At 51.6% G+C, this 137,938-nt stretch overlaps 5 protein-coding genes and 3 long non-coding RNA genes across 8 annotated transcripts; 5 read left to right on the top strand and 3 right to left on the bottom strand.

Annotated features, from left to right (window-relative positions):
* Positions 1-3,642: 3,642 nt before the first annotated feature.
* On the top strand, positions 3,643-35,142 carry SNRNP200 (small nuclear ribonucleoprotein U5 subunit 200). The gene is made up of 45 exons (XM_008253830.4): positions 3,643-3,860; positions 4,381-4,544; positions 6,048-6,219; positions 8,004-8,196; positions 8,631-8,686; positions 11,067-11,165; positions 11,515-11,667; positions 11,756-11,855; positions 12,042-12,178; positions 13,569-13,652; positions 13,742-13,915; positions 14,217-14,354; positions 14,595-14,750; positions 15,278-15,448; positions 16,561-16,754; positions 16,972-17,095; positions 17,898-18,047; positions 18,292-18,402; positions 18,876-19,007; positions 20,542-20,730; positions 21,055-21,252; positions 21,627-21,779; positions 21,890-21,970; positions 22,257-22,340; positions 23,004-23,110; positions 23,439-23,557; positions 23,813-23,967; positions 24,089-24,278; positions 24,459-24,632; positions 26,408-26,568; positions 26,845-27,072; positions 27,397-27,588; positions 27,683-27,861; positions 28,044-28,195; positions 29,024-29,132; positions 30,762-30,870; positions 31,235-31,424; positions 31,519-31,683; positions 31,892-32,013; positions 32,285-32,428; positions 32,508-32,684; positions 32,929-33,089; positions 33,194-33,275; positions 34,559-34,651; positions 34,747-35,142. The coding sequence occupies exons 1-45, from the start codon at positions 3,816-3,818 to the stop codon at positions 34,888-34,890; spliced, it is 6,411 nt and encodes a 2,136-aa protein (XP_008252052.2). The 5' UTR covers positions 3,643-3,815; the 3' UTR covers positions 34,891-35,142.
* Positions 35,143-40,253: 5,111 nt separating this feature from the next.
* CIAO1 (cytosolic iron-sulfur assembly component 1) lies at positions 40,254-44,572 on the bottom strand. Its single transcript, XM_002710031.5, has 7 exons — positions 44,260-44,572; positions 43,010-43,158; positions 42,815-42,926; positions 42,637-42,725; positions 42,222-42,423; positions 41,693-41,780; positions 40,254-40,885 (listed from the first exon to the last, which is right to left on the bottom strand). The coding sequence occupies exons 1-7, from the start codon at positions 44,396-44,398 to the stop codon at positions 40,645-40,647; spliced, it is 1,020 nt and encodes a 339-aa protein (XP_002710077.1). The 5' UTR covers positions 44,399-44,572; the 3' UTR covers positions 40,254-40,644.
* A 149-nt stretch (positions 44,573-44,721) lies between these two features.
* On the top strand, positions 44,722-59,007 carry TMEM127 (transmembrane protein 127). The gene is made up of 4 exons (XM_002709557.5): positions 44,722-44,878; positions 45,285-45,602; positions 55,688-55,852; positions 56,528-59,007. The coding sequence occupies exons 2-4, from the start codon at positions 45,359-45,361 to the stop codon at positions 56,833-56,835; spliced, it is 717 nt and encodes a 238-aa protein (XP_002709603.1). The 5' UTR covers positions 44,722-44,878; positions 45,285-45,358; the 3' UTR covers positions 56,836-59,007.
* LOC127488186 (uncharacterized) lies at positions 45,610-51,533 on the top strand. The gene is made up of 2 exons (XR_007915641.2): positions 45,610-46,102; positions 46,674-51,533. It is a non-coding gene; the product is annotated as an uncharacterized lncRNA (long non-coding RNA).
* Positions 59,008-71,541: 12,534 nt separating the features above from the next.
* On the bottom strand, positions 71,542-77,911 carry LOC108176105 (uncharacterized). The gene is made up of 2 exons (XR_001792781.3): positions 77,778-77,911; positions 71,542-73,875 (listed from the first exon to the last, which is right to left on the bottom strand). It is a non-coding gene; the product is annotated as an uncharacterized lncRNA (long non-coding RNA).
* A 495-nt stretch (positions 77,912-78,406) lies between these two features.
* Positions 78,407-101,177, top strand: STARD7 (StAR related lipid transfer domain containing 7). The gene is made up of 8 exons (XM_002709561.5): positions 78,407-78,705; positions 89,664-89,875; positions 90,189-90,238; positions 91,724-91,834; positions 91,914-91,996; positions 92,449-92,548; positions 96,627-96,711; positions 99,222-101,177. The coding sequence occupies exons 1-8, from the start codon at positions 78,407-78,409 to the stop codon at positions 99,404-99,406; spliced, it is 1,125 nt and encodes a 374-aa protein (XP_002709607.3). The 3' UTR covers positions 99,407-101,177.
* Positions 101,178-119,981: 18,804 nt separating this feature from the next.
* On the bottom strand, positions 119,982-127,140 carry LOC127488185 (uncharacterized). The gene is made up of 3 exons (XR_011386487.1): positions 126,432-127,140; positions 124,932-125,440; positions 119,982-120,839 (listed from the first exon to the last, which is right to left on the bottom strand). It is a non-coding gene; the product is annotated as an uncharacterized lncRNA (long non-coding RNA).
* Positions 127,141-135,648: 8,508 nt separating this feature from the next.
* On the top strand, positions 135,649-137,619 carry DUSP2 (dual specificity phosphatase 2). The gene is made up of 4 exons (XM_008253851.4): positions 135,649-136,120; positions 136,218-136,339; positions 136,506-136,725; positions 136,845-137,619. The coding sequence occupies exons 1-4, from the start codon at positions 135,733-135,735 to the stop codon at positions 137,057-137,059; spliced, it is 945 nt and encodes a 314-aa protein (XP_008252073.3). The 5' UTR covers positions 135,649-135,732; the 3' UTR covers positions 137,060-137,619.
* Positions 137,620-137,938: the final 319 nt, after the last annotated feature.

A 137,938-nucleotide genomic window follows, 5' to 3' on the forward strand; every position in this document is an offset into this window, starting at 1 on the left:
GCTGGGACTTGAACCGGTGCCCCTAAGGGATGCTGGCTCTCCAGGCGGCTTTACCCACTATACCACAGTGCTGGCCCCTTTATTAGAGTTCTTTAAAACTATTTATTTCAGGGGCTGGTGCTGTGGTGTAGCAGGTAAAGCTGTGCCTGCAGCACTGGCATCCCATATGGGCGCCAGTTCAAGTCCTGGCTGCTCCTCCTCCAACCAGCTCTCTGCTAGTGGCCTGGGAATGCAGTGGAAGATGGCCCAAGTACTTGGGACCCTGAAGCCACATGGGAGACCCAGAGGAAGCTACTGGCTCTTGTCTTCTGATCCATCCAGCTGCAGCTCTTGTGGTCATTTGGGGAGTGAACCAGCAGATGGAAGGCTCTCTGTCTCTCCCTTTCTCTGTAACTCTACCTCTCAAATAAAAAAAAAAATTTTAAGAAAAGCCTATTTATTTCAGAGAGAAATAGAGCTCTCATCAACTAGTTCACTCCCCAAATGCTTGCAAAAGCTGGGACAAGGCCAAGGCCAAAGTCAGGAGCTGGGAACTCAATCCATTATCTTCCATGTGGGTGGCAGGAACTCAATCACTTGTTATCACCATTTCTCCCAGGATCTTTATTAGCAGAAAGCTGGGGTCATGAATCTGATCCAGGAATCTAATACAGGTACTCCTACATGGAACACAGTTTCTTAAAGTTAGGCTAAATGCTCACTCCAGTCAAAGTTCTTAATATAGTCTATACTAGTTTGTTATAAGACACATGACTGGCAAATATTTTCTTATATCCTACGCATTCTTTCCACTTTCCAGATGGTGTCTAAAAGTACAAGCATTTAAAAATGTTAATGGATTTTAATGTTTTGTTACTTATTTTCACCCACTTGCATCAAAGACAGAGGCGTGCACACACGCATTCACACAAACACAGAGAGGGAGGGCAGGGAGGGAGAGAGGGAGAGAATATCTATTTTCCATCTGCTGGTTCACTTCTGAAATGCCCACAACAGCCAGGAGCCCAGAACTCCAGCTGAGTCTCCCATATGGGTGGCAGGGTCCCAAGCACTTGAGACATCTGCTGCCTCCCAGGGTACGCCTTAGCAGAGAGCTGGATCAGCATTGGATGTAAGTGTCCCATGTCGGGGCTTAACAACACCCACCCTGTATTTTTAATTTTGATGAAGTCTAATTTCCCTAGTTTTTCTTTCATTGTTTGTGTTTTTGGTGTCAGAGCTAAGAAACCATTACCTAATTCAAAGTCATGAAGATTTACCTCTGTGTTTTTGTAAGGATTTTGGGGTTTTAGCTCTTCTATTTAGGTTACAGGCCACTCTGAGTTACTTTTTGAGTGTGACGTGAGGTAAGGATGCACATTCATCTCTTTGCCCATGAACACCTAATAGTTTCAGCACCATTTGAGGAAGTCTTCTTCCTTCATTGAAATATATTGGTATCCTTGTATCACTTTTCCCATAAATGTATGGGTTTATTTCCTGACTTTGGATTCTAATCCATTCACCTATGATCTTTCTACAAAATCTTACAATGGGTGGGCTCAAGCCTCATCCTACGTGTTATGGGAATAAGCCAATCTCTTTACCGATAGGGGCCTGAGATTTTTCAGGGACACATTTTCCTTCTCATCTCCTTTTGTACCAATTCCATGCCTTCACTGAATTCTCTCTGTAACCTAAGTCTTCCCACTCCATTTCAACTCTCCCTGGACACCACCATGATTCATTTTCTAAACAGTGTGTGGTAAATTCTTACTCAGGTTGAGGAAATGGATGCAAAGTCCTGCAAATCCTGGGCAGCAACTTTAAAAACAACTAAAAAAAACATTTTAGGAGGGGCTGGCATTGTGGCGTAGCAGGTGAAGCTGTGAAGCTGGCATCCCATACGGGGGTTGGTTTAAGACCCGGCTGCTCCACTTCTGATCCAGCTCCCTGCTAATGTGCCTGGGAAAGTAGTGGAAATGGCCCAAGTGCTTGGACTCCTACAACCATGTGGGAGATCTAGAAGCAGCTCCTGACTCCTGGGCCCAACCCAGGCCATTGTGGCCATTTGGGAAGTGAACCAGTAGATGGAAGATCTCTCTCTCTGATTCTTCCTCTCTCTATGTGTAACTCTGACTTCCAAATAAACAAATAAAATAAAAGAGAGCCCAGAACTTCATCCAGGTCTTGCATGTGGGTGCAGGGGCCCAAGCACTTGGGCCAACCTCTGCTGCTTTCTTGGGCACATCAGCAGGGAGCTGGATTGGAAGTGGAGCAGGCGGACTCCACCTGGTACCCACATGGGATGGTGGCACTACAGAGGCAGCTTAACTTGCTGCACCACAGTACTGGCCTCTAAATAAGTAAATCTTTTTTTTTTTTTTTAAGATTTTATTTATTTGAGAGGTAGAGTTACAGACAGTGAGAGGCAGAGACAGAGAGAAAGGTCTTCCTTCCATTGGTTCACTCCCTAAATGGCCGCAACGGCCGGAGCTGCGCCGATCCGAAGCCAGGAGCCAGGTGCTTCTCCTGGTCTCCCATGTGGGTGCAGGGCCCAAGCACTTGGGCCATCCTCCACTGCCTTCCTGGGCCACAGCAGAGAGCTGGCCTGGAAGAGGAGCAACTGGAACAGAATCCGGCGCCCCGACCGGGACTAGAACCCGGTGTGCCGGCGCCGCAGGCGGAGGATTAGCCTAGTGAGCCGCGGCGCCGGCCAATACCCATCCTACTATTCAGTCATTTTTTCAGAAGCAAACATGCAAGCATTCATCTGTAAGCTGCCATTCCACCTGTGAGACATGGTAGGGGTGGGTGAGGGGGCGGTGCCTACCAGTCCTGGGCTTTGGGAAGCAACTGTTACTGTCCTCAAGGAGTTCCTCCCGCCAGGAGGGCTGCCACATTCACCCAAGTTCCTCGGTGAGGTGGAGACGGCCCTGCCACGGAATGTGACGCCTGAACAAAAAGATCTGGCCCTGCTCATTCCGCTGGGCAAGAACCAGGGCCTCGAGGGCATGGGGGTTAGTGGGATGGGTGGGGGACGGAGCTTTCTCTGTTGTTCCATACGGAAGAGAAACACACGATTCTGTTGCTTTCTAGCGCTTCAGTTTCCTCTTCCAGAAATGGAAGGCTAACTGGCCTCTCCTTGCCGGGGGCCTTCCCAGGGCTGTTGCCAGAGTCAGCGGAAGCAGCTGGAGAAAAAGGCCTGGGGTGGGGGTAAAGCCGCACCTGCCACACCGGCGCTGGTTCCTGTCCGGCTGCTCCTCTTCCGAGTCAGCTCCCTGCTAGTGGCCTGGGAAAAGCACTGTCAGATGGCCTAATGTTTGGGTCCCTGCCACCCACGTGGGAGACCTGGAAGAAGCCCCTGGCTCCTGGCTTCAGCCTGACCCAGCCCTGGCCATTGCGACCACCTGGGGTTATCCAGCGGATGGCAGACTGCTCTGTTTTTCTAACTCTTTCAAATAAATAAATATAAAAGAGGCTGCGCATAGGATAGGCGCAAAGGAGGCGTGCATCCCGATACGGTGGAAGGTGCCTTGGCCGGGACCCGAGGCCCGACCCCTAAGCACTGTGGCGCCCCTAGCTCTGAAGGGCCAAGACCCGGAAGCACAAGTCCCAACCGCTCCACCCAGAAGGCAGCGGGAAGCGGCGCGCGCCTGCCAGAAACCCGGCCCGCCCCGCACTTCCGGCGCGCGACCCGGAAGCGGAAATTAGTCCGTCTCCTTCCCCTCCGTTGCGTCTCTCCTGCGTTGTTGAAGTCCTCAACCGAGAGCAGCGCGGTTTTCAGCGTGCGGTGAGGAGGAGTGGATCTCTGAGAGCCAGGAGCGGCTGCCGCCATGGCGGACGTGACCGCCCGAAGCCTGCAGTACGAGTACAAGGCGGTGCGTATGGGCTTAGGGGAGGACTCGGGGGAGGCAGTGTAGTGTATAGGGGAGGCGGCAAGCTGCGAGTGGGAGGTTCAGTCTCAAGGCCTGCAGGAAAGCCACGAAATCGGAGGCGAAATCGGATCGGGGCGAAAGTTTGGGTATGCGACGATACGGATTATCGCACCGGGGCCTGGGGCGGGCAGGACAAGGCGGAGAGCTCTGTGGGACCGGGCTGCCAAGCCTTTCAGCGTTCAACCCGCCCCTTCACCTGTCCCTCTCCACTCGCTCAGTACTTCCCGCATGAGGGTTGTTATGGTTAGAAGCCAGCATTGTTCAACTGATAGACGGCACGTAGGGCTTATCAGCCCTGTGCTCGTGCTTAGCGTTATGTGTTGCTATTTCTTTTCAAATTATATACCTTTATATTCCGGCTAGTGGTTATTAACGCTCATTGTGACTCTTGAGCTGGGATCAGGGTGCTGCAGGAACTGGCCTCGCGTATGTCAGAGCTTCAGCAGTGGTCTGATCTTTTCAGAACTCGAATCTTGTGCTCCAAGCTGACCGGTCTCTCATTGACCGAACCCGCCGAGATGAACCCACCGGAGAGGTGCTGTCCCTGGTTGGGAAGCTGGAGGGCACCCGAATGGGAGATAAGGCACAACGGACCAAACCACAGATGCAGGAGGAAAGAAGAGCCAAGTAAGTACCGATGGAGTCCTGTTTTTCTTCAGAACCGAAGTCTGTCTTTTCCTTAGCAATTAGTAGTGTTTTTGTTGAAGTGCGTGTTGCAAGATTGGACAGCAGTGGCATTAAAACAGATTGGTGAAGGTAAAAGCTGAACATGAGAGTTTGAAGATTCTACGGCCTTAGCAAATACACTTTGAGGGCTGGCGCTGTGGCGTAGTGGGTTAATTCTCCACCTGCTCTGCCAGCATCCCATTATGGGCGCTGGTTCTAGTCCCAGCTGCTCATCTTCCAGTCCAGCCCTCTGCTTTGGCCTGGGAAAGCAGTAGAAGATGGTCCAAGTCCCTGTACCCGAGTAGGAGACCCGGAAGAAGCTCCTGGCTCCTGGCTTCAGATAGGCATAGCTCCAGCCACTGGGGCCATTTGGGGAGTGGCCCAGCGAATTGGAAGACCTTTCTGTCTGTCTCTCCCTCTCTATGTCTGTAACTATACCTCTCAGTAAATAAATAAAACCTTAAAAAAATAAATAAAGTACACCCAAGTGGAAAATACTGGTACCTTTTTGTGTTTCTGGTCCATAAACATCTTAATTTTCTTGAGGGTATCTTTAAGACCTTTGGTATTTCTCATCTCAGTAGGTTTTTAATTTTTTAAGACATTTATTTTTGAAAAACAGAGTAACAAATAGAGAGAAAGGGATTTTCCATGTGCTGGTTCATTCCCTGAGTGGTTGCAATGGCTGGGGTTGGGCCAGGCTGAAACCTGGAGCCTGGAATTCCATTTGGGTCTTCATGTGGGTGGCAGGAACACAAGTACTTGGGGCCACTTTCCCTTGCTTTACCAGCACATTATCAGGGACCTGAATTGGAAGCCGAGTAACAGAGACTTGAATCACTGCTCTGATGGGAGATGCTGGCATTACAGATGGCAGCATAACTGCTAGGCCACAGCACTGGCCCCTTTGTATTTTGAATTTATTTCATCTGAGAGATAGAGACAGGCCGATTAAAGAACTCACATCTGCTCGTTTACTTCATAAATGCCCATGTTAGCTGCAGCTGGTCCAGGTTGAGGCCAGGAGACTGGAAGGCAACCTAGGTTTCCTGTGTGGTGGCAAGGACCTACACACCTGAACCGTCTCCTGCTGCCTCCCAGGATATGTGTGTATTAGTAGGAAGCTGAAGCTGGAAGTGGAGTTAGAATTGAAGCCAGATGTTCCAATATGGGCTGTGGATGTCCAAGTGGCATCTTACTGAGTGCTGTACTGCATGCCTACTCGTGTTTTTAAATTAATGATAACCCTGTCTTGTAACATTTAGTGAACTTAGTGAGAGGGTGAACACTTCCTTTCTGTTACTGTGTCCTACAAAGAAATACTTGTGCAAATGATTAAGGTGAAATGGGGCTCATTTGTTGCGGTGCAGGTGTACGGTGATACTGAGGAGGGAGGGCTTGATTCTCTTCTTGTCTTGGGGAGGCAAGGTTCTCCTGTGGAATGTCACACTGTGTGTCCCTTAGGCGAAGAAAGCGTGACGAGGACCGGCATGACATCAACAAGATGAAGGGTTATACCCTGCTGTCGGAGGGCATTGATGAGATGGTGGGCATCATCTACAAGCCCAAAACCAAGGAGACCCGGGAGACGTATGAGGTGCTGCTCAGCTTCATCCAGGCTGCGCTTGGGGACCAGGTGAGGCCGCCAGAGAGTGAGTGCCTGTGCTTGGGAAGGGAGGGGGTGACGGCTGGGGGACACCAGAAGAACCTTGTCTCTGGATTTCCCTGTGTGGCTCATACCAACTTGCGGAAGTGACTAGTATTTACGAAGTGTTTGGTTGAAGTGAAATGATACTTTACATGGTTTTTTCCTCCTTTTACATCAACTCTATGGATTGATGCTATTAAAAAAAAATTGGTTCTTTTGGTCTACTTGAAAGGGAGAGTGACAGAGAGCTATCAGTTGATTGGTCTTCCATCCACAGGTTCACTCCCCATATGCCTGCAACATCCAGAGCTGGGCCAGGCCAAAGCCAGGAGCCTGAAACTCCATCGGGGTCTCCCATGTGGGTGGAAGGGCCCAAACACTTGAGCCGTCATCTGCTGTGGGGTGCATTAGCAGGAAGCTGGAGCAGCAGCAGAGGTGCCAGGACCTTAACTGACACTCAGATATGCACAGGTGCATATCCCAAGTGTTGGCTTAACCTGCTTTGCCACAGTGCCCACCCCTAGGTGCTATGAATATTCGTTTTCCATTTCATAAAGGGAGATGCAAGGCACATAGTAGTTATGTAATTTTGCTAAGTCACAGAAGTAGTATTTGGCAGAGCTAGGCTGTGAATCCAAGTATCCCACCCCATCTGTGCTGTTAACTATTATATGTGTGAGAACAAATTAAGGCCTTTTCTGAGTCTGAGAGGTTCTAGTGGGATGGATTCTAGAGTATGTGAGGACAAATAATTACCAAAAATGTGGCAGGCTAGGGGAAGACTGCCAAGTTGTAGAAGCTCTGTCCTGTATCCTGAGATCACCTATATAATTGCTTTTAAAAAAAAAAATGAGTCTTCCTTCAATTTTCTAACTCAGCTTTTTTTTGTTTGTTTGTTTGTTTGTTTTTTTTTTTTTTAACTTATTTGACAGGTAGAGTTAGTGTGAGAGAGAGACAGAGAGAAAGATCTCCCTTCCGTTGGTTCATCCCCCAGATGGCCGCCACGGCCAGAGCTACGCTGATCCAAAGCCAGGAGCCAGGTGCTTCCTCCTGGTCTCCCACGCGGGTGCAGGGGATGGATTAGCCAAGTGAGCCACGGTGCCGGCCCGTAACTCAGCATTTTTATTTATTTTTTTTAAGATTTATTTCTGTTGAAAGAGTTACAGAAAGAGAGGGAGAGACAGAGAGCAAGAACAAGAGACCTTTCATCTATTGGTTCACTCCCGAAATGGCTGCAACAGCCACCTCTGGGTCAGGCAGGAGCAGGAGCTTCATCCAGGTCTCCCATGTGGGTGGCAGGGGCCCAGGCCCCTCAGTGGCATTTATAATCAACATTAAGGAAAGTGGTTTAAACCTGGTATGCGGCAGGTTTTGAAGAGGTGTGGCTCTTCACATCCTAGTGCCACAAACAGCTGGTTGGTGGTCTCCAGCACTGTGGCGTGGTGGGTAAAGCCTCTGCTTGCAGTGCCGGCATCCCATATGGGCGCTGGTTCCAGTCCCTGCTGCTCCACTTCTGATCCAGTTTCCTGCCATGGCCTGGGAAAGCAGTAGAAGATGGTCCAAGTGCTTGGGCCCCTGCACCCACGTGGGAGACCTGAGTGAAGCTCCTGGCTCCTGGCTTCAGCCTTGCCCAGTCCTGACCATTACAACCATCTGGGGAGTGAACTTGCACATGGAAGATTACCCTCCCCACTTCCTTTCAATAATAATAATATAAAAAGCTGGTTGGTGCTGTTCTTTGTGTTCTAAATGTTGCTGGTTTTTGCCACCAGCCTCGTGATATCCTTTGCGGGGCAGCAGATGAAGTTCTAGCTGTCCTGAAGAATGAAAAGCTGCGGGACAAGGAAAGACGGAAGGAGATTGACTTGCTGCTGGGGCAGACAGATGACACTAGATACCACGTGCTAGTGAACCTGGGCAAGAAGATCACAGACTATGGTGGAGACAAGGAAATCCAGAACATGGGTGACTACGCTCTCTATGTCTTGGTCTTGTTTACTGGTTGTGGTTAACCCCTAAGTGGGCATCTTCTCGTGTCATTCATTAAAAATCTGAGTGTCCGTGGGCTCCCATCGCCTACTCCATGTTTACTGAGTGGTGAAGTTGATGGGTATCAGAATCCCAGATGCCCGCAGTCATTTCTCACTCTGAGACCCTGTCACTGTGTAGAAGATGAGAGGAGACTTGGAAACTTGCGCAGAGTGTGGGAGCTCAAGTGGTTTAGCAGGCACAGCAGGGCTGATTCCAGGGTTGGCGGGTCGGAGAAAGCCTTGGCAGTGGCAGCACAGGTGGCACTTTGGTGTTTGCTGAGGAGAGACAAGGCAGGGCATTGCGGAGGAAGTGGCCCCCCGAGCGCACTCACTGCCCTCTGCCCTCTTACTGTTCCCTCTTCCTTTCAGATGACAACATTGATGAGACGTACGGTGTGAATGTGCAGTTTGAGTCTGACGAGGAGGTGAGTAATAAAGCAGAGAGACCCCGTGTATTCTTGCTTTTTTTGAAATAAGGCGAAGGGACCCTTTGAAGTTAGTTTAAGAGACCACTGAGCTTAAGCCAGAATAACTTTATGGTGTTATATAGGTGTCAGTAAGTGTAATTTTTTTTTTTTTTTTTTTTTTGGACAGGCAGAGTGGACAGAGAGAGAGAGAGACAGATAGAAAGGTCTTCCTTTTGCCAGTGGTTCACCCTCCAATGGCCGCTGCGGCTGGCGTGCTGCGGCCGGCGCACCGCGCTGATCCGATGGCAGGAGCCAGGTGCTTCTCCTGGTCTCCCATGAGGTGCAGGGCCCAAGCACTTGGGCCATCCTCCACTGCCTTCCCTGGCCACAGCAGAGAGCTGGCCTGGAAGAGGGGCAACTGGGACAGAATCCAGCGCCCTGACCGGGACTAGAACCTGGTGTGCTGGCGCCACAAGGCGGAGGATTAGCCTAGAGAGCCGCGGCGCCGGCAATAAGTGTAATTTTGCTAAAAAAATTGTTATAGTTACCTTTAGGTTTTTTTTTTAAGGAAATTAATGTGACATAAAATTTTAAAATAAATCAAGCAAGGGCTGGTGCTGTAGCTTAGTGTGTAAAGCTGCCGCCTGCAGCACCACCATCCCATATGGGTGCCGGTTCAAGTCCTGGCTGCTGCACTTCGATCCCGGTCTCTGCTGTGGCCTGGGAAAGCAGTAGACGATGGCCTAAGTCTTTGGGTCCCTGCAACCATGTGGGAGACCCGGGAGAAGCTCCTGGCTTTGGATCAGCCCAACTACAACTCTTGCAGCCATTTAGGGAGAGAACCAGCAGATGGTAGACCCCTCCCTCTCTCTGTCCCTGCCTGTCTGTAAATCTGCATTTCAAATAAATAAATCAGTCCTTGAAAGACTTATTTATTTATTTATTTATTTGAAAGTCAAAGTTACACAGAGAGAGAAGAGGCAGAGAGAGAGGTCTTCCATCCGATGGTTCACTCCCCAATCGGCCGCAACGGTCAGAGCTGCGCTGATCCGAAGCCAGGAGCCAGGAGTTTCTTCTGGATCTCCCACGCAGATGCAGGGGCCCAAGGACTTGGGCCATCTTGTACTGCTTTCCCAGGTGATAGCAGAGAGCTGAATGGGAAGTGGAGCACCCGGGACTAGAACCAGCGCCCATATGAGCAGAGAGCTGAATGGGAAGTGGAGCACCCAGGACTAGAACCGGCGCCCATATGGGATGCTGACGCTTCGGGCCAGGGTGTTAACCCGCTGCACCAGAGTGCCAGCTCCAAAAAAATAAATCTTTAAAAAAATAAAATAAACCAAGCAGATCAGCAGAAAGACAAAAGATAAAATACCATATATACCTTCATTGAGATTGTATTTTCCTTATGCTTTACTGCATTTTTGCCTGTATGTGCTAATTTTTTCATTACTGTGTCCTACTACCAGCTTCAAAAGGACACAAATTTGCTCAAATGTGTGGGCAAAATTTACACGTTTGCTTAAACAGTTGTAGCAGCCACTGGAGCTAATGTTTGCCATCTAATCAGAAATTCTTGAATGTAACTCAATAGAATCAAGTAGGGTACCTGAAAAAAATTGTAGTGTTGTCTCAGTGTTCTCATTGGGTATGTTTGGCTCCTGAAAAGGAAATTATGTATATATACCAGGATAGGAAGGAGGGGTAGCACAGGAGAGTTAGAGGGGAAAGCACTGAACTGGGAGCTGAGAGTGCCGAAGCTTGGCCCTTGGGCAAGTCATCTTGTCTGAATTTCTCCTCCCAAATGAAGTGATTGAAACAGATAACTTTCAAGTCCATCCCCATGGTATGGTTAATTAAAACTTACGATTTTAAATCATAAATTAAACAACCTAGCAGAATGCTTTACTTACAGCAGTTGGTTTAGCAGATACTTATTAAGTACCTGCTTTGGTGTGACGCTGCTGAGTACACGTGGTTTGCATTGTAAAAATCAGTACGGGGGTGCGCAAACTTAAATGTGGCCTCTATGTTTCTGAATTGTTACCTGCTTTCCTGTAAATGCTTCTTTATAGTTTTTCTTTCTTGTTAACTATGATTCTTATTTCAAGTACTGAGTGTGTATGTATCAAAGAGAGACTGATCCATTTGGTCGTCATTATGGCAGCCTAAACAGAAGCAGAAGAGAGAACAGGGGTGTCTCAGGAACCTTTGCCAAGTGGTCATTCCGTTCGATGTGCTCTGGATTAAGGCTCACCTGGGTTCCAGGAAGCCCTGGGTTTCATCCCAGAGCCATTGCTTTAATCCTGGAGCTCATTTAGAATGACGGAAGGAAGAGGTTCTGTGGTGACACAGGATCAGCTCCAGATCATGGTTGAGGTTGTGACCATTTCCACAGGAAGGTGATGAAGACGTGTACGGGGAGGTTCGAGAAGAGGCGTCGGATGACGACATGGAAGGGGATGAGGCCGTTGTGCGCTGCACCCTCTCTGCTAACGTAAGTGTGGTCTCTGCTGTTATTGCAAGAACAGCTGATTGCATGATATAGCGCTCCTTGCCTAGGTCCTATTACAGATCACTCACTGAGCCACCTTTTGAGAGGGTAAGCCATGGTAACAAACATTAGATGTCCTGATTCACTCAAGATTTTAGTCAGTTATTCCCTTTTCCACATTGAGATCTTAGCGTGCTGTGCTCCTGAACGATATAGCAGAATTTTGTTTTCCTCTGGGAACTTCTCTAAAGAAGCTGGTCTGTGTGATGGCAAGTTGCTTTATGACAGAGTGGACAGAAGCAGCTGGGGCGAAGGAGGACCTGGTGAGCTAAGTGCCTGGTTGCTCTTGTAGCTTGTAGCCTCCGGAGAACTGATGAGTTCCAAGAAGAAGGATTTGCACCCTCGGGATATTGATGCATTTTGGCTACAGCGGCAGCTCAGTCGTTTTTATGACGATGCCATCGTGTCACAGAAAAAGGCAGATGAAGTGTTGGAGATTTTGAAGGTATGACCGAGATGGTATTTCTGTGTTCAGCAGGTGGGTACCGTGTGTGAAGCGGCAGATGGCGATGTTGCCTTTCTTTTCTCTCCAGACTGCCAGCGATGATCGAGAGTGTGAGAACCAGCTGGTGCTGCTCCTTGGCTTCAACACCTTTGATTTTATTAAAGTACTGCGCCAGCACAGGATGATGAGTGAGTGTAGAGTGTGCTCTTTCTGTGGGCAATATGAGTGTAGGCCTGTGTGTGCCCGCGTGTGATAGAGATTGTGTTGCTCTCATGGCATCAGTACTGATTTTTCTTTGTTCTCTACCAAGAGTCAAGGTTGATTCTTATCTTATCCCCTGACCACCCCCTCTTTCTTCTTTTTCTTTTTGTCAGTTTTATACTGTACCTTGTTGGCCAGTGCACAGAGTGAAGCGGAAAAGGAAAGGATCATGGGAAAGATGGAAGCTGATCCAGAGCTGTCCAAGTTCCTCTACCAGCTCCATGAAACAGAGAAGGAGGATCTGATCCGAGTAAGAGCGGTCTCACTGCTGATGGGGACTGTTTGCTGCAGAAAAGGGACATAGGCTAGAAGATTGCAGCATAAAAGAGGAGGTTCAAGTTCAAGTACTTTGCTTGGTGCTTTGTGTTGTGTTTGTCCTTGGATGTGGATTAGAATACACGCGTTCACCTTGTGGTTATCTGGGGACCCCGATGGCTGCCGGCCTCACCAGCACCTTGAGGACCTTCATTGCTATACATGGCGTTTACTGTACAGGGACAGAACATGTGTATTTGCTGAACAGAGCCTACATTTTTACCCGTTAGAGATAGCCCTTAATGCTGAATTGTAAAAATCTACTTCTGATATCAGCGTTCTGTGTATCATCTCTTTGAAAGTGTTCATGCTTTAATCATTCTGGTGATCCCAGTGGCGGGTTCTGAATGTAAAATGCCATCTTTTCTATGGGAGGCCTTATGAGAGTGCTTCTAAAGATTCATGGAAAAGATGGTTAAAAGGGAAGTTTAGGGGGCCCAGTGTTGTGGCCCATCATGTTGCAGTGCCAGCATCCCATATCAGACTGCCAGTCCCACTGCTTACCTACCCATCAGTTTCCTGCTAATGCACTTGGGAAGGCAATGAGGATGGCCTATGTACTTGAGCCCTTGCCATCCATATGGGGGACCAGGATGATGTTCTTGGCTTTGTCCTGACCCAGACCTAGCTGTTACGGCCATTTGGGGCATGAACCAGTGGGTGAAAGATTGATCTCTCTCTGTCGCTATTTCTCCTTCTCACTTTGTTGTTCTGCTTTCCAAAGATTTTTTTTTTTAAGTATAGAAGCAGGTGTGTGGTGTAGCCTATTAAGCCACTACTTGAGACGCCACATCCTTGCCTCTGCTTCTAATTCAGCTTTCTGCGGTCACACTCTGAGATGCAGCAAAGACGGCTCGAGTACTTGGGTGGTCCCTGCCACCCACATGGATAGAGTTCTGGGCTCCTGGTTTTGGGCTGGCCCAGTCCTGGCTGTGTGGCCATCTGGGGAGTGAACAAGTGTTTGGATGATCTCTTTCTCTTTGTTGCTCTGCTTTTAAGTAAATAATAAAAGAAAAATTCAATACATGATATTAAAGAATTTATATTAGGGCAAAAAATTTTGAAATCCATACAGACAGGATCTTCAGAAAGTTCATGGAAAATGCATATTGTTATAAAACTGCATGGATTTCAAATTTTTTTTTTTGCACCAAAATAAACTCATAAACTTAACCTTTTAATTCCATTTTCTATGCAACTTTTTGAAGTGGCCTAATATGAGTGAGCACGTGTGAGTCAAGCACAACCAGACAGAGACCACAAGGGGTCAGAACCCAGGACAGTGATGAATTTGCATTGTACTTTTTACCTTTCTCCACCTGTAGGAGGAGAGGTCCCGGAGGGAGCGAGTGCGTCAGTCACGAATGGACACAGATCTGGAGACCATGGATCTGGACCAGGGTGGAGAGGTAGGTAGCGAGCCATTTCCCAGGCTGTGACAGTTGGAAAACTTACTTGCCAGCTCTCTGACTTCTTGATACTGCTTTTCGCATTCAAGGCACTGGCTCCACGGCAGGTTCTGGACTTGGAGGACTTGGTTTTTACCCAAGGGAGCCACTTCATGGCCAACAAACGCTGTCAGCTTCCTGACGGGTCCTTCCGTCGCCAACGTAAGGGCTATGAAGAGGTGCATGTGCCTGCCCTGAAGCCCAAGCCATTTGGCTCTGAAGAAGTGAGTGAATTGCTTTTCTCAGTTCTCTGTTCAGTTTATTTCTTTTCCTGTTTGGATTTCACCCATTGCCCAGAAGGTAGCCTGCTCTCACAGTTACTTTGCATCAAAAGTAGATGCTGCTGCAGTTTTCCCATCCTGGTTTTGAGCCCAGGGAATGATACTGACCTCTCTAAACTGGCCTTTAGTGGAGAGAGTTATGCAGGGAGGTTGCCAAGGAACGAAATCCTGGCAATGCCACAGAAACAGTTTGCTTACTCAAAGATGCTGCTAGCCTGTTGTGAATTGTATTTTTTCTTTCTAGCAACTGCTCCCCGTGGAGAAGCTGCCGAAGTATGCCCAGGCTGGATTTGAGGGCTTCAAAACGCTGAATCGGATCCAGAGTAAACTGTACCGTGCCGCCTTGGAAACAGATGAGAATCTGCTGCTGTGTGCTCCTACCGTAAGCGCTGCCCTGCCTGCTTTTCTTGTGAAGGTGGTGCTCCGTCGTTTTGGTGGCAGGAGTGTTCTTCATCTTCACCCCTGTCCTCCAGTTCTTTATTCTTGAGTGGAACAAATGTTAAATGGTGGGATAAAATGCCCAGGACATGCGGTGTCCTCTGTTTTGGAGATAAGCCCATGGAAGTTGGAGGAGTGATCGTTACCAGTAAGTAGGCCGTCTCATCCCTGACTGCTCTCTTAGGGTGCTGGGAAGACCAACGTGGCCCTGATGTGTATGCTCCGAGAGATAGGCAAACACATAAATATGGATGGCACTATCAATGTGGATGACTTCAAGATTATCTACATTGCTCCCATGCGGTCCTTGGTGCAGGAGATGGTGGGCAGTTTTGGAAAGGTAAGGGGGTAGAGCTTCCTCTGGTGAGTACTGGGTGCAGCTGTCAGGATTGTGAATAGTCCTGTACATCACTGCTTCTTGTGTTAGGGCATCCCTGGAATGCCTCCTGTGGTGTTTTACATTTCAAAGGCAGAGAGGTTTCTGAAGCAAGAATGTCCTAAACCATCTTTTACTAGGGTTTATTTGCCATTTTTCGTTCATGTTCTCCATGATGATTTTCTGTAGTTGTTGTCATTTGCGTCATTGAAGTGTTTATGAATTGGCACATGGATTTAGTTGACAGTAGACCTAGTGGTTTTATTCTAGGTCACATTAGCCACAAGTTTCCATTTTCTCCTTTTGTGTGCAGAACTCCCAGAGCTCCATTTCCCCCTATTGTGTGCTTCATTTGCCTGAGTGAAACTTGGGTTTGCTTTTGGAAAAGGAGTGATTGACTTGATAGTCACCTGCTCCCAGTACTCCACGCTCAGGTGTGGTGTCTAGGCCTCTTCGTGCACTCTTGCCTGACATAGGTCTCCTCCACCTAGCGCCTGGCCACTTATGGGATCACTGTTGCTGAACTCACTGGAGACCATCAGCTGTGCAAGGAAGAGATCAGTGCCACTCAGATCATCGTCTGCACCCCTGAGAAGTGGGACATCATCACCCGCAAGGGTGGGGAGCGCACCTACACTCAGCTGGTGCGGCTCATCATTCTGGTGAGTGGGGGCACTTTGGGGCTGCAGAGACCAGACGTGATCGGGGAAGGTTTGCTGGGTTTCAGTGTTGAATGTTCCTTCAATGCCTTTCTGTAGGCGATAAAGCTTTGCTGTTGGTGTTAAATGAGAATCTGCCCATAATAGGAAAATTTCCCAGTAGGTGCTTAGTGTTTGCCTTATTCTCTATATCTCCTATGTCTAAAATATTTTGAAACAAGTGCAAATAGACTGACCGCAAACTAATCCTGTCCTCCCAGAACATTGAATAAGTAATCCATTTTGCAAGGGAACAAGTAAAGAGTCCAGGATATTGTTCCAGAATCATCCAGACAGGAGGGCCTCTCAGTCTGATTGATGTTTCTTTGAGGTGTCTGGCACAGTCAGAAGTGACTTCACGTGCTGGTTTTCAGTGTGCTGGGACAGAGGTCAACGATTTGTGGCTGCTGGGTGTTGTTTTATTGGAATGTACCCATGTCTCTAGGCTTATGTATTGTTTACAGCTGCATTTTTGCTGCAGTGGCAGAGTTGAGTATTTCTAATAGGAACTGCATGGCCATCAAGTCTAGAATTTGACTTTCTGGCCTTTAAGAAAATGTTGGCAGCCCCTGCTTTAGAGCCTTGCCACTCAAATCCTGATTGACAGGGGGATAGCAGCGGGTTGGGAGAGAGGCTTGTTAGAAATGCCCTGGCCCCACCCTGCACCTTCTGGAAAAAAAATCTACATTTGAACAAGATCACTGTCTGCTTTGGCTTGCTAAAATTTGAGAAGCAGGTGATATCTTGATATCTTTTTTTCTTGGTCAAAATACCTGACCAGGGGTGAAGCCTTATTTCATATAAATATGATCTGATCAGAAGCTTCATTTTTTATGCAGAAATTTACCTTTAAGTAAAGTTAGGAACTCATTCACTGAAATACCAGATTTTCTTGCTATTAACTGTAGCAAAGCATTTCATGGGGAATGCTGTTTCATTTATGTTTCTCTGGCTTAGTTCTGCCCCCACCCTTTCTTATCTTTATTCTGAGTGTTTGGTTAGATGCCTGCAAGTCTCAGGGGAGGGGCCACATTTCCTTAGTCCTGGAGGTAATTTGCTGCCCTCCCATTCTTTAGGATGAGATCCATCTTCTTCACGATGACAGAGGCCCTGTGTTAGAGGCGTTGGTGGCCAGGGCCATCCGAAACATTGAGATGACTCAAGAGGATGTCCGACTCATTGGTCTCAGTGCCACCCTACCCAACTATGAAGACGTAGCCACTTTTCTACGTGTTGACCCTGCCAAGGGCCTCTTCTACTTTGACAACAGGTATAAGAAGATTGGGAGAACTGTGGCTAAGGTGACTTTCCTCCCATCCTTCCCTTTTCCAAGGAGCACTCACTATTGGGTTGGGTTTTAGAACGGTCTTTGGGTTTTGGAGGGGTGAATCCAGAAAAGAGGATACTGCTTCTGGGCAGTGAGAAGGAGTGTTTATTCTCAGTAGTCCCTGCCAAAAGCCTCATTTGTCTCACTGTTGAACTTTCAGCTTCCGCCCAGTGCCTCTGGAACAGACCTATGTGGGTATCACAGAGAAAAAAGCTATCAAGCGTTTCCAGATCATGAATGAAATAGTCTATGAGAAAATTATGGAGCATGCTGGGAAAAATCAGGTCTGTGCGTGGTCAATTGTATTTTTCAACACTGTTCTTTTAAACTTTTTTTTTTTTTTTTATGATTTATTTATTTGAAAGGCAGTTACAGAGAGTGGTGTGAGACAGAGAGAGATATTCAATCTGCTGATTGACTCCCTAGATGGCCACAATGGCCAGAGCTGGACCAGTCTGAAGCCAGGAGCCAGGATCTTCTTCCTGGTCGCCCATGTGGATACAGGGACCCAAGCACTTGGGCCATCTTCTGCTGCTTTCCCAGGCCATTAGCAGGGAGCTGGATCAGAAATAGAGCAGCCGGGACTGGAACCGGCACCCATTTGGGATGCTGGCATTGCAGCGGCAGCTTTACCTGCTATGCTACAATGCGACCACATAGAGAAGTCATCCTGGCACTAAATACTAGGGCTATATTTCATATGAAATTTTACTAGTCTCAAACTTACTTCCTAAGCCCTTTTATAAATGATACAGAATTTTAGCTGTTATTTTGCAGAAACATATTCATGTGGCTTAGACTTGTTAGGTACCCTCACACAAATTCTGAATTGAGATTTCTGAATTTGTTTTCTAGTATGTTTCTGTTCAAGATAGGGTGTTAAGCTTATTTTAGTTTCCCAGCTCTAGGACTCTGTCACTGTGCTTGGGGGTTCATTTCCTTTGGTTCTTGCCAGCCCTACTTAGGCTTCTGCCCATTGTGTCCCTACCAAGGCTGTGGCTTCTGGTTATAATGGTATAGACTCTGCTTCATGCTGCTGGTGCTGAAGCTTTTGACTGTAGGAAATTGGTTTTGGTTTCTTTTTAGGTACTGGTGTTTGTCCACTCCCGGAAGGAGACTGGAAAGACAGCCAGAGCCATCCGAGACATGTGCTTAGAGAAGGACACTCTGGGGCTGTTTCTCAGAGAGGGCTCAGCCTCCACGGAAGTCCTTAGGACAGAAGCTGAGCAGTGTAAGGTGAGGAGGGTCCGGCCTGGTTCTCTTATTTCTCCCTCTTAACTGGCTCCATCCGAGGTTAGTCCTGGCTCCTTTAAAACCGCTGCATCATTGCTGTTGTTTTACATTACTTAGGTGAACATTGATTGGATATGGTTACGTGGGATGGGGTATGAGGGACAGCATCATATGTGACACTATTTCCTTGGTCCTTGGGAGAGTCGCACAGGAAGACTCACCTCATTCTCTGTTCTTTCTTGCACAGAACCTGGAGCTGAAGGATCTTCTGCCCTATGGCTTTGCTATTCATCATGCAGGCATGACCAGAGTTGACCGAACACTCGTGGAGGATCTTTTTGCTGATAAACATATTCAGGTGAGGGCGAGCAAAGCTCTTGGGGAGCAGGTGATGCAGACTTTGTGCCCTAAGTCTGTTCCTGGTCCAGGTAGCCCATTCAGCAGGTTGTGCTGAGTACCATAAATAAAACTTCATGCCCCCTCTCCTAGCACTTTCCACACTGCCTCATAAGGTCAGGACCCTGTTTGTTCCCTCTTTCAGGGTATCTTGTATCTTAATGTTAGTCTTAAGTGATTAATGTAGGTCTGTACTTTTGACTCATGGGTACCTCTGGAACCTTGAAAAGTTAGTTCTTGAATAGATAAGAAACCCTTTCCTCTTGATTCTGGTGTCAGAAGGGTAAATCCTGACCCTACACCCCATCCTGCAGTCCTGGCCCCATCCCCACCAGTCCTGTTAAAAGCTCTGAAGCAAGTTTCCTGGAGAAACCAGGGGGACCAACCCTCTGGTGCCACATCTGTTTGCCTTAGTACTTTGCCTTGCTTTTGTAGGTTTTAGTTTCCACAGCAACTCTGGCTTGGGGTGTGAATCTTCCCGCACATACAGTCATCATCAAAGGAACCCAGGTGTACAGTCCAGAGAAGGGGCGCTGGACGGAACTTGGAGCACTGGACATTCTGCAGGTACTGAGCCTTTGAGTTTATCCTCAGTGGGGAGAAGTATCATGTGCTTGAATTGCCAGGATGCTGGAAGCGCAGCAGTTCAGAGGCCAAGTTCAGTGATGTAGAATCCCTGAATCAAAACCAGAAGAACTTTGTTTGTTCCTTAAAAAAGTTAATTTTATTTATTTGAAAGGCAGAGTGACAGAAAGAGGGAGACAGGGGAAGAGATCCTCCACCTACTGGTTCACTCCCTAAATGGCTGCGATGGCAGGGTGAAGCTGGGAGCCAGGACCTCCATCTGGCACTACCACAGGGGTAGCAGGGGCTGTGTACTTGGATCATCTTCCACTGCTTTCTCAGGCACATCATCTGGGAGCTGGATTGGAGGTAGAGCAGCTGAGACTCAAACTGGTGCTTCAGTATGGAATGCCAGCCCTTCAAATGGCAGCTTGACTCACTGCACCACAATGCCAGCCATAAGAGTTCTCTGTGTTTATTATTATTATTATTATTATTATTTTAAAGGAATAATTATTTATTTAAAAGGCACATTGACAGAGACCTTTCATTTGCTATTAAACTTTTCATGTGCCCTCAACAGCCAGGGCTTGTCAAGCTGCAGCCAGGAGCCAGGAACTCCCACTTTGGTCTCCCTTGTGGATGGCAGGGCCCAAGCACTTCAGCCACCATGGGTTGCCTCCCAGGTACACTAGCAGGAAGCTGGAATAGTGTGGAGTAGCTAGGACAGGAGTCAGCATTCTTTTTTTTTTTTTTTTTTTTTTTTTTTTTAGATTTATTTTTATTTTATTTATTTAAAAGAGTTACAGAGAGAGAGGCCTGCTATTCACTGGCTCACCCCCCAGATGGCCTCAATGGCTGGAGCTGAGCTGATCCGGAGCCAGGAGCCAGGAGCTTCTGGGTCTCCCACGTGGGTGCAGGGGCTAAAGCACTTGGGCCATCCTCCACTGCTTTTCCAGGTACATTAGCAGGGAGCTAGATCAGAAGTAGAGCAGATGGAACTTGAACCAGTGCCTGTATGGGATGCCAGTGCTACAGGCCAGGGTTTTAATTCACCGCGCCACAGCGCCTGCCCCCATGAGTCAGCATTCTGATAAGGGATGTGGCTGTTGTAGATGGTAGCTTAACCCACTGTGCCACAATGCCTCTCCTTTTTAAAGTTTTTATTTCATTGAGAGGTAGAGAGAGACAGAGCTCACATCCATTGTTCACTCCCCAGATGCCCACTGCAGCTCTTAACGAGAGCCACAGACTGGAGCTAGGAACTCAATCCAGGTTTCCGGTAGGCGTGGCAAGAAACCGATTACTTGAGCCACTGTGTGCTGCTTCCTGAGGTCTGCATTATCAGGAAGCTGGATCAGGAGTGAAGCCACATATCCAACCTGGGCGTTCCAGTGTGGGATGTGGGCGTCTTAACAGCTAGGGCAAGCATCTTCAGCACCCCCACGCCACCCCTTAGTTTTAATTTATTTAATTGTGAGACACTAAAACAGAATCTGTCTTGCTTTAGCATTCTTGGTTCTTGTCTCTGACGTAGATGCTGGGACGTGCTGGACGACCCCAGTATGACACCAAGGGTGAAGGCATACTCATCACGTCTCATGGCGAGCTGCAGTACTACCTGTCCCTCCTCAATCAGCAGCTTCCTATCGAGAGTCAGATGGTGTCAAAGCTGCCGGATATGCTCAATGCAGAGATCGTGCTGGGAAATGTCCAGAATGCAAAGGTAGGAGAGAGCCCTTGGTGCTTCATAAGTGCCTCAGGGAGACTGCGGCGCTGGGGTGCGATGTGCGTCATCATGTGCTTCAGGGCAGCAGTATCCAGGGCCTTCCACTGCCTGCCCCAGTGTCAGCTTCTCAGGTTTGTGACAGATAGTTCTCTTGTTACCAAGAGCTTAGAAAGGACTCTTGTCATTTAATAGTGACGTATTCTAAGTGTTCAGAAAATGCTGTACAGCTTCGTAGTTGGGAATCTCTAAGCGATCCATGGGAGTGTTTCATCTGGACATCAGGAGTTGTCTGTGGTAAGAACCGCAAGCTGTCTCTTACAGGATGCAGTGAACTGGCTGGGCTACGCCTACCTGTACATCCGAATGCTCCGATCCCCTACTCTCTATGGCATCTCTCATGATGACCTTAAGGGAGATCCCCTGCTGGACCAGCGCCGACTGGATCTGGTTCACACTGCTGCCTTGATGCTGGACAAAAACAACCTGGTCAAGTATGATAAGAAGACAGGCAACTTCCAGGTGAGTCGGGTGAGGGTTTTGAGAAGAAGGTCTCAGCAAAAGATGCAGGGTTTTCACATGCCCTCTCTGAGTTCTGCCTGGCAATGATGGGATTGGATTGTAATCTTTGAAACTAGGGATTTCTAAAATATGGCTTCTTTTCCCATAACTTGAGTTAGGTAGATAATTCAGCTGTCTGGTTTGTATGACATCACTTCAATATAGGTCAGTTTATCATGCCGTCTTCATGTTCCTGGGCCAGGCACTTATACTGCCATGAGTTCATCCAGTTGTCCAATTAGAACAGTTACCTTTAAAACACTAACCTGCTGTCCACAGTTGGAGCTTGGAGTTCATTAATCATTGGTGTTTGATCAAGTCTCCCTTGTCTCCAGGTGACAGAACTGGGCCGGATAGCCAGCCACTATTACATTACCAATGATACAGTGCAGACCTACAACCAGTTGCTAAAACCTACCCTGAGTGAGATTGAACTTTTCAGAGTCTTCTCATTGTCTTCAGAGTTCAAGAACATCACCGTGCGAGAGGTGAGCCTGTGCAGCGTGCTGGAATGGGGAGTTGGGATTCACTGACAAGGCGCTTGGTTTCTCTCCTTGGCCACTTGGCTGTTCCTTGACCAATTTGCTCCTTGTGGTAGGAGGAGAAGCTGGAGCTTCAGAAGTTGTTGGAGAGGGTGCCCATTCCTGTAAAGGAAAGCATTGAGGAGCCCAGTGCCAAGGTGAGCCCATCTGCTCTTTGCTTGGGATAAGGATCAGGATATAAGGATCAGTTTGCATAATCTTCCAAAAGTTGAACCTTGAATTTGAGCTTGTGTCTGGTAACCGACTCAGTTCTCCCAGTTTTTGCATCTTTCTCACATTTTTATATGTAGTAACAGTTATTTCTTGTCTGTACATCAAGAGCTGTAGAAGATCTGACCTGGCATGGAGCCAGAGCAGAAAGGTAATTTGCTGCCATGGCTTATTTGTGATTGGCCTCCTGCTGGCCTCTTTGCTTCTTTCCAGATCAATGTGCTTCTCCAAGCCTTCATCTCACAGCTGAAGCTGGAGGGCTTTGCTCTGATGGCTGACATGGTGTATGTTACCCAGGTAAGGGCAGAGTTGTGCTGAGGCTGTGAGAAGGGGGCAAACATTCTCAGTCATTTGTGTGCTGTGGGTGTTGTGGGGAAAGGAAGCCCGGCGCTAGTGAGTTAGAAGGAATGCTTTGCTCTGCCTGGATTGACTAGTTGGTTAATGCATATGTGGTATAGCTACTCTGTTGTACTGCTCCTGAACACGTGGGACAGGTTAGGCTCTCAGAGGGAACGCTAGGAGACTGCATCTGCCTTCAGAAAGAGGGCAGTCCATAGGACACAATGTCCACTTCCAACAGAGAAGGGATTTGCCACTGCAGCTGCAGAGCTCTTACATCAAACAATTTTCTTAGCTATCCTTTGTCTTCACCATTAAGGGTAGGTCACCAGTTCCTTCACTTACGTTGGAATCCTAAATGCTAAGTAAGTCAGAAGCCTTAAAATCATGCAGTGCATGTTAGATTAAGATGTGCTGTGACTTTGAGCTGCACTTTCCTAACTGGTCTGCATTCAACAAGCATCTACCTTCTAGAAAGGAGAAAGCAGTGACTCCACAGGGGCGAGTTTCTGGGCTGGTATGAGTGATTGCATCAGAGCTGAAGGCGGTTAAACCATGGGTAGAGTAGCTTCACAAGGCCCAGGGATGATGGAGACATAACTGGGAATCTTCTTTCCCCAGTCGGCTGGCCGGTTGATGCGGGCGATTTTTGAAATTGTCCTGAACCGAGGTTGGGCACAGCTTACGGACAAGACTTTGAACCTCTGCAAGATGATTGACAAGCGCATGTAAGGGCCCAGCAAGCCTGAGGCTGATCACTGTAGGGGTCCCAGACTGAATGCATTGGAGTGCATCTGATCTCTAGTCCTGATACTTACAGGGTGACGTGAACCCGGGTGAAAGTTAAGGAGAAGGAAAGCCCTCTGGGGGGCTGGGTGTAGTGGGGACAGCAGTCACTGTTGACTCTCAGGTCTCACTGCTGTCACAGTTTCCAGTGTCTTTCTCTGATGAGAAAGTATCTTGTGAGGTTGGGGCTAACCTGTTGGAAATGACAATGAGGGCAATTTGCTACGGTCCTACAGAGGGGACCAACAACTTTGTCGCCTTCCTGGGCAGGTGGCAGTCGATGTGTCCTCTGCGCCAGTTCCGGAAACTCCCTGAGGAAGTAGTGAAGAAGATTGAGAAGAAAAACTTTCCCTTTGAGCGTCTGTATGATCTGAATCATAATGAGATAGGTGTGTGAGAAGCTCTCATCCTCTGGTCCTCACAGCCCGGGCTTCTTTCTTAGCCTTCACTCTCCAGTTCCTGGGGCTTGTGCCAATGACCTGTGTTCATTTCCCACATCCCCTTGAACTATAGGCCAGCTCTTGGTCTTGGGCTCCACAGAGTAAAGGGGGTGAGCCTACCCTTTTCCCACAGTGGTCTTCAGCCTAGTTTATAGATAGGCTAGTATGGCTGGGTTGCAGCCCTTATTTCTCATTTCTTCCTAGGTGAGCTTATCCGCATGCCGAAGATGGGGAAGACTATCCACAAATACGTCCACCTGTTTCCCAAACTGGAGTTGTCAGTGCACTTGCAGCCCATCACACGTTCCACCCTGAAAGTGGAGCTGACTATCACACCAGATTTCCAGTGGGATGAAAAAGTAAGGCTTTGCTGGGAGGTGGGGAGGGGGAGGGACAGGGGCAGGGAGATGGTGAGGGAGCTGGACCCGAGGTGCTGAGGTCCCACCAGGCTCAAGTCCTTTTACCTGTTTGTGCTGGCAGGTCCACGGTTCATCAGAGGCATTCTGGATTCTGGTGGAGGATGTGGACAGTGAGGTGATCCTGCATCATGAGTATTTTCTACTCAAGGCCAAGTATGCCCAGGACGAGCATCTCATTACGTTCTTCGTGCCTGTCTTTGAACCGCTGCCCCCTCAGTACTTCATCCGGGTGGTGTCTGACCGCTGGCTCTGTGAGTGTCCCCTAGGAACAGGCCCTCTGAGGACAAGAGGAGGTCTTGGACTTTGTGCCAGGCTTGCCCTTTTTTGAGAGTGATGTTTGTGCTGTCAAGGGTTTCTGCGTTCACAGGGGTGCTGGAGGGCTGTTGGGGGAAGACAGAATGCTTACTCTCCTTGCTGTTTCTTTCTGGCAGCTTGTGAGACGCAGCTGCCTGTGTCCTTCAGGCACCTGATCCTGCCAGAGAAGTACCCTCCTCCCACCGAGCTGTTGGACCTGCAGCCCTTGCCCGTGTCTGCTCTCAGAAACAGTGCCTTTGAGAGCCTTTACCAGGATAAATTTCCCTTCTTCAATCCCATCCAGACCCAAGGTGAGTGTTCTCATTCCCAGATAGTGGGTCCCCTTGGAGGCCTTTTTTCTTTTTTTTTTTTAATTAAAAAAATTACTTGAGTGATAGAGAAACAGTTAGCATCTACTGGTTCACACCCAGATGCTTCCAACAGGTGGGGCTAGGCCAGGGTTGAAGGCAGGAGCTGAGAGCACAATACAGGCCTCCCCTGTAGGGTACAGGAATCCAGGTACTGGAGTCAGCAGCTTGGAGTTGATCCCAGGCACTCCGGTGTGGGATGTGGGCATATTATCCTGTAGGCTAAGCCCCCACTCCCCTCAGAGGCATTTGAAGAGTACCTGGAAGCAGTGTGTTCTGCAGCAGGTAGGGAACCAGGTGTTCAAGTTCTTGGTAGACTTGGCAACCCAGCAGCCTGTCAGGGACCACTAGGACCCTCTGTTTCCTGAAAACTCCTTGGCCCCTGTTGGATTTGCATTGCCACTCTGCATGGAGACTGAGGTGAGAGGAGCAAGGCCTTTCCATGTGTACTGTCATTTCTTAGGCTCAGGGTGTTAGATCCTGCCCCTGATGTTCAAGCACTGCACTAGGGCATGGGGCGTTGATGGAGGCTTCCTCTATCATTATGAGTAACAGTGCGTTCACACAGCATGCACTGTGCTCTGAGTACTTGGCTGAGTACAGCACCATTGTTTTCTCTGTTAGTCCTTCTACTTGTCCTTTGAGGGGTTTACCATCTGAGCTTCTGCCATTGGGGTCCCATTTTATAAATGAGGAAATATGCATGAACAGGTACCCCGAATAAACCAGCTAATACATAATGCAACTTTGAAAGGCAGAGTCATAGAGAGGCAGAGAGAGAGAAAGAGGTGTTCCATCTGCCGGTTCACTCCCCAGAAAGCCACAATGGCTGAAGCTGGGCCAATCCGAAGTCAGGAGCCAGGAGCTTCTGGATCTCCTATGTGGGTGCAGGGGCCAAGGACTTGGGCCATCTTCCACTGCTGTCCCAGGCCATAGCAGAGAGTTGGATCAGAGGTGGAACAACCAGGACTTGAACTGGCACCCACATGGGATGCTAGCACTTCAGGCGGCAACTTCACCTACTATGCCACAGTGCCCAGTCCCATATTTTTTCTTTCTTTTTTTAAAGATTTTTTTGTTTATTTGAAAGACAGAGTTACAGAGAGGCAGAAGCAGAGAGAGAGAGAGGTCTTCCATCCAGTGGTTCACTCCCCAAATGCCTGCAATGGTTGGAGCTGGGTCGCTCCAAAGCCAGGATCCAGGAACTTCCTCCAGGTCTCCCACGTGGGTACAGGGGCCCAGGGACTTGGGCCATCTTCCACTGCTTTCCCAGGGCATAGGAGAGAGCTGAATGGGAAGTGGAGCAGCGGGGACTCAAACCAGCGCCCACATGGGATGTCAGCACTGCAGGCAATGGCTTTACCTGCTATGCCACAGTGCCAGCCCCTTAATTTAGTCTTGATGCCAGGGCATAGTCTTCCCTTCCATGTTAGACTATTTGCAGGAAATGCAGGAAAGTATTGAAGGCACAGAAGAAGCTAGCCCATTCCCTTTATTCTGCATCCTAGTCCCTGAGAAGCAAAGAAAGATGCTTGGCTTCTTTTTGCTTTGGTTGTCCCACAAATCTCCGGGGGCCTTGAAGGTTTCAGAGGACACAGCAGGCTGAGCCCGCCTTGGAGGCGCCTGCGCCATCAGCCCTTTGCACCCCACAGCTGACTGACCTCGTCCCAGTCTGTCTCCTCTCCCGCTACTCACACTACTTCTCTGTCGATCTCCAGTGTTTAACACTGTGTACAACAGTGACGACAACGTGTTTGTGGGGGCCCCCACGGGCAGTGGGAAGACCATCTGTGCGGAGTTTGCCATCCTGCGGATGCTGCTGCAGAACTCGGAGGGGCGCTGCGTCTACATTACCCCCATGGAGGCCCTGGCAGAACAGGTGTGTGGTGGGGTGCCCTGGCGGGTGCACTTCCCCAGAAGCCATGTTGTCCTGTTCCACACCATGGTTTCTAGCCCTCATATAATTAGGGTGATTTCCAGAGTTTACATTCTAAAGAGAGCCTGCCCCGCACTTCAAGGCTGGTCTGGGGTAGGAGAGCTGCATGAGCGCTGCAGAGCAAGTCTCTCTGCTTAGCTTCAGGCGTACTTTGTAATACGTTGGAAGACGCCTGGTGTGACCTAATGTTCTTCTGGCCTCCTGCATCCTGCTCTCCAGGTGTACATGGACTGGTATGAGAAGTTTCAGGACAGGCTCAACAAGAAAGTGGTGCTGCTGACAGGGGAGACCAGCACGGACCTGAAGCTGCTGGGCAAAGGCAACATCATCATCAGCACCCCTGAGAAATGGGACATCCTCTCCCGGCGGTGGAAGCAGCGCAAGAACGTCCAGAACATCCACCTCTTCGTGGTGGACGAGGTCCACCTGATCGGGGGAGAGAATGGGGTAGGCCCGGGCCTCGCGCTACGGGCGGGGCTGGGACTGACGGGATGCACTGGGCCCTGTGTTTGTATCCGAGGCTGGAGACTCAGGATTCTGCCTGCTGCCTCATTCCAAACGGCTGATGTGAGATTTCTTTGTAGAGCTCTCGGAAACCAACATGGCGTAGTGAATGTCAGCTCCTGTGGAGAAGGCGGGAGGCGGGAGAGCCCCTAGTTAGGAGGAAGACTTAGGAGGTCACTTTGAGGCTGTTGGGTGATGTACTGAGGGGCACTAGGGGCAGAGTTTGGGGAACCTGGGTCTGGAGTGACACTCCTCCCTCTTTTCCAGCCTGTCTTAGAAGTTATCTGCTCCCGTATGCGCTACATCTCCTCCCAGATCGAGCGGCCTATTCGCATTGTGGCACTTAGCTCCTCGCTCTCCAATGCTAAGGATGTGGCCCACTGGCTGGGCTGCAGTGCCACCTCCACCTTCAACTTCCACCCTAACGTGCGCCCTGTGCCGTTGGAGCTGCACATCCAGGTAGGACCCACTGTCCCCATCCTCCGTGGCCTCAGACACCCCAGCTTACCCAGGTTTGGGAGCCTGTGTGTGTTGTTTCTTCCTTGGTCTCCAGGGCTTCAACATCAGCCACACACAGACTCGCCTGCTGTCCATGGCCAAGCCTGTGTACCACGCTATCACCAAGCACTCCCCCAAGAAGCCTGTCATTGTCTTTGTCCCATCACGCAAGCAGACCCGCCTCACTGCAATCGACATCCTCACCACATGTGCAGCAGACATCCAACGGCAGAGGTGGGCCCGGGCCTGGGGGAGGGTGAGGGTGAGGGTGAGGGAAGTTGGCCCACCCTGAAGGGTGCTCTGTTGATAAGGGTCGGCGGTAGCCCCATCAGATTTGGGGCTAGGGCTGCTTGGCTGGTAGCTATCTGCCTCAGAACCGAGCCACTCTGAGCTGAGTCAGTGCTTACGTCACTCAGGTTTTTGCACTGCACGGAGAAGGATCTGATCCCATACCTGGAGAAGCTAAGTGACAGCACACTCAAGGAAACACTGCTAAACGGGGTGGGCTACCTGCATGAAGGGCTCAGCCCCATGGAGCGACGCTTGGTGGAACAGCTCTTCAGTTCAGGTAAAAAAAAAAAACACCTCATGGTGTGGAGTGAGATCGTGTCCAAGGCTCCTACCAATTGGCATGTGTCAGACTTCAGGGTGTGGGTGATGTTTTCCCACAGCACACTCGTTTTTGAAGTACTGTTGGGATTATTCCATCACCTTATTTGATCCTCTCAAGAACCTTGTGGTATAGGGGGTACAAATATCCCTACTCTTTAGATGAGGAAACAGGCACATCTAAGGTGTTAAAGTCTAAGACTTTCAGCACTACATGGTTTTCCATGGATACCTGACTCCCTAAGGTGGGTGGATCTCAGACATTAATATGCAGTAGAGCTCTGATTGTCCCTTCAGCGGTCTCTTGGTCACTGTCCCTTGTTTACCTATGGCGTTTCAGAGTGGTGCCACTTTGATACTGCCTGGTGGACCTGCAGTGGCCCTGCCAGAATCACTGTCCCTCTTCCACACTTGAGCCTGTCTAGCTTGGGGCATGCTCATGGTTAGTTCGATTTTGCTTCCTTTTGCTGAGCTAGCCTGTGGCTGAGTTGGTGTTAGTACTTGCCACTGACGGGGCCAGTCCTTGCCACTGTAGTATAAGCCTTGCTTTCCCTAGCCTTTGGATTCTGTTCCAGGATAGCCTCATTTCCTCTGGGATGGTCCTTGGAGCAAGGCAGCAGTAGCAGGGTTACCTTTCATGTAGCGCTGTTAGGTCTCTGAGTCATGTCAGACCTCAATCCCCACCAGCCTAGCTCTGAGTTCTGAAACAGCTGCCTGTGCATGAGACAGAGATCCTGATTTGTCCAGAGAGCCCTGCCTTGAGTCTTCTTTTCCCTCTGCTGCTCAGGGGCTATCCAGGTGGTGGTGGCTTCTCGGAGTCTCTGCTGGGGCATGAGTGTGGCTGCCCACCTGGTGATCATCATGGACACCCAGTACTACAATGGCAAGATCCATGCGTGAGTATGGTTGGGCTCTGCATTAACAAACTTCCCTCCTGAAGTGAACTTAGTCTGCAGACGCAGAAATGAAGATACTATGAAGAAAAAGTATAAGGGAAATAAATACGCAGCTGAAATTCTACCGCAGCCATGTGCTGTGAGGATTTTGTCTTGGAACTAGTTGCACATTTGGTTTTTAGTTATTTTCATATTTCAGCGTGTGGGAGAACCAGGAAGTTAGAGCCATGTATTAGCTTTATGCATTTGATTAGCTGTGTCTTACCTGAGAGAATCTGCTTATGAAGGAAGTTAATTTTTTTTTAAGATTTATTTATTTACTTAAGAAGCAGAGTTACAGATAGAGAGGTCTTCTATCTGCTGGTTTACTCCCCAAATGGCCACAAGGGCTGGAGCTGGGCCTATCTGAAGTCAGGAGCTTCTTCGGGGTCTCCCACATGGGTGCAGGGGCCCAAGCACTTGGGCCATCTCTCACTGCTTTACCAGACCATTAGTAGGGAGCTGGATCAGAAATGCAGTAGCCAGGACTTGAACCGGCACCCATTTGGGATGCTGGTGCCACAGGCAGAGGCTTAACCCACAATGCCACAGCACTGACCCCAGGAAGTTAATTTTATTTAACAGTTTTGGAGGTTCACAGACCAAGATTGGGCATCTCCTTTGGTCTGGCATCTGATGGGCATGAAGGGTGTACAGAGGAAGGTTTACAACTTTGGGGATTAAACATCTGTGTGAGTTGGATAGGCAGATCTTACTCAGAGCATAGCAAGCCAGGAGGAATGCTACAGGTTATGTTGTTAATCTGTTTTATAGGTTAGGAAGACTTCATAGACTTGGTCATGCCCACACCCTGTGTAGTGGCAAGTAGAAAGTCCAGTCTTTCTTAGAAAATGAATAATTTAATCTTTTCCTTAAGATACAGATTATTTTATTTTATGGCTTCATTTTTAATGCCTGAATCTGCTGCTAGGTTTGGGTTTAAGTCAGGTAGCTTGATAACTCAGAAAGTACACAGCTATTGTGTTTGGAAACCTTGACTTGCACATTTGATCCTTCAGTGGGGAAATATTTTGCTTCTTTTTTTTTTTTTTTTTTTTTTTTAAGATTTCTTTTGAAAGGTGGAGTTACAGAGAGGGAAAGACAGATCTTCCATCCACTAGTTCATTCCCCAAGTGGCTACAGTGGTTAGATCTGAGCTGATCCAAAGCGGAGCTTCTTCCAGGTCTCCCAAGTGGGTGCCGGGGCCCAAGCACTTGGGCCATCTGCAGCTGCTTTCCCAGGCACATTAGCAGAGAGCTGGATTGGAAGTGGAGTAGCTGGGACTCAAACCGGTGCCCATTTGGGATGCCGACGCTGCAGGCAGCAACCTTACCTGTTACGCCACAGTGCCAGCCCCATATTTTGCTTTTTGACATTAGATAGGTTTGTAGCTTTGGTTCAAGCAACAAATACATGACCCTTACACTTAAAAACTGAAATATCAAATGAAACTAATTTCATCCATAAAAAGTTCATAAAGAGTCTTGCTATATTTGACCACATGTCCCCATGTTTGCACTTTGATGTGGAAGGCAGGCAGGCTTCTGAGGAGTCCCCCTGGTGATGCATCTCTTGCTCTCCCCATCACAGCTACGTGGATTACCCCATATATGACGTGCTTCAGATGGTGGGCCACGCCAACCGCCCTCTGCAGGACGATGAGGGCCGCTGTGTTATCATGTGTCAGGGCTCCAAAAAGGTCAGTGCTGGCCTGGGTGACACCACCTTCACATGGATTCTCTCATAAGCCACTAAGCCACATGGAGCTCCGCTGCCTTTTAATTTGCTATTGCTGTTGCCACTCTCTGTTGAAGTCTTTGCCCACTGGATGGCGCCATCTTTCCTCACACACTGCTTACTGTTCTGCCCATGTGACTTAGTGTGTCCCGTTCCTGCTGTAGATTATAGCCAGCAATGCCACATTTTGGACATGTTTCTCTTGTTTTTTTTTTTTTTATTACTCGTGTGTCTACAAAGAAGCATTCTCTACTGACTTGCCTGAGGCCCTTCTCTGTGACCATGTTGTCAGTGACTTCATTACTACGTCCCCTCCCCCAATCCAGGATTTCTTCAAGAAGTTCTTGTACGAGCCATTGCCAGTGGAGTCTCACCTGGACCACTGTATGCACGACCACTTCAATGCGGAGATTGTCACTAAGACCATCGAGAACAAGCAGGACGCTGTGGACTACCTCACCTGGACCTTCCTGTACCGCCGCATGACGCAGAACCCCAATTACTACAACCTGCAGGGTCAGTGGAGCCTGGGTCAGACGCATGCTGTGCTGGTTTTCCCAGCCCTGCTGGGCTTCTCCTGAGCCTCCCACCTTGCCTCTGACCTGCACAGGCATCTCCCATCGTCACTTGTCCGACCACTTGTCAGAACTGGTGGAACAGACCCTGAGCGACCTGGAGCAGTCCAAGTGCATCAGCATCGAGGATGAGATGGACGTGGCGCCGCTGAACCTGGGCATGATCGCCGCCTACTACTATATCAACTACACCACCATTGGTGAGGGGCCTTGGCTGCTTGGGTCTGAGTCTGTGGGAGCCTTCTCCTGCCAGAGGGTTTGGAGCCTGCTGGGAGAAGAGATGTCAGGGCTCTCTGTATGTCACAAGGGTGGTGTCTCAGGAGAGCGCAGCCCTGGCAGGAAACCCTCTCTCCCTGCCCCTTTTCTGCCTGCTTTTGTCTTTTCCAAAATTTCCTCTTTCTCTGTCAGAGCTCTTCAGTATGTCCCTGAATGCCAAGACCAAGGTGCGAGGGCTTATCGAGATCATCTCCAATGCAGCAGAGTATGAGAACATTCCCATCCGGCACCACGAGGACAACCTCCTGCGGCAGGTGAGGACGTCGGCTTTAGGAGAGCACCTTTGCAAGTCAGACTTGGCCGGTGTGCTCAGACCACATGGCATCCGTGCTACCAGCACCCCTCTCTATGGCCCCCCACCTCTGTACGTCACTCCCACACGACTCTATCCACCATCTTCCTCCCACGTACTTTTGGGTATTGGGAGTTTGCGGGCCCGGGCCACGTGATGCTTTTGGCCTGAGCTGGTCTCACATAGGGTCATCTGTTCATCAGCAGCTATTTTTTTTCCTTCTCGTTTTCTAGTTGGCTCAGAAGGTTCCCCACAAGCTGAATAATCCCAAGTTCAATGATCCCCACGTCAAGACCAACCTGCTTCTGCAGGCTCACCTGTCGCGCATGCAGCTGAGTGCTGAGCTGCAGTCAGACACAGAGGAAATCCTCAGTAAGGTAGAGTGTGGGTGTGGAGTGGAGGCCTAGGAAGCTTGGGGCCAGCCCTGCCTGCTCTCACCATCCTGTCCCCATTCAGGCTATCAGGCTCATCCAGGCCTGTGTGGACGTCCTCTCCAGCAATGGGTGGCTCAGCCCTGCTCTGGCAGCCATGGAACTGGCCCAGATGGTCACCCAGGCCATGTGGTCCAAGGACTCTTACCTGAAGCAGCTGCCGCACTTCACCTCAGAGCATATCAAACGTTGCACAGACAAGGTGACTGGGTGGGGGACCAAGATCCGAGTGTGCTGGACTGGGGTGGTTGCAGGGGTGAGTCCTAGTCGGGGAGACTTCTAGATCTGACCCTCTAGGGGTGTCCGTGTTGAGGTGCTTGAGGAGCTTCCAGCAGCACTGCTTTAGATGATGTCCTAGCAGGGGAAGTCAGTGAGCAGCTCCGTGGGTCCTTGCCCTTTGCTCTTGGTCTGCATTCTCTTCTCTGACTTCTGAATACCCCATGCAGGGCGTGGAGAGTGTTTTCGACATCATGGAGATGGAGGATGAAGAACGAAATGCATTGCTTCAGCTGACTGACAGCCAGATCGCTGATGTGGCCCGCTTTTGCAACCGCTACCCTAACATTGAGCTGTCTTACGAAGTGGTGGATAAGGACAGCATCCGCAGGTGAGCCAGAGGGCCAGGCGGCCTGCCCGGGGTCCCTGCTGGGCAGAGCATGACCGTGTGCCTTGCTGATGTGCTGCCCACTTCTCCCCGTCCCCCCCCAACAGTGGCGGACCAGTTGTGGTGCTGGTGCAGCTGGAGCGAGAGGAGGAAGTCACGGGCCCTGTTATCGCACCTCTCTTCCCACAGGTATGTCCTGGCAGCTGGCTTCCCCAGGTGTTGACTTGAGGCCCTATCCACTGGCTACCTGGGGATGAGGGTGCAGTGCACTGGGGGATAGGAATTCAAAGTGATAGTGAACTTACAGGCTCAGAATTAATCTTGGAGCCATGAGTTGTTTTCTTTATTTTCCTACATACCTTTAAATAATTCAGATGATTGACCGTGTTCCACACATCAGTTGTGCTGTGTTGTCAGTCTGTATGGTATGTGTGTATTCATTTGTCTAAATGTTTTTAGGACACTTGGGGCTTTTCTAGTTGGTATTTCTTTCATACTCTGTTTCACTCTGTGTAGAGACAGAGCTTCCTGCCACTGCTTCGCCCTAAACGCTCACCAAGGGCTGATACTGAGCTGGGCTGACATGGGAGCATGATTCAGGTCTCCCCTGTGGGTGGCAGGAACTGAATCACTTGGGCCATCGCCTTTGCCCCCGCCTCTCCCCACCGTGTATTACTTGTGTGTATTAGCAGGAAGCTGGAGTCAGGAACTGGAGCCCAGAACAAGTTCAGCAGGCTCTGAGGAAAGAGTGTTTTACACTGGGAGACTTAGGCTTTATGACTGGAGTGGCCAGTAGAGAGGCAAGGCTTCACTGAAATGAGCCCTCTGCAGGGCCTGCTTTGGCTCCTCGGCTGCAGGCCCACCCCCATGGCAGGGAGTTTTCTCATCAGGAACATAGCCTTGTACTTAAACTCCCTGAGGAACTCGAAGCTGCCAGCACCTAGACTGTATCTGTAACAGTACAGTCAGTGGCAAGCGCTAAATAGAAGTACCTTGGGACAAGGGCCAACCAATGAGTTGTTCCACCGCCCAAAAATTAGGGGGGCAGGGGGCGGGGGCAGGCACACGCCTAGCAGTTAAGATGCCTGCATCCCATATTGGAGGGCCTGAGTTCAGGTCTTGGCTCTGCTCCTGATTCTGGCTTCCTGCCAATGCACATCCTGGGAAGCAGCAGTGGGCCTGGTAGTGGGGTCATGGAGACCTGGATTGAGTCCCCAGTCCCAGGCATTTGGGGAGTGAGCCAGTGCATAGGAACTCTTATTTCTCTGCCTGTCAAATAAATAAATAAAAAATGTTTCACTGGGTCCATTTGAGACATGTAGTTCCAAAATCTTAGGTATATCAAATTGTATTTCAGGAAGAAAGAAATTTGGAAAGCTTTGTCTGGTTTTTGTTATTCTGCTTTTGTAACCGTTCTCACGGTCAGCTGTAGCCATCAAGTTTTGTAAGTTCTTGGTTTTTGGTCCCTGCAGAAACGTGAAGAGGGCTGGTGGGTAGTGATCGGAGATGCCAAGTCCAACAGCCTCATCTCCATCAAGAGGCTGACCCTGCAGCAGAAGGCCAAGGTGAGTGCACTGGCCCAGCGTTTGTCCTCAGGCAGGGCAGGGTGAGAACTCCTCCCCTGGGTCCATGGCATCTGATTTCTGCCTGCTCTCTCTAGGTGAAGCTGGACTTCGTGGCCCCCGCCACTGGGGCCCACAACTACACCTTGTACTTCATGAGTGACGCTTACATGGGCTGTGACCAGGAGTACAAATTCAGTGTGGATGTGAAAGAAGCCGAGACAGACAGCGACTCGGATTGAATCCCGAGGCGTCAAGGATAGTTGAACATGAACTAGGAACCCAGTTGTAGGGATCTTGGCCATGGAGATCAGATCTGTGGGCCTGGCACCGGTTCAGCCCACCCCCCCTTTTTCCTTTCACGAGCTCACAGTCCACACTGTGGACCTGGTGTCTGCAGGTGTCACGTGAAGCATAAACCGTGTACAGCGTTTGTAGGCATGTTCCTCACAGTTTGTCAGACGTTCTAATAAAATGACTTGGAGAAACCATTTGTCTTCGTATTAGTCCGTTCAGAAGATTCTTCTTCCAGCCTGAGGCCTTGCCACAGACATTTGTTATGTCAGCTACTGAACTTGCTTATAATCAGGCCCTTTGGGAACAAAACTGGGACTGTCACTTGTGCCCATCTCAGCCTGGAGGCAGCACAGAAGGGAGATGTGACCCATTCTTGGTAAACTGACTGTAATCTACATCTTTAGATTTTCTAAATTCCTACCTTCTGTTCTTTATGAATAACTGCACAAAACCAAAGATGATTCTGAAGGGCAATTTCCCTAGGGTCCAAAGACCTCTTTCTACAAAATATTAAGAAGCCCAAAGAACCTTTAGGTTATGCCTCTTGGTATTTATTAAGAATAAAAACACCTTAAATTAAAATAACTGGGGCTGGCGCTGTGGGCTAGCCCGTAATGCTGCCTCCTGCAGTGTCAGCATCCCATTTGGGTGCCAGTTCGAGATCCAGCTGCTCCGCTTCCGATCCAGCTCTCTGCTATGGCCTGGGAAAGCAGTCTAAGACAGCCCAAGTGCTTGGGCCCCTGCACCCACATGGGAGACCTGGAAGAAGCTCCTGGTTCCTGGCTTCAGATTGGCCCAGCTCCGGCTGTTGCAGCTATTTGGGAGTGAACCAGTGGATAGAACATCTCTCTCTGCCTCTGCCTCTGCTGCTTTGTAACTCTGCCTTTCAAATAAAAAAAGCCAAAAAAAAAAAAAAAATTTGAAATAACTATTATTTCACTCATTAGAAGTTAACTTCATTTTAAAATAATATGTTAGCTTTAAAGATGGACTTATTTATTCATTTATTTAAAAGAGCAACAAAGAGGGAGACAGAGATCTTCCATCATTCTCCAAATGGCTGCAAGAGCCAGGGCTGGGACAGGCCAAAGCCAGGAGCCCGGAACTTATCCTGGTCTTCTACATGGGTGGCAGGGTCATCTGCTGTCTTCCCAGGCGCATTTGCAGGAAGCTGGATCAGAAGTGGAGTAGCTGGGACTTGAACCTGCACTCTAACCTGAGATGCTGGCATTGAAGAGGTGACTTAGTGTCACAAAATTAGCCACTATGTTTTATTTTAAAATGACTTTCAAAACAAACCCAGGGAAAAGTGCGGAATGTATGGTTTTGCAAATCTCTAAGGTCTGGCTTAATGACCATTGGAGTCTGAACTGGTTCTACAATCTTCTATGTGGTTTGAGGTGAAGCAAGCTGGCTTCACAAAGACATAGAGCTGGAAAAGGGAGGAGTTGTTTTGTTTTGTTTTTGAAGATTTATTTATTTGAAAGAGTTACACAGAGAGAGAAGGAGAGAGGTCTTCCATCTGATGGTTTACTCCCCAACTGGCCACAGTGGCCGGAGCTGCACCAATCTGGAGCCAGGCGACAGAAGCCTTCTCCAGGTCTCCAACGTGGGTGCAGGGGCCCAAGGAGTTGGGCCATCTTTCACTGCTCTCCCAGGCCATAGCAGAGAGCTGGATCGGAAGTGGAGCAGACAGGTCTCAAACTGGCGCCCACATGGGATGCCGGCGCTTCAGGCCTGGGCGTTAACCTGCTGAGCCACAGTGCTGGCCCTGGAAGGAGTTTTAAAAAAGCCTGTTCAGAGCCGGCGCTGCGGCTCACTAGGCTAATCCTCTGCCTTGCAGCGCCGGCACACCAGGTTCTAGTCCCAGTCGGGGCACCGGATTCTGTCCCGGTTGACTCTCTTCCAGTCCAGCTCTCTGCTGTGGCCAGGGAGTGCAGTGGAGGATGGCCCAAGTGCTTGGGCCCTGCACCCCATGGGAGACCAGGAGAAGTACCTGGCTCCTGCCATCAGATCAGCGTGGTACGCCGGCTGCAGCGGCCATTGGAGGGTGAACCAACGGCAAAAGGAAGACCTTTCTCTCTGTCTCTCTCTCTCTCACTGACCACTCTGCCTGTCAAAAAAATAAAAAAAGCCTGTTCAGATAATTATGGCTATTCTTTTGATACTACATTAATATTCTTCAAGTAGTAACTTTATTTAGTCAGAGTTACACAGAGGAGAGGCAGAGAGAGAGAGAAAATGTTCTCTCAGGCCTTAGCAGAGAGCTGGATTGGAAGAGGAGCAGCTGGGACTCGAACCGGCACCCATGTGGGATGCTGGCACTTCAGGCCAGTGCATTAACCCACTGCGCCACAGCACCAGCCCTCAAGGTAGTAGTTTCTTAAAAGCAATGTAGAATCTGAAACTTCACCCATTCTTTTTGTTTGTTTTTAAAGATCTATTTACTTGAGAGGCAGAGAGAAGAGCAGAGACAAAGATGTTCCATCTGCTGGTTCACTTTCAAGATGGCCACAAAAGCCCAGAGTGGGCCAGGCTGAAGCCAGGAGGTTTATTGTGGTCTCCCACGTGGGTTCAGGGATCTGAGCATTTTGGCCATCTTCCACTGCTTTCCCGGGCGCGTTAACAGGGAGCTGGATCAGAAGTGGAGCTGGTGGATTCGAACTGGAGCTTATATGGGGTGCCAGTATTGCAGGCAGTGGCTTAACCTGCTATGCCACAAAACCAGCCCCACCTGGCTTCTATTCAGTTCTGTTAAACCTGACTTTACTCTTTTTTTTTTTTTTTTTAATAGATTTATTTGAAAGGCAGTCTTTAGGAGGGAAAGAGATCTTCTATCCATTGGTTCACTCCACTGCAACAGCTGGGGCTGGGCCAGGCCAAAGCAAGGAGCCTGAAACTCCATCCAGGTCTCACATGGATGGCAGGGGCCCAAGCAGTTAGGCCATCTTCCCCTGCTTCCCCAGGTGCATTAGTCAGGAGCTGGGTAAGCAGCAGAACAGCCAGGACTAGAACTGACACCTACCCGAGATGCTGGTGTTGCTCGCTATGGCTTAACCTGCTATACCATGATGCTGGCCCTGTTTACACTATGAGTGAATTTTACCCATGAATTGTAATGTCGTGCATTGGTCATTTGGAAAATGTTGGATCATTGAAATACATACTTCTATGAAATGTGTATACATTTCACCATCAATAAAGCTCATGGTAGAAATGCAAGTTTTCAGAAATGCAAATTTTTGCTTGAGAGCTTTTATCAGTTATTTACTGGGAAGTAAAAGGTTTATTCCATTAATTTTTCAGAAAATGGTTAGCCAAATAGCCAAGTCTAAATACTGTAATTTGGGGCTGGTGCTGTGGCATAGTGGTTAAGGCCACTGTCTGCAGTGCCGGCATCCCATATGGGCTCTGTGGCTCACTTGGCTAATCTTCCTCCTGTGGCGCCGGCACCCTGGGTTCTAGTCCCTGTTGAGGTACTGGATTCTGTCCTGGTTGCTCCTCTTCCAGTCCAGCTCTCTGCTGTGGCCCGGGAGTGCAGTGGAGGATGGCCCAAGTGCTTGGGCCCTGCACCCGCATGGGAGACCGGGAGGCTTTGGATTGGTGTAGCGCCAGCTGTAGCAGCCATTTGGGGAGTGAACCAACGGAAGGAAGACTTTTCTCTCTGTCTCTCACTGTCTATAAATCTCTCTCCTCTTTCTGTCTAACTCTGTCTGGAAAAAAAAATTTTCCTTTAACATTGGTTGAACTTATTTTTAAGATTTTATCTGGGGTCAGCGCTGTACCACAGTGGGTTAAGCTGCCATCTGAAGTGCCAGCATCCCATATAGGGGCCAGTTCAAGTCCTGGTTGCTCCACTTCCCATCTAGCTATCTGCTGTGGCCTAGGAAAACAGGAGAAGATAGCCCATGTCCTTGGGCCCCTGCACCCACGAGGCTCAGAGGAAGCTCCTGGCCGGCCCAGCAAAGGCCATTGTGGGCATTTGGGGAGTGAACCATCAGATGGAAGACTTCTCTAGCTCTTTCTGCCTCTGCCTCTAACTCTGTAGATCAGGGCCAGCGTTGTAGCACAGTAGGTCAAGCTTTAGCCTGCAAGCCGGCATCCATGTGAACTCCAGTTCAAGTTCTGGCTGCTTCACTTCCAATGCAGCTCCCTGCTAATGCGCCTGGGAAAGCAGTAGATGGCCCATGTGCTTGGGCCCCTGCATCCAGGTAGGAGACCTGGAACAAGCTTCTGGCCCTTGGTTGCAGCCTGGCCCAGCTCCAGTCATTGCAGTCATTTGGGGAGTGAACAGAGAAAGGAAGACCTTTCTTTCTGTCTCTCCCTCTTGAACAAATGAATAAATCTTAAAAAACAAACAAAACCAAAAACTGGGCCTCAAACCACCGCTCGTATGTGATGCCAGTGTTGCGGGCGGTAGCCTGACCTGCTGTGCCACAATGCTGGCCCCTAGTAGAATGTCTTAAATACAGAAATTTACCCAGAAACTGGGAAGGCAGAACCTATTTCAGACAAGGAATTACCACAGAACTTTTTTTTAAGATTTATTTATTTATTTATTTGAAAGAGTTAGGCAGAGAGACAGAGAGGTCTTCTATCTGCTGGTTCACTCACCAATTGGCCGTAACGGCCAGAGGTGAACTGATCTGAAGCCAGGAGCTTCTTTTTTTTTTGACAGGCAGAGTTAGACAGTGAGAGAGACAGACAGAAAGGTCTTCCTTCCACTGGTTCACCCCCAAATGGCCGCTAAGGCCGGCGTGCTGCACCGATTCAAAGCCAGGAGCCAGGTGCTTCCTCCTGGTCTCCCAAGCACTTGGGCCATCCTCCACTACCTTCCCGGGCCACAGCGGAGAGCTGGACTGGAAGAAGAGCAACCAGGACAGAATCCAGTGCACCGACCAGGACTAGAACCCGGTGTGCCAGCACCACAGGTGGAGGATTAGCCTAGTGAGTCACGGTGCTGGCGTCAGGAGCTTCTTGTAGGTCTTCCCCACGGGTGCAGGGGCCCAAGGACTTGGACCATCTTCCACTGCTTTCCCAGGCCATAGCCGAGAGCTGGATCGGAAGCAGAGCAGCCGGGTCTCGAACCGGCGCCCATATGGGATGTCAGCACTGCAAGTGGTGGCTTTACCTGCTCTGCCACAGTGCCAGCCACTACCACGGAATTTTTTAAATTGTGACTGTTCTTATAAAATAAGACTTTGGACTCAAATGTATTATTTTTGTAAAGTTTACAGTTTTGGAAAGGTCTGAGACACACTCTCCCTTCTACATATATATGAGGGAACTTCAAAAAGTTCATGGAAAATGGAATTAAAAGATGTTTATTTTGGTGCAAAAATTTTTTTGAAACCCATGATCTTTTCACAATATACAATCTCTGGGAACTTTCTGACATACCCTTGTATACACACACACACACAAACAGTACACTCCCCACCCACCCAAATTTAACACTGTCCCAAAGCAAGCAAACTCTGAGTTAACAAAAATGGACTGGCATTCTGTAGCTCTTTACTGAGGGCCTCGTGTCAAAGGAGGGGAAAAGCCAGCCACCCTGTGGCTCCATGCCTCTTTTTGAGTCTGCAGAGAAGCCAGCCAAGTTGAATCAAGGTCAAGGATGCTCCTCCAGGCCCTCCTGGGACTGGCAAAGTCTCAGCACACTTTCTCAGGAACTGTGATGCCGAAGTCAAGGCAGCTCAGAGGCCTTCAGGCTGCTGGTACTTCCAGAAGGCCACCTCCCCATCATCACTGCAGGAAGCCAGGAGCCCCCGCTCCTTGGGGTTCCAGGCCACGCAGTTGACATCCTGGGAATGGGCCTGGCGCAAATGGGCCGTCAGGGAGAAGGTGGGCTGCTGCGGGTCCGAGCTGGGATCCTCCTCAAACACTCGGATGGCATCGTCCCCACAAGCTGTAGCCAGGGCCCCGGTCAGCTGACACCTGGGAGAAATGTGCCATCAGGAGGTGTGCAGACTGCTCTTCCCTCCCCAGTCTGGCAAACTGGGCGAGAGAGAGATCTGTTCTACAGTCCCTGCCTGTTCTCTTCCCAGCTGCAGGCCTCAGCTCAGTCTTACCGGGGAGTGTCCCAAAGACAGAGCCACGAGCAGCACCTCCCTCGGTCTGCAGATGCCTCCATACGCCTTCCAGTTATAACTAACCTAAAAACCCCAAGCAGCTCTGAAGAGCACACTTCTCATTGAGCATAAGTGGTTTCCCATGCTTTGAAGTCTTTTTTAACTGATAGAACAGGCTACTGAGTTTTACCATTATTTGCTTAAGTCCACTTTTTTTGCAACATACTCGTATGCGTTACTCCAAACTGTTTGCTAATACTAATTATGCTTGGACGCCTATGAACTTTTTCCTTTGTTTAGCATTAATTCTTAGGCCTCCCTCTCAGGGCCAGAACTGTCTTCTGCCTAACTCTCCCTCTGTGTTTCCAAACCGTAACAACCCCAACCACCGATCCACAGATTCAGTCCTGCTCTCTGGACGGACTGGCACTGCGTGAATCCCGGGGCTGGTGCTGCCCTCAGAGCCTGCGCTCCTAACCAGGGCTCCTGGGTCTAAGGCTGAGTCCTGCCCCTGGGACTCGCAGGCCGGCCGGCTCTAGCATGGTGGACAGGGGGCCTCATCTACAGAAACAGGGCGGCTCTTCTCTTGTGCCCCGCTGGTAGCAGGACAGAGGGTCACGATGTCTCTCAAATCCCTGCTTTACCAGGAGTGGGGTGGGGATGGAGGTCTTACCAGGCAATGTCGTAAATGGCCCTGGAGTGGAAGCCAGACAAAGTGCAGACACACTTCCAGCTGGGGGCAGAGCCGCTGCACACCAGCCCTGCAAGACAGACCGGTTCTGAGCCCGAGGCCTCGGCGGAGGAGCTGCGCACCGCAGACTTCAGGCCATCCTGAGTCGCCGTGCCCATCCCTGTCGCCATCCTCACCGACCCGCAGCACACACTGTGGCCACACGGGTCCTCCTGGAGCAGAACTCCAAGAAGGAAATACTCCCGTCCTGCCGCAGACTATCGCGTACCCACCTAGCAGCTTGCCTTCGAAGGCCACGCAACCAGCTGAGCCAACCCACCCGACTCCTCCTCAAATCCTTCCCATCCTATGACCCCTTGTTCACGCAGCTTTCCCCAGCTCCTCTGAGTGTTCTATCTGGAGCCCTCTCCTGGCACACGCTCCTTTTACTCCAACGTGCCACCATCAGGCATGTGTCCCAGCAGACCACACGCCTCTCGTGTCTCCTGTAGCTCCGCTACTGGACCCGCACCTTGTTCATTGCCTGGTAGATACTGGCGCCAGATGCGCACAGTTCGGTCATCACTGCAGGACGCCAGGCGCTGGCCGCTGGGGTCAAAGGCCAAGCTCCACACAGTAGACTCATGGCCCTCCAGGGTGGCGCAGCACACCCAGTCATCCTCTTCCTCCCGGTAGAGCTTCACTGTGTCGTCGTAGCTGGCAGAGGCTAACAGCTGGGGGGAAGGAGGGGAGAGACCCAGCACTCGCCTGTGTGGCCCAGGAAGTGCCTGTGTGCCGGGTAGCACAGTCCCAGGGCTCAGACCAGGGTCTTCTGGTCACAGAGACCCCGTACTGACAGCCTGAGGCTGAGGAGCAGAAAAAGGCTGGGCGCCCACCTTCTCCCCAGGGTCCCCGCCCACCAGGAGCCCATGCTGGGCAACGGTTACCTCCTGACTTGGGTGCCAAACCACGTGCTTGACATCCTGTGTATGGGAGTTGAGGACACTGACACATTCATACTCATCCTCTTCGTCCACTGTGGGAGACAAAAGGAAGGGAAGCCGGAAGCCCACCGTGGAACGGCTGTCAGCTGGGTCCCGACTCCTGCAGGGACCCGGGACTCACCTTCCCAGACCCACACACTCTTGTCTCGGCTGCAGGTGGCCAGGAGGTTGCCAGATGGGGCCCAAGCCACTGACTTGACCTCGTTTTCATGGCCCTCAAGAGTGGTTACACACTGCAAAGGGAGGAGGGTTGAGAAGGGTTGGCTGAGGTTCCTAAACTCGCCCTAAGGAGCAAGGTCCCCTCCAGCATGCTTACCTCAAAGTCATCCTGGTTCTTCTTCCAAATGCAGGTGGTAGCATCAAAGCTGGCAGAGGCCAGGTAGTTCCCACAGGGAGACCAGGCCACCTTCCGCACGGTGCGCTGGTGGCCTTCAGAAAGGACAGACTTGCAGACCCAGCTGTCACCTAAGAGCAGAGGACAGGATAGGCTCTGGAGCTGGGGTCATCAGGAGGCGCGGGGGCATCACCAATGCCATCTGACAATGGGGCTAGGAGCGGGGCCAAGTTGTAGGGATAAGGCTCCATCAGTCTATTTAACAACATGCTCTTTTTCTTTCTTCTTGTTAAAGAGGCTTATTTACTTATTTGAAAATCAGAGCAGGGGCTGGCGCTGTAGAGTAGCAGGTAAAGCCACGGCCTGCAGTGCCAGCATCCCCTATGAGCACTGGTTCGAGTCCTGGCTGGTCCTCTTCCGATCCAGCTCTCTGCTGTGGCCTAGGAAAGCAGTAGAAGATGGCCCAAGTCCTTGGGCCCCTGCACCTGCATGGGGACCTGGAAGGAGCTGCTGGCGCCGGATTGGTCCAGCTCTGGCTGTTGCGGCCAATTGGGAGTGAACCAGCAGAAGGAAGACCTCTCTCTCTCTCTGCCTCTGCTTCTCTATAACTCTGCCTTTCAAATAAATAAATCTTAAAAAAAGAAAACCAAAGCAACTCTTCAAATGTCCACAACAGCCAGGGCTAGGTCCGGCACTCCATCCTGGTCTCCAAGCACTTGGGCCATCATCCGCTGCCTTCCCAGGAACATCAGCAGGGAGCTGGACTAGCAGGAGCAGCTGGGACTCCAGCCGGGGCTCATAAGGGAGGCCGGTGTTAGCTGCGGCTTAACCTGCTGCACCACAACGCCCACCCTAAACAAGCTTCTTCAAAGAGTAACTGAATCTGCTTCCCACGGAGTCACCACCCTGATTGACAACTGACAATGGCTCCCAAATGCCCTCGGGATAAAAGGCAAAGTTCACCTAGCGGGTGCCAGGGTTCCCGCGAGCTACTTTCCCGCCACCCCGTCTCCACATCTTGCTGCCTCCGCAACTGTTACCATTCCGCAAGAGTTCCAGCCTGTCTGTCGGCGTTTCGCGTCCAGCACTTGCTGCCTCCTTTGCACGAAAAACCCTTCTAAGGGTGCCTAACGCCTGACTCGGAGGTCGCCCATCCCGCGGTCTGTAATTCGTTCGGGGTCGGCCTCGTCGGTGCGCGCTCGGCGCAGGTCGCACAGGCAGGCCAGCCTTACCTTCGGTGGCCCAGATGCGGATTCTACGGTCGCCACCGCACGAGGCCAGCAGAGTCCCTGCAGGGTTCCAGGCCAGGAACCAGCAGCGGGAGTCCGGGTGCGCCGAGACACGGCTCAGCAGCACCAGAGAATCCTTCATGGCGACAGGGCGCAGGGTGAGGAGGAGGTGGGCAGTCAGCCGCGCTGACCGCTGCTACAGGCGCGCGAGCCTCCGCGACGCCCACTCCAGCGCCCGCAGTCACCCACAGGTCCAGCTTCCGGCCGGGGGCCGGGGCCCTACCAGGAACTACAGCGCCCGCTGCGCGGCTGCATGGCCCTCTGGGAGTTGTAGTCGCTCTCCTCACCCCTATCCCCGGAAACCATCGGGGGACCGCCCCGAACTACCAGTCCCATGAGGCCCTGCGCACAGAGCCGGCGGCGCGCCCGGGCCGTGACGCGCGCGAGGGCCGGGGCGGGGAGCCCGAGGAGGCGGAGGCAGAGGAGGAGGAAGCCGGAAGTGGATCGGCTGGGTCGGTCCGGGCGTTGCGGGATTGGGGCCTGGGATCGCTCGGCCCCGGGCAGCAGAGGAGCCCGTGACGGGGCGGAGCGGCGCCATCCCAGCCTTGAGGCCTGCTGACCGGTGAGGAACAGGGAGTCGCCTGGGGAGGGTCCTTCCTCTGCTCAGGTGGCACCCCAAAGTGCCGGTCCCAGATCCCCAGTCCCTGCGGCCCAGCCTGGTCCTCCGCCCCCTCCCAGCACCCTCTGGCCGAGACCCCGCGTCCGGGTCTTCTGCCTCCTCGTAGCCGAGCCCCGGTACCTCCTCCCCGTCACCGTAGTTTGCCAAGACCCAACCTGGTCGCTGGCCCTCTGCAGGTCCTCCTCCCACACCCCTGTTCCAAAGTCCTCTGTCCCCGCCCCCCAAATCGCCGCAGCCCTCCCCTCTCCTCTCATCCCTGGTTCCAACCCCCATCCTCCCGGGTCGGCCCTGACAGCCCTCCGCCGGCCTCACCGGCTGCGAACCTAGCGCATTGCTCTTCCCGGGACAGGCAGGCTCTGCGCGCCCCGCGGAGGTCGGCGGCTACCAGCAGCGACCGCAGAGCGACGGCGGGCGGCCCCGGGCATGTACGCCCCCGGAGGCGCAGGGCTGCCCGGCGGGCGCCGGCGGAGGAGCCCGGGAGGCAGCTCTGTGCCCAAGCAGCCGGAGCGTAGCCTGGCCTCGGCCCTGCCTGGCGCCCTGTCCATCACCGCGCTGTGCACTGCTCTCGCCGAGCCCGCCTGGTTGCACATCCACGGAGGCACCTGTTCCCGCCAAGAGCTGGGGGTCTCGGATGTTCTGGGCTACGTGCACCCGGACCTGCTGAAAGGTGAGGGCGCTCCGGGCCTGGGTGGGGAGCGGAGCTGACCAGGGCCAGGCACTTGGTGGAAGGAAACGGCCCCATTCCTGCCTGGTGTTCCTGCCCACCAGGTGGCTCTGTTTGGGGTCCGGGCACCTCATTAAATCTGATGTTATTCAGCAATGCACCTTCTCACAGCCATGCTAATCCGGACTGCTGCTATTTTAGGCTTCTGCGGGAGGAAGGGCGCTGGGTATCACAACCAGCTGCTCCCTTCTAAGGAACCTGTGGGATGCAGGAAAGCCGCTCTGGACTGATGGGTGGAGACAAGGGAGCTTCCAGTATGAATAGGTTTAAAAAGATACTTTAGAGTTGTATGGTGATTGGATTTTTACTAGAGGAACAAGAGAGCTCGTGGCGTTTTAGGTCATCAGAACTCAGTTCCGTTGCCCGCATCAGTAAGAGTTGGACGTGAGTCTTTGCAACCATTACAGGTGCGCCTGACTGTGGTCCTCCTGCTTCTCCACCAGGTAGGCAGAGGAAAGTGACTGTTCAGTTTACTGAAAGGGAGGCCAGTGCCTTCGGGAAGGTGGATCCTTGGGAGCCCCCGCGCCCATCCTGCCCAGTCCCGCGTCCCTCGGTGAGGGTGAAGGCCTTGTGAGGGCAGGGTGGCAGCACCTGGTTTTTATGTGAAAATGGTGTGTGCTGCCCACACAGTCCCTAGTCACAGCACAGTTCATCACCCCGAAGTCTTTTTGAGCCTTTCTTGAAGGCCTTCGTGCTTTCCACCTGTGCCGTCACTGGTGAGGAGGCATTCCAGATGTCGCTGCCCTGCATGTTGGAAGCCCTTCCTGTGAAATATCTACATGTTGCCTCTTGACAGATTCAGGCACTAGAATTGGCCAAACGGCCCCTGTGCCTCTCTGTGCCCTGGGCTATAGCCCACCTCTTCAAGGTGAAGAAGGCGGAAAAGCCTCATCTCCTTCCCCATGTTGTCTGTCTCTGAGCCTTCTTTCAACATTTTGCTTCTCTCTAGAGTTCTAGAAGCTTTAGGGCGATCTTACGGAGCACAGGTTGGGAGCTTTTCTGGTTTGTTCCCAGATCTCACCTGGATGATACCATTGGCTGGATTGGCTCATGAAAGCCGAAATCAGGCCCGTGAAGGAGGCTTGGTGCTGGCAGCTTTTTCTCTGCCATGTAGCTGACAGCTTAAAGGCCGTGGAGTTGGAGTGCGTCTGGTCGGCTTTCCCTCAGCACAGTTCCCTGCACTTGGCTTTCCCTGAAACACAGCTGCCACCGTCTGTTAATTCGGCATCGGTCTCTGGTGGTTCAGTGCTTGAGAGTTCAGTGTCACCCAGGAGCTGGGAGACCGTTCACCACGCCCCTCCTTGGCAGATCGTCCCTGGAAGTTTCTTGTGATGGAGCAAGAGGCGATCAGGTCTCATCGTTATTTCTGAGATCTGGGGAGCTGGGGCTCAGAAAAGCAAAGTGATGCCCCCTGCCACCCAGCTGGGGTTGGCGTAGCTGGGGCTCCCTCGCATCTCTCATGCCAGCATGAAGTGATGCCGTGTCACTCACAGTCCCTACCCTTTGATTCACCTCAGCTGTAGAAAAGTGAGCTCGTGAGCATCCCACCTAGGTGTGCAAGGGCATCCTTGTCAAAGCCACATTAAAAATAGAAATGAACTCTTGCTGCAGCCTCTCATTTGTTCACATATCTATGTACCCTTTCTAAGAAATTACTCAGGTCGGACTCTGTCTTTCATAAAGCACGTGGCCTTAACCTTGACAGTACATTTGCTCACATTAGCCCTTGTGTAGTTTCTGCCTGGGCAGCTGTGGCCCTCTCCTTGGCGGTTGCACACTAGGAACATTTGGTGCCCATTGATTAGAAAGTTGACCCTGGTGCCCCCCAAGCTATCACAGGAGAAGCTGGGGACCCAGGAGGTCCCTAACTGCTTCTCCTCCCCCTTGTCTCTGTACTTGTTGGGTTTTGAGTGCCCAGGCATACGGTCTTCAGACACGGGTGTCCTGTGTGCTGTGCTAATCTGCAGGGCAGAGAGATGTCCTGACCTGGAAGCCTGAGGGAGCAGAGCTGGGGGCACACGGCTCCTACAGACGCTCCAGAGGGAGGGCAGGCTAGCTGGTCACCACTCAGCCCCTGCCTGAACGCCCATGTTGACATGGTGCTGAGCACGTTCCTGCCTGCTTTCTGTTGCTCCTACAGAACGTCCTGACTTGGTAGCTACTGCCTTCAGCTGTGCTTTGCGAAGGTCTCGGCTCAGGGAGCTCCGTAGCACACAACTGCTCTGAAGTCCATCCCCTGACCAGCCTGCCAAGCGTGCTCCAGCTTGCTTTGCCACTTCCTTTAGAGCTGCCCGAGGCTCTTCATTTCTCTGTTCTCATTGAGCTTTTATCACAAGCCCAGCAGAAGCCGAACTTTGTTTTATTGCACATGGCCTCCATGTTTGGGCTCGGATTGGTAATGGCAGAGCCATTCACCCTCCCACTGTCATTCCCAGGCCTCCGAGGCTGTAGCAGACGCAGGCTGGCTTAAAAGACTCCGTTCTGAATTCTCTCTCTCCCCTAAAGGGGTGCTTGTGTCTCTCAGAGATCTTTCACCCCAGCCCAGGTCCAGAGACTTGTTGGGGTCTCCAGTGGTCCTGGGGAGGGGGAGCGCCACACCCTACCTGCTGCTGCAGTGTGGCCGGCAAATGACAGTGCCACCGGCGAATGACAGTGCCACCAACAGCCTCAGGAAGCATATTTGGAGAATGAGGAAGTGCTGGATTTGAAGTCAGGTGACTCATGCTTGTCAGTAGCCTCTGGAAGATCAAGGGCCTTCCAGGGAGGGCCTGTGTGCCTGCAGGGTGGTGACAGGTGCAGCTGGCACTTCCAGGGCCTGCAAGGCCTGTCTCCAGATTAAGACCATTGGTATCTGTGGGATTACGGAGCTGGCACCAGATGGCCCTGTTGGTGGCCTGTGTCGGAGGCCTGTCTGAAAGCTGGAGTCACAGTGGGAGGGCTGTGCGGGTGGGATGGATACACAGAGAAGGCCTGGGGCAGTGGGGGAGCTCCTCCAACAGGGATCCCAGCAAGGAGGCAGGGAGATGGGACAGAAGCAGGAAGCTGGTCAGGAGCCACATTTGCCTTCCTGCCGCAGCCTATGTGGGTCAGGCATGAGTTAGAGCAAGGGACAGGTAGACGGGAAGAGCCAGGGCCTTCAAAACAAACCCAGCCGGTGACTCACCAGTGACCTTGGGCAAAGTCAGTTCCATGGGATCCTATTACACAGTAGCTGCCTTCTTCCCTGATGACTGGAGAGGACCGGCAAGCCATGTGCACCAAAATAAACAGGCCGGAGCACAACTGGAGGAGAGGGTGTGCCGTGCGTTTTGCCCAAGTGTTGTCCCCTGAACCACCGGGTCAAATTTACAGACCCAGCCCTGTGTACCATTTCTGTCCCACAAGTAAAGTCACCCGTGCAGCACCTCTGGGGCTTTGTTTGTCTAGCCATGCTCTCAAGAGAGCTGGTGTTTGTGGCCTGCCCTGCTGTACTGCTGTCCGGGAAGGGAGGGGAGAAAGATGCCGAGCTGCTGAGCCCAGGGGAGGCTCTGAGCTGCGTCCTGTACGCCCCGGGAACTGCCTGGCCTTCTTGGGTGCACAGAAATCCTTTGAGGAAAGCCCGCCTGTTAGCGGGCAGGCTCTGGGGCATCCATGAGCACCCCCAGAGGGAATTTCCTGTTTGCTTTCCCTACTGAACCGGAGGGTTTGTTTAAGTCACAGCTTTGGAACAGAGGAAAGCAGTTTAACGTTGAAACAAAATGTGTTGGAATTTTGGGTCAAAAGTCGCTTTTCGCGAAGTACCCCATTTTCAGTCTGGTGGGCAGCCCCTGAGTCTGGCTTTGTGGGCTCCTTGTCTGGCCCACACTGATTGATGTGTGTCGTTGAAGTTTTGGGGTAGCAAGTAGAGGCACACCAGTGGCCGGGGCAGTCCCAGTACAGGGGGCTGCTGTGTCACAGCATCGCGTCAGCTGACCCTCCCAGAAAGTGACCTGCTCAAGGTAACACATAGCCTGTGACCACACATATCCTGTGGCCAGCCGAGGACTTGGCTCCAGGTCCAGAGCTCTGCTGGTGTCCTGAGCATGTTCCGGAGCTGGACTGGAGGGCCTGAGTGCTGCCCAGGCTTCAACACCACCCCAATAGGTTTCGTCCAGTAATTGCCCATGTGGACATTCTTTGTTGCACAGTGGCCCAGACCTTTCTTGCCTTTTTTTTTTTCTTTTTTGAGATTTCGTAGCCCACACGGTTCCTTTTGTAAGCTCAGCAGCTGCTGGCCTTGCGGGTTGCCGCTGTCTCTGACGGTATCAGCTTCTGGCTGTTCAAACACAGCTCTTGAGGACTTGATTGGTTATCTCCATCAGGGAAAAAATAAAGTGGCTGGCTCAGGGGCTGGGTGATTCGGAGCTGGTCAGTACAGGGGGCCCTCACTGACATTTGGAGTCTAACTCTGTGTGACCTTGACAAAGTCAACCTAATCTCTTAGAGTCGACTTTCATCTGAGCTGTGTGATAAACCACACCACACACCCCGCCCCGGCCAGAGTGGACAACAAGGATTCACAGAGAGAACTTTTTTTTTTTTTTTTAAAGATTTATTTGTTTATTTGAAAGACTTACAGAAAGAGATTGATCTTCCATCTGCTGGTTCACTCCCCCAAATGGCCACAACAGTCAGGAGCCTAGAATTCCATTTGTGTCTCCCACAAGGGTGCAGAGGCCCAAGCACTTGGGCCGTGATCCACTGCTTTTCCAGGCCATTAACAGGGAGCTGGATTGTAAGCGGAGCAGCCGGGACTTGAACCAATGCCCATATGGGATGTCAGTGTTGCAGGCAGCAGCTTAACCCACTATGCCACAATGCAGGCTCCAGGAACATTTTTTTAAAATAGCATTTGTTAAAAGATTTATCTATTTATTTGAAGGGCAGAATGACGCAGAGAGAGGGAGATACAGAGAAACAGATTTTCCATCCACTGGTTCACTGCACAGATGCCCACAACAGCCAGGGATAGGACAGGCTGAAGTCAGGAGCCAGGAACTCTATCCAGGTCTCCTACATGGGTGGCAGGAACCCGAGTGTTTGGGCATCATCTGCTGCCTCCCAGGCACCTTAGTGGGAAGGTGCATTGCAGATGTGGAGTAGCAGGACTTGAACCAGGCATTCTTCCTTGGGATGTGGTCGTCCTAAGCATAACCACTGCATCACAACATCCGCCCCAAACTTTTGATTGATCTGTGTGTGCAAGGTAGCTCCAGCAGTGTTTGTTCTGGGGTCGGTCAGAGGACACCTGGAAGGAGAGGGACATCACCTGTGAAGCTTTGTACCGTGTATCTGTCCTCCACTGGAACAAGTGTGTTACTGGCCAGCATTGTGGAGAGACGGGCTAAGCTGCTGCTTGCAGTGCTGCCCTCCCATATTGGAGCGCCAGTTTCAGTCCTGACTGCTTTGCTTCAGATCCAACTTCCTGCTGATGCACCTGGGAAGACAGCAGACAATGGCCCAAGTGCTTGGGCCCCTGCCACCCAGATGCGAGTCCAGGATGCTCCTGGCTCCTGACTTCTACCAGGCCCAGAGCTGGCTGTTGTGGCCTTTTTGGGGTTTGAACCAGTTGATGGAAGTTTCCCTCCCTCCCTCCTGCTCTCCTTCTCTCTCTCTCAGTCTTTCCCACTCTCTCTGTCGCTCTGAGGGTGGGAAATAATAAATTAATAAATAAATCTTTAATAAAAATAAAATAAGTGGCACAGTGTATATCGTAAGTGTACATTTTTAAGGACAACAAAGACTTCCTGTGCTCACCACCTAGCAGAAGAATCCAAGTACAGGCCTTCTGAAGTCCCACATGTCCCCATCCTCAGAGTGCCAGGGGGCATTAAGCAAGGCAAGTGCCATCCCAGCCAGCCGCAGAGCAGCGGGTGACGCGAGCCCGTGCAGCCTGCCTCTGGCCGGTCATGCTCAGAGGCACTGAGTGGGCACTTTGGTTCTGTTGGTACCTGCCACGTGCCACCTGGGCGCCAGGAAGAACTATCGCAGGGAGTTTTTAACAATATTCCAAGTAAAGGCAGGGGTTAGTCCTGTCTCCTAGAGCTTTTCTTCCAGTGAGGACCTGTGGGTGTCTGGACTGTGCAGGCCCATAGCACTGAGGCTGTGTGGGGTTAGATTAAACAAAGGCTGGTGCTGGTGCTGGCGCTGGCGCTGGCGCTGGCGGGGCTCCTGCACAGGCAAGCTTCCTGACAGTAGGCAGTCGCTCAGCCTGGATGCCTGGTCCCAAAACAGATGGTCCGTAGACAAGAATGGGGGACCTGGTGCCAGACACAAGCATGAGGACCTTGTTTGAGCCCAGGCAGCATCTGCTGATGGATTTAACCCTGAGGCAGGCTCCACATGCGTGGTCACACAGGTCCAGGGGCTCCTCCTACGCAGGACACCCTGGTGTTGAGTCTGCTTGCTTAGGTTTAGGTCCTCTGCCCAGGTTCTTGAACTTTACATCAGTTCATCTTTGGAGTCTGGGATCAGTGGGGTTTTTTGTTTTGTTTTGTTTGCTGTGTAAGGCTGGGACCACCTGCAGGGGATTACCTGGGCTGCATTTTGAACTCTAGATTCCAAGGCCCTGCTCCAGACCTACAGTCGGACTGTCTGGGGATCAGGGAACATGTTTTCAGCTGTCACCCCCATAATTCAGATGTGCACTAAACTCCTGATCACTGCTCCAACTCTTAGCCCAAGGTCAGGATTTGGGAAAGAAACCTGTAGTCCGAGTCTTGCCAGCCCTTTCCCGAGTTTCCTAAATCGCTTGATGACCCACGGGCCTGAAGGAGAGGAGAGCTTGCCACAGGTTGGAAGACAGGAGGGAACAAAATGAAGGCCCATTTCCTACTTTCATTAAGGCTTGAAATACTTAATCCTGGCCCACTTTCTTCCTGGATCACCCTTTATTGTAGACTTCCGGGAGCTGTAGCAGTTTGCATAACCATCAAAGGAAACCAACAGTGTGTCTTGTTGAAATTAAAAAAAAAAGGGGGGGGGGGGCCGGCGCTGTGGCACACCAGCTTAACACCCTGGCCTGAAGTGCCAGCATCCCATATGGGCGCTGGTTCGATTCCTGGCTGCTCCTCTTCCAATCCAGCTCTCGGCTATGGCCTGAGAAATCAGTGGAAGATGGCCCAAGTCCTTGGGCCCCGCACCCATATGGGAGACCCGGAAAAAGCTCCTGGCTCCTGGCTTCGGATCAGCGCAGCTCCGGCTGTTGCGGCCATCTGGGGAGTGAACCATGGATGGAAGACCTCTCTCTCTCTCTCTCTATCTCTATCTCTCTATCTCTCTGTCTCTACCTCTCTCTGTAACTTTGCCTTTCAAATAAATAAAATAAATCTTTAAAAAAATTTTTTAAAAAATTGGGGCTGGTGTGGTGGTACAGTAGTTACTCCTCCGTCTGTGGCACCGGCATCCCATATGGCGCCGGTTCTAGTTCTGGTTGGTTGCTCCTCTTCCAATCCAGCTCTCTTCTGTGGCCCGGGAAGGCAGTGGAAGATGGCTGAAGTCCTTGGGCCCCTGCACCCACATGGGAGACTGGAAGAAGTTCCTGGCTCCTAGCTTTTCGGATCAGCTCAGCTTTGGCTGTTGAGGCCATTTGGGGAGTGAACCAACAGACAGAAGACCTTTTTCTCTGTCTCTCCCTCTTACTGTCTATAACTCTATCTCTCAAATAAATAAATAAAATCTTTAAAAAAAAATCAGGGCTGGTGCTGTGGCATAGTAGGTTAAGTCTCTGCCTGCTGTGCCAGGATCCCATGTGGGTGCCATGTTCAGTCTCAGCTGCTTCACTTCTGATCCAGCTCTCTGCTATGGCCTGGGAAGGCAGTAGAGGAGGCCCAAGTCCTTGGGCCCCTATACCCACATGGGAGAGCCGAAAGAAGCTCCTGGCTGCTGGCTTTAGATTGGCCTGGCTCCAGCCATTGCAGCCATTTGGGGAGTGAACCAGCAGATAGAGGATCTCTCAGCCTCTATCTCTCCTTTTCTCTCTGTAACTGTACCTTTCGGAAAAAAAATTTAAAAAGATGCTATTGAAGTCCTGGAAAGGCACGGAAGTTGCCCCGTGTGAACGGTGTGTGTTTGCCATCCTGGGGCTCTCCCTTCACCTCAACCTTGGGGTGCCTTGAATGGCGTGTCTTCTGCTTCTGGGTTTCCTTCCTGGGTTTGGTGGAGTGAGCACCCCCGGTGCTGTCAGTTCCTGAGCCTTCTGGAGCTTTATGGTACAAGCGTAGCTGATGCTTTGCTTTTCCCCTGCTGGCTTTTTTCCTCACCTCTATCAAGTCTAGGTCTGTTCTTCCCAGTTTTCAGAATTTTGTTTTGTACCTCTTTTTCCTTTCATATGGTTTTATGCCTTTTCGTAATGTTCTCTTGGGGTCAGTGTTGTGGCACAGTGGTTCTCTACCCCTACCCTGTCAGTCTGCCTTTCAAATAAATAAAATAATCCTTTTAAAAAATATTTATTTATTTACTTGAAAGGCAGAGTTAGCCAGCACCGCGGCTCAATAGGCTAATCCTCCACCTAGCGGCGTTCTAGTCCTGGTCGGGGCGCCAGATTCTTTCCGGGTTGCCCCTCTTCCAGGCCAGCTCTCTGCTGTGGCCCGGGAAGGCAGTGAAGGATGGCCCAAGTGCTTGGGCCCTGCACCCCATGGGAGACCAGGAGAAGCACCTGACTCCTGCCTTCGAATCAGCGTGGTACGCCAGCCACAGCGTGCCAGCTGTGGTGGCCATTGGAGGGTGAACCAACGGCAAAAGGAAGACCTTTCTCTCTGTCTCTCTCTCTCACTATCCACTCTGCCTGTCAAAAAAAAAAAAAAAAAAAAAAAAAGGCAGAGTTACAGAGAGGTGGAGGTAGAGAGAGAGAGAGAGAGAGAGGTCTTCCATCTGCTGGTTCACTCCCCAGATGGCCGCAATGGCCGGAGCTGTGCCAGTCTGAAGTCAGCAGCTTCTTCCCAGTCTCCCATGTGGGTACAGGAGCCCAAGGACTTGGGGCATCTTGTACTGCTTTCCCAGGCCACAGCAGAGTATTGAATGGGAAGTGGAGCAGCTGGAACTCGAACCAGCACCCATATGGGATGCCAGCACTGCAGGAAGCAGCTTTACCTGCGATGCCATAGTGCCAGCCCCATAAAATAATTCTTTAAGAAATTATTTTGTTCTAATAGGGCTCAGGGAGGAAGTAAAAAGAAATGAGATGGTCCAATCTACCATCTTTCCTAATATATTTAATGCGTTCCTGTAGGTATACATTTCTCTAAACTGCTTCAACTTTTTTTTTCCTTTCTTTTTTTCTTTTTTACCATGGTAAAATATACATAACATTTACCATTTTAGCCATTGCAAGTGTCCAGTTCAGTGACATTAAGTGTGTTCACGTTGTTGTACAACCATGGCCACCATCCATTTTCACAATTTTTTATCATCCCAAACTGAAACTGTATCCCTTCAATGATACCTCCCCAGGCCCTGCCAACCAGCGTTCTACTTTCTGTCTGTATGAATTTGTTCTGGCTGGCTCATGAGTGGTCCCTTCTGAATTTGGTTTATTTCGCTTAATGTAGTGTCAAGTTCAGCTTTCATTTTGGAGCAAAAAGGGAGTGAATGAGTGAATGGAGAATCAGCATTATTTGATTTCTGGCTATAGCCACCTCTGTCATAGCTTAGAAGTCAGCGAGCCTTTCAGGCCAGCCCAGCATCCTGGGGCAGAGTGGGTTAACCTGCCTGGTTAATCCTCAGGATCTTTAAAAGTGCTTGAAAGAGCACAGTAGGCACAGGCAGGAGTCCTGCTTCAGACTGGTCTTGTCGCCCGAGAAAGCCTTGAGGTGGGTGGGGCTGCACCAAGGCCCCCGTGGAAGTTGTCCCAGCTCCCCTGCAGAGCAGCTGGGAGCAGGTGCTAGGAGAGTGCAGTCCAGGACTCCCCAGCCCCCCAGGACTGTGCTGAGGGCCCCCAACCCCTGCCCAGGTGGGACTGCCTACATCAGGGTGTTACCTGAGGCCCTGAAGATTTGCTTCTCCCCCCCCAGATTTCTGCATGAATCCTCAGACAGTACTACTCCTGCGGGTCATTGCCGCCTTCTGCTTCCTGGGCATCCTGTGTAGTCTCTCTGCCTTCCTTCTGGATGTCTTTGGGCCCAAGCATCCAGCCTTGAAGATCACCCGTCGCTATGCCTTCGCCCATATCCTCACCGGTAAGCCTGGGGCCTGCCTGTAGTGGGGAGGAACTGCCTGGGAGGTGCACACTGTTGGGAGCAGCAGGCGGGACTCTGGTTTGTAGGAGCAGGCGGTAGCTTTTCACGGAGCACCGGGGCTGTTGGCAGCCTGCTTCAGTCATTTGCTTGCACACTTGCCAGGATCACAAACGTATTCAGTTCAGCTGTGGAGAAGGGGGGGTGGTGTTAGAATCCCACAGGGAATCTCACAGCACTCCAAACATGGTGTTTGCAGCTTAATCGAGCTCAGGGCCTGGAATGAGGGAGGAGCCAGGCTGTCTCCCCTGGAGTACGTGGGTGGGTGGCTGCTTCCCTGGAAACCAGCCAACTGTCTCTCTCATGACTGGGCTGGCATGTCCATCGGACTTGGGGTGGTGCCCAGTCCAGCTCCTGCACCTATGACCTTGTCCGTTCCCTTTAAGTACCCAGGCATACCTGGCAGCCTTCATATCCCAGTTGCAAATTCTCAAGGCAGATGGGACAGGCCTGGTAGGGGCCTACGGCTGTCTCCAGAGTCAGGTCAGGAGTCCCAAGGGTTCCTTCCAGGATCTAGAGCCAGGCAGGTTCTCTGAGAGTGGGGTTTGGGTAGAGAGGCTGAGAGCAAGCATCCCGGCTAAAGGCTAATGCCCTCTGTGCTGTCGCTCCATCCCCTAGTCCTGCAGTGTGCCACCGTCATCGGCTTTTCTTACTGGGCTTCCGAACTCATCCTGGCCCAGCAGCAGCAACATAAGAAGTACCACGGCTCCCAGGTCTATGTCACCTTTGCTGTCAGCTTCTACCTGGTGGCAGGAGCTGGTGGAGCCTCAATCCTGGCCACAGCAGCCAACCTCCTGCGCCACTACCCTACAGAGGAGGAGGAGCAGGCGCTGGAGCTGCTCTCTGAGATGGAGGAGAATGAGCCCTACCCGGCGGAGTATGAGGTCATCAACCAATTCCAGCCGCCCCCAGCCTACACTCCCTAATGCCAACCAGAAGCTCTCTTCCATGGCAGTCCCTCCCCCAACTCTAGCTCCTCCCATTCCCAGGGGAGCTCCTGTCCCAGCAGGCCTCACGGGTAGGATCCTGACCATGTCCACCACACCTTCCCCAGGAGAGACTTTGCCTTTAGGGTTGTCTATGTGTCCCTGCTCTTAAAACCTGGGATTCATCGATTTTATATAATGCACTGTTTCCCCTCCTACCACCCTCTGCTCCCGTCATGTTCACTAGTCATTACCAACCAGGCATAGTCCGACAAGTTTCCTCCCCTTGCAGGCCATATCGGGGGGGCCGAGACCCTCCTTGGGAAGCTGCTGATAGTAACACCCCAGAGAAAAGTGTCACCAGGGCCCAGGGGAAGGGATACTTCCTTCACAAGGACCAGTGTTTGTTCCACAGCCGCAGCTCTGGGGTGACCCTGCTCTGTCCCCTGCTCCAGTCCCCCTACCATTCCCTCTCTGCGTGCCCCAGTGCCAGGCCACCCGTTCCTTGGAATTCTCTGCACTTTAGCCTTTGGACTTCTCCTCACAAGTGTTCTGGTTCTATGGGGAGAAGGAATTGCCGTTGGGAAGCAGGGCAGTCGCTTGCTTTGCCCTGACCTGCCCTTGGCTTTGTGTGACTGGAGCCAGGCAGGAGAACCTGGTAGGAGACCGAGGCCTGCTGGTGCCTACACGTGACCAGAGCGAAGGGGACTTGATCTCCCCAGCCCCTTCGCCTTTTAAAATGTGAGTGGTTTTACAAGGAAACAAAACCAAGCAACAGCGACAATAATATTCTTTTTAAAATAGGGACAAGGCTGTTGTTTTCCACAAATGTGTCCCATTCCTTCTGGCTCTGCAGTATTTTGGGCCACGGCGCCTTTCCAGCCCATAGTATTTCCTCCCCGAGTCTTTCCCAGCAGTGTGTGCCCTCCTCCCTGGTTCGTCCCTGCCCCCAACCCCACACTAACTGTGGCTCCCTGGGGCCTTCCTGTGGAACCCAGAGCCGCGTGGCCCCCGAGGGGCTGAGGACTGTGGCCTGGCTGGCCGGCCAGCGTGGTGCTCCTCAGAACTGCGGCACTGAGATGTAACCTGGCCTCAGTTCAGGAACAGGGGCCATGGCAGGGCAGGAACCCACCATTCTCCACATAGGAACCACAACCAGCGGGCCCCACACATGAGGTGTCAGAACCACCCCGTCAGACAAGCAGGCGTGGCCGTAGCCTTCGGTCTCACATGTCCCCTAGACTGTCACTGGGGGCTACAGCTTGCTGCATGCCCCTCTCCCTGTCTCAAATGTACTCTGGCCTAACAGTGTGGAACTGGATCTGTTTTGCCCAGCCATCACTCTGGCTGCCCTGTAGCTCCAAGTCTGGCAGAATTCTCTGCCCTGACATTGGGACATACAGTGGGAGCAACTTGACAGACCTCCAATATGGATCCAGATGGCCAAGCTGTCCTCGTTCAGTTACTGGCTTTGGGATCCACGTCCAGTGCTGAGCTGAAAGGAGACAGATTCCGGTCTCCTCCAACCCTTAAGGCAACAGGCAGTTCAAGCAAGACTGGAGAATGGACACTGCTGCTGAGCTGTGGCTGGAAAGGGACTGTCCCGCCCCTGTCTGTCTTTGGCCACGTGACAGGAGGTGTCTGGACAGATGCCCATGTGGGTGATGATGACCAGGCTGCCCGGAGTTCACTGCCGTGATGCCAAAGTGTGTCCCAAGGTGACTCTCCGCTCTTCCAGACTCTTCTGTCAGGCAAGGAACGATGCCCTGTGATAGGCGCGCACAGAGCCACGGAGCTGAATGAAGTCTGACTTTCTGTGAAGCCCTGAGTTTGTCATTGGCAGATTCCTGAGGTGTGGCCAGCTCTCTTTGACTGTGGGTGTCTGAGTGGGCAGGCCAGGAGACCAGGCACCAAACACGCATGCCAAAGTGACCCGGTCATCTCACGAGGACCTGGACATGACCCTGTGGACCGTTCCACGTGATTCAGAACCCGGTTTTTATTTGCCTCCCATGCCTCGGGCCTTTCTTTCTCTCTTCCCCAGCCATCCTGACACCGATAGTTTGTCATATAAATTCCCCTGGTTGTGTGTTTTTTTTTTTTTTTTCTAGGAAAAAAATTAAAAAGCAAAACAAAAACAGCAGAAACCACAAATGAGAATGTAAACTCCAATGGCTGTCTGTCATTTTTCTGTCATATCTCCTGATTTGGTTTGTTCTTTAACTCTTAGACAAGCGGCTCATGATTTAAAGCATAATCAGCATGTACCTGTGCCTTCTCCGTGCAGGGCATTTACAGTTTTTTAGGTTGAGAAACAGCATTCCTTGTGCTGTTTCACTCCCCAAAAACCTTCCGTGACTGGCGGCCTGAAGTGGAGAGCTGGGATTTCAATCCAGCTCTCCCTCACGGGTGGCAGGATGCTGATGGCTTGAGCCATCACTGCTGCTTTCCAGGGTCTGCTTTAGCAGGAAGCTGGAGTCAGGAGCTGGCGCCGGGAGTCAAACCCAGGTCCTCAGCTACAGGACATACACCCTCCTCTACTTCTTAACCACTAAACCAAACACCTACCCCTCCATGCACGCCACTTTCACCTCCAGGAGTGCCCTGATCCTGACAGCTTCCAACAGGAAGTTTCTAGCACCCACAACTTAGTAGACTCTGCCCACGTTCTCAACTTTAAACCCTGAGCTCCTCTGCATTCCCAGGTTAGCTGCAGGAGACCGCTGCTTTCAAACTGTAGCCACTGTATGGGAGGCAGTGGACTTCTTCAGGCTGTGCCTGGTGCTCCATCCCTTCTTTGAAACATTGGGAGTGGATACTGGGAAAGGCATGGGAGTAAAAACCGTTGTGGGAGTGTGATCTGCAGCAGAGCTCTTCCAGGGCAGTGTCAAACCTCAGTGGTTGCCCAGAATCTCCCCGGTCCCTCCCTCAAGCACTCCCCCACACACCAAGCCTATGGTCAAAGGGCTTAGGGCTCCTTTTCGAAGCAGCCCACTTTGGGATTCTGTTTCCATTCCTGGGACAATACACACATTTTGCAGGAGCCGGGAATGTGCCTGCTGTCACTGCAGGTCCATTCGGACACTTGTGAAGGGCCCCTTTGGTTGTGCATAAAGCACTGTTAGTTTACCCCAAGAAAGACGTGGCTGATGGGTGCCCTGTCTGTGAGGCTTTTATGGCCCTGGTTCAGGAGGTGGACCTGTCTCTGGAGGCAGAGTGAAATGGGAAAGTGCTGTGCTACTTTTTTTTTTTTTTTAATATTTATTTATTTGAAAGAGTTACACATAGAGGAGAGGCAGAGAGGGAGAGAGAGAGAGGTCTTCCATCCAGTGTTTCACTCAGTTGGCTGCAACAGCTGGAGCTGGGCCAATCTGAAGCCGGGAGCCAGGAGTTTCCTCCTGGTCTCCCATGCGGGTGCAGGGGCCCAAGCACTTGGGCCATCCTCTCTGCTTTCCCAAGCCATAGCAGAGAGCTGGATCGGAAGTGGAGCAGCCGGGACACGAACCGGCACCCATGTGGGATGCTGGCACCTCAGGCCAGGGCGTTAACCTGCTGCCACAGTGCAGACCCCTGTGCTACTTCTGATCTGATTAGGAAAGGCTTCCCCGAGGGCTTGATGTGGAAGAGTATTTGGGGGTGGGGAGGACCCACTGAGGTGATGGCAAAACAAAAGCACATTGGCCAGGATGGGGTTGAGGGAGGAGGTTGGAAAGGTGAGGGAAGCCCTGGAAGGGTTTTGAGAAGGGAAAAGGGCTCAGCTTTTTTTTTTTTTTTCTTTAAACATTTATTTATTTGAAAGAGTTACAGAGCTGCAGAGGGGACAAGGTAGAAGGGGAAGAGAGCAGTCACACTTGGTCCCCAAGACCCAGTGTCTCTGCTGGGTGCTGGCATAGGGATCTACACAACAGGTGTAAGGTGGAGTTGGCTGTGCAGGCCCAGGGTGGCTCCCACACTTGAAGCTGGGGGATGTGCAGGGCAGCAAGGGAAGGCCCTTGGGGAGCAGGAGCATTGTGTGTGTGGGGGTGGTCTCCACTGGATAATGAGGAAGCCTTCCACTGGCATCTCACCCATGGTGTCCGCACACTCAGCCGCTGCATACGGGGGACACGAGGATCTGTGTGGAGACTCCAGGGACGAGTGAAGCCCGTGGCCCTTGAGCTCAAAGACTACAGTCTTTCCTCTGCCTCTGCATTTTTTGTGGGCATAGCCTTGTAATTGGGGTGGGAACAAAAAAATGTCTCCTCTAGTCACGTGAAGTGAAGGCACTGTGTGAAGGACGCTGGCTCGAGAGCTAAGACACCCTTTTTTCTCTGGAAGCTTTGGGGAAAATGCTAGGCTGTGTTGCTGCTAGAGGGAAGTTTCCTCAGGAGAATGTCACTGGACACTGCTGGGCTGGGCTGGGCTGGCTGCCCATTTGGGTGGGCGGGCGGGCATTAGAGAGGGAGAGGCCCCTCTGCCCAACCATGTATCTGAGGAGTTTGGCAATGGAAGAACTTTCAGGGACTGGCATTATGGTGCAGCGGTTAAGCCGCCACCTGTGACACTGGCACCCCATGTGAGCACCAGTGCAAGTCCCTGCTAATGCGCCTGGGAAAGCAGCGGAAGATGACCCAAGTGTTTGGGCCCCTGCCATTCACATGAGAGACCTGGAAGGAGTTCCAGGCTCCTGGCCCAGCCTCAGGCATTGCGACCATTTGGGGAGTGAACCAGCAGATGGAAGATCTCTCTCCCTCTGTCTGTCCTCCTCTCCCTGTCACTCTGCCTTTCAAATAAATAGATTTTTTAAAGAAACTTGAGAGACAACTATGGATCCATCTTGTTTCAGGCGTTGAGTGAGTCCCTGAGGATGCAGCCCATGAGCAGCCCTGTTCAGAAGGTTCTGTCCTTACTTCTGTTTCTAGAAAATGGCGGCTAGCCCCGTAAAGGACCTTCACTTCTTGGTGAGGTGCACCACGTAGCCCAGCTGCTTCCCTGGGGTTCACTTCCTTGTTGGGGAGTCGATGCTGGCACAACACATGTCCCGGCAGCGGCGATGTGAAGCCACCGCATGCCCCCGAGCGCTCCCCCCACTGCTCATTGCTGCTCTTCAGCCTCCATTGGCACAGTCATCATATGGCGTCTCCTGAGTCTTCGAGATCTCAGCTGGCAAGGGAAGGGCATAAGGTGGCTACCCAAACGGTGAAAACTCATACTAGAGACATGCCACGAAATGCCATGGATTCTAAGGGCAAGGCTGAAGGGGTCAGGAAAGCTATCCTGGGGTCTCTTTGAAGACCCTGAGAAGTAAAGGAGTGGCAGATGGGCTGGGTTGGAGGCCCTGTCTTTAGGTCTGTCAGCTTGTGGGTTGCTCATACAGTCCTATCACAAGGCAGGCTAAGCCACTTCCCCCCGCCTCCTGCCCATAACATGACAGCACTCGACCAGAGAAAGTCTGACCTCTGCAGGACTGCACCCCTATGCCAAGCAGTGGGATTCTCTTCCCTGCAGGCGGCCCACTCCCAAGGGGAAGGAGGGCTGGAGCTGCCTGTCAAGACCAGTCTCCCCCTCCCCACCTGCCTACTGGAGTAGTCATCTTTTGCTTTCCCTGGGCCAATCAAGGGATAGAGAGAAGAAGGGACATCACCCCTAGTGTAGCTCCCTGCACGTGGAAGGCAACCAGTACTGTTCCTGAGGGCTAGTGGTGTGGAGGGCCTGGGACCTGGTAGAAGGGGAAGGTAGCCATTGGCCCCCAAGGCCCAGTGTCTCAGCCAGGTGTTGGGGAAGGGGCCCATCACACAACAGCTGATCACTAGATGTTCTGGCCTGGTTCTGAGAGGAGTCGACCTGAGGTGTCTTTGGCCTTGCAGTTCATGTATAACCTCATTCTTGATGACGAAAACAGAATCTTTCAAAAAGTTTTAGATTCTGAATTTGGAGCAAATTGCCTGCTCTGAGGAGATTTCACATAGTGAGGAGAAGTGGATGAAGATTGTGAACACTTTCCATTATGAATAATAGATGGATAGAGCTTTGGGTTGCATACACATTTTGAAGGAAAGAAAAGGCACTTATTGCTGCCTTTTGGCCTAATAGTTGGAGAGCAGGGGTTGCATCAGACTCAAACAACTTACTGTTGGAAAGGGACCAAGGCCCAGGCATCAGAGCTAATGATAACTGAGAGCAGGCCCATTTAGCCCTTGGTGCAATGCCTGCCCTTGGGGGTAATGCCTGAGAAGTGTACAGAGCTCTGAAGCTGGGGTGGCCTTCAGAGTTGTCCTGAGTACAAGCGAGGGGCCAGTCATTGTCCCCAGAGGGGAGGTGTGTGACCTTGGCTGAGTAAACTCACTGGGGTGCAGTTCCCAAAGAGGCAGTTGGGCAGCGGTGCTTCCGTCACGAGGGGATGTGGGCATTCGCCACCATGTGCCATGCAGGTGCACTCCTTGGCACGAGTTCTGGGGGAAAATGACGTGCATCAGATGAGCCAGTCTCCACCACCACAGCTTTCCGGAGGCAGCTACAGAGCTCACCCTCTCCCTTGTCTGCCACCCGGTTTAGATCTTCCCACCCTCACTTACTCTCACTTCTGCTGAGCCCCTGGCCACCATCACCTTCTCAGGCCACAGCTGCGGCACTGGTCCATCGATCATCAAAATGGAGCAAGGGCGTACAAAAACACCTGGGTGAGTCAGGCAGGTGCCAAACATAGTCCTTTTTGATTTCTTTGTATAATTGAAGCCCTGCCTCTTCGTGCTGATCAGAGTCAATTATTTCTTTTTTTTTTAATAGAGAGCTTTTATTTAATAAATATAAATTTATTTATTTATTTGAGAGGTAAGTTACAGAGAGTGAGAAGGAAAGACAGAGAGAAAGGTCTTACTTCCATTGGTTCACTCCCCAATGAACCTCCTTCCATTGGTTCATTCTAAATGGCTGCAAGGGCCAGAGCTGTGCCGATCCAAAGCCAGGAGCCAGGAGTTTCCTCCTGGTCTCCCATGCGGGTGCAGGGGCCCAAGCACTTGGGCCATCCTCCACTGCTTTCCCAGGCCACAGCAGAGAGCTGGATAGGAAGAACAGCAGCTGGGACTAGAACTGGCGACCCTATGGGATGCCAGCGCCGCAGGTAGAAGATCAACCTAGTGTGCCATGGCACTGGCCCAGATATAAATTTCATAGGTACAACTTTCGAATTATAGCAGTTCTTCCCCCAACACCTGCCCTCCCACCCCCTAGAGTCAATTATTTCTGCCAAGGGTGGGTGTTGTGGCACTATGGGTTAAGCCACTGCTTGGAACACCAGCATTCTATATCAGAGTGCTAGTTTGAATCCTGGCTCTGCCACTTCTGATCCAACTTCTTGCTAATGTGACTGAGAAGGCAGGAGATGAAGGGTCAAGTACTTGGATGCCTGCCACCCATGTGGGAGAACAGGATGGAGCTCCAGGTACTGGCTATGGCCTGGTTCAGCCATGGCTGTTGCAACCTTTTGGGGAATGAACCAGTGGTTGGAAGATCTCTCTCTGTCTCTTTCCCTCTCTCCCTGTCACTGTGCCTTTCAAACACATCTTATAAATAAATAAATAAATCTTTTAAAAATTTTATTTATTTATTTGCAAGAGTTACAGAGAGGCAGACAGAGACAGAGAGAGGTCTTCCATATGCTGGTTCACTCCCCAGATGGCTGCAACGGCCAGAGCTGGGCCAATCTGAAGCCAGGAGTCAGGAACTTCTGGGTTTCCTTTGTGGGTGCAGGGGCCCAAGGACCTGGGCCATCTTCCACTGTTTTCCCAGGCTATAGCAGAGAGCTGGATTGGAAGAGGAGCAGCCGGGACTTGAACTGGTGCCCATATGGGATGCTGGCACTGCAAGCAGCAGCTTTACCTCCTATGCCACAGCGCTGGCCCCTAAATAATCTTTAAAACACATGACTCCTGCCAGGATGGTGACTCCTGCTTATTGGTCCCTTGGCATACTTCTGCTCTTTGGAAACCAGGACCTCAAAACCCTCAGACTTCAAAGTTGTAGTGATAGAAACACTCCATTTTGGGATGAATGAAGAGTGGAGCCACTCCTACCTTGGTTCCTAGCCCTCAGTCTTCTTCCTAGTGGGACATGACACCTAGCTGGTTGTTGATAGAGTATAAACTGTGTCTTGGAAGGCGATGTCTTGGCCTTAACAAGCATCCTCTCTAAGTTGGCGCCTCAGCTATTCCTTCATCAGGGCTCTCCAGGGTGGTGCAGTGAGTCCCCTCGTCACCTGCCACTGTCGTGACCCCTTCCTCAGGGGTCACAGGACGTTCTGTGGGATCCTGGGTCAATGCATGAAACACTCAGTAAGCCCTCAGACATTGGTGCTGGCCATGGCTCTGTAGGCAGAAAAGGCAAACCATATCCAGAATGCGTTAAGTCTAGTCCAAATAAATGCTGCCTTCTTCGACGTGGACGCGGCTACCTGCTGTCCTTGAGGGATGCTGCTGTTTTTGGAGCAGCAGCGCTGACTTCATTGCTGCCAGTCTGGACCTTGAGCAGTGGCAGTAGGTACATCGGTCTTTGAATGGGAGCCTATGCTATGGGGTCCATGCTTTGTCCCCTCCCCTGCCACCATGACTATCCCACTCACTGCCCATTGTGCCAGTACTGGGGTGGCCAATAGCACGTGGTTGACATTAACTTGACTGGATCATTTTGTCTACTTCTTTGTTTAGTCTGTTTCTCTCTCAGATATATTGATTTATTTGAAAGGCAGATTTACAGAGAAAAGACAGGAAGGGACAGAGAAATTTTCTATCTACTGATTCACTCCCCAACTGGCCACCATAGCCAGGGCTGGGCCAAACCAGAGCCAGGAGCCAGGAGCTTCTCCTGTGTCTCACGTGGGTGCAGGGGCACAAGCACTTGGGCCATCCTCTGCTGCTTTTTTCCAGGCCATTAGCAGGGAGCTGGATTGGAAGTGGAGCAGCTGAGACTCGAACTGGTGTCTGTATGGGACGCTGGCTTTACCTGCTATGCCACAATGCTAGTCCCTGTTTAGTGTCTCTTTCATGGTAGATGAACTCTTTTTTTTTTAATTCATTTATTGGTCGGCGCCGCGGCTCAATAGGCTAATCCTCTGCCTTGCGGCACCGGCACACCGGGTTCTAGTCCCGGTCGGGGCTCCGGATTCTGTTCCGGTTGCTCCTCTTCCAGTCCAGCTCTCTGCTATGGCCCGGGAGTGCAGTGGAGGATGGCCCAAGTGCTTGGGCCCTGCATCCGCATGGGAGACCAGGAGAAGCACCTGGCTCCTGCCATCGGATCAGTGCGGTGCGCCGGCCGCAGCGGCCATTGTGGGGTGAACCAACGGAAAAGGAAGACCTTTGTCTCTCTCTCACTGTCCACTCTGCCTGTAAAAAAAAAAAAAAAAAAAAAAAGATTCATTTATTTATTTGGAAGACAGAGTTACAGAGAGGCAGAGGCAGAGAGAGAGGGAAAGTCTTCCATCTGCTTGTTCACTCCCCCAAATGGCTGCAATGGCCAGAACTGTACCAATCCGAAGCCAGGAGCCAGGAGCTTCTTCCATCTGCTGGTTGACTCTCCAGACATGCACAACAGCCAGTGCTGGGCCGGACCAAAGCCAGGAGCTTCATCCTACATGGGTGGTAGAGGCCTGAACACGTGGGCCATCTTCTGGCACTTTTCCCAGCCATTAGGAGGGAGCTGGATTTGAAGACAGTGGAGCAGCTGGGGTGCAGGCTGCGGCTTTACCCATCATGCCACAGTGCTGGCTTCTCCTACTGCTATGTAAATGAAGCCTCCTCTAGGCCTTCCCACAGAACACAGTCATCCTGGGTTCCAATTTAGGAGTAGAGGTAGGGGTGGGTGTTTGGTGCAGTGGTTAAGTAACTGCTTGGAATGCTCACATCCCATATTGGAATGTCTGGGTTTGAGTCCTCACTCTGTTTCTGCAAATGTGCACCCTGGGAGGCAGCAGGTGATGGCTCAATTGCTTGGGTCCTTGCCACCACGTGGAGATCAGGCTTGAGTTTCTGAATCTTAGCTTTGGCCTGGCTTAGCCCTGGCTGTTGTGGGCATTTGGAGAGTGAATTGGCAAATGGAAGATCTCTCTAACAGAATAAGTAAAAACATTTGAAGGGGCTGGTGGTGAGGCACAATGGGTTAAGCTACCACTTGGAATGTGAGCATCCCATATTGGAATGCCAGTTTGAGTCCTGACTGTTCTGCTTCCAATCTAGCTTCCTGCTCATGCACTAGGAAAGGTAGCAGCAGATGTCTCAAGTGCTTGGGGCCCTACCACCCATGTGAGGGCCTGGATGGAGTTCCTGGCTCATGGCTTTGATCTGGCCCACATTCAGTTGTTGCAACCATTTGGGAAGTAAGACAGTGGATGCAAGATCTCTCTCCCTCTCTCCCTTCTCCCTGTCTCTCTCTTGCTAACTCTTCTAAATAAATAAATGAATAAATATTTTAAAATGTTTCAAAAATTACCTAAAAAGAGTGTTTAGGTTATATAGCTTTAACAAAACAAAACAAAACAAAACAAAACAAAACACAGGTATATATTGGTAGATTTACTGGTGGGAAAATGAAGCAGTTCTTTCTGATTTTTCCTATTTTCTCATTTAAACAAGGCAGTCATCTGCTGGGAAATGGGTCTTTTTTTTCCTAATATATATTTCTTTATTTAAAATGTTGTTTATGAGCTTCCTAACCACACAATGAATTCTATTCCAGTTACAATGTCCAAACCATCGTCTACGTCCTTATTTTAACTTCCCACACCCAGACACGCTGCACTAAGCACTGCAGGCTTGGTGCTGGCGTGCTGAGAACTCTTCTTTGTGGTCATCGTCCTTCTTGGTGCCGCGCTCAGTAACATTTGCTGAACAATGCAGACAGAAGGGGATCTCAGAAGGGGAACTCCGCTTTGCGGCCCGTTTTTGTTTGTGTGTTTGTTTGTTTGTTTGTTTTATGAAGACACCCTGTACCCTTTATTTTTTTTAAAGATTAATTTTATTTATTTGAAAGAGTTACAGAGAGAAGAGGAATGTGTCTTAATAATAATGTTTATGTTATGATTTCTGTCTCCTTGGCCATAGGAGCAGGGCTAGGCTCCCAATCCAAGTGAGGACATTGCAGTTTTCCAAGCTTAAAAATCAGGATTCAAAGATATTAGTATCCCTTAGTGCTCAAACTGGGAGGATCTGTAAATTTAGAAACTGGGTCAGACATCTTTGTATGGATGAAAAAGCACAGCAGACCAGGAAAGGGTTGGGTGAGTGAGGAATAAAGCAGAAAGCAGAAAAGTATAAAGAAAAGAGACAAGAGACGAGCTAGCCTGGGATTGTCAGATAGCAAAGATCAAGGTTCCTGTGTTAGTCTGAATCATCTGAGGAGATGCCCAGACAGGATGGGATGTCCAAGCTATGTGCTGGGAGAACACGCAGGAAGGAACTATGGCGCCAGGAGAGCTTAGGAGAGCCGCGCTGCGGGTCTGACCCTGTGGAGCAGGCAGGAAAGAAGCCGTTGGTGGGGTCCGAGACTGCTGTGCAGTTCCAACAAGGCTGTGGCAGAGCTGATGCTGAGCCAACGTTGGAGGAGTCCCTCACCTCCGAGAACGGGCCGCCTTAGTATCCCTGCCACAGCAGGCACTGGGCGGGAGCCGCCTGCGGGGAGGGAGGTCTCAGTGCCAATGTGGCCACGGATTTCAGAGCCCCGCGGCTGGAGGCTGCAGCTTAATCGTGCTCACCACAGCCAGAGATCCGAGAAGTGCACTCTCAGCACCACTACGGTCTTAATGCTTCTCCAGTTCCTGCTTCAGTACCACATGAAGTTCTAGTTCATTTTCAGCCCCGGAATCATGAGTTTCTTGAGACATTTCTGTGTGTTTCAGGTTCTGTTCCCTATTTATGCTTCAGCTACTCTGAGTGGATTCCAAGTACTTGCAACAAGAAAAGGCAATAAAAAGAATCCTGACTGAAATAGTAACCCGGGGATTAGGACCTCAAGTTTTCTATGTAAGTGGGAGAGGAGAGGTAATAATAACTACAGCAATTATTCCTGACACCCTGTAGAGGGTTCTGCTGTTTACAATGCATCTTTTGCAATCTCATGCGAGCCTTACAACCACCCTCAACACAGGCAGGGCTGGCGTCACCACCCACTTTACAGATAAGGAAGTGTAAGTTTCAGAAACAAGACAAACTACTCAACTGGGAGGGGAAATGGAAAATGAAGGGTGGAAGAAGAGGACCCATCAACATCAATCAGCCTCTGATTACCAAAATGGTAAACCCAAAGCAACGTGGCATTCCTTTTGGAGGACTGCCGACTCAGTGCCCCCACTAGTCACCAACGGGAAGGATTTCTACCACGTTCCCATTCGGCTTAGCTCCCTGGTCTGTGCAGACCCAAGAAGGATCTTAGAGAGTGATGTGCATTATTCTATGCTTAATTAGGTTGTAACTCCAATTGCAGCTGCTGTTTCAGGTATGGTTTCATAGCTGGAACAAATCAATGCCTCCCTTGGAACAAAGCATCCCGCTATTGATCTGATGAACATTTTTTTCCCCTTGATGAGTTTCAGTAAAGACATCACAAGCAGTTTGCCTTGAGCTAGCCGGGCCAGTAATCCCTGTTGCTTATCTAAATTTAGGACTGTATTCGCTCCCTGGTCATCTGTCATCATCTAGTCTGGTTCTCTTCTCACCCCACAGGGCACCACGCAGGTCTAATACACTGATGATGTCATGCTGACTGGAAGGAACGGCTACTCTAGCCACCTTGATGAAGCAAATGTCTGCCAGAGAGTGGGTTATAAATCACATACACATACACACGCTCAGTGAGCTTTCTGGGGGTCACTCGGCCTGGGGCATGTCGGGCTATCTCTCTCAAGGTGAAGGAGAAGTGCAGCTGCCCCCTCCTGGCACTCAGAGAGAGGCAGTAGGTTTAGACACTGGAGGTGAGATCTCATGTGGATGTTCTTGTCTGACCCATTTTCTGAATAAACTGAAAGGCTGTCAGTTTTGCACAGGGCCCAGAACAAAAGAAGGCAGTGTCAGTGTCGGGAGCTGTGCCTGCTCAGCAAGCTGCTCCGCACTTGGCCTGTGACCCAGCAGAAGTGACGAAGCTGCAAGTGGCAGTGGCGGAGAGGAGGCTGTGTGACCACAGGGCAGGCTGTTAGGACTCTGAGCCAAGCTGTGCCGTCTCTGGTGAATGACTGGAATTTGGGGTTGCCCCGACATGCATTCTGAATACAAGTCAGCTCTGTCCCATCGCAGAAGAGGGCCCAGCACTTTTTACACACTTTCCGGCTTTCCATGGCCCCCCAGAGCTTTACTGTGCCTCCTCCAGGGACCTGCCTTGTCCTAGCACCTGCTGGTGGCCACTTCTCTATGGAACGCCTGGGTATCAGCTACCTACCCTCTCAGCCTACAGAGTGCCAGCTGTGCTGCAGGCACCAGCTCTCAGGCACAGTGTGACACCACGGCACTTGTGTCTGCTGGAAACCTTCCAATTACAGCTCCCTTCAGGAAACCTGCTTAGGTAATGCCCTGGACACCAGTGAAGGTCTTGGCCCACTGGTCCCTTGGCCCCTCTCTCGTTCCCTGACGAGAGTGTGAATGTCCTGGACAGCTCTCCCTTCCCACTGGCCCAGGGAAGCCACACCTTCTTCTCTCTGGGATTTGTAAGAAATACACTGCTTCTCTTATTTCCTGCATTTTGTTGTGTCCCACTCGTATCCCACTTGACCAAGCTATCCTGGTAGGAATAAACCAGATGGAGGTGAGACAAGAGTTGGCAGGGCATCTGCCAGTATAACAAGCTTCTTGTGAGAGGCACATCTGGTCCCAAGTCAGACACGAAGGCATTCGGCTGTCCCTTAGGATAAGGGGCTGAGATCACACAGTGGGACAGGAAGCCGTGGTGACTCGGGCCAGGTTTGCTTTCTATAGTGATCCTTTCTCGAGCAACCTTGTGAGGGCCCATGAGAACTACACTGATCCTAAGAGCAGCAGCACCACAGCAGTAACCACTGTCTACGAGGCCCCACCTCTTCCAGGTTCCACCACCTCACACTGCCACGTTAGGGACCACGCTTCCAGCACATGAACCTCAAACCAACCACAGCGCAATCAAAGGAAATCCTCCAGGGGGCAGACCTGGACGTAGAGCATCTGGTTGTTACTTCTGCGTGGAAGGAGAGGTGGCTAGAGTTGCAGATCTACAGTAAAGGAACATGACTGGAAAAGGGTAAAATATTGAATGCTTTCCCCTTTTCTTATTTTTATAAACTTTTTTGAGTTTTAAAAATTTATTCTGGGGGTGGGGGAGAGAGAGTGTGAACACTCCCATCTACTATTTACTCTCTAAATACCCCAAACGGCCAGTACTGGGCAGGCTGACCGGCTGGAGCTAGGAGCCAGGAACTCATTCCAGGTTTCCCACATGGGTGGCAGGAATCCAGCTACTTGAATCATCACCTGCTGCCTTCCAGGACTGGTACTGGTAGGGAGCCAGACTCAAGAGCTAGAGCTGGGAATTGAACCTAGACACTCAGATATGGCTTGCAGGTGTCTTAACTGCTAAGCCAAATGCTGGCCCCAATGCTTAGTCTTTAAAACTGGGAACAAGGCCAGGGTGTCTGCTCACACTACTTCCATCTAACACTGTACTGGGTTTCTAGTCTGTGAAGTGAAGCAAGAAAAGGAAACAAGTACAGATTGGAAAGGATGAGGTAAAACGGTCTTTATTTGCATAAAACATGAGCATGTATGTAAAAAGTTATAAGGAATCTACAAAAATAAGCTACAAGAATGAATAAGTAAGTTTAGCAATTGCAGGATACGAAGTCAACATAAAGACAAGTGTATTTCTATACACTAGCAATGAAGAATTAAAATTTGGAATTTAAAATATATTTGTAATAGCATTAAAATTGGGATACGTAGGGATAAATTTAACAAAATATTTACAAGGCCTGTAAATATTAAACATTGAAAGCTGAAAAACATTGCTATGAGAAATGAAGAGATTTAAGTAATTGAATAGAGAACTATATGCTGTTCATGGATTCTGAAGATTCCATATTGTTAAGATATCAATTCTCCCCAAATATTCAGAGTCAATGTATCCCAATCAAAATCTCATGAGGCATTTTTGTAGAAATTGACAAGGTGATTCTAAAATTTATATGGAAAGACAGAGAACTCAGAATAACTAAAACAATTGGCATTGGTGCTATGGAGGTAAGCATAGCTGCCTTCCAGAATAACTAAAATAATTCTGCAAACTAGGAACCAAATTGGAAGACCTACACTTACTGATTTCAACACTTAATTTACAGCTACATTAATCGAGACTGTGTGGTACTGGCATAAGGACAGACATATTGATCAATGAAATAGACTAGAGTATTGAAATAGGCCCACACAGGTTTGGGCAACTGAGTTTTAACAATGGTACCAAGTTATTTAATGGGAGGAAAGGATAATTTTTCAACAAGTGCTAGAATACCTTGATATCTAAGGGGTAAGGGGAATCCCAATCCTTACCTGACAAGGTACACAAAAATTAACTCACAGTGCACCATTGACATAAGCATGACAGTGAAAACCATAAAACTTCTAGAGGAAATCTTTGTGACATTTGGACAAGCAAAGATTTCTTAGGACATAAACCACTAAAAACTTGATACATTGGACTTTATCAAAATCAAATACTTATGCTTTATAATTAGGAGAATGAAAAAGCAAGCCCAGAATCAGAGAAAATATTTGCCAGATATTTACCTAACAAAAGGTGTGGACCCAGAATACAAAATTTAAATTACAAAATTTTGTTAAATTTTAAAATGGGCAAAATATTTCAAAACACAAGTCACAAAAGACATACAAATGTTCAAATGTTCAGTAAGCACATGAAGAGATGCTAACATGATGTGTTAACAAGGAAGTGCAAATTAAAACCACAAAGAGCTACCACTATACACTTTGAGAATGGCTACACTGAGGACTGGCAATACCAAGTACAGGCATACCTCAGGCATGGTGTGGGCTGGGTTCCAGACCACTGCAATAAAGTGAATATGGCAATAATGCAAGCTTCCCAGTGCATATAAACGTGATGTTTACACTATACCACTTCCTGGTCTGTTAAGTGTACAATATAGTATTATGTCTAAAACACAATGTATATACCTTAACTGAAAAACACTTTATTGCTAAATCATGCTGAAGATCATCTGGGCTGAGGGAAAAATGGTGCCCCTAGACAAGCTTGAGACAAAGTTGCCCCAAACCTTCCATCGGTTATATCTGCAAAGCACACTAAAACGAGGTGTGCCTGTACTGGCAAGAATCTAAAATAACCAGAGTTCTCATACACGGCTGCTGCTGCTGCTGGGAATACAAAATGGTTCAACTACTTTGGACAACAGCAATGTCGTAAAAGGTTCAACAAACACTTACACAATCTAGCAATTCCTCTTCTAGGTGTTTACTCCAAAGACGCCTATGGGAATATTTACAGCAGCCCAAACTGGAAACAACAGGAATATACATTCAAGGGATGCACAAATGTCAGTGTATCCATTCAACAGAATACTAAGCAATAAAAAGGAACAAATTTCTGAAACACACAATAACATGGAAGAATTGCAAAAGCATTATTTCAAGAGAAAGGAGCCAGATATAACATACATCCTACATGATTTCATTCACATGGAATTCAAAGCAAAGGTAAAACTACAGTGAGAGGCCAATCAATGGTGCTTGGGAAAGGCACTGGCTACGCAGGGGCCCAGGGACCTGTTCGGAGTGATGGCAACAGAATGCCTCACAGCATGCCTGTGTCGGTGAACCTCTGCCCAGTGTGCTGCCTTGACTAACTGTCCGCTCTGCAGCACGGGCAGGGGGACCCAAGGGGAGTCCAGCTGACTTCCTGAGCTGAGGACCAGGAGCTGGAAAGTCATGGGAAGCTGTGAGAAGCTGTTGCCTCTGCGGGTCTGTAGCCAGGTGCTGAGGCTGGGACCCTTGTTGTCATTAGGGCCATGGACAGGAAGAAGCCCTGGAAGCAGAGCAAAAGACAGTGAGAACAAGCTAGGACCCACCAGTTACCTCTGTGTTTGCCTATCCCATCTGACCACAAAGTTTCAAAGTAATGCTTCCCTCTGCCTCCCAAATCTCATACAAGACTTGTATTATATGGAAGGGAATTCTGGGTAATATGCAGCTTGACCAAGTTGACAACAGAACAATGTGCCACACGCACACAGAATTTAAGGAATCATCTTTCATTACCAATATTTATTTAGGGGAGTGAGTTTTCTTGGTGCTACATCAATAAAAATGAAAAATTAGAAAATATCTAGTGATTTACACTTTATTTTTTAGCCTAGATACAAGTAATATTCAACGAATATTATTTAAAAGAAATATCAGTCCTGTCTATCTCATTATATCTAATGAATTATATTATTATAATTTTATATATAATTATATAATTAACATATTATTTTATATTAATTTAAAAGAACTATTAGTCCTGTCTATCTCATTATATCTAATGAATTATATTATTATAATTTTTATATATAATTATATAATTAATATATATTAATTTAAAAGAACTATCAGTACTGTCTATCTCATTATGTCTAATGAATTATTATATTATTACTATGTCCATTATATCTAAGAAATTTTTATCCTTACTATTTATTGACATTTGATACATGCATGTTACTGTTCTAATGTACACTAATAATGGAAAGGAAAACACAGTCCAGAAAAAATACTGAAAGAAAATAATGGGCCAGCGCCGTGGCTCACTTGGCTAATCCTCCGCCTGCGGCGCCGGTACCCCGGGTTCTAGTCCCAGTTGGGGCGCCGGTTCTGTCCCAGTTGCTCCTCTTCCAGTCCAGCTCTCTGCTGTGGCACGGGAAGGCATAGAGGATGGCCCAAGTGCTTGGGCCCTGCACCCACATGGGAGACCAGGAGGAAGTGCCTGGCTCCTGGCTTTGGATTGGCGCAGCACACCGGCTGTAGCAGCCATTTGTGGGGTGAACCAATGGAAGGAAGACCTTTCTGTCTCTTTCTCTCTCTTACTGTCTAAATCTGCCTGTCAAAAACAAACAAACAAACAAAAAAACTAATGAACACAGAAATTTTAAAAAGTTTTAAATTTCTATTTTGTGTATATCAGTGTATAACAGAAGAGGAAAAGAGCTTATACTGTAAACATATTTCATTAGTTTAAAGTTTTTTGGGGATATAGACAAGTAAGGGAAAAATATAAAATTTCCTACTTTTTTATGATTTCTTTTGGTGATCAGCACTGTGACACAGGTTAAGCCTCTGCCTGCAGTGCTGGCATCCCACATGGGCACCAGTTTGAGTTTCAGCTGCTCCACTTCCCATCCAGCTCCCTGCCAATGTGCCTGGGAAAGCAGTAGGGCAAGTACTAGGGCCCCTGCACCCACATGGGAGACCAGGAAGAAGCTCCTGGCTCCTGGTTTTGGCCTGGTCCAGCCCCTGTCATTACAGCCATTTAGGGGAGTGAACCAGTAGATGAAAGCTCTCTCTCTCAGTCTCTCTGCCTTTCAAGTAAATAAAGCTTTAAAAAAAAAAAGAGTAAACAGAATTTTCAGCATTGTTCTAGGGATACACTGGTGAACTAAGTTTGTGATAATGGATTTGAAAGGATGTCATGCTAGAAGGCACTGTTAGGACCCGAAAAAATGAAGTGATAGAATGGCGCGAGAACTGAGGTTTTAAATTGAAGGCGATCTCACAGGAATGCGCAGAAACAGAATACTATTCTTTCAAAAACAAAATCTTAGCTGTGAAAGGAAGGAGGAAGAATCAGTGCTTCCCCACATAGCCTTCTTTTGACAGACAAATGAGAGGGGCTCAGCGGGAGTTCCCGGGACTTTGTTTTGAAAAACAAAGTAAAGCGCCACTAGACAACTAGACTGCCCACTTTTCTCTCTCCCTCTTTTTAAGATTTATTTATTTATTTGAAAATCAGAGTTAGAGTTAGAGTTAGAGAGAGAGAAAGAGAGAGAGAGGTCTTCCATCCAATGGTTCACTCCCCAATTGGCCACAATGGCTGGAGTTGCACCGATCTGAAGCCAGGAGCTTCTTCCAGGTCTCCTATGGGGGCACAGGGGCCCAAGGACTTGGGCCATCATCCTCCACTGCTATCCCATGCCATAGCAGAGAGCTGGATTGGAAGTGGAGTAGCCAGGTCTCGAACAGGCGCCCATATGGGATGCCGGTGCTTCTGGCCAGGGCATTAACCCACTGCGCCACAGCGCTGCCCCCCCCCCCCATTTTTTTTTTTTTTTAAGATTTTTATTTATTTATTTGAGAGGTAGAGTTACAGATAGTGAGGAAACAGAGAGAGAGGTCTTCCATCTGCTGGTTCACTCCCCACATGGCTGCAATGGCCAGAGCTGGGCTGATCCGAAGCCAGGAACCGGAAGCTTCTTCCAGGTCTCCCACGTGGATGCAGGGGTTCAAGGATTTGGGGCATCCTCTGCTGCTTTCCCAGGCCACAGCAGAGAGCCACATCAGATGTGGTGCAACTGGGACTAGAACCAGCGCCCATATGGGATAGCAGCACTACAGGCAAAGGATTAACCCATGAGCCAGAGGGCCTGGCCCCCGCACACTTTTCTCTTCTTAATTCCCTTTTCACATGGAACCCAGGCTGAGTTCTGTAGGCAGGTTCTGATTTCCAAGTTGCCACCACAGTATTTTCTCTCCGCCTCGACTGGACACCTTGCCTCAGCAGGCCTCAGTCGGCCCTGGAACTCCAGCGACTGCCCAAGCCGCTGTGTAGGAGGCTTTGTCAGAGAAGACAACTTTGTCTTCCCAGAGAACAAACCCTCCACTTTGCTCTATGAGGCGGATAGCAACCCCAAACCATGGGTGGGCACGGGCTTGCGCAAGCCTCAATAGCTCTTTTAAATCCAGGGAAGAGGACGGGCAGGGAAGGTACCTCCCCACCAGGCACCACCTCACCAACTTAAAAGAAAGCCTGGCTCAACAAAGCTGTCAGATACTACTGTCACATTTCTCCTCACCTGCTAGACACCAAAACCAACCTCTAATATCCAGGGCAAGAAAGACCTAAATTTCAGCACTCAGCAAAACAACATTTTTTTCTCTCTTTGGAGAAATATCTACTTTTATTAAGAACATCTACACTTGCACAAACCTATAGGTACCATAAAATCCCCAAATACCTTGAAACAAGCACAGTCCCTTTCATACCAAGAAACCCTTTTTTACCGTATTTTTTTGTTTGTTTGTCAATATAATACTTAAATTACAACTGTTAAAAAAAAAAAAAACACAGGGAAACAATGTATTGCCAGGTTTTCGTTTTGGAAACCCAGCAGTTGTGTTTCAACGTGGCTGGATACAGAAGAGTAACTCAACACCCTTGGAAACCACTGGGCCAGTCTGCGCATGTGTGATTCCAGGCAAGTTTTAAGAAACTTGTTTACAGTCCTACGCTGTCACCTTGGGTCAGCAGGCGAGGGGCAGCCACGATCCTCCTCCTGCCTGCCACAGGGCTCTTCCGCATTTTCAAACTGCGCCAGGCCACCTGCCCACGTGGCCGGCTGGCTGTGCCGTGTCCTGCGCCCTCAGGATGTGTCCGGTGCCCTCTCTGGCCGCGGGGTTCCAAGCGCCAGAGATGAGTGCTCAGAACCCCGATCCTCATCCTGCGGAACCACTTCGGCGCCGGGGATATTCCGGGCGGGGAGGCAGAGCCAGGTCTGGATGCCAATCCCCGCCAGGCCTGAGTGGGGTCCTCGGAGACGTCACCACCGCCCCCACCCCAGCCCGGGATGCTCCCAGCGCCCTGCAAGCGCCACCCCTACCTGGCCTCTCACTAGAAATTGGGGAGACGGACCCCGCCCCTCAGAACTGAACACCGAGCAAGATTCTAACAGGCACCTGGTCGCGCCCCTCCGAGGGGCGGGGTCGGGGCGGTCCGAAATGGCGGCGGCGGCGGCAGGGTCCCGAGGGTCACTCTCCCAGGCGCCCTTGACTGGCTCTCGCCGCGGCGCCACCTACCTTGCTGGTGGGCGGCCCCAGCGCGCGGCGCGAAGGGGTGGGAGCGCGAGGTGACGAGCACTTGGAAGCGCCAATAAGCACTGGGGAGCACAGGCCGCGTCCAATCAGTGCCCGAGCAGCGGAGACCAAGAGTAGGTTGCGAGCTAGCGGCGCGTGTGGCGGACACGGAACGCCGAGGACCTTGCCTACTGCCCGGCTAGGGCCTCCCGCCTTGCCGCTTCCCGCGCGTCCTGCACCACGGCCCCAGATGTCCCCTGGGCGACGCTGAGGAGCCAGAGGGCTCCTCATGCAGCAGTCGCAGGGCCATCACCTGCAGCGGCTGCCACGGGCCACTCTGTCTCCCGAGGGGACTCTTCCTCCAGCGGTGGCTGCAGAGAGATGAGAGGCGGCTCCTGGCCGCGGGACCGTGAGACGCTCTCGGGGCCCGCTAGCTAGGGGGACTCGGCGGACGGACGGCTGCCTGTGCACGCCCGTGCTCCTGGCTCGCGGCGGACAGCGGGGCCGGCGACATGTTCCCGCGGAGGCCGCCGGCCTCCCTGGCGGCCTGGCTGGCGGGCGCGCGGGGCGGGGGCCTGCTGGGCCTGCTGGCCAATCAGTGCCGCTTCGTGACGGGCTTGCGCGTGCGGCGCGCGCAGCAGATCGCGCAGCTCTACGGCCGCCTCTACTCGGACAGCTCGCGCTGCGTCCTCCTCGGACGCCTGTGGCGCCGGCTGCGCGGCCGCCCCGGCCATGCCTCTGCCTTGATGGCGGCGCTCGCCGGTGTCTTCGTGTGGGACGAGGAGAGGATCCAGGAGGAGGAGTTGCAGAGGTGGGCCCGCCGGCGTGGTCGCTGGTGCCTGGGCGGTGGGGTTGGGGGTCGGCTGGGGCAGGGAGTTGGAACTTGTGAACCGTGGAGGCTGCCCGGTGGTCAGCGCCGCCCGATGCCCTGTGGTCCTTTAAGTGGCGTGCTGTAGGTTAAACCTGACTTAGCAAACCGGGTTGTTTATTGTTTTGTCGGGGTAGAAATACGAACTGGAAGCGTGGGTGAGGGTAGGAGGGAGACCACAGTGGGGAGCGTGACACTTCCACGGAACGAGATTGCAATTCGCTATGGGAGACAGCGAGGCCATTGTCCACATGATCTTTAACACGCCTGGAAAGGCGCGGATCCACAACAGATTTTCATCCCGATCTGCGGTGTAGGTCTGCAGTTTTGGAATGACTGCACTCCAGATGGGAGGCAGGCCTTGTGAGAGACGCCCGCAGAGCGCTCTGTCACTCTGCCGGTGTGACAGAATTAAGAGGCTGCGAAGGATTTTGCCCTGCTTGCACAGATCAGTAGCCCAGACCTTTTAAACTGTTAAGAATTAGGTCAGGTTTGTGCTGTTGTACCTGGAACTTTGGGGGACACTGTGTTGTTAAGATTCTGAACTTGCTCTTGAAAAGCCCAGTATCGGTGATTGCATTTGGTAGCTAATCTCGTGGGGAATTTTTTTTTTCTTTAGCCCCTGTTTTAAAATGCATTTTCTTTTTAACAGGCATCCTTAAATGGTGACTCCCTTCCACACAAACACTCCACTCTAATCTACAACTGTGATTTTAGGAATGAGGGACAGTCTCCTCCCCCAGATAGATCTCAAATGAGTCGATCTGTTCTAGGTATTTCTTTAACAAGGAGACAACCTGTTAGTCCACATTTTTTGTTAGGTTAAAAATGGAAATACCTCAATAAAATTTATACCGTGACCATGTGGGAAGTGCAGCAGCCAGATGCCAGCTGTACAACCTTATGAAATGTGGGTAAATACAAGTCTATCCTGAGAACTGGGACTACCTCACCTGGCAAGAAAGGTGACTTGTAGAGGCAGTTTAAAATCATAACCACAAGCACCCTCACTCATTAAAAAGGCAAGATATTAAAGATGATAGTTACTCTGCCTGGTTTTTGTTAGCATTCTTTGCTACTTGTCCATTTGTTCTAATCAAATATTCCCAGATGTGAGAAATAAAATAATGGAAAGCTTTTTTTTTTTTTTTTTTTTAAGATTTATTTGTCTGAAAGCTAGAGTGACAGAGAGAGAGGTTTTTCCATCTGCTGGTTCATTCCTCAAATGACTGCAATGGCTGGGGCTGGCCCAGACCGAAGCCAGGAGCCAGAAGCTCTCATCCAGGTCTCCAGTATGGGTGGCAAGGGCCCAAGTACTTGGACCATCTTTCTCTGCCTTCCCAAGCACATTAGCAGGGAGCCGAATGGGAAGCAGAGCAGCCCATACTTGAACCAGTGCTGTGATGTGGGATGCTAGCATCGATGTAAGCGGTGGGCTTACACAAAGCTGACCCTGGAAAGAAAACTTTTTTTTTTTTTAACATTTATTTATTTATTTATTTGGGGGCTGGTGCTGTGGCATAGCAGGTAAAGCCGCCACCTGTGGTGCTGGCATCCCATATGGGCACCAGTTCAAGTCCCGGCTGCTCCACTTCCAATCTAGCTCTCTGCTATGGCCTGGGAAAGCAGTGGAAGATGGCCCGAGTCCTTGGGCCCCTGCACCCACGTGGGAGACCTGGAAGACTCTCCAGGCTCCTGGCTTCAGATCAACCCAGCTCTGGCTGTTGCAGCCATTTGGGGAGTGAACCAGAGGATGGAAGACCTCTCTCTCTCTCTCTGCCTCTGCCTCTCTGTAACTCTGCCTTTCGGATAAACAAATGAATCTTAATTTAAAGAAAGATTTATTTATTTGAAAGAGTTACAGAGAGAGGAGAGACATCTTCCACCCACTGGTTCATTCCCCAAATAGCTGCAAGGGCCAGGGCTGGGCCAAACTGAAGCTGGGAGTTTCATCCATGTCTCACGTGGGTGGCAGGGGCCCAGACGCTTGGGCCATCTTCTGCTGCTTTTTCCAGGACATTAGCAGGGAGTTGGATCAGAGTGGAGCAGCTGAGACATGAACTGGCGCCTGTATGGGATGGTGGTGTCGCAGGCAGAGGCTTAACCTGCCAAGCCACACGCTGGCCCCAGTACTCTTGGTTCTAAACCAATTAAAGAACCATTGTTCTGGGTTAAGCAGTTTTGGAATTTCCAGAGTTTAGATGAAGGTCAGTGAGAACACTGACAGCTGCCTCTTGACCTTCCTCGGGTTGTTAGAGTCAAGGCCTTCATTTGACACTGTGCTGTCCAGTTCATATACTTAAAATTTGATCAGATTGTCCATCTGGAAGGATCTTAACACATCTGTCACCTTGATAGGCAAGTCAGCCCTGAGGGATCTTCAAAAAGTTCATGGAAAATGTGTTTTACAAAAAACTGTATGGATTTGAGAACTTTTTTGCACTGAAATAAGCTCATTTTCTAAATTCCATTTTCCATGAACATTTCAAAGCCTCCTTATAGATCTTGGTTGTACTATAGTTCCTTAGGACTTTGATAGCTTGTCATGTTTACATTTTATTGGGTAAAACATTCTGAGCACAGATTAAGTTTTTGCTTGGTGTTTATTCTGTTTGCTTAAACACTACTGAGGTGGACACTTTAGAACATTACTAAATTTTATTTTATGAGATGATTTGGAGTAGCTTTGAGAATGGAGCACAGTTAGATGTATGTCTCAGGTCAAATGCGTTTCTGTCATTCTTGATGGAAGAAGAACATGATTGTCACATGGCCCCTAAATCACAGCCTTTGGCTTATCTCTGCTGTTTCTGTACCCACTTGTCCTGGTGTCCTGGTTAGACAAGGGGTGGAGTGTTCAGGGTGTCTTCTTGAATGTATGCCTTAAAGTGGTTTGAGGTTTTCTTATGTAAATAACACTCCAATAGAGTTTCCATTCAGAATGAAAAACAGTAACCTGGCTTTTTTGTAAGAACATCTCTACCAAATAGGATCTTACAGATCATGCAACAGCAAGAAAATCCAAGAGAAGTAGTTATCTGTACAAAGTGATTTTGACCTGCTGCTGAGGCCAGATGTAGAAACCAGATCTGTTAATACTTGCTCTAGTATTCGTACCAGTTGGCTTCAATTAAACAGTCGAACAAAATAGCTTCAATACTATTTTTGGTGCTTGTTGGCATTCTGTGAGCCCAAGGCAAATCTTATGGAAAAATACAGCCATACAATTTGATTGCTTTGGAACAGTTAAAAAAAAATTACAGGAACAAAAAGAGGAAGGATGTTAAGAAATAAAGGCTGGGAGAAAATGTTCCATTAACCTCTTCTTTTTTTTTTAAAGTTACAGTTCATTGCTCTAGAAATTGGAGTATGTGCCAATAAAGTTTCATAAGGAAAGCTGGCTTTTTTCCCATTTCTGTCTTCCAGGGTATTATTGCCGTGAACTAGTTGGTGTTTCTAGGTGTGTTCTCTCTCAGTAGCACTTGAGAATCCCCGACTGTGACATCAGTTTGAAATTTGGGGGAGGGATGCTGGGAAGTGAGGCATTTGTCTTACTGAAATTCCTGCTTGTGGGAATGGCTTTATTTGAGTCATTTTGGAGCCTTGTAGCAAGCCCTGTGCTGAGGGGCAGGACCCCTAGATGTGCTGAACACTATCCTTTGTTGGGTGCCTCCAGTTTCCATAGCTTTCAATCCAACCTGTCTCAAATATTGTAATGATTTTCCTTTCAAAGAGAGGGAAGCACTGACTGTCTTTGCTTCATCCTTTTGCTAATCTGCTCATTTCATTACTATTTTGGGAATAATCTCTTTTGTCCTTCATTCCTCTCCTTGTTAGCTAAGTCTCTTAGTTGTGAAGGTTTAGTCACCCATGCCACCCAAACAAGATTTGGCACAGCAGGCTAAAGGGTGTATAGTGAGAGGCTCTGTTTGTCTCCACATAGATGATAATGAGTCACCATGTTCCTGTATACTAAGCATGTCTATCATGTTAGCGTTTAGAAGTTGAGACCTTTCAAGGACGCTTAAACTTGGGGACAGAATAGCAGTATTAATCATTTACATTTTGTGATGCAGTCTTGCTCCAGCATTTGTACTGTGCTGTTCAAGGAGTGAATGTCATGCCTTCACAAATGATTATCCATCCCTCTTCAGGGACTTAGCCTCATAATTTTAAATCAAAGCCACCTAGTGATCTTTAATTATATAGGAGAGCCTGATATAGGAGTAGGTCGGAAGCTCTGTGTCACCTTGGGTCTTAGAAGTTTGTCAATGATAGTCATTAATTTTCTTAAAACCTTACTGACTATGTAATTTCTTGTATGAGCCATGATATTTTAAAAAATATTTATTTATTTATTTGAAAGAGTTACATGGAGAGAGAAGGAGAGGCAGAGAGAGAGAGGTCTTCCATCTGCTGGTTCACTCCCCAATTGGCTGCAATGGCCAGAGCTGGACCGATCCGAAGCCAGGAGCCAGGAGCTTCTTCCAGGTTTCCCATGTGGGGGCAGAGGCCCAAGGACTTGGGCCATCTTCTACTGCTTTCCCAGCTATAGCAGGGAGCTGGATCGGAAGTGGAGCAGCCGGGACTCAAACTGGCGCCCATATGGGATGCTGGCACTGCAGGCGGTGGCTTTACCCGCTACGCCACACCACCAGCCCTACCCTGATATTTTAATAAGATATTCCACCAGTGGAAATATTTTTGCCCATCTTTATAATGTGATAAGAATGACATTGAGGAGTGCTGCTTACTTACTATGCAAGGATGCTCTGCTCACCCTAAAAAATGCCATAATTGATGCCACGTGATGACTGAATTGTTCTCTGGACACATCTAGCTGTGGTTTTGCTTTTGCTTTCTTTTCTTCAAGATTTTATTGTGTACTCAAAGGTTCCATCACTATTTCTGTACTTAACCAGTTTGCAATGCCAACTGTCAATTTGTTTTGCAACTTTTAATTTAAGACTCTTTTAAAGGGTGAAACAATTTTCTTTTTCTTATTTGTTTTTAAAGATTTATTTATTTGAAAGTCAGAGTTACACAGAGAGAGGAGAGGCAGAGAGAGAGAGAGAGGTCTTCCATCCGATGGTTCACTCCCCACTTGGCCGCAATGGCCGGAGCTGTGCCGATCTGAGGCCAGGAGGCAAGAGCTTCTTTGGGCCTCCCACGTGGGTGCAGGGGCCCAAGGACTTGGAGCATCTTCTACTGCTTTCCCAGGCCATAACAGAGAGCTGGATCAGAAGTGGAGCAGCCGGATCTCGAACCAGCACCCATATGGGATGCCGGCGCTTCAGGCCAGGGCATTAACCCGCTGTGCCACAGTGCTGGCCTCTCTCTCTCTCTTTTTAAAGATTTATTTATTTGAGAGGCAGAAAGAGAGCGAGAGAGAGAGAAAAAATCTTCAGCCACTGGTGTACTCCCCAAATGACCGCAAAGGCCAGAGCTGGGCCAGTCTGGAGCCAGGAGCTTCTTCAGGGTCTCCCATGTGGATGCAGGGGCCCACGCAATTGGGCCATTATCTACTGCTTTCCCAGGCCATGGCAGAAAGCTGGATCGGAAGTGGAGCCACTAGGTCTCGTACCATTGCCCATTTGGGATGATGGCGTCTTTGCCCCCTACACCACAGTGTTGCCTCCTCCACTTTTAATTTAAAGATTTGCTTATTTTTTTGAAAGGCAGAGTTAGAGAGTGGAAGAGACAGAGGTCTTCCATCCACTGGCTCACTCTCCAAATGGCCACAACAGCTGGGCCAGGTCAAAGCCAGGAGCTTTTTCCAGGTGTCTCACGTGGGAACAGTGCCCTAAGCACTTGGGCCACCTTCTGCTCTTTGCCAGGCCTTCAGCAGGGAGCTGGATGGGAAGTGCAGCAGCCAGGACTGCCGGTGTTGCAGGTGGCAGCTTAACCTGCTGTGCCACAACACTGACCTCTAAAAGACTGAAAGAAATTAAAGAAGACATAGGCGAGGGCATTGTAGCTCAGTGTTAACCCATAGCTTAGAATGCCTGCATCCCTTAGCAGAATGCCAGCTGGAGTCCTACCTACTCTGGTTCTGATCCAACTTCCTGCAGTGGACCAGGGAAACAGCAGGTGACACCTCAAATACGCGAGTGCCTGCCACCCATATGAGAGACCCTGTGGAGTTTCTGGTTCCTGGCTTCAGCCTAGCTCAACCCCAGGTGTTAAAACCATTTGAGGGGGGGGGGGGGCACTTTGGTGTAGCAAGTAAAGCCACCGCCTGCAGTGCTGGCATCCCATATCTGTGCCGGTTTGAGTCCCAGCTGCTGCACTTCCTTTCTAGCTCTCTGCTATGGCCTGGGAAAGCAGTGGAAGATGGCCCAAGTCCTTGGACCTCTACACCTGCATGGAAGACCTGGAAGAAGCTCCTGGCTCCTGGCTTTGGATTGGCGCAGCTCCAGCCATTGCAGCCAGTTGGGGAGTGAACCAGCGGATGGAAGACCTCTCTCTCTTTCTCTGTGTAACTCTGCCTTTCAAATAAATAAATAAATCTTAAAAAAAAAAAAAAATTTGGGGAGTGACCCAGCAGTTAGTAGATCTCTCTTTGTCACTCTGCCTTTCAAATCAATAAATAAATCTTTTTTTTACTATAAATGAATCTTTAAAAAAATAAAGAAGACTTAAACAAGTGGGAAGACATATGGTGTCCATGGATGGAACACTATTTTTTAAAGATTTATTTATTTATTTGAAAGAGTTACAAAGGAAACCCAGAAACAGAGAAAGAGATCTTCCATCTGCTGGTTCATTGCCCAAATTGGCTATAATGACCGGGGCTATGCCACGCTGAAACCAGGAGCCAGCAGCTTCTTCTGGGTCTCCCACATGGGTATAGGGGCCCACATACTTGGGCCATCTTCTGCTTTCCCAACTGCATTAGCAGGGAGTGGGATTGGAAGTGGAACTGCCAGGACTCAAACCACCACCCATATGGGATGTTGGATGATGCAGGCGGAGGCTTAAGCTTCTATGCCACAGCACCGGCCCCATATTGGAACACTTAATATTGTTAACTCATTTTATCTGCAAAATTCATTGCGATTCTTATCAAAATCCTAGCAGGTTATTTTGCAGAAGAAAACAAATTCTAATACTCAGAGATGAGACTCAGAATAATCCAAACAGTCTTGATTGGAAAATACCAAAATTGGAGGACTCACCATTCTTTTTTTTAAAAAGGTTTATTCATTTATTCAAAGGCAGAACGATAGAGAGAGAGCGAGAGAGAGAGAGCGAGCTTCAGTCTACTGGTGTACTCCCCAAGTGGTTGTAACAGTCAGGTCTGGGCCAGGCTGAAAGCAGGACCAGGAACTCCATCCTGGACTCCCACATGAGTGACAGGGGCCCAAGTACTTGGGCCATATTCTTCTGCCTTCCCAGGCACATTAGTTGTAAGATGGATCGGAAGCAGAGCAACCAGGACTTGAACACACTCTCTGTACAGTGACTTAACCTTGCTGTGTACCACATCCCATGAAGACTCACCTTTCTTGATTAAAAGCTTATTGCAGGGGCAGGCGTTTGGCCGTTAAGACACTGCTTGGGGCATCCATATCCTGTGTTGGAGTGGCTGGGTTTGAGTCCTGGTTTTGCTGATTCCAGCTTCCTACTCATGTGCACCCTAGGAATCAGCCAGTGATGGCTTAAGTAGTTGGGTCGTTACTACTCATGTGGGGGACCTGGATTGACTTCCTAGCTCCTGGCTTCAGCATGGCCTAGCCTGAACTGTTGGGGGCATTTCAGGAGTAAACTAGTGGAAGATCTGTCACTGCCTTCCACTCCCTTCCTTCTTCCCCTCTCCCCCTACTCCGCCTTACAAATAAATAATATAAATAATTAAACACTATGAGAGTCTGCTTTGTGGTGCAGTGGGTTAAATTGCTGCTTGTAATGCTGGCACTTGAGTCCTGGCTCCTCTATTTCCAATCCAACTTCCTACTAGGAAGACAGCAGAAGGTAGGTTAGGTACCTGGGCCCCTGCCTCCCATGTGGGAGACCAGGATGGAGTTTCTGGCTTCTGGCATTGGCCTAACCCAGACATGGTTGTTGAGAACATTTGGGGAGTAAACCAGAAGGTAGAAGATCTCTGTATCTCTGCCTTTCAAATAAATCTGTACAAAAATATTACAGGGGCTGGTGCCGGGTCATAGAAGGTTAAGCCTCTGCCTACAGTGTCAGCGCTGGGTTAAGTCCTCACTGTTGCACTTCTGATCTGGTTCCCTGGTGATGCACCTAGGAAGGCAGTGGAAAATGGTCAAGTAGTTGGGCCCTGCAACCACATGGGAGACCCAGAAGAAGCTCCTGGCTTCTAGCTGCAGCCTGGCCCAGCCCTGACCGTTGTGGCCGTTTGGGGAGTGAACCAGCAGGTGGGAGATTCTCTCTCTCTCTCTCTCTCTCTCTTTATTTTTCCCCTATCTCTCCCCTCTCTGTATTTCTGCCTTTCCAAAAAAAAAAAAAAAAAAAAATTACAAAGCTACAATAAGGAGGATGTTATGGTACTGGCATAAGGATGGACATACAGATTCTTGGCATGAAATTGACAATCCAGAAATAAACTCTTAGATTTATTTTTTTTAAAGATTTATTTTAGTTATTTGAAAGAGTTACAGAGAGAGTTAGAGCCAGAGAGAGAGAGAGAGGGAGGGAGGGAGAAAGGGAGGAAGGGAGTCTTCCATCCACTGGTTCACTCCCCAAATGACCACAACGGCTAGAGCTAAGTGTATCCGAAGCCAGGAGCCAGGAGTTTCTTCCAGGTCTCCCACGCAGGTGTGGGGGCCCAAGGACTTGGGCCATCTTCCATTGCTTTCCCAGGCCATAGCAGAGAGCTGAATTGGAAGAGGAGCAGCTGGGACTAGAACTGGCGCCCATATGGGATGCTGGTGCCACAGGTGGAGGCCTAGCCTACTAATCCCCATTTTATAGATTTATAAATAGAAACTAGAGGGCGGTGCTGTGACTAAATGGGTAAAGCTGCTGCCTGTGATACCTACATTCCATGTGGGCACTGGTTCAAGATCTGGCCTCTACTTCCAATCCAGCTGTCTGCTTATGTGCCTGGGAAAGCAGCAGAAGATGGCCCAAGTACCTGGGCCCCCGCAACCACGTGGGAGACTTGGAGGAAGCTCCTGACTCTTGATTTTGACCTGACCCAGCCCTGGCCATTGTGGCCATTTGGGGAGTGAACCAGTGGATGGAAGACCTCTCTCACTCTCTGTCTAACTCTCTCTGTGTAACTCTTTACTTTAAAATAAGTAAGTCTTTAAAAAAATGAAACTAGTTAAGGAATTTAAGATTCTAGTTAAAGATTATTAGACTAGTATTTAAATTCCAGAAACTCAGTTTTTATTCACTACACTGAGTATAATTTTTTCTTTTTTTTTTCTTTTCTTTTTTTTTTTTTTTTTTATTTTTTGACAGGCAGAGTGGACAGTGAGAGAGAGAGACAGAGAGAAAGGTCTTCCTTTGCCGTTGGTTCACCCTCCCCAATGGCCGCCGAGGCCGGCGCGCTGCGGCCGGCGCACCGCGCTGATCCGATGGCAGGAGCCAGGTGCTTCTCCCGGTCTCCCATGGGGTGCAGGGCCCAAGCACTTGGGCCATCCTCCACTGCACTCCCTGGCCACAACAGAGAGCTGGCCTGGAAGAGGGGCAATCGGGAAAGAATCCGGAGCCCCGACCGGGACTAGAACCCGGTGTGCCGGCGCCGCTAGGCGGAGGATTAGCCTAGTAAGCCGTGGCGCTGACCAATTTTTTTCTTTTTTAAGATTTATTTATTTGAAAAACAGCAGAGAGGTCTCCCATCTGCTGGTTCATTCCCCAGATGGCTGCAATGGCTGGAGCTGGGCCAATACAAAACCAGGAGCCAGGAGATTCTTCTTTGTCTCCCCTATGGGTGCAGAGGCCCAGGGACTTGGGCCATCTTCCACTGTTTTCCCAAGCAGAGAGCTGGATCTGAAGAGAAGCAGCCAGGACAAAACTGGCACCCATATGGGATGCCAGTGCCACAGTCAGAGGCTTAGCCTACTATGCCACAACACCAGCCTCATAAATACATCTTTAAAAAAAAATGGTATTGATTTATTTGAAAGGCAAAGAGAGATTTCTTATCTGCTAGTTCACTTCCCAAAAGCTTGCAGCAGCTGTAGCTGCATTAGGCTGAAGCCAGAAGCCTGGAACTCAATCTGGATCTTTAACGTGGGTGTCAGGGACCCAGCCACATGAGCCATCATTTGCTGCCTCCCAGGGGTCACATCAGCAGGAAACTGGAATTAGAGCCATAGCCAGGCATTCAGCCTGGACCCTCAGAAGTAGAATACAGGTGTCCCAAGTGTTGTCCTTGCCACTGTGCCAAGCCTGCCCCTGCCCTGCCCCTGCCTTTAAAAATTTTGTTTATTTGTGAATACTATTTTTATTTTTATTTTTTTTTTTTAATTTTTTTTTTATTTCTTTTATTTTTTTGACAGGCAGAGTGGACAGTGAAAGAGAGAGACAGAGAGAAAGGTCTTCCTTTTGCCGTTGGTTCACCCTCCAATGGCCGCCGCGGCCGGCGCGCTGCGCTGATCCGATGGCAGGAGCCAGGAGCCAGGTGCTTTTCCTGGTCTCCCATGGGGTGCAGGGCCCAAGCACCTGGGCCATCCTCCACTGCACTCCCTGGCCACAGCAGAGGGCTGGCCTGGAAGAGGGGCAACCGGGACAGAATCCGGCGCCCCGACCGGGACTAGAACCCGGTGTGCCGGCGCCGCTAGGCGGAGGATTAGCCTAGTGAGCCGCGGCGCCGGCCTGTGAATACTATTTTAAACCTATTCCAATTGTTATACAGCTGTTTGTATGGATGCTTCATTTCACTGGGTTGATAGCTCTGTGCACCGTGTCTGTTTTTCTCTCAGGTCCATTAATGAGATGAAACGGTTGGAGGAAATGTCAAATGTATTTCAGAGTTCTGCAGTCGAGCGCCACCCTCCGGAATCGAAATCCCAAACAAGCGGAAATGAAGATTCGAAAGACAAAGAAGAGCAACCCTGGGAGATGGTGATGGATAAGAAACATTTTAAGCTGTGGCGCCGCCCAATTGCAGGCACGCACCTTTACCAGTACCGAGGTGAGCCTGGCGTGACTGCCTTTCAAGTGTGTTCCACGGTGGCCCCGGCTCATAGGACATCTGTTGCTCATACTTCTGGCTTCTCGAAACTGTTCTCTTTGTTGTTTCTCTTTCCCCAGAAGACAGACGTCACTGTGTCTTCCTTGCTATTGATAATCTCTTAATCTCTTATTTTGCTGCCTCACTATAACCTGCAGTTTCTGAACCTGCCTGTAGGATCTGTCAGTCCTGAGAGTTGAACTGCAGTGAGGTGACAGGAATAGGCGGTCACAGGAGCGTGGCCAGCGTCCCTTCTTCTTTCTTGTCGTTCTAGTTTTCGGAACATACACAGATGTGACGCCCCGGCAATTCTTCAATGTTCAGGTGAGTTAATTTTTCTCTCCAAATTTGAACCTCCTGGCAAGCCGGTTACCGCTGTCATGTGAATAATTTCTCTGATTCAGGTGACGTTGACTTCAAGACGTCCTCTGTCTCCCAACCTATCTTCTTGCATCATGTACCTTCTGGGTAACCACATTTCATTATCTTTTCCATGGAATGAGACTAATTCTAGCCCCTTCATAGGACTGTTGGGAAGGTCAGACAGAGGAGTATATTTTAACATTTTACTAATGTTTATTGAAAACAAATTTTAATGCAAGAGAGTAACACGGAGACAGCTGTCATGTGCTGTTTCACTCATGTGGCCGTAAGAGGTAAAGCTGAAGCCAGGGACCAGAAACTCAGTCTTCCACATGGGTGGCAGGGACCCAACTACCCAAACCATCATTTGCTGTCCCCTCCTCCCGATCTGCCTGGGCAGGAGGCTGAAATTGGGAGCTAAACATCAAACCTAGGTACTCTGATGTGGGACACGAGTGTGTTACCCAGCCTCTAAGGACTAGACCAAATGCCTGCCCCTTCACTTCATGAGGTATTACTGGTTTTTTCCTGAACAGTTTGAGGGTAAGTTAATACATCATAGTCTTTTATTCCTAAATCCCTCAGTTTATATTACCTGAAACTAGACATAGTCTCTTAATGGTAACATTATCAAAGTTGTTTAATTGAACATTGATACATTACTTGTGTGAAATCTTTTCTTTGTATTCCAGTTTTATCCATTGGCCCAGTAGTATCTTTTATAGCATTTTCCTCTGGTAACAGATACCAATCTGGGTTATATTATTGGTCACATCTTTTTAACCGCTTTTGATCTGGAACATTTCCCTAGTGAAGGTATTTATTTAATAAAGATGAAAAGTGTCTGTTCAAAACTGCCTTCATCTTTGGAATAATGAGAAATGTTTAAAACAAAAGTGAAAAAGGGAAGTGGACACAGAGTTCTACAAAAATTTTTTTTTACTAGAGTTTTCATTTGTTTTTTCAGACTTTCAGTAACTAGTAAAAATAGTTGATTGTAACACCTGGTGGTAATATGCAAGTGTGCTTTCCCCTAAGCACTGAATTTCATCAGTTTGTATTGAATTTTTGTTGGTTTAGATGTTGGTCTTAATTTGAAGTCCCTCAGTTGCTAGTGATGCCAGAAACTTCAAAGAAAAATACACTACTTGGATTTTTTTATGTGAGGTGTCTGTTTAATACTTTTTAGAATTTTCTCACCCTTATGTTTGTATCACTATATAACTGTATTTTCCCCAGACGTGTCTATTACAATATTTTTTCTTACATACTTCTTTGGCTTGCCTTTTCTTTTTTAAGAATAACTTTGAATGTAGTGATACTAACCAATATGAAGGGACTTGAGAAGAATAACCAGATGTCAACAGCCCTGTTTTTCTCACTTTGGCACTGTTAGGTCAGATCACTTTGTTTGCGATCTTGATCTTGTCTTTTTTCTTTGCGCAGCTGGACACGGAGTACAGAAAAAAGTGGGATGCCCTGGTGATCAAGCTGGAGGTGATCGAGAGGGACGTGGTTAGTGGCTCTGAGGTTCTTCACTGGGTCACCCATTTTCCTGTGAGTGCTTTCACTTCTAGATTTACTTCTGTCAGGTCCTGTGATGCAGAACCCTAATCCTGCCTCTCTGTTTCTTTAGTATCCAATGTACTCACGGGATTACGTTTATGTTCGGCGGTACAGCGTAGATGAGGAAAACAACGTGATGGTGTTGGTGTCACGGTATGTGTGGCTACCTGTGGCTCTGGCCGAATTCCTCAGCGGTGCCCTTCTCCCTTATGTGTCTGTCAGTTTGCATGTTCTCAGGCCCTGGTGAGTCCCCCTAGGCTTCCGAGTGGCCAGCACCCATCTGTCCAGCCTTTGAAGATGAGGGGCTCTGTCTGAATGTTGAAGAGAGGTGAACTTTTCAACAGGAACAATTGTTAAATAGTTTCCACTGGTTCCTTAATGTTGGTAATTTTAAAAAGAAGTGTTGTCTTTGACACAAAGCCTAATGAACTATATGTTGCCAATACCAGAGGAACTCACTTCACTTTTAGAAGTTTGTGTGCGTTCATCTCCGTGACTCCTCTGTTCCGAGTACCTTTATAGTTGGAGCCAGCTCTTCAGGACTCTCCCTTCTCTGTTTCGTATCCAGATATCACTAAGAGTTTGCTTCCCCTTTCCCCCATCAGTGCTGTGGAGCACCCTAGTGTGCCAGAGTCTCCGGAATTTGTCAGGGTCAGGTCGTACGAATCCCAGATGGTTATCCGTCCCCACAAGTCATTTGATGAGGTGAGTTTTACTTCATCCAAGAGATAATGTGCTCTTAGCTTTACAGTTATCTCAAGGAGTGCCTTTTACTGCAACTGGGGGGAGGGTACGGTATTATAAGAGAGAGGTTCTCAAACTTGGTGTGTCAGAATCAAGTGGAACTTGTTAGAATGTATTGCTGGGCCCTAACCTGTTTTTGATTCAGCAGGTCTAGGATGTGGCTTAGAAATTTGCTTTTAAAACAATCCTCAGGGGGCCAGTGCTCTCATGCAGTAGGTTAAACCACCCACCTGCAGTGCTGGCATCCTGCATGAGGTCTGGTGTGCATCCTGGCTGCTCCATTTCTGATCCAGTTCCCTGCTGATGTGCCTGAGAAAGTAGTGGAGAATGGCCCAAGTCCCTGAGCCCCTGCCACCCACCTGGGAGACCCAGAAAAAGCTCCTGCCTCTTGGCTTCGGCCTGGCCCAGCCCCAATCATTTGGCCATTTGGAGAGTGAACCAGTGGATGAAGATTTCTCTCTCTCTCTCTCCTTCCTCCCTCCCTCCTTTCCTTTCTTCCTTCCTTCTCGGTAACTCTGACTTTCAAATAAATAAATCAATCCTAAAAAAAAATTTCTAGGGAGAGGCTAATGCTGCTAGTTTGGGGACCCTATTTTAGAAACCCCTGCTTTGGAGATAATATCTGGAGGATCCCCAAGGACAAAGAAGTGATGATCCATTGGGTCCCTTTTATCTGAAAGAATAGTTATTGGAAGATAATAGCCACTGGCTCTTGAGTCTATACCCTTGGTATCTTTCAAGAACCAGAGTGAGTACCATTCATCAGCATTTTATCACAGTGGGCAGAGCACCGAACACCTTTTTGGATTTGTGCTTCTTGTCTATGAAATTAGGGGGGTTGAACTAATGTTTTCTGCCTTCTTGAAAATTTTGTGAGCTTTCTTTGAAAAGAATATTTCTTTAAACTTAGTGCAATATTTTATTTATTTATTTTAAAGATTTTATTTATTTATTTGAGAGGTAGAGTTATAGACAGAGGGAGAGACAGAAAGGTCTTCTATCTGCTGGTTCATTCCCCACAAATAACCGCAATGGCTGGAGCTGAGCTGATAGGAGCCCGGAGCTTCTTCCAGGGCTCCCACGTGGGTACAGGGGCCCAAGCACTTGGGCCATCCTCCACTGCCCTCCCAGGCCTTAGCAGAGAGCTGGATCAGAAGGAGAAGACTCGGGACTAGAACTAGCACTCATGGGATGCGGGCGCCACAAATAGAGGCTTAGCCTACTGCACCACAGTGCTGGCCCCGAGCTCAATGTTTTAATTGTGGGGGTTATAAACAGTTAAAAAAAAGAATAAATTTAAAAGAAACTGTGATGTATTTCATGAAATTTTAAAAAAATAAACATAATAAAGTATTTCCATTTTAAAGATTTATTTATTTATTTGAAAGGCGGAGTTAGAGAGAGAGAAATCTTCCATCTTCTTTCGTCACACCCTAAATGACCACAGTGGTTAGGGCTAGGCCAATTTGAAACTGGAGCCAGGGGGCCAGCGCTGTGGTGCAGCAGGATAACGCCCTGGCCTGAAGCACTGGCATCCCATGAGTGCTGGTTTGAGACCCGGCTGCTCTACTTCTGATCCAGCTCTTTGCTATGGCCTGGGAGAGCTGTGGATCCTGGCTCCTAGCTTCGGATCGGCGCAGCTCTGGCCATTGCGGTCAAGTGGGGAGTGAACCATCAGATGGAAGACCTCTATCTCTCTCTCTCTGCCTCTCCACTCTGTGTAACTCTGACTTTCAAATAAAAATAAAATAAATCTTTAAAAAAAAAAAAAAAAAAAAAAACTGGAGCCAGGAACTTCATCTGGCTCTCCCATTTGGGTGGCAGGGACCCAAGTCCCTGAACCATCTTCCACTGCTTTTACAGGCCATTAGGAGGGATCTGGATCAGAAGAGGAGTAGCTGGGGCACAGACTGGCACCCATATGGGGTGGCAGTGCCCCAAGTGGAGGCTTAGCCCACTATGCCACAGTGCTGGCCCCAAAGCTTTTTTTTCTTTTTAAAGATGTCTTTGTATGCATTTATTTGAAAGGCAGAGTTAGAGAGAGAGAGATATTGAGAAATTTTCCATCTGCTGTTTATTCCCCAAATGGCTGCAGTGGCCAGGGCTGGGCCAGGCCAAAGTCAGGAACCAGGAACTCCATCATGGTCTTTGTGTGGGCGGCAGGGGCCCACATTCTAGAGCCACCTTCTGCTGTTTTCCTTGGTGCATTAGCAGGGAGCTGGATAGGAAATGGAGCAGCCAGGACTCAAATATGGGATTCTGGTGTCACAGGTGTGTGTGTGTGAGAGAGAGAGAGCGCGCGCATGCCAGGTTGCAATGTAAAAAGGGTTATCTGCAATTAAAAATGCTTGCAGAGCCAGCATGTTACAGCACAGTGGGTTAAGCTGCTGTTTGCAGTGCCAGCCAGTATCCCACATCAGAATGCCAGTTTAAATGAATGGATGATCTCTGTCTCTCCCTCCGTCTCTGTCACTCTGCCTTTCAAATAAATAATCTTTTTAAAAAAATACTTGCAAGTCCTTTGTTTTAGAAGATGGAAGTCAGCCTGCTGTCAAGTTAACTTTAGGAAAGAGAGACTGGGAACAGTGTGGGAGGGAGACAGGCCCTGCTGTATTCCCTTATGTTGCTCTTGAAATTTGGGCTGTGTCTGTGTTTTTCTGTTTGAAAAAATGTGATTTGAGTTCCAACATTGTTGTCTTTAGAAACCATGACCCTGAGATAGCTAAGGCCCAATTTAGTACTTAACAGAGTGTGTTGTGTCTGGTAGGCACCCAATAAATATTTCTTCTAGTTGAGGTGGGAAAATGAAAAGAATTACCAAATAATTTTCTTCTGGTATATTTATGGCAAGCCCTTATGAAAAAGGTAGGACTTCAGTTAATTTCTGTACAAATGCAGATTAAATAAATGGAAGAGAATAAGAAGGGCTCTGGGGATAGAAGAAGAAATTCAAGCAGAGACAAAAGATTGAAATGAGCCAAGGATATGACTAGAGACTCAGGTGCTTGGAAAGGAAAGGTGTAGCTCAAAAAGGAATTATTGAAAATATAGCCTAGTACCATAATTGCACCCAGAATAACTGGTCATAGTCCTTACTATCAAGTTCAAATTTTCCTGATAACCTACAGATTTTTTTAGTTGGTTTATTTGAATCAGGATCCAAATAAGATCCAGGCATTGAGGTTCATTCATACTGCCCCCTTTTTTTTTTTTTTTTAAAGCCAGGAGCTTCATCTAGATCTCCCCTTATGGGTTCAGAGCCCCAGGTACTTGGGCTATCCTCTGCTGCTTTCCCAGGTGCATTAGGAGGGAGCTAGATCAGAAGGGGAACAACTGGGACTCAAACTGGTGCCCATATGGGATGCTGATGTTGCCTGTGGAGGCTTAACCTACTGTGCCACAACGCAGCCCCCAAATTAAGAACTTTAAATGGCAAACACTGGGGATGTGTGTTAAGGGTCCTCACGACTACCCTCATGTTTGAAGATTTGCTGGAAGTACTGATAGGACTCTGCATGTAGTTACATTTCTTAGCCAGGATTTTTGACAATGACATAGTAGAGCTACACAGCTGGATCGTAAGTAAAAAAGACTCAGGAGGAGTCTATGGGAGGCTTCCGTGCCTGGCAGCAAAATGCAGCAGCAATACGTGTGCCATGTTTCTACGTGAGAAGGCCAGTTAGAGACTCAGCACCCAGAATTTTTATTGGGAGCTGGTCAGTAGCACTTTCTGCTTAGCACACAGCAAATTCCAGACGTCTGAAGGAAAACCTGTACTTAGCATAAACCACGTTGCTTGCATAGTCTGGGCACGGGGAGCCCGTGTTGACTGGGAGCCAGATGGGCCGAGGGTCAGCCTTGCAAGCAGGACTTTCCCTGAACAGCAGTCTCCCAGGCCTTCAGCGGGAGCTGTTTCTGAGCAGGGTAAAGACTGGGCACTCCCTGCTTCAGAACTGGATCGTGATGATTCCGTAGTCCTGGATGTGGAGGTGGTGTGAATAATTTGAATAGCCTCATGTTGGCTGTTTTTCTTTTCCAGAATGGCTTCGACTACATGTTAACGTACAGTGACAATCCCCAGACCGTGTTCCCTCGCTACTGTGTTAGTTGGATGGTTTCCAGTGGTGAGTAGTGACATACACACAAGACCTGTAACCAGAGCTGAGTGTTTTGTTTTTCTCCATCTTAATGGCAGCACAAGGATTAATACTTGTCTCACTGGCGCTCTGTTGAGGAAATTGACAGTGCCTCTCAATTCATTCTTTTTTTAAAGATTTATTTTATTTTATTTTTTAAAGATTTATTTATTTGAAAGTCAGAATTACATAGAGAGAGAGGAGAGGCAGAGAGAGAGATCTTCCATCCAATGGTTCACTCCCTAATTGGCCACAATGGCTGGAGCTGTGCTGATCTGAAGCCAAGGGCCAGGAGCTTCTTCCACGTCTCCTATGCAGGTGCAGGGGTCCAAGGACTTGGGCCATCCTCCACTGCTTTCCCAGGCCACAGCAGAGAGCTGGATCGGAAGTGGAGCAGCCGGGACCAGAATCAGCACCCATATGGGATGCTGGTGCTTCAGACCAGGGCGTTAACCCACTGCACCACAGCGCCGGCCCCTAAAGATTTATTTTATTTATTTGAAAGAGTTACAGAGAGAAGTAGAGACAGAGAGAGAGGTCTTCCATCTGCTGGTTCACTCCCCAGCTGGCCACAACTGCTGGAGCTGCGCTGATCTGAAACCAGGAGCCAGGAGCTGCTTCTGGGTCTCCTATGTGGGTGCAGGGGCCCAAGGACTTGGGCCATCTTCTACTGCTTTCCCAGGCCACAGCAGAGAGCTGGATTGGAAGAGGAGTAGCCGGGAACTAGAACCATATGGGATGCCGTCGCTTCAGGCCAGGGCATTAACCCACTGCACCACAGCGCCAGCCCCCCCTTTATTTGAAAAACAGAGTTAGAGAGGGAGATCAGGGAAGGGGCTTCCATATGCTGGTTCTCTTCCCAAATGGCCACAACAGCCAGGAATGGGCCAGGCTGAAGCCAGGAGCCAGGAGCTTTTTTTGGATCTCCCACATGGATTTAGGTGGCCCTAGTACTTGGGCCATCCTCCACTGTTTTCCCAGGTGCATTAGCAGATAGCTGGATCAGAAGTGGAGCAGCTAGGACTCAAGCGGGCACCCATAATGGAATGCTAGCACTGTAGGCGGCAGCTTAATCCACTGCGCCACAGTGCCATCCCCCTCAACTCATTCTTGAATACTACAAAGATGTCATGCCTCTGGGTGAGATTTTAAGTCATGAAAAGTACAGGGTTCCAGGATGGAGCTTGTGCCAGGAGGTTGGTCTCTCTCTCTCTCTCTCTTTTTTTTTTTTTTTTTTTTTATTTCCCCCAAGATTTATTTATTTTAAAAAAAGAGTTACAGAGAGAGAAATCTTTCATCTGCTGGTTTACTCCCTAGATGGCTTCAAGTGCCAGGGCAGGGCCAGGCTGAAGCCAGGAGCTTGATCTAGATCTCCCACATAGCTGGCAGAAGCCCAAACACTTGGGCATCTTCTGCTTTTCTTAGGTCATTAGCAGGGAGTTGGATGGAAGTGACGCAGCCAGGACTCAAACCGTTGCCCCTATGGGATGCCAGTGTCATAGGTGGCAGCTTCACTTGGCATGCCACAGTGCTTCCACCCCCCCCAACACAGGAGTTATTAAAACATTTGCTTTGGTGCTTTAAATAAAAACTGTTTACATTGATACATTTAAAACTCTTCTTTGATACTGTTTAAGATCTAGGGTGGAGAATGTGGTGATTGTAGGTCAGTCACCTAGGAAAAGGGGCTCCCACCTATCTTAAAAAAGGCTGTATGTCACAACTGAACCTGCATCTTCCCCTTCCAACTCCTTGTCTTTGAAAGAACCCCTGTGGGATTTCCTTTCTTCGCTATAGGCAGTTTCTTATACCTCAGGGGAGATGAGAGATTAATTAGTTTGGTTTGACATTTGTCTAAATAGAATTGGTAGCTATTTCAGCTAGCCACTGTTGGGTCATTTTCATCGCCTGAAAGAGAGCCTTTGGGGGCCTAAATGGTCTGATCAGTATTTCTTTTCTCTCTCCTTTTTTTTTTTTTTTTTTTTTTTAAGATTTATTTATTTGAAAAGTAGAGTTACAGAGAGGGAGAGACAGAGACAGAAAGCAGTCTTCCATCTGCTGGTTCACTCCCCAAATGGCTGCAATGGCCAGAGCTGTGCCGATCTGAAGCCAGGAGCTTCTTCCAGGTCTCCCATGTGGGTGCAGGGGCCCAAGGACTTGGGCCATACTTTGCTGCTTTCCCAGGTGTACCAGCAGGGAGCTGGATTGGAATTACTAGTGCCCACATGGCATGCCAGCGCTGTAGGTGGCAGTTTAACCCACTACACCACAGCTCCAGCCCTAGTACCCCTTTTTCAAAGGATCATAGGTTATGATTTTTTTTGCAATCCACACATAGGAACTCATTCTGGAACACAGCTGTTGCTCAGAGTTGTCATTCAGGCTGGGGTCTCTATAAGGAAAAACTGGCTGTGTTTCATCAAAGACGTTGGGCCCTGATTTTGAGCCTACTGCTGTTTTGCATATCAGCTTAACCAGATTCCCCTGTCTCCTGACAGGCATGCCAGATTTCCTGGAGAAGCTGCACATGGCCACGCTGAAAGCCAAGAACATGGAGATCAAAGTGAAGGACTACATCTCTGCTAAACCTCTGGAAATGAGTAGTGAAGCCAAGGCCACGGCTCAGTCCGCCGAGCGGAAGAATGAGGGTAGCTGTGGCCCTGCTCGGATCGAGTATGCCTGAAGGGCTTTGGGCTGAGAAAGAACAGGTGCTTCTAGCCCTGTCTCAGTCCTCCGTCACTCTGTCACAGACTGGGGACAAGCCGCATCTATTAGAAGACATTTGCTGTAACCACCAGTGAGAGAGAATTTAATAACCGGTGTCTGATTTCATTCGGAGCCGTTACTGCTCTTTATCAAAATGGAGAGAAGGCGGCAGCACCCAGGAAGGCGTTGTCATGCTCTCAGGCCAACCATGTTGAAAGTCAGTGTTGCACTGGGCTAATCTGGAACAAACCTCTCACCTCAGGCCAGAAGGGAACGCCTTGTCTCTGCTTCCTCCGAAGTTCCTCCGCTGACATTCCGAATCCCACCATCAGTTATGCGAGTTTGGGTTTCCTTCAGTTCTGCGGGTGCACCTGGGAAGTGTAGTTGGCCAGGGATCACTGGGGTGCTCTTGGTAACAGTCTTAGTGTGAATGGGTGTGAGCGTTACTTGGCGGTGTTAAGTGCCTTGTCTTTACCTTGCTTTTGTTTTAGGGACATGGAGTTTGTACAGAGAAATTTCTTTCCTGCCTGCAAAATTCTACCCCATTGTCTCTCTCGTCTTACCCAAAGTAATTTCCTTGGGGTCAGCAAGTTCCTCTGTGTCCGTGTCCTGTGTTCATGAGATCATTGCCCCTTTCCTCATCTCACTGTTTACCAAGAGCACTGGAGAGGAACCCTAGGGGACAGTGGCTTTCTATCTCATTAGTGTTTTGATAGGGTCAGTGGAGAGTCTCAAAACACACTAACATTTTAATCTTTTAAACTTGTGTCAAAAATGAGGCGTTGCGGAGCTGATAGGAATTTCTCCATAGTCCCACTGTATATAAAGCACACTTTGATCCAGTCATTATTTTCCATACACAGGTTTGACTTGTCCTCTTGGGAAGACTAAAGGCAGAGGAATGGGTGCTGGGCCACCCGCTCCGAGTTCTCAGAACTGTAGACAAGCTGTGTGAACAAGTAGATGTAATCTTGCCCCAAATACTGATATAGTGGGGATGCGGTTTAAATGACCCTCTTGTTCCTCTAAAATGTTTTTCGTTGTCTCTTTCCAGCTAAAGTAAAAGCAGACCGTGCTATTCAGAAAAGCTCACGAACAGCCTGGCTGGGCTGGTTTTGTGTTGGTCATGCTGCAGCCTGTTGGGAGAATGGGGATCAAGTGTCACCATTTAAGTCTTCTTCCTCCCTGTTTCGTGGAGTGTAAATATTTAGCTAAATTTTTCCATCTTTTTCCCCCTGCTTGCTCTCCTTTTGTGGTGTTAAAAGGGATCTAAACTTGAGACTAATTTAAACCCCACCTTGACCTTCTTCTTGCCTATTCAGTTTTGTGCCAAGGAATAACTGCCCCGGGGTTTCATGACGTCTCTGGGTCATTGGCAGAACAGAGAGATGCGTCGAGCAGTTCCAGCTCCAGCTTCTTTTCATTAATCATTTTCTCTTCTTCCCAGGACCCGACATGCCAGGGAAGAGGGACTCCCTGGTTTATGTCCGAACTTAGCACCTGTAATTGTGTATGGGTGTGTGCAGGAGAGGGTGTGTGTGTGTGTGTGTGTGTGTGTGTGTGTGTGTATTTGCGCGTCTGTATGCACAGGTGCTAAGGAGTTGTGGTGGTTCCATGTTCTGACTTAAAGGCAGTTTGACTCTGCACGAGGGGTCTGTCTGTACAGTTCCTTACGTCATTGGAATTTCACTCCTAACTCTGACATTTTTATCAGATGTGAATAAAATTACAAAGATTGATACAAAAAAGTGTTTTTGGACAAATGGTGGTAGGAAAATCTTACTAGTGATAATGAGCTTATCATTTCTTCCTGATTACAACGCTGAGAAGGAGTGTTTCTCTGAGAGTTGGCAGGGGGCAGCAGTGGGGCTTGTGCTTCCTTGGTGGGTGGGGGCTGACACACACTGCTACACTGTGAGCTCTTTGCAGGTAACTCTGGCAACTGAAAGTAAACCCTCTGTTTCCAGTTGTAGGTCTTTTGTTGTTGTTGTTTAGATTTATTTATTGTTTATTTGAAAGGCAGAGTTACAGAGAGAGCAGAGACAGAGAGATCTTCCATCCATTGGTTCACTCCCCAAATGACCACAATGGCTAGGACTGGGTCAGACTGAAGCCAGGACCCAGGAGCTTCATCCAGGTCTCCCATGTCGGTGCAGGAGCCCAAGCACTTGGCCCATCTGTTTTCCCAGGCACATTAGCAGGGAGCTGGATCAGAAGTGGATTAACTGAAACTTTTTTTAATTTTTATTTATTTTTTGACAGAGTGGACAGTGAGAGAGAGAGAGAAAGGTCTTCCTTTTGCCGTTGGTTCACCCTCCAGTGGCTGCCGCGGCCGGCACTGATCCAATGGCAGGAGCCAGGTGCTTTTCCTGGTCTCCCATGGGGTGCAGGGCCCAAGCACTTGGGCCATCCTCCACTGCCTTCCCGGGCCACAGCAGAGAGCTGGCCTGGAAGAGGGGCAACCGGGACAGAATCTGGCGCCCCGACCAGGGCTAGAACCCGGTGTGCCGGCGCCGCTAGGTGGAGGATTAGCCTAGTGAGCTGCGGCGCTGGCCTAACTGGAACTTGATAACCGCAACTTGAACTGTTTTCCGTATGGGATATGTTTTTTTTTTTTTTTTAATTTATTTATTTGAAAGAGTTACACACAGAGAGAAGGAGAGGCAGAGAGAGAGAGGTCCTCCATCTGCTGGTTCACTCCCCAGATGGCCACAGTGTCCGGAGCTGTGCTGATCAGGAGCCAGGAGCTTCCTCTGGGTCTCCCAGAAGAAGGGTGCAGGGGCCCAAGGACTTGGGCCATCTTCTGCTGCTTTCCCAGGCCACAGCAGAGAGCTGGATAGGAAGCGGAGCAGCCAGGACTCCAAACTGGTGATCATATGGGATGCTGGCACTGCAGGTGGCGGGTTTACCCGCTACGCCACAGTGCCGGCCCCATGGGATGCAGGTGTTGCAGGCGGAAGCCTCACCCGCTACGCCACAGCGCTGGCTCCCTACTTGTGGGTTTTGATCTACTAATCCATATCCTTTGCTTCTAAAGAAGGATCCAGTTGTAGGAAACAGTGCTAGAGCTTTGTGGGAAAGACCAAGGCGAGACAGGAAGGAGCAAGTGCAGTGTGTGGAGCCCAGGAGAGCCAGCTCAGCATCTGAGAGGCCTGGGAGGAGGGGCTGCGCATGGGCAGTTCTGCTAGATGCATTTTATCCCGAGAGGACTGACAGTAGAGAGTGCTCTGAGCATAGGCTGAGTTTTGAGCTTGTGTGTTTTGCCTGTGGGAAACACTGGACACATAGCAGCATACCTAGCTGAGCCAAGCCTCCCCTGAGGCACACACACCTTGATTCTGAGGTCAGGGAACCACCCCTCCATCACAGTTGCTGTCTTTCCAGTGACCCCAGTCCTGGGCCTGCCCTGCACCCCCTCCCTAGTCCCCTTTCTTCTCAGTCTGCTCAGATTTTCCGCTCCACACCTCTCACTTTGTCTCATCTCTCATTCTCTCCCTCGCCACACAGGGTGGTGGGTGTGGGAGCCAAGGGGTGGGCCAGCAGACTCCGGCAAGTTAACTGCAGGTGTTTTTCAAGGCAAAGTGCTTGCCTGTCGATTTCTCACCCATCTGACCTACATGAAACTGCTACCCTCTTTATGTGTCACAAAGTTTGAAAGTTGGGCACCTACGCCCTCTTCTTCACAAGCCCTGGGTGTGGTTTTTGTGTAGTGCAGTTACTTGGGAGCACGTGTCGTGTTCCAGCCTTGCCGCCCGTGCTATGAACAGGAACACCGTGTGGCGGAAATGCAGGGTTGCTTTCAAGCCAGTGTGGGCTTAGCCATCACATAATTCAGTGTGGTGGCTGTGGGTTGACTGTTGCCATGGGGGTTTTGTTTGGATAAATTACCTATGTATTGAAAAGGTGAATTTTCAAAAGCTGCCCTGCCCTTACTGGTCGGTAACACTTTGGTGTGTGCTTTCTCTTTCTAGGTAAAACTTTTTCATGATCCTTGGAAAGCAAGTTGTTAGCATCACTGTCTCACCTCCTCTAAACTCTGGAGCATACATTTTTTGTTTGTTTCTAAGATTTATTTGTTTTAAAAGAGTTAGAGGAAGAGACCAATCTTCCCCTCTGGTTCACTCCCCAGATGGCCGCAACAGCAAGGGCTAAGCCAGGCCAAAGCCAGGAGCTTCATCCGGGTCTCCCACGTGGGTGGCAGAGGCTCAGACACCTGAGCCCTCTTCCTCTGCTTTTCTCAGGTTATTAGAAGGGAGCTGGATAGGAAGCAGAGCAGTTGGGACACGAATTAGCCCCCACATGGGATGCTGGCATCACAGACAGTGGCTTAACCTGCTATGCCACAATGCCAGCCCCTGGAGCATAGTTTTGTTTTATAGATTTACTTATTTTACTTGAAAGGCAGAGTTATGAAAAGGCAGAGGGAGATGTCTTCCATCCACTGGTTCATTCCCCAAATGACCACAATTGCCAGAGCTGTGTGGATCTGAAGCCAGGAGCCAGGAGCCAGGAGCTTCTTCCAGGTCTCCCATGTGGGTGCAGGGGCCCAAGGACTTGGGCCATCTTCCACTGCCTTTCCCAGGCACAGCCGAGAGCTAGATTGGAAGTGGAGCAGCTGGGGCTTAAACTGGCCCCCATATGGGATGCTGGCACTGCAGGTGGTGGCTTTACCCGCTACACCAAAACCCTAGCCCTAGCCCCAGTGCTGTTTTTTAAAATGTTTTCCTGCATGACCACAGTGCCACTAGTACACAAGATAAGTAACAATGTTACAGTGTCTGATAATGCCATTCACCTGAAAATTTCTCTTGTTGCCTCGCACTTGACTTCCATAGTCCCCGCAAATCCAGGGTCCAATAATTACATGTTGTATGTTTTTGGCTTAGTTTTGCTCAATATGTAGTTCTTAGACATTCTTATGTGAAACAGCGCAGTATTTCAACACATAATATACAGCATAAACTGATCAAATCAGTTAATTAGCATTTTAATTTCCTTTTCTTTGAGTCTAGGAGCACTTGTTCTATATAAATATAAACATTGTGAACTGTAGTTGGTCCACTCTGCTATGGAACCCACTTGTATGTATTTATTTTTAGTAAGAGAGAGCTGTCACCTTCAGCTTTATCACCTGAAATGCCTGTGATGCTGTGGGGAGCCTGGGGCAGAAGCTGAGAACTGGGAACACAATCCAGGTTTCCCGCATGGGTGACAGGAACCCGGGTCTGAGTCATCACTTCTGCTTCCCTGAACCTGCGTTTGCAGGAAGCTGGGGTCAGGATGTGGCATCGCAAGTGACGTGTTAACTGCTAGGCCAAACACCTGCCCGACTCTTCGACTAAACCTGGCCTGCCCTTTGTAACGCAGCTTCACCTGTGCTTCATACAATGTCCACATCGTCCAGTGGTTCTCAAACTGGGCTGTGCCTGGGAACATTGCACGTTCCCAAAGTGTGGTTACCCTCATTTGGCATTGGAGTTTTTTTGTGAAAAAAATTTCCATTTTTTATTTGAAACAGATCTTTGATCTGCTGGTTCACTTTCCAAATGCCTGCAACACACGGGATTGGACCAAGCTGAAAGGCAGAGAGAAGAGGGAGAGACAGAGAGAGAGGTCTTCCATCTACTGGTTCACTCTCCAAATGACCGCAATGGCCAGGGCTGGGCCAGCCAGGAGCTTCTTCCAGGTCTCCTATGTTGGTAGCAGGGGCCCAAGCACTTGGGTAATCTACTGGTTTCCCAGGGGCATTAGCGGGAAGCTGGATCGGAAGAGGAACAGCTGGGACTCGAACCAGCACCCAAAAGGGCCACAGCAGAGAACTGGACTGGAAGAGGAGCAACCGGGTCTAGTACCTGGCGCCCCAACCGGGACTAGAACCCAGGGTGCTGGCGCTGCAGGCAGAGGATTAGCCAAGTGAACCACGACGCCAGCAGCGGAGGATGGCCCAGGTGATTGGGTCCCTGTGCCCACATGGGAGACCGGGAGGAAGCACCCAGCTCCTGGCTTTGGATTGGTGCAGCGCCGGCTATAGCAGCTATTAGGAGAGTGAAGGAAGACCTTTCTGTCTGTCTGTCTCTCGCTCTCTCGCTGTCTATAACTCTGTCAAAGAAAAAAAAAGTATCCCATGTGAATGACAGGTACTCAGTATTGAGCCACCATCTGTTTCCTCCCAGGTGCACTAGCAGGGAGCTGGATTGGAAGCAGAAGCAAGACTTGCAGGCACTGTGATACAGGATGGGATGTGGGCATCCCCAGTGCTGGGTACCCTGTGGCCCAACACCTACTGCCATCAGACTTTCTGAGGGATGAGTCACAGCACATGGTGTGAAAGTGTTAGCTGTAGAATGTGTTCGGAGGGAGACAGTGGAAGGGTGGCAGTCTCCTTAGAGGTGCAGAGCTTCCGTCGAGCTCAGGATTAGCCAATAATAGCAGCCCTTAACGAAGCACTTGCACAAGGACTGAGGTTCGTGCACTCATCTAACAGCCCCGTGGATGTGTAGCAGCCAGCCTTGTTTCACGGATGAGGGCATCAGAGGCGAAGACGTGTGCTTGCTCCAGCTCCACAGGAAGTGAACTAGGATGCAGGTCTAGCTTTAACCTCTCCCAAGGCACTTCATAGCATGGCTTACAACTTAGGGTGGTGTCTCATAAATGCAACGCTGAACTCCTTCCCTTAGTGCAGTTGGCTTGTTCTCAAGCTCGGATCATAGACTTCACCCGTGTTAAATCTTAAGTTTCTCCCCAGGGGCCCCCCACCCTCTAGACACACACCAGTGGTTGGCCAGTTGCTTGAACATCACTGTCATTTTCCTCCTGAAAACTGCAAGATGTACACCAGGCCCATGGACACATGGTTTCCTATAAAGGGATGTGGTTCTCCCCCCCCCCCCAAATTAATTAATTTGAAAGCAGAGTGATGACAAATGGAGGAAGAACTTCTATTTTCTGGTTTACTTCCCAGATGGCTGCAACAGCCAGGGATGGGCCAAGGCAAAGCCATGAGCCAGAAACTCCATCCTGTCTCCCACATGGGTGGAAGGGGCTGTCCACTGCTTTCCCAGGCGTGTTAGCAGGGAGCTGGATTGGAAGTGGAGCAGCTTGGACGCAAACCTGCACTCTGATTTGTAATACTGAGGTCACAAATGATAGCTTAACTTGTTGCACCATAATGCTGACCCTGGGATGGGGTACTCTTGACGTCCTGAGATAACATTTTAAAAAATTTATTGGGGCTGGCGCTGTGGTGCAGCAGGTTAATGCCCTAGCCTGAGGTGCTGGCATCCCATATGGGCGCCAGTTGGAGACCTGGCTGCTCCTCTTCTGATCCAGCTCTCTGCCACAGCCTAGGAAAGCAGTGGAGGATGGTCCAAGTCCTTGGGTCCCTGCACCTGCGTGGGAGACCTGGAAGAAGCTCCTGGTTCCTGGCTTTGGATTGGCACAGCTCTGGCCATTGCGGCCAACTGGGGAGTGAACCAGGGGATGGAAGACTGTCTCTCTGCCTCTCCTCTCTCTCTGTAACTCTGACTCAAATAAATAAATCTTTAAAGAAAATTGAGAGGTAGAGACAAAGAGAAAGGTCTTCCATCTGCTGGTTCACCCTCCAAATGGCTGCAACAGACACACTTGAGCTGATCTGAAGCCTAGAGCTTCTTCCAGGTTTCCCACGTGGGTGCAGGGGCCTAATCACTTGGTCCATCTTCCACTGCTTTCCCAGGCCATAACAAAGCTGGATCCGTAGTGGAGCAGCCAGGACTCGAACTGGCTCCCATATGAGATGCCAACCCTGCAGGTGGCGGCTTTACCTGCTACATCACAGCACCGGCCCCCAACAATCTTTTTTTTAGAGATTTATTTACTTAGGGGCCAGCAATGTGACATAGCAGGTTAAGCTGCTGGCTGTGATGCCTACCTCCCAAAAGGGCATTGGGTCAAGTCCAAGCTGCTCCACTTATGATCCAGCTCCTGGCCCTGCACCCACATGGGAGACCCAGATAAGTTCCTCGCTTGCCCTGGTCAAGCCCCAGCTGTTGGGCCATTTGGGGAGGGAACCAACAGGTGGGAGGTATCTCTCTGTCAAGAATTCTTTCTTTCTTTTTTTTTTTTTTTTGACAGGCCGTTGGTTCACCCTCCAATGGCCACCACGGCTGGCGCACTGTGGCCGGTGCACCGTGCTGATCCGATGGCAGGAGCCAGGTGCTTCTCCTGGTCTCCCATGGGGTGCAGGACCCAAGCACTTGGGCCAGCCTCCACTGCCTTCCCGGGCCACAGCAGAGAGCTGGCCTGGAAGAGGGGCAACCGGGACTAGAACCCGGTGTGCCAGCGCCGCTAGGTGGAGGATTAGCCTATTGAGCCGCGGCGCCGGCCCAGAATTCTAACTTTCAAATAAATAATCTTTAAGAATTTATTTGTTTATTTGAAAGAGTACAGTGGGAAAACAGATTTTCCATCTCTGGTTCACTCCCCAAATGGCTGCAACGGCCTGGTCTGGACCAGACCAAAGTCAGGAGCCAGGAGCTTCTTCCTGGTAGAAGTGGCCCACTTGGCACCAGCACATCCGGTTGCTGGTTGAGCAGCACTTGACATCACTTCCTGCTCCTCGAGGCAAGTGGAGCAAGGGACGCAGCTGCCCAGGCCACTGCGGACTGCCGTGACCGTCCCGCATCACACTTCGGGGCTCCCCCCAGGCCTGCAGGACAGGACTCACAGGGGCAGCTGGCTCTGCTTGGACACCGACTCTCACAGTCACCTCGGCCAGGGGCAGCAGCGGCTGGAAGAGTTTGGGCGGTGGGAGCAGGGATAAGGATACGGGAAATTCTGGTGTCAGCACCCAGTTGGGCTCTTTGTCCTCACCCAATACGAGTGCCATTTTGGGATTTGATTTCCTCTTTTAAAATCTGTCCAGTTTTCCCTTTCCATCAGAAAACACAGAAGTGGCAAGCTGTGCAGAACTGGGGGCAGGTCTGGGGCCTGGCTGAGTGACTGCAGTGGCCAGCCCTGTGATTCCCATTTCACTGTGCAGTTTTTTGGCGAAGACTTTGAAGAAATCTTTAGAACTTACAATGTGCATGCTGGGAAACACCCCCCACTACCCTAAAAGAGCAGGTTAGACAAGGGGTGAGAACCAGCTGCTGTCAGAAAGTGCCAGAAGCTGCGTGACTTGGGGTTGTATCACAGTTCTGGAGGCTGCAAGTCAGATCAGAGCGTAGGCAGGGTGGCTTCCTCTGAGGGCAGCGAGGAATGTTCCAGGCCTCCCCCCCCAGCTCCCGTGGCTGCCGATCTTTGCCGTTCCTTAGCTTGGAGCTGCACCACCTGGCTCTGTGCCTTCGTTCCCCGGGTGTGTGCCTTGCCCAGACTTCCCCTTTAGCAGACCCCAGTCATATGGGGCAGGGCCCACCCTCTTCCACTATGACCTTGTGTTAATTATTATATCTGCAATGACTGTCCCCAAGCAAGGCCATGTGCTGAGGTGCTGGGGGTTAGAATGTCTCCCTGTGGGGCGGGCGCCGCAGCTCACTTGGTTAATCCTCTGCCTGCGGCGCTGGCATCCCATATGGGCACCGGGTTCTAGTCCTGGTTACTCCTCTTCCAGTCCAGCTCTCTGCTGTGGCCCGGGAGTGCAGTGGAGGATGGCCCAAGTCCTTGGGCCCTGCACCCCATGGGAGACCAGAAGCACCTGGCTCCTGGCTTCGGATCGGCGCAGCGTCAGCTGTAGCGGCCATTTGGGGGTGAACCAACGGAAAAGGAAGATCTTTCTCTCTGTCTAACTCTGCCTGTCAAAAAAAAAAAGTCTCCCTGTGAAATTCAAACCATAGTGAGGCAAGAGCTGCAGAAAAAAACCAGCTTAAGAAGCGACTTTTCAACATAGTATCGGGAGGATGCTGGCTGGGCCAGTAAGAATTGCCAGCCTGGCCACAGCCGCCTGTCTTGCAGCCTCAGGGTTGAACAACAGAGGGCAGTGTTGTGCAGGCGGCCCTTGGGCTGGAAGGATTTTACAGCTCCAAGGAACTGACAGGTCAGTGTGGGCACCCCCATCCCCTCCAAGGCCTGATTTGCATCAAGTCCTGTGAATAAATGAGAGGAAGTGGGTCAGACGACCACAGCCTGTGTGGGCGGATATAGTCGGTTGGTGGGAAGAGGGGTTTGTCCCTTTGGGCAACTGGGAGGTTGGCATATGCCAGCCGGGTAACCAGGGGAGAGAGAGAGAGGTGCTTACTGCCTGCTTATTGCTTGCTCCCTCACTGTCTTTCTGCTCGGGGTGACCAGTCCAGTTTCCAGGCTTGGAAAGTGGGCCAGCTCCTCCACATCTAGCCAGGACGGGCAGGCCAAAAGGAGGGCCCCGTGGTGGTCAACCAGCCATTCCCGTATTGCAGCGTCTCAGAGAGACAGCGTGATGAGGCAACAGTCAGCCGGGATTTCCTGCGGCCCACTGTGTGCCTGAAGACTTTCAAAAGAACCACAAAGTGGCTGGGGAGACAGCACCGAACTAGACAGAAGTAGCTCAGCCCTGGGCCGGCGCCGCTTTGTCCTGCGTGGCAGGGATAGAGCAAGATGGCCCGAACCGCGACTCCACGTACCAGGCCTACAGACAAGTCCATCTGGATCCCCAAAAGTCTTTGAAGTCCATGCAAGTGAAGTGTCTTCAAAAAGCTCCCGGGAAAAACGTGTTACCAAAAAATGAGCCCTAGGGGCTGGTGCTGTGGTGTAGCAGGTACAGCTGCCGCCTGCAGCGCCGGCACCCATGTGGGTGCTAGTTTCATCCCTGGTTGTTCCACTTCTGATCCAGCTCTCTGCTGTAGCCTGGGAAAGCAGTGGAGGATGGCCCAGTCCTTGGGCCCTGGCACCCATGGAGGAGAGCTGGAAGAAGCTCCTGGCTCCTGGCTTTGGCTTGGCCAAGCCATGGCCATTGTGATCGTCTAGGGGCATGAACCAGCAGACGGAAGATCTCTCTCTGTGTCTCTCCCTCTCTGTAACTCTTTCAAATTAATAAATAAATCTTTTTTAAAAAATGACGCATGGACTACAAACATGTTTGCATCCAGATAAACTTCTCTGTCTTTAAAGGTTTAGTCCTTTATTTGAAAGGCAGAGTTACAGAGAGGGAGGGAGAGGCCAAGGGAGAGAGTGTCCATCCTCTGGTTTACTCCGTAAATGACCTCAATGACTGGGACTGGGCAGGATTAAGTGCCGGAACCAGGAGCCAGGAGCTTCATGCAGGTCTCCCACATGGCTGCAGGGGCCCAAGTACTGGGCCATCTTCTGCTGCTTTCCCAGACACTTGAGCAGGAAGCTGGATTGGAAGTGGAGCAGCTGGGATCCAAAACAGCTCTCATATGGGGTGCTGACATTGTAGGCATTGGCTTAACCCGCTGTGCCACAGCACCAGCCCCTAAACCTCTTTTAATGTCATTTTTCCATGGATTTTTTTTTTTTGACAGGCAGAGTGGACAGTGAGAGAGAGACATAGAGAAAGGTCTTCCTTTGCCGTTGGTTCACCCTCCAATGGCCACCGCGGCTGGCGCACTGCAGCCAGCGCACCGCGCTGATCCAAAGGCAGGAGCCAGGTGCTTCTCCCGGTCTCCCATGGGGTGCAGGGCCCAAGCACTTGGGCCATCCTCCACTGTACTCCCTGGCCACAGCAGAGAACTGGCCTGGAAGAGGGGCTACCGGGACAGAATCTGGCGCCCTGACCGGGACTAGAACCCGGTGTACCGGCGCCGCAAGGTGGAGGATTAGCCTAGTGAGCCACGGCGCCTGCCCTCCATGGATGTTTTGAATTAACTTTGCATAACTAATGTCATGCTATCATGGTTTACCCTTCAGAATATTCTTCACTCCTTAGGATGTTGCCTTCATATTCTTTTGTTTTCTGTGGTAATAATCAAGCCATTAAAAGGTAATGCACTTATGCATTTACTTTATACATAAAAAGGTAAAGAATTAGCTATCATCTGTACAACTCCCAAAACCAGAGATTTTTCTAAACTTACATCTGTACATAGCATTTTTTCTTTTTCCTTGTATCTCCTCCAGGTATTCAAGTTGGGTGGTTTAATAAATCAAGTAGCTGGAGCTGGCATTGTGGTATAGTGGGTTAAGCCAGTGCCTGCACTGCCAGCATCACATATGGGAGCTGGTTTGAGTCCCAGCTGCTCCACTTCCAATCCATCTCCCTGCTAATACACCTGGCAGTGTAGCAGAAGATGGCCCAAGTGCTTGGGCCCTTGCATTCCTGTGGGAGACCCGGCTGGAGCGCCAGGTTCCTGGCTTTGGACTGGCCTAGCCCTGGCCATTGTGACCATTTCGGGAGTGAATCAGCAGATGGAAGATGTCCCTCTCTCTTTCTATTTCTCCCTTTCTTTGTAACTCTTTCAAATAATTAAATAAACAATTTTAAAAAGAAATAGTTCTTACAAAGTCTGCCTACTCTCCCCAGGGATGGCCAATTTCACCTCTGCCAGTGGATGTTCTACTTCTAGGTCTCTAAATAATGCGCCCACACTGCTACACTTTGCTGTGTCTCTTAGGCATTGTATGGAGATGTCTTTCTCCCCGCCCCCCCTCCCAACACCTCCTCCCAGAGTGGTTCCAGCCGATCAGTTCCGGACTGGGATGAGCAGGGAGACGCTCCTCATAGACGAGGCAGGACACTGCACTGCTTTCTTGCACAACTCTTGTTTTCCTAGAGCGAGTCCTTGGGTTTTCATCTGTCTACTTTGTTGTGTTCTTGTCACAAATCAGTCCCACCCCTTCTGCCAACGGAGCTCACTGTTCCCACAAAGGTGGTGTTGTGATAACTCTCCCTGTCTACCTGGGGTTCCTTCCTGTGTCATCCATGCTCTCCCCATGTCCTCCTTTCTTTTTTTTTTTTTTTTTTTTTTTTTTTTTTTTTTGCCAAAGGAGAGGTAATGTTACCAGAGGTAACATTTTAAAAAATATTTATTTATGGGAGTGACAGAGATAGAAAGAGACCTTCCATCTGCCACGTCACTCCCCACCCAAATGGCCACCATAGCTGGGGCTGGGCTGAAGCCGGCAGCCACGAACTCCATCTGGGTCTCCAGGGGCTCAAGCACTAGGGCCATCTTCCACTTCTTTCCCAGGCGCATTAGCAGGGAGCTGGGTGGGGAGTGGAGCAGCCGGGACTCAAACCGGGCCCATATGAGATGCTGGCGTCATAGTTGATTCCACAATGGGACCAAAGCCCGAGGGGCTGTCTCAGCCTTTCGTGCAGCTGCCAAAGGTGCAGCGAAGCCTTTTGCATAGACGGGGACGCCGGCTCCCACTGCAGGGTCGGAGCAAACACGCGAGGGCCGGGCGGCCCGCATGTTGCACCTGGCCGCTGTGAAGGCCGCTTGCTCTTGCTGACCCCACTTCTACCCGATGCCCTTCTTTACCAAGTGGTGTAGGGGCCTCGGGCTTTGTGCTAAGTGTGGGATAAACGCTCTCCAATATCCCAACAAGCCTACAGACTCCTGCAACTGCCTCACTGCCGCTGGGGTGCAGAAGGCCTGGATTTTGCCTCTCACTGCCTTCGCCTTAGCCGAACAGACAACCCCTAAGACTTTGACAGAGCCCTGTCCCTGCATTCTGGGCTCGTTGCCCCACCGTGTGACTTTAGATGGCTCTGCGAAGTGGGCAGAGCAGCTTCCTAACCTGCTGGGGAGTCCCAGGTTAAAATCACATCATCTCAGGGCCGGCGCCGTGGCGCTGTGGGTTAAAGCCCTGTCCTGAAGCACCCGCATCCCATATGGACGCCGGTTCTAGTCCCAGCTGCTCCTCTTCTGATCCAGCTCTCTGCTGTGGCCTGGGAAAGCAGTGGAAGATGGCCCAACTTCTTGGGCCCCTGCACCCACGTGGGAGACCCAGAAGAAGCTCATGGCTCTTGGCTTAGGCTCCAGCCATTGCGGCCACCTGGGGAGCGAACCAGCGGGTAGAAGATCTCCCTCTCTGTCTCTACCTCTTTCTATAACTCTTTTAAATAGCAAAAATAAATCTTTTTAAAAAATCACATCATCTCTACAGTGGACAAAAAGGAGCAGCTTCCTCGGAGTTTTGCTGAAACTACACACACACAAAATCGAACTGGTGGGCTCCCTGGTCCCCAGTGATGGGGCGGGGAGTGCGGCATGGGGGAGGAGGTGGGCACGGTGCTGGCACGGGCCCTGAAGAATAGGGACACCTAGCTGAGGCACAGCTGCTGTTGCATGAGTCCAGGGCTCTGGTCCCTGCATGGGCTCAGGAGCGAGACCTGGCCCACCCCTACATCCCATGATGGCAGCAGCCAAGCTGCAACGGACTCAGGATCCCATCTGTACTGGTTCCGCTTTGCGGGGGGAGTGGGTGGGGGGGTGGTGCTGAGGGTGCCCTGAGGACCTCCGTGTTGCTCAGGGTGGCTACTGGCCGGTACTGAACAGTACCAGAGGCCCAGCCACACCCTCATCCTTGGAGGACACGACCGCTGATTTAGGTTTTTTTTTTTGTTTTTTTTTTTTTGTTTTGTTTTTTTTGACAGGCAGAGTGGACAGTGAGAGAGAGAGAGAGAGAGACAGAGAGAAAGGTCTTCCTTTGCCGTTGGTTCACCCTCCAATGGCCGCTGCGGCTGGTGCACCGCGCTGATCCAAAGCCAGGAGCCAGGTACTTCTCCTGGTCTCCCATGGGGTGCAGGGCCCAAGCACTTGGGCCATCCTCCACTCCACTCCCTGGCCACAGCAGAGAGCTGGCCTGGAAGAGGGGCAACCGGGACAGAATCCGGCGCCCCGACTGGGACTAGAACCCGGTGTGCCAGCGCCGCAGGCGGAGGATTAGCCTAGTGAGCTGCGGCACCGGTCTGATTTAGTTCTGATGTTGGGCGTAGTTGGAGGGCAGTGACCCTCGTTTCCACAGCGCAGATGGTAGCTTCTGTTGCCTTCTGATTCTCTCTCCTCCTCTAGGGTTTGCTGCAAGTCCCTCTCTCAGGTCTCCACCTGCAACCTAGCATTGGTTTCTGCCCGCAAGGGAGTTAGAAAGACCTACCCCATGGGTCCTGCCACTGCCCAGGCATCTTCCTTCTCTATACCAGTTGGTGAGGCATCCACTTCAGCCCACTCCTGGGGGTGCTCAGGCAGACAAGGCCATAGCTGCCATGGACCCCGTACTCATGGTTGGCCTCCCAGAATCCTGCCCTCCACTGGGGCAGAAGGCTCCACACTGGTCTGCGAATCCTGCCGACCACACCAAGGGTAACGCAGGAGCTCAGCCCAGGAAAATCAGGCTCAGATTCAGACAGGCCAGAGAGTAATGGTGGGGCCACCGGTAGCTCCGTACCGCTCTGCTTTATGGAGGTGGACGCGTACGCTGCACAGTGGCCTGTGAGCACACGCAGGAAGTCCGCCTTGTCACTTTCTGGTGGGCAAGCTATGCCCCAAGCTTTTTTTTTTTTTAGATTTATTTATTTTGGAAGTCAGAGTTACAGAGAGAGGAGAGAGAAGATTGAGATCTTCCTTCTGCTGGTTCACTCCCAAACGACCACAACAGTCAGGACTGGACTAGGCTGACGCCAGGAGCCTGGAACTTCTTCCGGGTCTCCCACATTGGGGAAGAGACCCAAGGACTTGGGCCATCTTCCGCTGCTTTCCCAGGCGCATTAGCAGGGAGCTGGATTGGAAGTGGAGCAGCCAGGACTTGAACCGGCATTGGACCATCTTCCACTGTTTTCCCCAGGCCATAGCAAGGAGCTAGCCTGGAAATGGAGCAGCTGGGATATGAACCGGCGCCCATATGGGATGTCGGTGTTGGAGGCACAGCCTTAGTCTCTGTGCCACAATGCCAAAGATGTTTATAATGTCTGAAACTGGCAAAATTCTGTGTACTTTCAATATAAGTAAAAGGAACTATTAAGGAATTCTGTTTTGGTATATGCAAGGAATCATTGCAAGTGCATAAGAAAACTCGAGGAGTTGTAGAAATAGCAACAGAAAAGTGGATGTCCATAGTGAGCACCTCCTGTAAGAAAAATTAAGATGGTTAACAGGTATGTGAAGAGATTATTAAATTCCATGGTAACTACAGAGATCGGATTAAATGCGTGAACTATCACTTTACGTCATCCGGATTGGCCTCCGAAATAGAGAAATAAAATTAAAAATAGAGAAAGACGGTTGACTTAGCAGTTAGACATCTGCGTGCCTTATCAGAGTACCGGGCTTGCATCTCAGCTCCGTTCTGCATGCCAGCTTCCTGCGGACGGGCATGCTGGCAGGCAGCAGCTGGTGGCTCCAGTGTTTGGGTCCCTCTCCCGCACATGTGAGACCTGGAGTTCGCAGCTTCTGGCTCCAGCCTGGGGTAGCCCCAACTGTTGAGGGCATTTGGGAAGTGGACCGGCGAATGGGAGATCTGTCTCTGTCTCTCTTTCTCATTTTTGCCAAACAAGTATGTACATTTTAAAAATAAGAATAATACGTGGAAAATAAATATTCCAAGGGCTGGTGGTGTGGCACACTGGGTTAAGCCTCTGCCTGCAATGCTGGCATCCCACGTGGTGCTGGTTTGTGTCCTGGTAGCTCCATTTCCAATCCAGCTCCCGGCTAATTGCTGGGAAAGCGGTAGATGATGACCTGAATACGTGGGCCTCTGCCACCCATAAGGAGGCCCGGATGGAGCTCCAGGCTCCTGGCTTTGGCCTGGCCCAGTCCTGGCTGTTGCAGCTATTTACAGAGTGAAGTGGTAGTTGGAAGATCATTTTTTCTCTCTGTCTCTGTCTCCCTCTCCCCACCATCTCTGTAACTCTTTCTTTCAAATAAAGAATAAATAAATCTTTAAGAAATATTTCAGGGGCCGGCACTGTGGTGCAGTGGGTTAAAGCTCCAGCCTGCAGCGCCGGCATCCCATATGGGCACCGGTTCGAGTCCTGGCTGCTTGTCTTCTGATCCAGCTCTCTGCTGTGGCCTGGGAAAGCAGTAGAAGATGGCCCGAGTCCTTGGGCCCCTGCCCCGCTCCCACCCCCGCCCCTGGAAGAAGGTCCTGGCTCCTGGCTTCGGATCAGTTCAGCTCTGGCTGTTGTGGTCATTTGGGGAGTGAACCAGCAGAAGGGAAGACCTCTCTCTCTCTCTGCCTCTCCTTCTCTCTCTGTGTACCTCTGGCTTTCAAATAAATAATTCTTTTAAAAAAAGAAATATTTCAAAAATAAGTAAGTAAAAACCAGACTATACCAAGTGTTGGTTAAGATGGAGGAAAACAATGTGGCAATACTGAATCCAAAAAGGTACGCTGGCAACCTCCGCATTAACACAACCTTTCTGTGTCTTTACAGAGAACCAAACCAAACCAAAACCAAAACCAAAATCAAAACAAAAACAAAACTTTCCTGTAAAGTGGAGGGGATAGGGTGAAGGGGTGGGGAGAAAGTGATGGCACTCTCATGTCTTACACGAGACACAGCGTGAACATCCGTAATAAAGGGAACAAAGCATCATTGAAAACATCCTTAATGCCAGTCCGGACCCTTACCTCACACCACATACAAAATCCACTGGAACAGATTGCATATGTAAACATCCAAAACTATAAAGTGTATCAGGAGAGATTAAGTACAGCCTTGAATTAGACAGTTTTCCTAGACCACACAAAGCCTGAAACATAAAAATTAAAAAATGGATACACTGGAATTCTTCAAATTAAAAATCTTTTTCCCTTTGGGGCTGGCATGGTGCGGCAGTGGGTTACGTCACCACTTGTGATGTCCCATCTACTCTGCTTCCAATCCCGCTCCCTGCTAATGTGCCTGGGACGCTGGCACTGACTTCCCCCTCGAGGCTCAGCCCCGTTCCCAGCTGCAGCCCAGTTCAGACCTGATTGTTTCAGGTATTTGGGGAGTGAACCACTGGTTGGGAACTCTTTGTCTGTCTATCTGTCTCTTTGTCTTTCTGCCTTTCAAATAATTAAAAAATAAATAAAATTAACCAAGGAATAGCAGGGGTATTTAAAAATATTTGAACATACTCCTACTCTGTGACTTAACCATTCCATTCTTAGGTATGGGTGAGGGTGGGCATTGGGGTACAGAAGATGAAGCCATGGCTCAGGACACCATGCACCGTATCGGAGCCCCTGTTACTCTGAACTTCTGATCCAGTTTTCTGCTAACGCGTCTGGGAGGCAGCAGATGATGGCCCAAGTACTTGGGTTCCTGGACACATATGGGAGACCCAGATAGAACTGCTGGCTCGTAGCTTCAGCCTGGCTCTTGCGGGCATCACTCTGCTTTTCAAATAAATATAGAAACAAATCTTTTGGGGGCTGGCGCTGTGGCATAGTGGGTAAAGCCACCAGCTGTGGTGCTGGTATCCCATATGGGTTTGAGTCCCGGCTGCTCCACTTCTGATCCAGCTCCCTGCTAATGCACCTGAGAAAGCAGTAGAAGATGTTCTAGTTCTTGGGCCCCTGCACCCACTTGGGAGACCCGGGAGAAGTTTCTGGCTCCTGGCTTTGATCGGGTCAGTTCCAGCTATTGTAGCCATTTGGGGAGTGAACCAGCAGTTGGAAGACTCTCTCTCTCTCTCTCTCTCTCTCTCTCTCTCTCCCCTTTTCTGTAACTCTGCCTCTCAAATAAATGACTAAATCGTAGCACAGCAGGGGGCGAGAGCTAGGACAAGCATACGGGGCTTTTTCAGTGCCTCAGCCCGCAAGTGGCACCCGAGTGCAGGGTTCTGAGGAGGGCTGGCCTCAGCGCACGTGGCAGACCTGGGATCTGGAGACCAGCAACCCCCAGGCAAGCCCTCCACCGGGTGTGTGTTGCTGTGCCCCCCCCCACTGCCCTGCCCTGGGGCACGTTGATGCAGGGGGAGCATGTAGGGCCCTGGGGGGCCACCTGAGGAGGGTCGGGGTATCCCATGCAGGGCCGGGGCCACCTCCCGGCATGCAGCAGGCCGCGACTTCCCATCCTGCCCTTGTGCTGAGTGCACCGCCGAGGGCTCACCCAGGAAAGGACGCGAGCAGTGGGCGAGGCTGTGCCATCCTGGGCCCTTCACTGTCCCTCTGCTGCTTGTCCCATACTCCCTGTGGAGTGGACGGGTCTCTGGGACAATCCGGGAAAGCAGCTGTCCTGAGCCAAGAGAATAAGAGGGGGTGGGGGACGAGGCTCCTGTCCCGTGAGGGGTCTCTCACCCCGACTGGGGACCCTCAGGGCCTCTCTGGCCCATCCTGGGGCGTCCTGATTTCTGGCTCGTGCTGCAGTGGCAGCCCCTTCCGGTTAAGCCCTCGGTGGCCGAGATGGGCTCAGCGACCTGGGCTTGCCTGAGCTCACGCGATGGTGGTGACAGAAGCAGGTGCCAGCAGGCTCCCCACGCTGACCCCGACCTGGGCCTTGTTCCTTCTCCCCAGGCTGAGGCGGAGCCCCGGGGACCACACAGTAGGCAGCCTCCTTGCCCTTCAGGAGAGCAGACTTGGGTGTAAACTCATTCAACCACCAAAGAGCTAAAAATAAGAGGCGTGTGTGCCCCCAGAGCAACCCAGGAAAGGCCTTGTGAAAACCCAGCAGGTAGGGGCGGGCACCCGGGGCTTGGGGCCCCCCGGCGGTGTCAGGCAGTGGAAACAGGATGTGAGAGGAGGCCGTGAGAAGCAAGGTGGCTCCCGGCGGAGGCGGCCACCTGGTGCGGCGTGTTCTGAGCAGCGGAAAAAGACCCTGGGCTGCGTGGGAGTTGTCACATCCTGCTCACAACCAGACCGCCCCCAGCCCTGCCGGCTCCCCGCCAGGCCATCACGCACTCTGACCCCTGGGCTGTGGGCGGCGGTGGGTGGCAGAGGACAGGATGTTGACTTCTGAGACAGGCACCTTGGATCTTCACAAGGGCCCCTGGCTCCCCCAAGGGCTCACCCCCAGATGAAGGAGGAACACAGCCATTAGCTCACTGGCTGGCTGTCCATCCAACACTCAACGTTAGACAGCCTGCTTGAGTCGGCTGGTCCATCCCCTCCCCTGCAAGGCCCGCTCCCTGACTTCTAGGAGGCCCAGTTGTCGGGGTAGGGGTGGCTGTGCAGAGGCCCGTGAATGGCACAGGGTTAGCGGGAGCTCTGGGAGGTCCCGGGAGAGGCCCTTGCTCCAGCCTGCAGATCCCAGAAGGCTTCCTGGAGGCAGTGAGGCCCAATGGGAGTCTAGGAGGATGGCAGGTGAGGGGTGGAAGAAGTCACTCCCAGCGGAATCCGCCTCCAAGAGGCGCCGAGAGATCTGCTGGTGGCTTCTCTGCCCACCTGTCCTGAGTCACCTCCCTGGGCCTGCTGTTGGTCTTTTCGGTTGTGGCCATGTGGGGAGTGAACCGGCAGATGGAAGATCTGGCTCTCTCTCTCTGTCTTTCCCTTTCTCCATGGCTGTGCCTTTTCAATAAATATCTTTTTTCTTTCTTTTTTTGACAGGCAGAGTTAGACAGTGAGAGAGAGAGAGAGAGAGAGACAGAGAGAAAGGTCTTCCTTTTTCCGTTGGTTCACACCCCAAGTGTGCTGCGCTGATCTGAAGCCAGGAGCCAGGTGCTTCTCCTGGTCTCCCATGCAGGTGCAGGGCCCAAGGACCTGGGCCATCCTCCACTGCACTCTGGGGCCACAGCAGAGAGCTGGCCTGGAAGAGGGGCAACCGGGACAGAATCCGGCACCCCAACTGGGACTAGAACCCGGGGTGCTGGCGCTGCAGGTGGAGGATTAGCCTAGTGAGCCGCGGCACTGGCCCATAAATATCTTTTTTTAAAAATACCAATTTACACTCCCACCAAAAGGGTGTGAGATTCCTCGTGTGTCCGCCCTTGCCAGCGCCCACCGGAACACCTGCCACTCGCCCCATCACACAGCTTTCGTGGCCGGCCCAGGGCTGCTGCGTGCCGTGGCCGTCGAGTCTGTGTTGTGCGTCCTTGCCCGTTTTTCTGTCGTGCGTAGCTTTTTCTCTCTGGGGTCTGGATGGCCTCACACCGTTCCTCTTCTCCACAGTGTTGGCTCCCTGAGTGTTTGATCTTCCTCCGTAACCGCCCCGTGACACACGCATGTCTACCTCCTCACTGCCGGCTCCCCCGCCCTACTACCGTGTCAGAGGCAGGACAGCAGGAGGCGTGTTGTGGCTTCCTGCCAAGCTTTGCAGCACCTGTGCCGGGCATGCAGCAGGCACTCCTTGGCCCTCCCGCTCGTTTCTAAAATCTTCTGTTTTTCGGGCACTTCCTCCACATCCGGTGCTCGCTCTGTCCCTCTGCTCAAGGCCAGCTTGACCGGACGGGCACTTGTCGTTGACAGAAGGTCGGGTGTCTCAGTTCTTTCCCCACGTGACTTCAGTGTTTTGTGCTGTGCCCGAGGAATGCCTTCTCTGCCCCCAAGCCATCGGCGACTTATAGCGTACATTCTCCCTGTCCTCGTGAGGTTTGGTCTTTTTTCAAGTGATTCAATCCGCATGAAGAGTGCTTCTGTAAGTGATATAAAATATGGCTCAGACATAAGTTGTACTACTGCCGTGGATGGCAGAAGCCCGCGTCCACTCTGTGGGCCTGAAATGCTGCTCCTCTCCCTAAGTGTGTGGTTGGACTTACGGACTGGTTCCAAGAATCCATTTTTCTATTTCCATGCTGGAACCACCCTGCTAAAATGACTTCACTCTCATCGTCTGTTTTTATACCAAGTCCTTAATCCTCCAAGCCCCACGCCAGCCCCGTCTTCGTTGTTCTTTTCTTTTATAAATATTTATTTATTTGTTTGAGAGGCAGAGAGAAAGATGGAGAGAGAGAGAGAGAGAGAGAGAGAGAGAGAGAAAGAGAGGCCAGTGCCGCGGCTCACTAGGCTAATGCTCCACCTAGCAGCACCGGCACACCGGGTTCTAGTCCCGGTCGGGGCACCGGATTCTGTCCCGGTTGCCCCTCTTCCAGGCCAGCTCTCTGCTGTGGCCAGGGAGTGCAGTGGAGGATGGCCCAAGTGCTTGGGCCCTGCACCCCATGGGAGACCAGGAGAAGCACCTGGCTCCTGCGTTCGGATCAGCGCGGTGCGCCGGCCGTAGCATGCCGGTCGCGGCAGCCATTGGAGGGTGAACCAATGGCAAAGGAAGACCTTTCTCTCTGTCTCTCTCTCTCTCACTGTTCACTCTGCCTGTCAAAAAAATAAAAGAAAAAAAAAAGAGAGAGAGAGAGAGACCCCACCCCCTGGTTTACTCCCAGATGCCTTCAGGGACCCAAGACCTCGACCCAGGTCTCCCAGGTGGTGATGGAAGCCCAATCATGTGGGCCATTCCTGCTGCCTCCCAGGGTCTGTGTTAACAGGAAGCTGGAGTCAGGGGCTGGGGCTGGGTATGAAACCCAGGTACTCTTGATCCGGAATGCAGACGTCTCAACCAGCATTTAACTGCTGGGCTAAACGTTCTTTTTTGTTTTATTTTATTTTATTTTTTTTTAAAGATTTATTTGAAAGGCAGATTACAGAAAGACAGAGGCAGAGAGAGCGAGAGCCTCCATCCGCTAGTTGGCTGCAATGCTGGGCCTGGGCGGATCCGAAGCCTGGAGCTTCCTCCAGGTGTCCCATGTGGGTGCAGGGACCCAAGCACTTGGGCCATCTTCTACTGCTTTCCCAGGCCATAGCAGAGAGCTGGATTGGAAGAGAAGCAGCCAGAACTTGAACTGGTGCCCATATGGGATGCCGATACTGCAGGCAGCGCCTTTACCGGCTACGCCACAGTGCTGTCCAACCCCCATCTTTGCTCTTAATTTAAAAGTGCATCTTCACTTGTTTTGTGGAGGGCCCCAGCTTGTCAGGGCCCATTAAAAAGTCTTGCAGTGGTAGATGTTTGGTGTATGGGTTAAGACGCTGGTGGGGACGCTCTGCTTGCCCTGTAATCAGAGTGCCTGGGTTGGGGTCCCATTCCCGCCAGTGTGCACCCTGAGAGACAGCAGGTGATGAAGGCTCCAGTGGTTGGGTCCTTGCCACCCACACGAGAGGCCTCGGCTGAGTTCCCAGCTGCCTATATTGAGGCCTCTCTCTCTCTCTGACTCTCAAATACGTTAAGTAAAAGCTCTGTGGGTTGGGATGCATCTGCAGATTCCGGGCAGGCAGGCTCATGTTGTGCACGTAAGGACGGTTTCTTCCTTCCTCCTGCAGCTCTTTCTTGCTCTCAGGGAAGGCCAGCACGCCCTCAATAAGGCACAGCCGCCGTCCCCGGTGCGCACGTGTGTGTGCGTGTGTGCGCGCGTGTGTGCGTGTGTGTGTGGCTTGCTTGCCTTGTTGCGGCTCAGATACTCGCTGCCGTAGAGACGGGTTCTTTCTGTTTCCAGTGTTCCCAGAATTCCGCCTTCCCATTGCCTTGCCTGAGTGTCAGATGGCATCAGATTTTTGACACGCTTGCTTGCTGTGGTACAGACTGTGGAATTTCAGCCGGGCACGAAGCTGCCCAGGGTGACGGTCAGGTGTGGCTGGGTGACGTGTTCTGGCTGGCACAAAAACGATGGTGCTACTTTCCGGAAGTGCCCTCCTTCCAGCTTTCTGCTGATTGGAATGTTGATGTGAAAGGGGGAGCTGGAGCAACCACCCTGGAAATGGAGACTATAAACAGCGGAGCTACAGGATGGAAGGAGTGGGATTCCTGGGTGCTTTGAAGATGGGGGCCTCCGTGCCAGTTCTGAGCTCCTGCACGCCCACTGAACCCTGAACCTCTGTTCCGTCAGCCAGGTTAAATTCCTGCTTGTACACCTGGGTGCTGGTGAAGAGTTTCTAGTAGGGTGTGCTGTGGTGTGGCGTGGGCAAGCCTATAGTTTAGGACATGCACTCCAGGAGCCAGCATTGTGGTGCAGCGGGTTAAACTGCTGCCTGTGACGCCGCATCTGGTTGCAGTCCTGGCGGTTCTGCTTCTGATCCAGCTCCCTGCTAATGTGCTTGAGAAAGCAGCAGAGGATGGCCCAAGTGCTTGGGCCCCTGCACCCACATGAATGGAGTTCTAGGCTCCTGGCTTCAGCCTGGCCCAGCTCTGGTCACTGGGGGCCATTTGGGGAGTGAACCAGCGTTAGGACATTCTCTCTCTCTCTCTCTCTCCCCCTCTCTGATGTTCTGCCTTTGAAATAAATAAATCAATATATTTTTTAAAGTTCCTTCTAGCCACTACAGGGGGATCGAGGAGGGGCCGTCAGCCGTTTCCAGCCCGAGACCACCAAGGAACACAGCTGCCGTTGAGTAAGTCAGGCTCAGCAGGGCACTTCCGAGTCTGTGGGAAAACGCAGTTGCGAGAGGAGTTTATGTTGATGCAAACAGTTTTGGAAGCCCATGCACAGCTTCCCCGTACTGTTGCGTTTTCTGTGAGCCTTTAAGGGCCCTGGGATTCGTGGCAGGAGAGAAGGGACGCCACAGAAAGGGCCGGGTATCGCCCTCAGAAACTCAGTAGCTGCTGCAGGGCCGGTGCTGACAACGTGTGGGGTGTTGGGCTCCACTCCCCGAGGGGCGCAACTTCTGCCCTCGCCCACACAGCCACTGCCACACTTAGCTGGGGGGACAAGGAGAGGGGAGGGCACCCTCAGAGCCCTGGAGTCCCACAGGCACCTGGCCTTGGCCCAGACCTTGAGGTCACGGCGCGGGGTGGGGTGGGGGAGCTGGGGCAGAGGTACCCGAGGTTCTCCCCTCTCTCCGCCTGCTGCTGGCTCCTGGCTGACCCCTCAGGAAGCCCAGGGTGCGGGAACCTGGGAGGCTGTGTCCACACAGAGCAGAGAGCGAGATGAGTGTGCAAGGGACCAGAGCAGCCGTGGCGTCCCCGGAGCCTGACGCCTGAGGCTTGCTCCTCAGACAGAGGACCCTGCAGCCTGTGGCCCTCTCTATGGTATGCGCTACCCCTGGGGAGGCTTCTGGGTGGATGCCAGACAAATCTGCTGGAGGGGCGGGCTCGAAGTGGGTGGAGCCAGGCACAGAGGGGCGTGACCCATCCTTCACAGCCATCCTGTGCCATCCTAATGCAGTCTCCACGGGCCTTCATCTCTGGGCCTGGCAGCCTCCTGGGAACCTGGAGCAGTGCCAGGTGTGCTGGGGCACGCCAGGTGGAGTGGCTGACCCCTGAACGCCCCCCACCCCGGTGCCCCCACGCCGCCCTGCTCTGCAAGCCCTGATGGAGCGTATGCTGCGCCTGAGCCCTGAGAGACCACCCCCCACCCCGACCCCGCCGGGGTACAGGCAACCAGAACATTTCTTTCTGATCCCAGCCACTTCCGGGCCTGGGCTCACGGCAGGGGCCTTTGGTTGTGGAAAGCAGGGCTCTGTTAGCAGGGCAGGAGAAGGTGACAAGGAAGGGAAATGTAGCTGGGCCGAGAGGCGGGGCCTGTGAGTGGGTGCTCCCCGGAAGGAAGGTGGCCACCCCATGAGCCAGTGTTGGGGGGAATCCCAGGGCCAGGGACAGAGGGACATCAAGGAAGGGAGAGCCCCGAAGGTGAAGCTGGCCCTCGGCTGGGAGAGGAGTGGGCTCCTGATGCAGAAGGCCCCAGGGCGGCCCGGTGCCTGGGGAGGGAGTGGGCTGGGGCCCCACGTGGGTGGTGGCTGCTCACCTCCCTGCACGGGTGGGTCTTGTTCCTCCGTGACCTGGGCTCTTTACACATGGCCGGCCCCTCACAGTTTCCAAAATGCCTTCCCGGAGGCTGGCTTGCTTGCTTCCCCTCACAGCCGGGCAAGGCAGTGTAGCTCCGGCCGCTTCTCAGGCAAGGAGGCCGAGGCGGGGCGGCCGTGACTCACGGCGCGTGGCCGGCGCAGGGGCCCCCCGGGCCTGCCGTGCTGGGAAGGGAAGGCGCCCGCGGTGGGGCGTGAGCAGTTTCTGTTTCCCTCTGTAGGCTGGGCTGAGGTCCCTTCCTCCCAGGGAGCTGGGCCCTGGCTGGCCCCAGGCTGTGACGCTTCTACCAGCCCCCTGCAAGGTGCCAATGCGGCCTCCACCCAAGGCTTCTAGGCTGCTGGACGTGTGCACTGGGCACTGCAGGTGATGGCTTTACCTGCTATGCCACACGCCGGCCCCCTGGGTGGTTCTTGTTTTCAGCTTGTATGAGGCCAGTAGCCAGTTAGTTACCTGTTGGAAAGGAGCAGAGAAAACACTTGGGCTTAAGCCCAGGCAGCTGCAGCCAGGCCCCACACTTTTTTTTCTTTTATTTGACAGATAGAGTTAGACAGTGAGAGAGAGACAGAGAGAAAGGTCCTCCCTCCGTTGGTTCACCCCCCAAATGGCCGCCACGGCCGGAGCTACCCGATCCGAAGCCAGGAGCCAGGTGCTTCCTCCTGGTCTCCCATGCGGTGCAGGGCCCAAGGACCTGGGCCATCCTCCACTGCCCTCCCAGGCCACAGCAGAGAGCTGAACTGGAAGAGGAGCAGCCGGGACTAGAACCGGTGCCCATATGGGATGCCGGCAGGGCAGGCGGAGGACCAACCAAGTGAGCCACGGCGCCGGCCCCCAGGCCCCACACTTCTTGTTGGGGCCACCGGGCCTCCAGGATCTGGGGGGAATTGGAAGCCTCTAGGGGGCCCCTAGCTGGGCCTGATGTGGGCTGGAGTCACAGGGGCCTGGTGGGTGGTATAGAGGGCAGGAAGTGAAATTCTGCCACATGGGGAGGCCACGGAAAACCTCGTTCTACCCGGCGAGCACCCTGTGCTGGAGGAGCTGCATAGAGGTCATGCTGGCCATTCCCCTGCCTCCGAGAAGGGCTTCTGTCCCGGAGGAAATGGAAGAACTTCCCAGCCCTGGGATCTTTCTCTTGGGGTGGAGGCTGGAGGGTAGGGGGCAGCAGGGCCACCTTCAGCCTTGGTCTCTGGTCCTGTGAGCTTTCTCGTGTCCTTTGCACTCCCGGACAGGGCTCAGGCTGAGGGGACGCGTGGCCGCCCAGAGCTGTGGGGTTGGTGGGATCTGCCTGCAGGCTGCCCCCGGGGCAATGGTCGCTGGGGCATGGCCCCCACTGGAGAGACAGCCGGGCAGGAGAAATCAGTGGGGCGAGGGCACACAGAGGGTGTCACGGCAGAGGCGTGGGAGCTGGGGTACAGGGTGCGACAGGGCCGTCGTGAGTTCTCACCAGGCTCTGCGCAGCCATCACGCGGGCTCTCTGGGCAGGGAGAGGTAGCTCTGCACTGGCTCGGCATGGGCCAGGCTTCGAGTCCCCAGAGGAGGCTGACGTCCCGGGGGGGGTGCCCCACTGAGGCTGGGCCAGGGCGTCCCTGTCTCAAGTGACTGCTCATCCCTCCCCACCCCCGTGGTCTCCTCTGGCTGGGGCAGGGGACTTCCTGAGGATGGAGGAGGGGGACAGGCTGGGGAGGACAGGAGCTGAGGGAGGAGGGAAGAGGGCCAGGCCACCCCAGCTCAGGCCTCGGCAGGGCCCCACCCTCCTGTCCTCTGTGGGAACCTCCTCCACCCCTCCCTGGCCTTCTGCATCTGGCCTAATGACTGTTGTCTTTGGGGCTGCACCCTGGGGCCTGGCCTCCCGCCTTCCCTCACCTGGGCTCGCTCCTGGCTGCTCCCGCAGTGCAGCCAGCTGGGCCCCGTGATGGCTGGAATGCTGGGCGTGCCTGGCTCCTGGAGGCTGCAGGAAGCTGGGCCAAGATCACTACTGCTCCCACCCAGCCTAGTCTGGGAGGCTCGGGGTGGCCACTGGGAGCCACCCCTCCAGGGGACCTTCCTATCTCGGACTAAACCTGAATCCTGCCTTGCCCTTGGGGAAACTGAGGCAGGCACTCCTTGCCTGGACCAGGCTCCTGTGTGACCAGCAGCTACACCCTGGGAGGGAGCAGGTCTCTTCCTGAGTGGTTGGCTGGGTGTGTGAAGAAGCAGGGTCCTGGAGCAGCTCCAGTCCAGGGACGGGGGTTTCTGATGCGGGCCAGTGGAGGGGCTTCCAGGATGTGTCAGTGGGATCGCAGCCCCTAGTGCCACACCCCTGGGGCACCAGCACTGTGCCTGACACCGAGGGGGCCTCACCACCGCTTCTGCGAAATCTAAGACCGAAGCGCAGCACAGGTCGTCCTGTTCACTCCAGGTGCCGCACCTTCCATAGCACCGCTGGTGCTGGCCCCCCCTTCACAAGGTGAGCGCGTGCCTGTGTGTGTGGTTACACTGTGCACACGTGTGTGAGGGGAGGGCCCCCAGCTATCCAAGAGCCACTGCCTCCTGGGCAGCACAGGCGAGAGGGTGCTGGCTCCTGAGATGTTTGTATGACAAGTGGACGTGGGGACTTACACACACCAGGGCTGTGTTCCACGTCCTTGGGAGTAGGCTCTGGCTGGCGTCTCCAGGCTGCTGGTCAACTGGGAAGGTCTATGGGCTGCAGAGAGGTGGGTGGGGCCTGTGTGAGCCATGCATACGTGGGTCACGGGTGTAGGGACCACTGGGGCTGTACAGGACTACAGAGGGCTTCTGTGGGCTGTCCTGCTGCTGGGGCAGCCACATCACATTGGGTGTTCAAGTGCCCACGGTGTCTGTGCAGCACCGTGTGTCTGAGGACAGATGGACAGGTGTGTGGGTATGAGTCCGTGTGTGCGCACACATGATGCCTCTGGGTGTCAGGGAGGGGGTGATTGCATGGGCAGCAATGGACCGGGCCGTCATCTTCCGGGGGAGCCTAATCCGATCTGTGGCCCTAATCCCTCCTGATCCCCCGCAGGCACTTCCTGTCTGGTCCACCCCCAAGCCATCTGTGCCTCTGTACCCGGGCCTCGGCCCCCAGGTCCCGGTCCCCAGGTCCTGCCTGGCTCGCTCACCCCCATCTTCTGCAGCCCCCAGTTTGCTGGCCCAGCACCAGCAGCCCTCGCCCTCATCCCATGTCTTTCCAGATGACTCAGCAGCCAGTCCTGGGGTGGGGGGAGGGAGGAGCCTGTAAGCAGCTGGCAGCCCTCTGCTGGCACCGACTACCCTGTCTCAGGGAGGAGGAGCCCCCGCAGAAAGGAGGGAAGGGCCGCGCCCCATCCTTCCTCAGGAAACTGCCCACCCTCCACTCAGCCCAAATTTGGGCGCCACCCCCTGCCCCTGGCTCTCACTGCCCACCCCATCCTTCACTGTCCACCCACCTTCCGGATGGATCTGGCCCTCCTCGGCCCGATCTTTCCTCCATTGCCATCGCCACTTGCATCCAAGTCACTGACCAGCATCCCCTGCACCACTGCTTTTGTCCCTGACCTCACTCCATGGCCACTGTTGCTACCACAGGTTTTCTCCATCACAGCCAAGTGCCGGTCTCATGGTCTCCACCCACCCCCATAAGAACCTGCCAAGGATTCCATTGCATTCTTAATGGAATCAGACCGTCACCAGGACCTGCAGGCCCAGCCAGAGCGCTCCTACACACGACTTGGCTCTCTCCTCTTGGTCTGCTCTTACCCCTCCCGCCTCCAGGGCTGGCCAGTCCTGCTGGAGGCCACCTCCTCCCAGAGGCCTCCCCCGCGCTATCCATGTGTCATTCACAGCACCTGCCGCTCTCTGTGCCCTCTCCTTTACTGATTTGCTGTCAGCCTCTGGCCCCCGCAGCAAGGTCACCCCAGAGGACAGGAGCCCTGTCAGTCTTGCCTGTGGCTGCACCCCCAGCAGCCAGAACAGAGACTGGTGCTCAGTACGAGCTGGTGAGTGATGAGTGCCGTGCCACGTGGGGAGCTCAAAGCAGCCTCTGCCCAGGGCCGTGCAGCTGTGAGTGGCGGAGGATGTGTCCCTTCCCATGTACAGGACAGTGGGGCTCCTTCGTGGCCGTGCCCTGGGTGTCTACACTCAGCAACCAGTAGCTGCACCCAAAGACCCTGCTTTTTCCATGGAGCCTGGGTCACGGCAGGGGCCCATTCTGACAAGGACCCGTCCAACACGGTGGATTTTCAACTTGCTGGGTGATCAGCTCCTCCCCTGAGGGCTGCATAGAGACAGGTTCACATACCCGGAGGTGCAGGCGAGCCCCACTCTTAGCTGGGTGCTGTGCTGCTCTGCAGACAGAGTGTGCAGAGCCCTGTGCATTGCAAATCCGCAAGGGGCCCGTAGCTGAGCTGGGAAGACAGCACCAACGCCCTCAAGGGCAAGGAGGGCTGTGGGTGGGGGGAGGCGGATGAGGAGGGCACGGTGCAGGGGCCACAGCGTTGGCCCCAGTCAGAGAGTGCCAGCCTCTCTCCGCGTCTTGGCTCCCCGATTTGTATTTGGGGCAAGCACTTGGTCAGTGCCAGCTGCCAAGTGATCGTTACAGAGGATGAGGACGGACGCTGAGCACAGGGTGCAGGTGGGCCCACATGGACCCTGCTCAGAGGTGGGCCAGGAGAGGGGGCTGCAGCCCAGGCTCCAGTCACAGTTCCCCCACTGCCATACCCGCTGCAAGGCCTTGGTCCGCCACCCACTGCCCGAGAGCCTCATTGTCTGGCTTGGTCCTTTGTGGGCTGCGGGCAGGGTATACACGAGGCTGGGGGATTTGTAAAGAACAGAAAATTATTTCTTACAGTTCTGGTTTCTGGGAAGTTCAAGATCAAGGACCAGCTTCTAGTGAGGGCCTTCTCGCTGCACCACCCCACCGTGGAAGGCAGAAGGACAAGAGAGGCAGAGGGGGGCTGGACTCTCCCTGTTTATAAGGAGCCCACTCCCGAGCTGATGGCGTGAAGACATGATGGCCGGCCTGGGCTAATCAACTCGCTCTTGCCACGGTTGCCTTGGGAACTGCATTTCCCCATCTATGAGGCAGAGGGAATGATGCGGCTCCCCAGCCTGGTAGGCTTATGGACAGTAGTGTGCACAGAGCACCTAGCGTGATGCTAGTGAGTGCTCCTGTTCACTGGGCACACAGAGAGGCTAAACCACTTGTTCAAAGTCGCACAGCGAGGAAACAGCCCAGCTGTGTTTGTGCCAAGGCAACGTGGCTCCAGAGTCCCCACAACTAACACAGCTGTCACCATGACTACCATTGCTGCTGTTACAGGTCCCCTGGCCTGTGGGGGAGGAGGAGCATGGCACAGGGCTGGGCCTTTTTTTTTTTTTTTTTTTTCAAGTGCTTACTTATTTTCATCTACTTGAATGACAGAATGAGAGACAGAGAAATCAGTCTTCCCAGCGCTGGTTCAGTCTCCAAATGCCCACAACAACCAGAGCCGAACCAAACCAAAGTCCAGACCCTAGAACTCCATCTAAGTCTCCCATGTGGGTGGCAGGGACCCAAGCGCCTAAGCCACCATCTGCTACCTCCCAGGGTGTATTAGCAGGAAGCTGGATTATTGGAAGTGGGGTAGCCAGGACTCAAGCCAGCACTCTGGTGCAAGATGGGGGCATCCCAAGCAGTGGCCCAGCCCGCGGTGTCACATGTCAGCCCCACGGCCTGGTCTTTGGTGTGAAAGGGGTGGCAGTGGTGGCTGTGCAGAAAGGAGCAGTCTTGGCTGCTGTGGGCCTCCGATGTCCCTTATGCCCTCCCCAGCCCACACAGGGCACTCAGCTCTGCTCAGGGGGGGCCCCGAGCCATCTTGTCACAGAGCCACTCACCCTGTGACTGCAGTGTGGTCATTCTTCTCGGAGCCCTCGCCTCTTGCCCAACCATCACCCCTGGCAGTAGTTCTTTAACAGCTGCCTCTCTGCCCTCAGTGACAGGGCCTTGTCCACAGACGCTTCTGGCCTACAGGGTAGGAGTGGAGCCTGTTTCACTCTGAGGACCCCCAGGGGTTGGGGGCCTCGGGAGTGTTGGGGGAAAAGCCCAGGGAGGCAGGTGTCCCGCAGCCCCACGCCTGGGCACATCTGGGCTGCAGCTTTGATGGGCATGTCCACAGGGCAGAGGGGACCTGGGCCAGCCGCGTGGGCTCTGGCCCGGGCCACACAATCTGTTTTCCCACATTCCCTTCCATCAGTGTCTCATGTTCTTCTCTCTGTGGCAGGAGGGAGAAGCGGACCGCCCAGATCCCCTCGGCACCAGAGCTGGAAGGGGCTGTGCTGCCCTGCCTCTGGGGCCTCCCACCTGCACCCCACTTTTCAAGAGATCTGGGTACCCTCTGTGCTGTGGTTTGACTGTTAGGGTCATCTTAAGTCAACACAGTTTTTACACACCTCAAGTGCATTATTCATTTACTTAAATTAATTAAATTCATGTCACATCACAGTATGTTTTAAACTTCTTTTCTGAATTCATTCACTTGTAAATTATCTGAAAGAGAGAGTGAGGGAACGCCATCTCCAATCCACAGTTCACTCCCCACATGCCCACAACAACGGGGCCTGGGCCAGGCCAAAGCCAGGAGCCCAGAACTCAATCTGGTCTCCCACGTGGGTGGCAGGGACCCAAGGACTTGAGCCATTACCTGCTGACTCCCAGGGTGTCACCATCAGGAAGCTCAAATCAGAAGTGGAGCTGGGATTTGCTATGGCCTGGGAAAGCAGTAGAAGATGGCCCAAGTCCTTGGGCCCCTGCACCCACGTGGGAGACCCGGAAGAAGCTCCTGGCTCCTGGCTTCAGATTGGCACAGTTCGGGCCATTGCGGCCATCTGGGAGTGAACCAGTGGATGGAAGACCTCATATCCAGGCACTCTGATATGGGAAGTGAGCACTCCAGGGGATGTCTTAACAGCTATGCCAAATGCTTGCCCCCTAAAGTTTATTTTTGAGTAGGAAAAGGTATCATTACTCTATCAGGGATGGGGACCCTCTGGCCCACGGGCTGTGTAAGACCAGAGAAATCACTGGGTCTGGCCCTGCCAAGGCAACCTCAAGCAGGACTCAAAATTCAAAGAAATGCATTCAGGCTAATTTTTAAGTTGATAACTTTTTTTAAAAAAAGACTAACTCAGGGGCCGGCATCCCACATGGACACCGGTTCAAGTCCTGACTGCTTCACTTCTCATCCAGCTCTCTGCTGTGGCCTGGGAAAGCAGTAGAAGATGGCCCAAGTCCTTGGGCCCCTACACCTGCATGAGAGACCCAGAAGAAGCTCCTGGTTCCTGGCTTCGGGTCAGCAAAGCTCAGACCATTGCAGCTAACTGGGAAGTGAACCAGCGGATGGAGCACCTCTCTCTCTGCCTCTCTGTAACTCTGCCTTTCAAATAAATAAATAACTCTGTTTTAAACAAATCTTTTCTTGTATGGGATAGAACCAGGCTCTTCAGCCACGGGGGTCCCCCTGCTGAGCCAGTCCTGCTTCTGCTTTCTCAGGACGAGGCTGTGCTGAGCCTGGATGCCCACGCTGACCCTCTCTGTCCCGCTCCCCACGGTGCCAGACAGGGCTGTCATCACAGAGGAGCTGTCGCTGAAGCCTGGGGCCTGGGGTCTGGACCCGCGCCTGGTGGGATCCCTGGTAGGGGCAGCCAGCACACGGGAGTCCTTGTCAGAGGCCTGGCACAGGAAACACGGTGTTACCCGAGCACTCCTCAGGCAGGACCAGGGGTGGCCCCTCGCTGTCACCTCTATACCCACTGTGCCCCGAGCATTGGAGCCAAGACTCCTGTCTCCCTCCCTCACTGGACATTTTTTTTTTTTTTGACAGGCAAAGTTAGACAGTGAGACAGACAGAGAGAAAGGTCTTTCTTTTTCAGTTGGTTCACCCCCCAAATGGTTGCTATGACCAGCGCGCTACGCCGATCCGAAGCCAGGAGCCAGGTGCTTCCTCCTGGTTTCCCATGTGGGTGCAGGGCCCAAGGACTTGGGCCATCCTCCACTGCACTCCCGGGCCACAGCAGAGAGCTGGACTGGAAGAGGAGCAACGGGACAGAATCCGGCGCCCCGACTGGGACTAGAACCTGGGGTCCTGGCGCCACAGGCGGAGGATTAGCCTAGTGAGCCGCGGCACCGGCCAACCCTCACTGAACATTTGCTCGGGGCGTGGGCTGGGAAGAAGGAAGAAGGGAAACGGCACCCATCTCAGCCCCGAGATCCTGAGTGTGGAAGGGAAAACCCTGTCTGTGTGAGGGTTGGGTAGACGTGGCGCTGAGAGTGGGGAAGACTGGGGATCCCAGTGACGCTCAGGCAGCCGTCAAAATAGATGGTTACAAAAAAGAATAACACAGAGAATCATTATTTGTCCCAGTGGAGTCGCACAGGTTTTTAATTAAGGCAAAAATGCTGAGCCCCAAACTTCTGTGACGGAGCCTACGCTGTAACAGCCAGGCCAGGCAAAGACCAGAACCCAAGCAGAAAGAGCTGCAGGGATGGCACCCCTCCCCAGGGCGACAAGGAGCAGGGCCCTCCCTCCAGGCCTGCGACCTGGGGGCACCCAGTCTGCCCCGAGACCCCTCCTCTCTGCCCAGCTCTGACAAACAGGGGTCCCTGCGGAGGTGGCAGCGGCGAGGGAACAGACATCCTGCCCTGTGACTCACCCGCAGTCAGAGCAGAAGTGGGGGAGGCGCGTGGGCTTGTGAGACGCGCTCTCTACTCTTACCCCACCTCCCGCTCCCCCAGGGCACCCCCCACCCCCACCCCGCCTGGGCTCTGACTGGGGGCTTGAAGGCCGGGGTTTCCCTCCCCCGGGGGAGGAAGGCCAAGGGGAGCCCTCTTTGGTGGCCAAGTCAGGCCTCACTGTGGGAGCTGGGGAGGGGACAGCCCCCCAAACATCCATGCAGCCATCTCGGGCAGCAATCACTGGTCCTTGGCCAGAACGCCAGGGGCTGTGATGACAGCGAACCTGCCGCACGGCACTCCCCCCCCCACCCCCATGCAGAACTTCCAGCTAGGTGCACGCCCTCCTGCAGGAGGAGACTGGAGCGTGGGAGTCCAGGACCAGGAGCCCCCTGCAACTGGCAGAGCTGATTTCACTCCTGCCTCAGGGATGGCAGCTGCCTGGGCCCTCCCGCCCGCTCCCAGCATGGCAGGTGACGCCAGCCATACTGGTCAGCAAGACTGGCCCTGACTCCCCTCCTGCCTGCTCTGTAATTTGCTCCTGGAATCAGCCATTAACTCATTTGCCGGGCTGATGCCAAGGATAAGGGCCCATATCGGCTCCTGGGATCTGTGGCCCAGACTCCCCGGCTCTGCCGTGGGCTTTGCTCCATCAGCCTCCAGCCTGGCCTGCTAGGGAGGGGCAGGGCCTCAGCTGGAGGAGTCCAGGCAGGGGCACAGCCTCCAACCCTTGGAACCAGTGTGGATGGGCGCCGCTCCCATTTACAGATGGGGAAACTGAGGCACAAGAGGGGTGCCGTGGCCGCAGGTCTGTCTTTGGAGTCCTTGGAGCTTCTCTCCCTGCCTCCCTTCTGCGTCCCAGCACGCACAAGCTCCGTGCTCCATCTCACACACAGTGGAATTGCACACATGTTGGGGCTCCAGGACACAACATCCCTTGCATTCACTGGGCATGCGCACAGGTCCCCCCTGTTCGAGACTCAGGGGGCTACAGAGGAGCCGGAAGGGTCTCACAGGGGCACAGAAGAGTGACCCGGGAGAATGGGGGCGTCTGAGGGTCGGGTTCTGCGGACCCTCCGCCCACCTGAACCTCTCGGCCTCAAGAGTGTCCCCTCGCCAGTGTTTCTTGCCCCCAACCCAGAGGTGCGAGCCCCCACGCACACCTGAGCCGCTCAAGGGTGGATTCTGGGCCGCGGCGCTGCCCTCCAGGGGGAGTTTGTGGGTCTGAAGGACAGGAAAGGATGGGGGGCAGGAGGAGACAGGTTCTATTGGCGCCTCTCCATCTTCCCCTTGAAATTCCCACGGGGCAAGGCCCGCAACGTCAGCAGAGTCGCTTTCAGAGCTGCCCGGCGGCAGAACAGGGGAAATGCTCCCCTCGGGGCCCCTGGGGCTTTCTGGGGGCCTCGGCAGCAGCAGCTCTGCCCACTCCTAGCTGGAAACTCGTCACAGGCCCCTGTTGTTTCCCCCTTGAACAGCCCGCAGACCTCCCCCAGGCCCCTCACCGCCCAGGGGCGGGGGCCCCACGAACTGTGTTCCGGCCTGGCTTGGCCACGCACCAGCTACAGGACCCCGAGCAATGGGTCTCAGCCAGGGCCCCAACTCCCCTGTAATCAACCGCGGCAGCAGGCGACTGCCAATTTTTTTGTTGTCACAAATTCCTGGGAGCAGAACCCAGGGAGAGGAAGCAGGAGCGAAGGGCCACCACCATTAGCCACAAAGTCCCCGAGGTCAGCAGTGTGTATTTGAGGAGCTGATCCCTAAGGACTGTGGGTCGGGCGCGCGCCAGGCGCGCAAAGAGGAGGGGGGACTCCGGGCACCTTCCCTTAGGAGCAGCTCCCCGGCTTCCTCCCCCTGGGAGCCCCCGGGCCCGCCCCGCTGCGCCCCACGTGAGGCCGCGGGGGCGGGCGCCGGCGCCTTCCTGTTCTGCCCTTGTATGGTAACCCGGGAGGCGGACCCGTTCGTACTTAAGCCCGAGAGCTGCCGAGGGCGCCCAGAGCCGACGGCTGGGAGCCCAGGAGCGCAGGGAAGAGGGCAAGAAGGGGCCGCCGGACACCGATCGCCAATGGGGCTGGAGGCAGCGCGCGAGCTGGAGTGCGCGGAGCTGGGCGCACTGCTGCGGGAGCCACGGGAGGCCGAGCGCACGCTGCTACTCGACTGCCGCCCCTTCCTGGCCTTCTGCCGCCGCCACGTGCGCGCCGCGCGGCCCGTGCCCTGGAACGCTCTGCTGCGGCGCCGCGTGCGCGGCCCGCCCGCCGCCGCCCTCGCCTGCCTGCTGCCCGACCGGGCGCTGCGGGCGCGGCTGGCCCGGGGGGAGCTGGCGCGCGCCGTGGTGCTGGACGAGGGCAGCCCCTCAGTGGCCGAGCTGCGGCCCGATGGCCCGGCCCACGTCCTGCTCGCCGCACTGCTGCACGAGACCCGCAGCGGGCCGACCGCCGTGTGCTTCCTGCGAGGTGAGCGCCGGCCTGCGCGCAGTGCCCACCCGCGGGGCCCTCTCTGCCAACCCCAGCCGAGCCCTCCCGGCTAAGCGTGCCCTTGTCCTCCCCGCAGGAGGCTTCGACGGCTTCCAGGCCTGTTGTCCCGACCTGTGCACGGAGGCCCCCGCTCCAGCGCTGTCACCTGCAGGACCAGAAAGCAGCAGCTCCAATCCCAGGGTCGCCTTCTATGACCAGGTTAGTTGGGACCAGAGCTCCGTGTTCCCCTGCCTGGGGTGTGTGTGTGTGTGTGTGTGTGTGTGTGTCCCTTTGTCTGGTCTCTGTCGGGAGTGCTGGTGGCGGGGTCCATTGGACCGGGTGCTGCCGCGGGTGGGTTCTCAGCACCGCCCCTTCTCCCCTCCAGGGTGGCCCTGTGGAGATCTTGCCCTACCTCTTCCTGGGCAGCTGCAGCCACTCCTCGGACCTGCAGGGGCTGCGGGCCTGCGGCATCACAGCTGTCCTCAACGTCTCCGCCAGCTGCCCCAACCACTTCGAGGGGCTTTTCTGCTACAAGAGCATCCCGGTGGAGGACAACCAGATGGTGGAGATCAGTGCCTGGTTCCAGGAGGCCATCGGCTTCATCGGTAAGGGGCCTGGAGCGACCGCGGGGGTGTGGGGTGGGGTGTGTGTGTGTAGGGGCTGGGGGCACCTGTCTCCGCGCCTGTGCTCCTTCCTGTCTGACCACCCCCCACCTCCCTTGCAGACTCGGTGAAGAACAGCGGAGGCCGTGTGCTGGTGCACTGCCAGGCGGGCATCTCCCGCTCGGCCACCATCTGCCTGGCCTACCTGATGCAGAGCCGCCGCGTGCGGCTGGATGAGGCGTTTGCCTTTGTCAAACAGCGCCGGGGAGTCATCTCCCCCAACTTCGGGTTCATGGGGCAGCTGCTGCAGTTTGAGACGCAGGTGCTGTGTCACTGAGGTGCGACGCCTGCTTCCCTGCCGACCCTCGCTGATTCCTGGGGCAAGCTGACCCTGACCGTGGACGAGCGGGTCACCTCCGGCCTCCTGGGAGTCGGAAAAGGCTTTCTGACCTGGTGCTCTTCTGCCTGGAGCATGAGGGTGGTGTCCCCCCACCCCCACCCCTCGTTCAGAGGAGGAGCGTGGAGGGTGTGTTCTCGCCTCCACCCTCTGGCAGATATGAACTGGACGCTACAGCCCTGGACTTGGGTCCCACCACCGAGCTGAAGCCTGAGCGCTCCAAGCACAAGCTGTGATAACCAGGATCCCCGTGTAGGGGCCTGGAGCCCGGGCCCTGAGTGCGGGGGGGCCTCGGCCGGGGATGCGTGTCGAGTGTGTGTGTGTGTGTGTGTGTGGGCGTTGTCGCCGAGGTGGCACTGGAAAGTTATGGGTGTTCAGCTGGCATTTAGCACCTCCTCCCCACTTCCTCCCAGCCCTGTGGGCGGGGGTTGGAAGCATAGCACTTTATATTTATACGGAACATTGAGGACGTGTGAATAAAATATTGGTTTGTTTACAAACAGCTCCTCCGGTGTTTGGTGTTGGGTCCGCGCCCCCCGGGGTGCTCAGAAGCTGCCCTGCCCTTTGCGGTGGCAGCCGGGGCCAGGGGTCTGTCCCAGAGAGCAGCCCTGCTCAGCCCTCGCTTCCTCTGTGGAACGTGGGGCGAGCGAGTGTGGGGCTCCCGTGGGAGTGGAGTGTGTGGGCTTCCTAAGGGGATGTGAGTGTCCACGCTTGCGTTCTTATGGGACTGTGTGTGTCCTGTGTGTGTTGTGTTCCTATGGGGGGGGGTCCACGTGTGATGTGGTTTTTTAAATATTTATTTATTTGAAAGAGTTACAC

This window comes from Oryctolagus cuniculus, chromosome 2 (genome assembly GCF_964237555.1).
Source record: "Oryctolagus cuniculus chromosome 2, mOryCun1.1, whole genome shotgun sequence".
In the NCBI taxonomy this organism is placed as follows: domain Eukaryota; kingdom Metazoa; phylum Chordata; class Mammalia; order Lagomorpha; family Leporidae; genus Oryctolagus; species Oryctolagus cuniculus.

Bases quoted from the DNA above. Each gene is read 5' to 3' on its own strand.
- TMEM127 (XM_002709557.5), top strand. From the start codon at position 45,359: ATGTACGCCCCCGGAGGCGCAGGGCTGCCCGGCGGGCGCCGGCGGAGG. The intron at 45,603-55,687 runs GTGAGGGCGCTC...CTCCCCCCCCAG, and splicing joins GCACCCGGACCTGCTGAAAG to ATTTCTGCATGAATCCTCAG. The intron at 55,853-56,527 runs GTAAGCCTGGGG...TCCATCCCCTAG, and splicing joins CTTCGCCCATATCCTCACCG to TCCTGCAGTGTGCCACCGTC.
- CIAO1 (XM_002710031.5), bottom strand. From the start codon at position 44,398: ATGAAGGATTCTCTGGTGCTGCTGAGCCGTGTCTCGGCGCACCCGGAC. The intron at 43,159-44,259 runs GTAAGGCTGGCC...CTCTGCTCTTAG, and splicing joins CCGCATCTGGGCCACCGAAG to GTGACAGCTGGGTCTGCAAG. The intron at 42,726-42,814 runs GTGAGTCCCGGG...TGTCTCCCACAG, and splicing joins GAGTGTGTGGGTCTGGGAAG to TGGACGAAGAGGATGAGTAT.
- DUSP2 (XM_008253851.4), top strand. From the start codon at position 135,733: ATGGGGCTGGAGGCAGCGCGCGAGCTGGAGTGCGCGGAGCTGGGCGCA. The intron at 136,121-136,217 runs GTGAGCGCCGGC...TCCTCCCCGCAG, and splicing joins CGCCGTGTGCTTCCTGCGAG to GAGGCTTCGACGGCTTCCAG. The intron at 136,726-136,844 runs GTAAGGGGCCTG...CCTCCCTTGCAG, and splicing joins GGAGGCCATCGGCTTCATCG to ACTCGGTGAAGAACAGCGGA.
- SNRNP200 (XM_008253830.4), top strand. From the start codon at position 3,816: ATGGCGGACGTGACCGCCCGAAGCCTGCAGTACGAGTACAAGGCG. The intron at 13,653-13,741 runs GTAGGTAGCGAG...TTCGCATTCAAG, and splicing joins ATCTGGACCAGGGTGGAGAG to GCACTGGCTCCACGGCAGGT. The intron at 27,589-27,682 runs GTAGGACCCACT...CTTGGTCTCCAG, and splicing joins CGTTGGAGCTGCACATCCAG to GGCTTCAACATCAGCCACAC.
- STARD7 (XM_002709561.5), top strand. From the start codon at position 78,407: ATGTTCCCGCGGAGGCCGCCGGCCTCCCTGGCGGCCTGGCTGGCGGGC. The intron at 90,239-91,723 runs GTGAGTTAATTT...TTCTTTGCGCAG, and splicing joins GGCAATTCTTCAATGTTCAG to CTGGACACGGAGTACAGAAA. The intron at 96,712-99,221 runs GTGAGTAGTGAC...GTCTCCTGACAG, and splicing joins TAGTTGGATGGTTTCCAGTG to GCATGCCAGATTTCCTGGAG.